The 140,456-nt window shown below is 56.9% G+C and overlaps 2 protein-coding genes and 1 non-coding gene across 5 annotated transcripts in view; 2 read left to right on the top strand and 1 right to left on the bottom strand.

Moving 5' to 3' along the window:
• The window catches only part of ZDHHC7 (zinc finger DHHC-type palmitoyltransferase 7), a 26,664-nt gene extending 19,351 nt beyond the window's left edge, over positions 1–7,313 (top strand). The window contains exons 4-8 of one of the 3 annotated variants that reach the window (XM_059383991.1): positions 2,594–2,718; positions 2,894–2,990; positions 3,454–3,535; positions 4,350–4,393; positions 5,026–7,313. In XM_059383991.1, the coding sequence (XP_059239974.1) occupies positions 2,594–2,718; positions 2,894–2,990; positions 3,454–3,535; positions 4,350–4,393; positions 5,026–5,202 (525 nt within the window). In that variant the 3' untranslated portion in view covers positions 5,203–7,313. Of the gene's footprint in view, positions 1–2,593; positions 2,719–2,893; positions 2,991–3,453; positions 3,536–4,262; positions 4,394–5,025 lie in introns of all 3 variants that reach the window. The other 2 variants (XM_059383992.1, XM_059383989.1) reach the window with 2 other exon arrangements.
• A 56,231-nt stretch (positions 7,314–63,544) lies between these two features.
• CRISPLD2 (cysteine rich secretory protein LCCL domain containing 2) lies at positions 63,545–125,658 on the bottom strand. Its single transcript, XM_059381709.1, has 15 exons — positions 125,493–125,658; positions 110,753–111,066; positions 105,719–105,837; positions 103,150–103,282; positions 102,564–102,679; positions 99,509–99,609; positions 94,800–94,955; positions 93,156–93,216; positions 90,599–90,665; positions 89,764–89,894; positions 87,945–87,988; positions 86,093–86,165; positions 83,774–83,849; positions 77,141–77,274; positions 63,545–66,150 (listed from the first exon to the last, which is right to left on the bottom strand). Exons 2-15 carry the CDS (start codon positions 110,990–110,992, stop codon positions 66,096–66,098), a joined length of 1,506 nt encoding a protein of 501 aa, XP_059237692.1. The 5' UTR covers positions 110,993–111,066; positions 125,493–125,658; the 3' UTR covers positions 63,545–66,095.
• Positions 125,659–131,938: 6,280 nt separating this feature from the next.
• On the top strand, positions 131,939–132,129 carry LOC132006253 (U2 spliceosomal RNA). Its single transcript, XR_009401035.1, has one exon. It is a non-coding gene; the product is annotated as a U2 spliceosomal RNA (small nuclear RNA).
• Positions 132,130–140,456: the final 8,327 nt, after the last annotated feature.

Here is a 140,456-nt window from a genome sequence, read left to right as displayed (position 1 = left end):
TGTCTCTTGGGATTTTTTAGTGGTAGAAACATGGGCCTTCTGTCCCAGGGCTTTTGTCGCCCTCTGGAGTTTGCAGCTTACACCCCATGCCCGTTTCCACCCATGGCCTGTCCCCTGGGCAATCGTAAATGTGTCTTTAGGTCCCGGGGAAGCCCCGTTCTCAGCTGGACCTTGTGTAGGTCCTGGGGATCCAGAATGCATGACGGGGAGTCGGGGAGACGAGATGGAAAGATACGAGGGAAAAGAGAAAGAAGTACATTGCGAAGCGTCACCTCCCTGGCCACAGGCTGTGCCTGGAAGCCGTGTCCCCAAGGGCAGGCATCTGGTTCCCTGCCCCGAAGTGGCAGAGAGCTGTGTGTGGGTGGCGCAGGGACCGGACACTGGAAAAAGCGGCAGTAGAGCTGAAAGCTGTTCGGGGTCACCGGATGCCCGAAGGCGTGGCTGTGGCCCGGGGAGCCGAGGTGAGGCACACATATGGGTCTCAGAAGAAGCACCCCTGACGGGTGATGGCCAAAGTAGGAATGCAAGACTGAGGACCGCATCTCCAGCCTTCAGCTTGTGGTCTGCTCTGTGAAGGCATAGCGAGAGACGCAGAATCCGAGGGTTTGGTCACCAGCTGCCGGGCGTCAGCTGGGTGGCCCAGAAGCCCTGATCAGCTGTGCTGCCTGCCCAGGGTTCTGAGCAGCGGCCCAGAAGCTCTCCAGCAGGATCCCTAAGATGCCCAAGGCAGCGCGTGGCGGCCCCCAGCCAGCGGCGCCCCCTGCCCTCGCCTCAGGAGACGGTCCTTGGAAAGACGGGCACTTACTGGGCCGTGCCGCTTTACGCAGGCGCGTTGCAGCAGATCACACTTTGCAGAAGAAGGCATCAAAATTAAGGTGTGTGGAGTTTGAAAACTGGTGCGTTTCCTGTCACAGAAACATAGAGCACTGAGCTGTCACCAGGAGTGAGCACAATGTCGATGTCATGGGATTTACAGAATCACTGTGTCTTTAAGATTCCTGGACCAGTGGAGGAAACTTGATGAAAGTCTCCACATTGTGCTATGTAGGTTTCGTCATAAAATATTGTGCCTGACATTCTGGTTTAAGTTTTCAAAGTCAAAACATCCTAAACCCTTCACTTTTTAATCTCGTTTACGAAGACAATTAGAGTGTTAGGAAACGCTAAGACCAGAATAGCTTCCCCGTGATGGGACAGTGAAGGGACTGGCGGCTGCGTGGAGGGAAACGCACTGTGGTAGAAGGTGGGCAGGAAGCCGCCCCTCCTGTCCTCAGTGGGCGGGACGCCTCCTGGAGGTGTAGCCTCTCTCACTGGCTCAGGGGCTCTCGGTCTGGCTTGATGGGGGCCTGGAGCCGGCAGTCCTCAGTCTCCTGGCCCAGCACACTCATTGCTGTGCCCTGTCAAGCGTGGATGCTGGCCCCTCTCCCACGGGGGCTCAGATCTTTGGGCCTGGCATCCGCCTGGGCATCCGGCCTGGGAGGAGTCCCTCGCCGTCCCCACTGCTGCTCACAGCCGCTTGCATCTCCCTGGGCTCGTGCTCCCACCACAGCCCTGGCCTGCTCTTCCTGAAGCGCATTTCTGCTCAAGTGCAGGCTCCGAGGCACTAACCAACGGGAAATGAGACCTTGTTCCCGCCTGCCACGCGCAGAACCTCCTGCACTCTCATGGGTCCCCGTCTTCAGTGCACCCCACACGGCTCCTGGGGTCCTGCCCCACAGTGTTGTTCACTGAGCATCTCCACTGCCCAAAGAACAAGGCCGTCCCTGCCCGCTCCTGGCTGCCTGTGCGCTGCCTCGGCCAGCGTGTGGGGCCAGCGTGTGGGACACCGGCAAATGCTCTGCTGCCACCTGGGCGCTGTTCTGCCCAGGGCCCTCCCCACCCACAGTGGGTGCGGTCAGGAGCTCAGGGCCACACTTCCCAGGTGTGTGGAGGCCTGATGAGGCCTCCGGCGCAGGTGCACTGCGCAACTCTGCAAACATGAGATAAAGTCCCTCTCCTTATCACGGGTCTGTTCAGCGCGGCCCTGCGCAGTGGATAGGAAGGCTCTGTGGGGCACTCTTATCATGAAGCCCCACCCGGAGAATGGGGTGACTCAGGAGTGCTGTCCACAGAACATTCCACCCTTTGGGGACAATGAGCCGCCCTTGAGCTGGAATGACTCGACAAGCCTCACCTCTGGTGTGTCCCACGTGAAGCGAGAAAGAACTCAGGTGACTTACCCACTTAAGAAGGATAAAGCATTTTGAGTTCGTTTTAATACATATGCTACTTTTCTATGAAAGTAAAACTCCTGATCGTGTCTGAGTTACACAGTCACTTCTCATTTTTGTCTTTTGGTTTTTAAGTAGGCTCCATGCCCAGTGGGAGCCGTGGTGGGGCTTGAACTCACAACCCCGGGATCAAGACCTGAGCTGAGATCAGGAGTTGTCCCCTCACCCCTGGAGCCACCCACGTGCCCCCTTGTTTTCACACTAGCGTAGCTGGAGTGGCAGCCCCAGCGCTACGGATTGCAGCGCAGCTGTCAGATCAGAGCTGCCGTGCTGACTGCTGATCTTTCCTTCTCTCCCACCAAAACATCCTCCGTAAACTGCAGGGGGCAGTACCCAAAGGAAACGCGACGAAAGAGTACATGGAGAGCTTGCAGCTGAAGCCGGGGGAGGTCATCTACAAGTGCCCCAAGTGCTGCTGCATCAAGCCCGAGCGCGCCCACCACTGCAGGTACGCGGCCCTCCCCGAGCAGCCCGGGTGCCCGCCGCCCTGGGGACCGCAGCCCCTCCCAAGAGCAGGAGGCCCTTGGCCTGTTGACGGCACCGGACTGTGTGTATTGCATGTGGGACCCGGGTTGTGTGTTCTCAGAGTGCGGCATACTGAAAACCAGATTTCTCCTTTTCAGTATTTGCAAAAGATGTATTCGGAAGATGGACCATCACTGCCCGTGGGTGAACAACTGTGTAGGAGAAAAGAATCAGAGGTTTTTTGTGCTCTTCACGGTGAGTAAAGCGCGGTCACGTGGGGACTCATGGAGTGCTCCCCTCTTTAATGGGAGCCTGGCCCACAGCAGGGGAATCTGTTCTCACGGCAGACCAGCTTCTCTAGAAGCTCCTCTCCGGGACGAGACCGCGATGCCGCGCTGTCCTTGGCTACAGGCGCCTGCTGCCGTGTGACTCGTAGGGGATTTAGGTCAGAGACTTGGTCTCCGTCTCTCCAGCACCATCAGTGCCAGCTGCTCACAGGGTCTGCCGAGGCACGCTGGGATCCCCTTACCTGCTGCAGTTCAGGGAGGTGGCACCTTGGTGTAGAGCGACCTTGGACGGCAGCTGCCCGCTGCCCTAATGGGGTCCCCCCCTCGTTCATTTATGAAGGAATGAAGCGAGACAGTGGACAGCCGATGTGGCCTTTGCTCCTAGAAACCTGTGGCTGCTCCCCGGTCCTGATGGGCTTCTCTCATTCCAGATGTACATAGCTCTGTCCTCCGTCCACGCTCTCATCCTCTGTGGGCTCCAGTTCGTTTCCTGTGTCCGAGGGCAGTGGACTGGTGAGTCATGCCCTGTGTCCCCTGCCCGCAAGCGCGTGCCGTTGGGCAAAATGGGAAGAGCCAAGAGAACCAATGTGCCAGTCCGTTCCTAAATTCTTCTAGTGAGGAATATGGGTTTCAAGTCGGTTTCACTCGTGTATCGAAGCCACACACAGTCCTTCCTTAGCCATGTAATAGTTCCTGCAAAGCAGTTGTGCCGAGTCTGAGACGACCTGGCAATGAGTGTCGCTCTGCCAGAGCTCGTGTCTGTTTTCCGGCTGGCTGGCTGGGAATTCAGTGTGGTCCTTGCCTTCCTGGCTGGGAGCGAGCTGCGGCAGGTGCGCTAAAGCCGGCAGTGATCACGCCTCCCTGGAGGGGACAGTGGGTCGGCCAGACGCGCCCCCTGGGGGCCCGTGTGAGTAGCCACGCAGGGCGGGGACGCAGGGCTGTCCTCTCTCCTCCTTTCCCTGAAGGTCAGCGCACAGGTTCAGCTCTCACAGAAGCCTCGGGTGAGAAGGAAGCGCTGCCCCACAGCGGGTGGGGTGGGTTTGGGCCCGGAAGGACTGACCACCTCCGCCCCGTGGTGTGCAGCGAAGGTGCCCGTCGATGGGCAAGCATGGCCGTTGCTGGGGCCGGCTCCGGGCCTGGCTCCACGAGGATCCTTCTGTGAGCCGAGCACCACGCTCGCATGCGCTCTGGGTGTTGGTGTGCGCTGGGGCGCACTCACAGCCGCCCTCTCTGTCCGCAGAGTGCAGTGACTTCTCACCCCCCGTGACTGTAATCCTGTTGGTCTTCCTGTGCCTTGAGAGTCTTCTGTTTTTCACTTTCACTGCAGTCATGTTCGGCACCCAGATCCACTCCATATGCAACGACGAAACGGTACGCTTCCTTGGCCGCCACGCCTGCTTCACGTTACTTGGCTTGAGTACGTGGGCAGTCCCAGGGTCAGGGTCACCAGCAGGTGTGGGCGTGCTAACTCGGGAGATTGCTAGGTCTGCTCCTCTGTGTCTGTCCTTCCTGCCTTTATGCGTGCCGCAAACTCAAGGATCCGTTTGGTTAGAGAGTCAGCGGCCCCGGGCAGGTAGAGCCAGGCCGATTCCCAGATTCTAGGAGACCCAGCCTCCCGGAGCAGCTCCGTGAGGTGCGTCAACAAATTGCCTTCGTGCCTTTGAACCGTATATCTAGAGCAGGCACTTGATAAATACTTGTAACAAATGAAAAAAGGCCAGTGGCCTGACCCCGAGGACCAGCTCCTTCCTGCCACCACCGTGGCTGCCCGGGCTGTGTGTGGGGCAGGGGCTTGGTGGGGGGCACTGGCCGGCCATGGGGCTGGCACAACAAGGAGGGTCTGCTCTGCTGACCTCTGGGGCCCACACGTCGCCAGAGCTGTCGCGTGGAACCGGATTTCAGACTCTGGGTCTGGCTCCTCTGCGGAGAGCACGGGGCCTGGCCTGTGCGTGGTGGGCGTTCGGGGGGGCCTGCCGCCCACCTGCGATCCTCTCTGCTTCCAGGAGATCGAGAGGCTGAAGAGCGAGAAGCCGACGTGGGAGCGAAGGCTGCGATGGGAGGGGATGCGGTCTGTCTTCGGGGGGCCCCCCTCACTCCTCTGGATGAACCCCTTTGTTGGCTTCCGGTTTGGGCGGCTGCAGACCAGACCCAGGAAGGGGGGCCCAGAGTTCTCAGTCTGAGGCCTCATCGTGCCGGGACTTGTCACCAGACTTAAGTGATTTCTTTGGGGTCTGAAAGGGTGTGAGCAGCCCCTGTGACCACTAGGGCAGACGGAGCCTACACAGACCGGTTGCTTGCAGCAAGCAGAGTTTTCTAGATTTAGAGTCACAGACCAGATTTTTCCAGACCGGTGATGGGGTGACGCTCTGGCCAGTTTTTGCCTGTACGACTAACGACAGGTACGTGGCCACGTGAAGAAGCCAAATGTCATTATCTTCCTCACGGTTAGGGTTTTTGTTAAGAACACTTGGCGTTTTCTGAGAAGTCGCGTGGGCTGTTCCATGGTGATTCAAGTCCTGTGTACTAAGCTGCTTTTTTCAATCATGAAGAAAAAACAAAAGTCAATCCAGTGACTGAGACTTCTCCAGCTAACGGTTTCAGGGCGTTCCTGTCGACCCGGGGCTTCGTGAGTGCCCTCGCTCAAGCAAGAAGGGGCGCTTGCACAGAGACACACTGTGATCTCAGTGAGCTCCGACACTTTGCACTGAATACGCAGACGATCTGGGCACCGAACCGCGGCGGTGGCTTCAGGTTCGCTCGCACTGCCCCGGAAGCGCGTGCTTGGACCCTTTCGGCAAGTTTGTGTGTGTGTGCGCGTGTGTGTGCGTGTGCGCTTCAGCACTGGCAGTGTTGTCTAGGGGACGTGACCGGTAATAGCCGCGTGCAGCCAACAAGCTGTTTCTTAGAAGCCGACGTTTCAGGGAAGAGGAGAGAGCTGCCACGGGACCCTCGTCCCGCGGGCGTTACTATGAATGTATTGCATTTTGGAGAATATCTTGATCCAAAGAACAATCACTCGTGTGTGGCCCTTCGCTGCCCACCTGCTTTAACTTTATTGTGAAGATCTTGGGTGCGTGAGGGCCTTGGAGCTGCCGTGGTTTTGTTCCAGCCACGTCAGCAGAGTACGGACGGCACCTCAGTGAAGGGGACAGTGAAGGCTCGGGCCGGCCTCACCCTTTGTGCCGCCGGATGTCGGTCTGGGTGCGGAGGAGGAAGGGCCCGGCCACGGGGACTCACAGAGAGAGCGGGGTGGGGGGGCCCTCTGGCCCTCGCTGAGCACGTGAGGGGACCCCAAGGCAGAGCCCCAGACTCTGAGCCTCACTCACTGTCCCAGAGTATTCAGGATGGCAACAGCTTTATTCTTTGTATCATTTATGTTTGTTTCTCTCCCACATCACGAGCGATAAAACAGGCCCTTAAGTGCAGAGCTGAAAATGCTGTCAGAAAGCAAACAGCTCCCCTCCTTGGGGACTCGCCTTAAACTTGCCTGGTCTGCGGCTGTTCTGTGGGACCCGTGAGGACGCGAGCCGGGACGCGGTCCAGGGCGCTCCTACAGCCCCGCCTGCAGGCCCAGAAGAGTTGGTGTTTCATTCCTGGCTCGGACGCCTTTCTGTTCATCTGTGAACTGTTCCGTTTCTGTTTGGAATTAATCCGTATCCTATCCTAATCAGGGCTTCTGCCGCTGCTGATGCAGATCCACAGGGGGACCTACCTGAGACACAGCTGTCGCCAGGCAAGCAAAGCTGGGGGACGTCTCGGCAACGGACCGAGTCTGCACACACGTGTGAGCCATGGGGTAGGGCCGTGTCCCCACCAGAGGGACGGGCCCGAGGGGGCCAGACACGACGCGCGTCCAGAGGTCGTGTTGCGTGTTCATTTGCACATGTGTTGTCTGGGGTGGACGTGTATGTCCGGCTTCAGTGTGAGGCTTTTAACATGTATACCTGTTTATCAATAAAAACATGGTCGAAGTGGTTGAACCCGTGAGACTTGCAGGTGTGCAAATCCAGTGTCGACTTCCAGCTCTTCAGCGTCGCTTTTCTATGAAACAGAGTCGCTGGTGATGGCCCCACACAGCTGGGCAAGTGGCGCGAGTCCATCGACCAGCAGCGCCAGCCGCCGCCACCGCTGCCCCAGAGCCCCAAATGCCCCGGTGCTGTGACAAGTGGCGTGGCCGGCAGCACTGCCCTCCCAGACTGTGCCCGGCCCACATTTACTGTCTGCTCCAAGCTGGTGTGCGTCATCCGACTTGACTTGGTTCGGAGCATTCCTGTCATTTCTTTAGTGCACTTTAAAATAAAACCAATTAAAAAAAATCTCTTTCTTGGATCCAGAATCTCGGGCACCTACAACTTTTGGCCTGAGGGAGCCAAAGGGCCATGAGGAGGGCGAGCCTGCGGGTGCTCCGACCGCCATGGTGGGAGGACGGGCAGCTACGTTTGTGACCGCGGTGCCCGCTGGCAGGGACGCTGCCCGCACGCTGTTCTGCGAGGCCCCTGCCAGCGTTTCGGGTACACCGGAGCACAGAGACACAGCCCTGAGCCCGGCAGCCAGGCCGGCGGCGGCTCTCGGTGCAGGGTTTTGCTGCCACATCCCCTGTATTCACTGTTAGGGGGTGCGGGTGGACTGCTCATAAGTAGGACATTGGCATTAAGATGAGTAATGGAAGTGGCACCCACATATGAAGGTGGCCGAATTCAGTTTTCATGTACGTGAACTTGGTTGGCTGCTGAAGCAGAGGCAACATCCTATAAGGTGGCCCGGAAAAAGCCCACGGAGAGCGGCGTGCCCGCCAAACCCACGGCAGCTCGGGATGGCGTTCCGCCGCTCTTGGGGAAAGGGTGAGCTCCCTACAGCCCTGACTGGGCACCAGACTTAAAACCACAGGGCTTCCTCTCAGCTGATAACGGAAGCAAAGACAGCCTGAAGACATGAAGGGACAATAAGCTGCTGTCAGTTTGTGGCTGGTTTTGCTTTTGATCCAAGGGAAGCACAGCTCGGCCGCCAGGCCTGCTGGGGAAGACCGGGAAGTCTGCAGGCCCAGGAACACAGGGTTTCCCGGGATTCCCGCCTGCCTCCCTCCCCTGCCCACGCCCCCAGCGTATTCGCAGCCCCACATCTTGCTTGTATAGTTTATGATGGCTGCATGAAAAACTGCTCAGCCAAGTAGGGTCTTTGCTTTCCTTAGAGAGAGAAGTGCAGTGCATGCCCTGGTCCCCATCACTAGGCCTTCCTCTCCTACCCCGCGAGCCGCTCTGGTCTCGGGGAGGTTCTGCCTGCACACACACACACACACACACACACACACACACACACACACACCCGGACCCATTCCTGCTCTCAGAACCCAGCTTCTCAGGCTGTGTCAAGTAGCTGTCGTCCTGAAGCACGTGTTCGAGCCTCCCCTTTCCTGGGTTCCACATCTGGGTCCTGCAGCTGCTGCAGAATGTTCCGTGCTTCCTCGAGGAGGGGTGTTGTCGGTCAAGGTTTCCAACACGGTAGCCGGTTGGAAAACGCTTTTATTCTACCTTCACCTTGGCTGACAGACAGTATGACCAGATTGTGAGTTCTAGTCGTGGTCTCTTCCGTCGTCCGGCTAGAAACGCCATATCGTCATTTCCCCCAGCACAGCCCCTGAGACGGTGTGTGCCCCCGGGTTCCCGTGTGTCCTCATGCGTCTGCGTGTGTTTCCGACCACAGGAAGCCTGTATGGTCCTCGGATGTCCCCGCGGCTGGCCTTGTGCACGTGCACCTTCCCGTCCCAGACATATCCTCTTGGTCCTGGCAGATGACCCATCCTCTCCGTTTTCTTGTTTTTTCTAACTCTTACAAATCAAATGTCGCCCTGCCTAGACCACTCCTCTGATTTTCTTAGTGTCTATGCTGTGTTTCTGGAAAATACTCTTAATTTTGTCTTCTAGCAGAATTATTTTTTTTAGGTTATGATAGTTTCCAAGGGCTTTTTATAGTTCCTTTGTCCTTATTTTATTTCTTAAAGAAACACACACACACACCATTTTTAAAAAAGTGGTTTCAGATTACCAGCAAAACTGAGGGGACGGTTCAGTGGGCTTCTGTATGCCCCATATACCTCCGCATCAGCGTCCCCCACCGGAGGGTACCGCCACCCCAGCTGATGAGCCCACAGTGACACATGACCCAAAGCCCACAGTTTACATTAGGGTTCGCTCTTAGTGTTACTTCAGTGGGTTTGGAACAATGTCTAGTGACGGGTGTCCACATACACGGTATCTCCACTACCCGGAAAAAGCCGTGGCTCCACCTCATCTCTCCTTCCCCTCGACCCTGCCTGGCATCTGATTATCTTTTCACTGTCTTTGTAGTTTCGTCCCTCAGAAAGGTCATCTGGTCGGAATCTCACTGTACGTGGACTTCTCACGTGGGCTTCGGTCCCTCAGGTACAAGCATGTGAGTGTCCTGTCTCTTCCCGGGTTGATGGCTTCCTCTTTAGCGCTTATATCTGATTGCAGGTGCAGATGATCCAGCTGCTCAAGAGCATCTCGATTGCCGCCCGGCGTTGGCGGCTGTGAGCGGAGCTGCTAGAAACATCCACGTGCAGGTGTCTGTGTGGACCTACGTGGACTGAAGTCTTCAAGCCCTGTGTGTTCTGGGGGGAGTTTTACAGTTTCAGGTCTCCTGTTTGAGTTGACGTTTGTGTATGAGGGAAGGTCAGGGGTCCATTTTCATTCTCCCATTTTCCCAACTCCACCATTTGTCGAAGAGACTGTCCTCTCCCCTTCGTGTTTCTGGTACCCTCTGTCGAAGCTCAGTTGGCCACAGATGCCCGGGCTTATTTCTGGGCTCTCCGTTCTGTTTCATTGGTCTCTGTCTCTATGCTAGTACCGTATTGTTTGGATTCCTATGGCTTCAAAATCTATTTTGAGGGGCACCTGGGTGGCTCAGTGGGGTTAAGCCTCTGCCTTCGGCTCAGGTCATAGTCCTGGGGTCTTGGGATCGAGCCCCGCGTTGGGCTCTCCACTCTGCAGGGAGCCTACTTCCTCCTCTCTCTCTCTGTCTGCCTCTCTGCCTACTTGTGATCTCTATCAAATAAATAAATAAAATCTTTTTTAAAAAATCTATTTTGAAATCAGGAAGTGTGATCTTCAGCTTTATTCTTTGCTTTCATGATTGGTGGGCTAGTGTGGTTCTCTATGAGTTTTAGAATTGTTTTTGTGGCATTGGGACTCTGATGGGGGTCACACTGGCTCTACAGATGGGTTTGGGGGGTGTGGGCATATTAGTAATACATCTTCCAATCCATGAACATGGGATGCCTTTCCATGTGTGTCTTTGATTTCTTTTACCAGTGTTGTTGGAGTTTATACAAGTTCTCCACTCCCTTTGTTTATTCCTAAGTATTTTATCTTTTTGAAGTAAATGGGATTGTTTTCCTGATTTCCTTTTGAGGTAATTTGTTGTTAGTGTATAGACACGTGACTGACTTTTGTATGTTGATTTTATATCCTGCAACTTTTATTATTAAATTTCTTAGTTTTAACAGTGTATTTATTTATTTGGGTTTGTTCTGGGGGGAATCTATAGAGTTTTTTATATATAAGATCATGTCATCTGCAGACAGGCATGGTTTTCTCTCTCCCTTTCCAGTTTGGATGTGTTTTACTTTTTTGTGGATAAGTGCTCTGGTTAGGACTTCCAGTACCGTGCTGAACGAAAGGAGTGAAAGTAAAAGGTGTCCTTGTCCTGTTTCGTATTGTTACTGCTGAGTATGATGTTAGCTGTGGGCTTTTCAGACATGATCTTTATTATGTTGAAGTACTTTCTATTTACAGTTGAGGGCTTCATTTGTTGTTGTTTTTAAGCATGAAAGAGTGTTGAGTTTTGTCAGACATCTTTTGTCTGTTGACATGATCGTGTGAATTTTATGCTTTATTCTGCTAATGCAGGTGAATCACATGAGTTGACGTTTGTTGAACCATCCTTGTATTCAGGGGGAAAATACCACTTGGTCACAGTGTATGCTTCTTTTAATGTGCTGTTGGATTTGGTTTGCTATTGTTTTGTTGAAGACTTTTACATCTGTTTTCATAAGGGACATTTGGCTGTAGTTTTCCTATAGTAGCTGTGTCTGGCTTTGGAATCAGCATAGTGCTGTCCTCGTAGATTGAGTTTAGAAGTGTCTCCTCTTAAATTTTCTGGAAGAGTTTGAGAAGGACTGGCTCCAATTCTTCCCTTAATGTTTGGTAGAGTTCACCAGTGAAGCTGTCTAGTCCTGGACTTGTATTTGTTGGGGGGGTTTGATTACTGATTCAATTTCAGTATTTGTTATAGGTCTGTGAAGACTTAATAAAATCAGAAATGAAGGAGGAGACATTATAACCAACACCATACGAAAAAAATGACTATAGGAGACTACTGCAAACAGTCCTGTGCCAACAAAGGGGAGAGCTTAGAGAGGATGCACTCCTAGAAATGTACCCCCTACCAAGACTGAATCACGAAGAAAAAGCACACCACTTAACGATTCCACCTGCACGAGGGCCGTGGGATCCCCCCACCCCGCTCCACCCCCTGGGCACAGCTAACGTCCTGCAGGAGTGCCCTGGGGGTCAGGTGTGTTAGTGGCAGGTCTTTATCTTGAGGAAGGATTTTACTGGGAGGAGGGATTGAGACCACCAACAGATTAGGAAGCAAAATTCAAACTAAACGAAATGTTTGGATTTCACTATCCTTCCTTTTATTGCATCCCCTCGTTTTGATTGTCATCCTTGAGAGCGTCATAACGAATGTGCTAGGAAGGAGGAAACAAAAGCTCCTACCAGCCAAGACCAAGGAGACCATTTGCTGACAATTTCTCCAAAATAGGCACGTTCACAAGCCTGTTGCAAGACGCATGAACCACCAAGAGCTTTAAATGAAAGGGGCCACAGGCGCGTTGGCAAGCATGCAGGTCTGACGTGAACGTGGTCACTGCTTGTCTTCCAAGTAACACAAACACGGCAACCACGTAAGCCCAGACAACCGCAGAGACCCACAGGGACCTCACTTCGTCCAAGTACAGAGACTGGGGAGCTCCACTGTCATCCCACCTCCCGTCTCGTGTATATCCACCCAGACCCTAAAAACACCTTGGCCACGTGCAGCCCCCTCTCCACGGACCAGGTCTGGCGGCGAAGCTTTGCCCCATGGATGTGATTTTTTTCAGTGTTGGGACAGCCTAAAGGAATGTGACTTTGCAGGCTCATGAGATGGGAGCAAGCAGCTCCAGTTACTTGGGGTCCCAAAGCCCCTCGGGTTCTTCTTAAGATTAGTCCCACACATGAAAACTGATGGCCTCGCAAGGCCTTATTTTTGTAAGGGCATCGCCACGCCATGCAAAGTAATTTCAGCATTTTACAAGTTCTGAACCAGAGCTGCTCATACCGTAATGTACATACACATTTCCTGGCATCCTGGTAAAGGTTAGATCCTGACTCAGCAGGCCTGGGGCTCAGCCTGAGATTTCGGCGTCTCTAACCAACTCCTGGTGACACTAACACTTCTGGTCCACAGACCCACACTGAGTAGTAAAAGCTAAATGTCAGCCACCATGGGAAGAGTTAATTAACACCCCGTAGCTCCTCAATGAAAGTATTAACCATTTGACAACACTGAAATATGCTTGCACAAGTGAAGAAGCCCATCTTCTCCCGTGTCAAGATCATGTATGCATGTACACACACACACACACACACACACACACACACACACCCTTGTAAAGTCAGACCAGGAAGAACAGAGAGAAAAGTAAAGCAATTGGACTTGATGATGCAATGAGCCTTTTGGAGAATTTCAAAGTGGGCAGGTGTTTGCGGAATCAGCAATTAAAAGGAAGAAAGTGCTCAATCCCGAAAGCAGACCATTCCTTTGAGCTCTTTATCGTCTACTCTACAAAGTCTAAAACTTAATCATTTGGGGAAGAGTTCCTGGCTCACTGAGAAAAGCCTAGAAGCTGGCACAGGTCAGGTAGGAAGTGTGGCTGAGGGACGAAGCAGGAAACGATTCAGACAGTGGACAACGGTGCCCCATGGTATCATCTGGGAGGTGGGAAGCGTTTCCCGCAGAGCCCTCACGCCGGCTGCTCTTGGACGTGGGCGGGGTCACTCTGGCGGGCTGTCTCAGCACAACCTTGACTGCTGGTCCCAGCCCAGCCATCCCGAGGACAGAAGTCACCCAGCTGTGACGGCACCCTCCTCATCTGAAGGACTGGTTTGGCCCCAGAGGCCTCATCGAATCAGCACGGAGGTTCCCAGGGGACCACTTGAAAGGAAATGGCCCTCTCGGGGCAGAAGCTCTACATGAAGTCACGGCATTATTCTGACTTAGCAGTCAGGCTTTGCCATGTCCCAGGCAAGACCTGCAGGATGGCACGCCAAATCTGAAACCCCCTCTTCTGACGACCGCCCGGCTCCACATGCCATCGGGCCGCAGGTGGGCACGCCCGTGTGCACCGACGGGGACGCTGTCCACCTGCAGACCGGCCATCTTCCCCTGGCCGGAAGAGCTGGCTTGAGCTCCGAGAAAAGCATCCAGGGCAAGGTTCAACAATGACATGACCACCAAGACACCATTTCAACCCTTCTGGTTCTAAAATGCCGTCGGGCCCATGAGCCCATCCCATCTCACTGGAGCCCTGCGGCAGATAACACAATGCCCGTTTCACAGACCAAAAGACAGGCTCCCTACGGTGACCAAAATGCCCCAGTCCTCACGGGGAGGGAAAGAAGAGGACCCCACAGGGGCATTCAGGCTAGAATAAAACACTTTTTCTAATCTAGCTCCTCCTCTGTTTTTATTTTTCTTTTTTTTTCTTTTTTTTTTTTTTTTTAAAGTTTTTATTTATTTATTTATTTGACAGAGAGAGATCACAGGTAGGTAGAGAGACTGGCAGAGAGAGAGAGAGCGGGAAGCAGGCTCCCTGCTGAGCAGTGAGCCCGATGTGGGACTCGATCCCAGGACCCTGAGATCATGACCTGAGCCGAAGGCAGCGGCTTAACCCACTGAGCCACCCAGGCGCCCCCTGTTTTTATTTTTCTAATTACTGAGTTTAAAAAGTAATTTCAAAAAGCCCTTTTGAGTAAATAGGTCCAAAATGGTAACACAAATTGCAACCTTCACTGAGGTTATTTCAATGAAATATTTTTAGTTGCGTTTGAACTGCGAATATATCCCAAAAACTTCACTGCTGTTTCCAGGCTAAGTCATGTCCCCCTGGGCGCGGGAGCAAGGCCTGTCCGTGTCCTCGTGACCCCTTTCCTCCAGGGAAGCCTTTGTGCTGGCCTTTACACCTGTGCCGGTGCAGGGCCCAACCTGGAATTTCTGGCTCCACTCTGACATTCAGACCCTGATTTTTCAGTGTCTCGGATGTGTGTGTCCACAGCTTCACACTCCCTGGCTCAGACTCTAAAAGCCTCCAGATCTTTTCTGTGACCTTTAGTGCAAATCCTGGGGGAAGGAGGGGACAGCTGGGTCGGTGGCCAGGACCTGCCTACCACAGCCTCCATCGCAGCCTGGAGGAGCCAGCTGCTGAGAAAGGGAGGGAACTAGGGCCCTGGGGGTCCCAGAGGATGACCAGGAGAGGCTGCTTTGCAGCCCACAAGTGGCACAAAATGACCATTTTATGTTTAATGTTAACAGCAGCTTAATAAAAACATAAGTGGGCTGAGCTCCCAACTCACCTGCTCCTCCAGAAGCAGCTCACAGGACTCCAGGAGGACCAACTTCTGCTGCCCACGGGCTCACATACGTCACCTTGGTGGCCAGGGTCCTGCACAAGTGGGCCACCCAAGGGTAGGGAATCTGAAAGGGAAAGCAGCAGGCGTTGGCCCTCAGCCTGGCATCAGCGTAATGTCCACCAGAGGGCGCCACCAGACAGCAGATGTCCACACAGGCCTGCAGCCACAGACACTCCCTGCCAGGGCTCATCCCCCGAGGCCATCCACAAATACCGAGGAATGCCTACCCTGTGCCAGTGAGGCCTCTGCCCTCAGCAGACATGGATACAAGAAATTAAATTATATACTGTGATTCATGCTATAAATGAACAGCAGCAGGAGAGGGAAGACCAGGGTGGACTTCATGGAGAATGAGGACTCAGGGAAGGGCCCTGAGGGAGAGAACAGCCATCCAGGTGGGGGCAACAGCACATGCAAAGGCCCTGGGGCAAGGAAGGGCTGGCTGGTGTTGAGTTTCATCTAACATCAAACTGGAAGTGGGCAGAGCTCAGGTGGCCCAGCCTGCTGGGCTCGGAGAAGGCGCCGAGCCTGCTAACACGTGCACACCAAGGGTTACCAGCCAGGTGGGGCGGAGGCTCATCCAAGTAGGTTTCCTAAAGAACAGGCCAGCTGTCCCCGAGCCCAGCAGCAAAGCAGATGGGCTTCTGAAGATCGGGGGCTTCAGACATTCCCCTCCGGGGTGGGGTGTGAGGGGTCCTCAGGTGGGCAGGGGGTAGCAGAGAGGCATTTGCTGTGGGAAGTGCCCCAGAGGTGCAGGGGAGCAGGTTTGAGTAGTTGGGAGCGGCCTGTGCATGACCTTTCTCTGGCCTCGGTCCAGGTGAGACCCAGTCCTCTGGGCACAGGGGCAGTGGCTTACTGGATGGCCTTGACAGCTACCTGGCAAGGGACTACATCCAATCCCCCCGAAAACTCGGCCATTAGGCGGCCTCCAGGAGCCTCACTCCAAGGTTTGGCTCTGGGTGGCCACGAGAGCGTGTGGGACGTGGCTGTGGTTCCCACTGCTGCCACCTTCCAGCGGCGGGACCTGGGGCGGGCACTTTCCCTCTGCCTCAGTGGCCTCAGCTGCGAAATGATGCCGTCGCGGTCCTCCCTGTGCAGCCTGCGGGAGGCCTGGGGCTGTGAGCACGGCCGAGGTGCCCTTGCGCTGTGCTATCTGTCCCTGGGTCAGGGCCTCGCGGCCACCGCACGACCTCACGCCCCACCTGACGAGCAGCGGGTGCTTGGACTCCTCGCCCACGTCTTTTGCCCTTTTCTTAGTTTTTCTGGACTAACATAGTGTTCTTAGTTAAGAAGGTCTTGCAGGCTTTTTATTTTTTAAACACAAAAACTTAACCAGCTAAACAAAACCAAGTCCATTTATAACAAAGTCCCACCAGAGCAAACATCTGCAATCCCCCGCAAATTTAAACAGGCTGTGGCTCATGTCTTTAAAAGCCACCAGCGTCTTCATGTTTGTCTAGGCCTTTCTCTGCTGGGAGGTACTTTTCCATCCGCTCTCCTTTCTCCCGGAGAGCCTGAGGACATGGGGGCGGCCAGCCCAGCGCTGGACTGGGGGCGGGCACTCTGCCCCTGGCTTTGGGAGCGGCTGCAAGCCGGTGGTGTGACCTGGACGTGGTCCCATGGTGCTGGTAAAACACCCCATCAGTCACTCCCACGTACAGATGAGGACAGCTCACCTGCAAATGCAGATTCACAGGCTCCCGGGGCGCATTCCTGCTGGCCACCCTGCCTGGAGCTGGCGGCCATTCCCCTAAACGCACACGTGCCCGTTTCAATCTCCCTCTCTCTTTTTTCCAGTGAGCTCTATGCCCATCATGGGGCTTAAACCCACAGCCCCAAGATCAAGGCTCACACTCCCACTGAGCCAGCCAGGCGCACCCTGTTTTCCTTTTTCAACAACCTATTGAAGAGAGATTCACATAACCTAAAATTCAGCACTTTCAAGCAAACAGCCGAGAGGGACCTTGGGCCCTGAGAGCGTCGAGCACCCACCCTGAGAACCCCCATGCCCGTGAGCTGTCCCTCCCGCTTCCCTTCCCCTGGCAACTACCTGTCTACTCCGCCTCTAGGATCGGCCTCTGCGGGCCTTTCTCACAGCCCGGATCACGCAAGCGGGCTGCCTTCCTCGCTGAGACTGTCTTCAGGGCTCCTCCGGGTCGCAGCCTGGCTCCGAGCTCTGTTCCTTTTCCCGGCCCGTGTGCACATGTTACACGCACACAGCGCAGTCACGCACAGCAGCCCCTGGGATCCCAGCCCGTTGGCCCCTCTGGATCCCCCTCTGACCCCCCAGAGACTTGCTGGCTCACTGCAACCCTGGGGCCCCTTGGGTCAACAGCCAGGATCCTCTTGGGCGCACAGCCTCAGACCAGGATCCGCGAAGCAGTTTCTTGGCCGGACCCTGCCCTGGGCATCGCTCACACCCGCGCACACACGCATGCACACACGTGTGCACACGCATTTGTCAGTGGCACTACGGCCACACAATATGTGCCAGGCACTGTGCTCGCTCTCCCGCGTGCACACAGAGCTCCACCCATTCCCTGCTGCACATGCAACCAGTGCACAGCTGCTGTCGGGCGAGGCCCCCGGAGCCTCTAGGCGCTGTGACCCTCAGGGGTGGGCCAGCCCCACCAGCACCCACACCCCCAGCCTGGAAAGGGAGGTCAGAGATGGCCTCCAGTTTCCTGGCCTCCGACTTCCCAGAGCCAACACCTGACAGCACTTTCGGCCCCTGGGCCCCATGGACACAGGGGAGATGCCTGGTAATCAAAGGAACGAAAAAGTGAATAGCTACTTATCACTCATTGTTTAAGGCCTAGATCAGATGCCGCCTCCTCCAGGAAGCCTTCCCAGGGTCTTGGCTCTTCCTTGAGGCCCAGGGGCCCGTATGCATAGCACAGCACATAAACTCATGGGTTGTAGCCGATAGCACTGTGTCGGCAGCCATCACATGGGCCTCCATTCCTCCTGGTACCTCCAGGAGTGGGCAGGACCACACAGGGAGGTGAACGGTGAGCCCACAATGCCTGGCATGTGGCCAGGGACGAACAGACAGCAGAAGCCACCTCTGCCGTCATCAACACCGCATCTGAGCACACCTAACAATTTGTTTCCACCCAGCTCTGCCGTCACACCCATTTTGCAGATGGGAAGCTGAGGCTCTGAACGGTCCACATCTTACCTGAGGCCACATGGCTACTAAACATGGGAGCTGGGCAGCTCCAGGCTGACCTGCCCTGGACCTTGCTTCCACCCTCCTGTTGGGGCCAGAGGGGACACACAGGAGCAGAGTGCGCTGGGGAGCCCAGGAGGGGGAGCTGAGGCTCGGGGAAATGGGAGACATGGCCTGTGTCCTGCCACTCTCAGCGATGCCAGCAGGAAGGGTGGACGAGGCAGAGACGTGATCCTGAGGCGCCGCCCCATCTGCACACACAGGCTCTTGGTCAGTGGGAGGGAAAAGACTCCCCAAAGCAGAGAGCGCGCCCCCACCCCCAGGCCCCCTGAGGCCAGGACTGCCATGTTGGCTACAAAGCCCAGGTTAGGATCGGCCCCTTCACCTCTCCCTCGGGGAGAGGGTGGGGAACCCACGTTCTCTCAGGGAGACCCTGATGATGTCAAGGGCTTCAGTCAAAAGAGAAGAGACGCTGAGGGGAGCCCGGGGCTGGCGAGTTGGGGGCCCACACACTCGCACGGCCCGCACCCATCACAGGCTGTCTGGCCTTCCCCCACCTGGCTTCCTCCTTGCCTTCAAACAGGATCCTGTTGTTCCCAGGCTGGTTCCAGGTTCTAGGCAGGACTGGGGAGAGATGGAGGGAGCCAGGACCTACCGGGGCAGGAGAACGCAGGTGAGGGCTCTCCCCCTTCTTGCGGAGAATCTAGACCTTAGAGGAAGGGACAAGGAAACAAGCAAAACTGGGGGCAGGAAGCTCGTCTTCATCAGAAAGCAGGGCTGAGGCTGGGAGCGGGCGAGAGGCAAACACAACAGCCAGATTTGGGGGGTGAGGTCTGGAGGGAGTGAATGAGGGAGGCATCCCGGGTCACGGCAAGATTTGGGAAATAAAACCGTGGGTGAAGCAGATGCCTTCCATGTTTTAGGGAATCGCAAGCAAAATTCCAGAGTCCGTCCTCTCCCCGGTGGGTGCCTGGATCGCCGTTCCCTGCAGCTCTCTCCAGACCGTGCCGTCTGGAAACGTGGCTCATAGCAGGGTTACACCCGCAAAGCCCATCTCGCAACAAGGAGATAATTTAATCCTCATCACGACTCGGAGAGACCGGGGCTGTCATTATCCCACATCAAAGATGACAGAATGGAGGCACGAAGAGGTCATGTGAGTTGCCCAAGGTCAGGGAGCCAGAAAGGGGCCACACCGGGACACATCCGGGGTTCTCCTGCCTCCCAATCCCGACCTCTTTTCTCTACCCAGCTCTGCCCTCAGGGAAGGGTCCAATGACACTGAATCGTCTCTTTTTCAGTGTTTAGTATTTTGGGCCAAATCTGAGTGAAGTTTGCTGTTTCCCCTGAAAAGCTTGGCCTGACCTCAGGGCACCGCGGCCGGGTCCCTGGCAAGAGTCATCTGCTGGCGGGGACAGGCGAACGGGCAAGCTGCTGTGGACGCGAGTCAACAGAAACTCAGATAACCCAATAAAAGCTCTTACTTACCTCTGTGGCCAAAACACACAGGACAGTTTAAAGGCATCCAGCAGGCGGATGCCCACTGCGGGCACGGAGGTGGGCTCCTCCGGTCTCTGCCGGTGGAAGGTCAAATCCGTACAACTTTTTGGAGGGCAACTCGACACTACGAATCCAAGGTCTTTAAAAATACACCGTCTTTGACTCAGCCGCTCCACTTCTAGGAACACAGCCCCAGGAATAATCCCGCACGGCGCGACTGTTCTCATTCCCACGGGGACGGAGCTCAGATGGAGGGTCCGGGGCGGTCAACGGAGCGCGCGTCTCATCACTTACTGGAACGGGTGCCCTTCCACAGGCTGATTTTGTTTCCCCCCAACACGGAAGAGCATTTTGGCTGTTTTAAAAAAACAACACCTAACTATGCATATAAATTTCTATTGATTTCACGGCCTGGCTTCCAATTCCAAAAGCTACAGGATTTTCAGGCTGGAGAAGACCTTCCCGCTTTTCAAATGCAACATTTCCCAAAGGGGATCCCATAAGAGGTTCGACGGTGGATGGCAATGAATGCTTCTGCGTCTAAATGCGTTCGGGAAAATGGAACGTGCTCTTCCCTGCAGGACTTCTCAGGGCCTTTGCTATATAGCAGGCCATTCCAGGTCTCACTGGGCAGATGGAGGGTGTGGTGGGTTTCTGCGCCATGTTTGGCCACTGCATTCCTTTTCTGGGGCTGCTGTAACAAAGAATCAAGACCTGGGTAGCAAAAAATAAAACATCCTTTCTTAGTTCCAGTGGCTGGAGGCCCAAGAGCAAGGTGTGAGCAGGGCCAAGCTCCCTCTGACAGCTCAGGGAGAAGATCCTTCCTTGCTCTTCCAATTCTTGGTGGCCCCAGATGTCCCCTGGCTGCCTTCGCACGCTTGTCTGCTCTCCGTGTCTGCGTCCAAATCCCCTCTTCTTACGAGGACTGCAGTCATCACGCCCACCCGCTCTAGTAAGACCTCATGTAAACTTGACTTCTGCCAAGATTCTATTTCCAAACAGGCTCACACACACACACAGGTTCCAGATGGATGTGAATCGTAGGGGGACACCGTTCACCCCAGCACAGATGGAAAGCCCTAGAAGGCTTCTAAGCGGGGCATGCACGGGAGCATCCCTCCGCCTGCCGCTCTGGGCCAGATCCCAGAGGAAGGGCGGGCACAGGGTCAGCAGCAAGCAGCTCCCTGCAAGGTCCGGGCGAGAGGCACGTGGCTCGGGCCAGGTGGAGGAAGGCAGGTAGGGGCAAGTGCCTGGCCTCGGGCTGCTGCATTTTGAAAGTGCAGTAACAGGTAGTGACCCAGCATTTGAATGTGTGCCCCAGGGAAATCCAGGGATCTGAGCCTGAGAAACCGGAGTGACAGAGCTGCCATCCATGGGGAGAGCCAGCTGTGACCAGACGGAGTTCCAGGAAGCATGGTGTGCACCAGCAAGGAAGGTCAGGCCCCCCAGTGTAGCTGAGAGCTCCATATGGAGCTGACCCATCAGCCCCAGCTACGTCTGCTTGGCTTTCCAGAGAGTTCCGACTCCCTGATGGTCCATGACACCCTTTGTACACTGGCCTCAATGCCCCCCCCCCCCACGAGTCGTCTCCAATGTCCTGGCCCAAGGGCCCGCGCTTCTCCCAACATTCTGTGACCAATCACACACCGTGCAGGACACACTTGCCCCCTGTCACCATGGGAGGCTGAAAATACCGGAACCTTGAGGGAGCCGCTCCTCCTCTCGGGGCCCTGGTGTCCTCTTCTGAGATAAGGGATTCCAGGGCTCGAAGGGGCCCATTTGGAGGTGGCCTCCCAGCCCCCGTAGCTCTGCAGAAACAGTGCCCTGCCCACACGCACGATGCCCATGCACCTTCCCGGCAGCCGGTGTGTGTGCGGCGCATTCGAGGGAGGGAAGGCTGGACCCGGTCTGACCCTCCCTGGGGTGGGCGCCTGTGGGTGCTCGAGCAGACAACAGGGCCTGCACAGTGCAGGCGAGGTCACCTGGGTGGGGAGACTCCTGTGGCTTCTGGTGGCTTTCGGTGGCCATGCGGCTTGGGCTGGGCTGCCCAGCAGGGCTCGCGGGAGTCCGGCGGCCGCAACCTCAGGCCTGGAGCCTGCTTCTGTTTCAGCAGGGCTCTGGGTGGTTTGCACCCATGGAAACGGGTCGTGCTGCCCAGGCTGGAGTCCCCTCCCAAGCTCTCCATGAAGCCGGTCCCAGAGCCAGGCAACTGTCCTAATTTGAGCTCTGCAATTTCTTGTAGACCTCTCCCTTCTGCCGGGAATTCGGAGGACTTGGTCCAACATCTGGGCAGGCAGGAGGCTGACCTGGTTCCATGCACTGGACTGGCCAGGCGGCAAGAGACGTGGCAGGGAGGTGCGGAGCGACTGCGTGGGCAGCACTTGGAGCCTCAGTTTTTCCATCTGCTAGATGGGCGATCTCTGGCCGCCTTCCCTGCACCAAAGGACAGCTTAACCCTCAACAGCGAAGAAAGCACACAGGCTGTGAGGAGAGGCCAGCCCCTGAATCCTGACATGCTCCGCTGTGGGGACACCGGCCCATTCGCTGGGGTTCCCATCGAGCACTGAGCGTGGGAAACAGGTGACAGGGGCCGTGAATGTGTGTGCGTCCTGGGCCCCATGTGACAAAGTGGTACAGACTGGGAGCTCAGCACAGCAGACCTGTAGTTCTGGAGGCTGGAGGTCTAAGGTCAAGGTGTGGGCAGGCTATGGTCTCTCCCAAGAACCCTTGCCTGCCGTCCTGGCTTCTGGGGCCCCCAGCAATCTTGGTGTCCCTTGGCTTACAGACCTGACCAACCTCCGTCTCATCACAACATGGCCTTCTCTGGGTGTCCAAGTTCCTCTCTTCTCATAAGGACCCCCATCACCAGCTTCAGGCCCACCATCATCCGGTATGACCACATTTAACTTGACATTGGCAAAGACCCTATTTCCAAACAAGGTCAGTCACAGCTTTGGGGGTAATGGATCTTCTCACAGGGCTCATGCCTCCCACACGGACAGTGAGGAGTCAGAATGGCTGGGGAGCGGGACAATTCCCTCCTGGCCAGGTCTGGGGGAGGGGGACAGCCAGCACAGCTGGGGACTCCCAGGCTGTCCCACCTGCCCCCACAGATGTAGGTTCCCCATGTCTCCCTTGCAAGGGGCAGCCAACCCGAGGTCAGCCAGGTGCCCATGGACAAAGCCACGCCAGAACGCAGAGCCCCGGTGCTGGGCCCAGGCTGGACTGGGTCCTGGGGAAGGAAGCTCAGCGTCTCTGCCCCAGCCCCGCACACAGACCCCAGGAAGGATGGGCCACAAGAGCGAGAATTCATGGCGGAGAGAAATCAACACCTTTGCCTGTTGGATGGCAGAAAGACTTAACCTTGTCGTAAGGGCCCCGTGGCACTTCCCAGGCACATGCACAGAGCCCACAGCAGCCGCCACCCCGACCAGTCCTCTGGACGGGGACTGGGGACCGAGCTGGCTCCCAGGCTCCCAGAGGCTGGCTCAGTGGAGAATGCTTCCCAACCCCGTCAACACACTTCCCAGAGAGGTGTGGGGACCTGCCCGAGGTCACACAGCCATCAGTCAGGGCCTGTGGGGGAGGGGCGGGGGCACTGCCTCCCGTTCTGCCTCTGGGAGACTCGCAGCCTTCGTGCACCGAGACGGCGTCCGTCGGGAGCTCTCCGCACAGGGGAAGCCGGGGTGGCCTTGATAAGGGCGCCCCAGTGGCCCTCGGGAAGCAAGGCTCACCCGCGCACGCCCGTCCTCCCTGTGAGCCGCCGGACGCTCCAGGCCACCGGACTCAGCCAAGGCCTCCCCAGCAGGCCTCTCGGGGGTCCCGTCACATCACGGAGCCTCAGCTTCCAGAGCCGCGACGGGATCACAAGTTCAATGTCATCGGGATTCCCTCCCGGCAGCACCGGCAGCAGGTGCCCAAGACGGGCGGCGTTTCTGATTTCTATCAGCTGGACTCAGTTTCCACAGACTCACCAGCTTAAATAGCAGGGATTTCCTGTCTTCAGCCTAGAGGTTAGAAGGGCAACACAGGTGTCCCTGGGCTCAGTCAAGGTGTCATCGGGGCTGAGTTCCCTCTGGGGGTTCTGGGGGACAGTCTACTCCTTGCCTGTCCAGCTTCTAGAGGGGGTATTCCTGGGCTCCTGGCCCCCCAGAGCTCAGAGCCAGCAACACTGTCTCTGTGAGCCTTGCCCTTCCTGTGATCACAGCTGGACAAGTTGAGCCCCTCTGGGCAACCCGGGACACCCTCCATACCACAACGCCCCGAACTCAGTCCCAGCTGCAAAGTCCCTTTTGCAGCGCGAGGTCCCATAGGCACAGGTCCCGGGAATTAGGACAAGGACGTCGGGGCAGGGGTGGGGTGTTGGTTTGCTGACCACAGGTGAGTGGCGTTGAATTCCATCAAGCAGGGGAAACCTGGCCTGGTCTCTGGCAGTTCTTTTTGGACCAAGAGGATTCCATTCCAGAACCATTTCCCATCCTTCTGCTGTTTTTGACTCTCTTCAAAGAGGTACTGTCTAGCCAAGGAGACTGGGGCAGGGCTGCCAAAACTTCGCTTCAAAATAAACCCTACTAGGAAATTTCCATGAGATCGGGCCCTTTTCTTCCCCCAGAGCCCTGCCTGGAATCCCAGACCCGGCCGGGCTTCTTGTGGAGAAGCCTTCAGCCTTCAAGCTCTCCCAGATGGGGCTTGCGTGGTGGTGGTGGTGGTGGCGGTGGCGGTGGCGGTGGTGGTGGCGGCGGCGGTGTTTCTTTTCTTTTGCTTGTTAGTGCCCCCCGACCCCCGACCCTGAGCTAAATGGCCCCAGGTCTATGGCCATGCAGGCAAAGCAAACCTGACTCAGGACATCACCAACCTGGAAAGAGTTCGCCAGCCCTCCTCTTCAGAAGGGCCTTGGTCATCCCTGCTTAAATTCTTCAGGGGTCCATCCTCCGGTGGCGGGGGTGGGAGGGGGCTCTGCCATCTCGCAAGCCCTGCACATTTGCAGGGAGACGATCTTATGCCAACACGGACGCAGGCAGACACGTCGCCCCGGCCTAACACTCCCAGTAGCTTTTGACCTTGATTTACCCAGAAGCACCTGCACACGGGCTGGGGGTCGGACACTTCCGCACGGAGGAAGGGCACATTTCTGGATTTCAAACAGCTTGTAAGGCCACACGTCATCTCGTGAATTCATCCCCACTTTCCTGATGAGGAAGCAGGCTGGCACAGGGGAGGGCCTGGGCCACGGTCACTCAGCCGCTAAGTGGCAGGGCTGGGGTTCACAGCCGAGTCTTCTGACTTTAAAAAATCTTTCTAGTTTACGGTGGCAACACGCCTCTCCACTGTGATAGGAAGTACCTACGTGGTCTTTGGCCCTCGGACCCGGGTCACTTCCTCAGGGGGTGGGACGGACGTCTTAGTTTATCCGGAGCAAGACCCCTTCCACCACAGCTGAGCCGAGGCCAGTGAGGTGACCCTTGGTGGCCCCTAGGTGGCTTCAGCCTGGGGTTGGCGGGCAGAGGAACCAGCTGTGTGATGAGAGGCTTGCAAGTGGCAGCCCCATCCTTGACCTCCAGGAAAGGGAGAGGGGCTGGGGACGGAGTTGATCACCGGCGGCCCGTGACTGAGCCCATCCCGTCTACGTAATGGCACCTCTAAGAACATCCTAAATGAGGGGGTTTGGAAAGTTTCCGTTTGAGGAAGGCACTCATGTGCCAGGAGGGTGACACACCTCAAGCCCCAAGGGGACAGATGTTCCTTCTGGACCTCCCCCGACGTACCTCTGCACCTGGCTGTTGGTTTCTCTCCTTTATAATAAACCAGTTACGTAAGGCAGTGTTTCCTGGAGTGCCGTGAGCTGATAATGCAGATGATCAAACCTGATGGGGCCGGGGCGGGGGGGACCCTCCATGTGTGGCCATGTCGGACAGAAGTGCGGGCAGTCTGGGGACCCACTGCTTGCACGGGCCTCTCCAGTGGGGGCAGTCTTGTGGGACTGGGCTCACTCCAGGGAGCATGAGAATTGAAGAAAGTCGTGGGACACACAGCTGGTGTCCGCAGGGAACCGGAGAATGCCTGGGTATGGAAAACCCCCAAATTTGAGTCAGAACTGTTAGGAGTGAGACACAGATCTTAGTCGAATCTATATTCATTCATGCATTCTCTCGTTCAGGGTCCCGTAAGTTCTACAGGTCAGCTGTGTGCATTCCCTGTGCCCCACGGTGCACCGAGGGAAAGGGAAGCCCCAGGACCCTACGCAGCAGGACCACTGCGGAACTTATGAACAAACACAGCGCAGACTCTGGTTCAACTGGGGTGGGGTGGGCCTATCACCCTGGGAATCTGTAAAATTTCTTTTTAACTTAGGCGTGTGGCAGGCTTCATAACAGTCCCCAAAGATACCAGGTCCTAATCCCGGAAACCTGTAAATGTTTCCTTCTGTGGCAAAGACTTCGAGGATACGACAAAGGCTCCTGAGATGGGTAAGCGGGATCCTGGGTTATCTGGTGGGCCCTAGAGCACTTGTGTCCCCCACAGGGAGGCAGAGGGAGGTGCACCACACAGAAGGGAAGATGGCGTGACCCCAGGAGCAGAGACGGGGGATCTAGCCACCAGCAAGGACGTGCCAGCAGCCGCCAGAAGCCAGAAGAGACGAGAGCTTTCAGGCCCTGACACCCGTGTCTCACAATTCTGGCCTCCAGAACTCAGACAGTCGGTTCCGTTCTTCTACACCCCAAGTTTGCGGTAACCGACAACAGCAGTCGCAGCAAACGCCCACGAGGAACAGCTCACACACGGCTCCCATCAGCCACAGCCCGATGGACTGTTATATGCACGTGTCCCTGCGTGACCCCCTGTAGATCACGACAGAACGTCCCCAGCACCCCAGAAGGCTCCCCAGAAATAAATGCTCTCCCGGCTGCTCTCGCAAGGCTTCACCATGCCCGCTGAAGGGCTTCACGCACATGGGACCGGGGACAAGCACAGTTTGCTCATCTAGTCGTCACTGGTGGGCACCAGACCGCCCTCAGGTGTCCGTTATTACGGACCAAGCGGATAGGAACAGTGGCCTGTGGTCCTCTGCAGAAGTACCCGACCACCCACCTCGGGCACATATCTAGGAGGGGACCTGCTGGGTCTGGACCAGTCCATTTCCGCAGCTTCACAGGGGACCCAGATGTGTAATCAGGTGCTGAGAACCACGGCTCTAAGTCAACGCTTCTCAGCTGGGGCCGCCTTTGCTCCCCAGGGGGCACTTGGCCGGGTCTGGAGACGTTTCTGGTTGTTACAACTCAGACTGGGGGAGTGGGTGGTCTCCAGCAGACGGAGGTCGGGAATGCTGCTCAACAAAGCTCCTACCGGACACAGCAGACCACCACCACCACCACCACCCCCGCCCCACGGCCGTGGATTATCTGGCCCATGGCCAAAAGGCCTCAGAAAGCCTGGAGGAGTCACGACCCCATGCGCGCGTAACCCACCTGCACGAGGCGGCCGCTCCCAGGGCCCCGCTCCTGCTCGGAGAGGTGCGCCGGCGGCCGGTGCGAGGGTCCGCGGGGCGGGAGGACAGAGCAGGCTGCGTGCCCAGAACGTGGCGTCCTTCCTGGGGCCTCCCTCCGCGGGGGGCCGTTGGCCGGAGCTCCGGGGACAGCCTCCCGCTGCACAGGCGCGCGCAGAGGGTCTGCGCCCTCGCTCCCGTGCGCCGCAGTTCCCTCCTGGGTCCGGCGGCTCTGGACACACGGAAAGCCGTCGGGGGCGGGGCTGGGGGACCAGCGCGAGCCACGCGGCCGACGCGCGCTCAGTGCGCGGAGGACGGTCCAGGGGCACGTCCGGGCGGCGTGGCGCAGGGAGAGCCGGAGCGAGAGAGGCGTGGCGCCCACGGGCCTCGGCAGCGAAGGTCTAACCGGTGGGCTTCCAACCAGCTCCATCTGCCGGGACGGGAGGAGACGCTTATGGCCTTGTCCGGGCACCCTCAGGGGGCCTCTGGCTGAGTGTGGGGCCACCGGCCTGCTGTTCATGTCCTCGTCCCCCTGGGCCCGCTGGACTACATTTCCCAGCAGCCCTTGCAGGCAGGCGCCGTCCTGGGCCCGACCTGGGCCCGACCTGGGCCCGACCTGGGCCCGACCTCGGCCCGAGCAGGCCACACCTGCTCCTCCTTGTTCTGCGCAGCCCCGGGAGCCTGAAGCCGAGACTGCTGGTGGGTGGCCCAAGCCAAAGACAGGAAGAGCCTGGTCCCTAAGTCCCCGGTGGAAACATCACCCACCTAACACCTGCTTTGCTCCGCTGAGCCAAAAACAAACTCCGGGTGTGGTAAGTCACCGAAACGTGGGGACTGGCTTACTTCCGCAGCTCGTGTGTCCTTGTGCCTTGTGCCCCGTGCTTCTCCGAGCGGGGACAGGGCTCCAATGTCACTCCTGGTACGAAGAGATGCCTCATGCCCAAAAGGACTTACAGTCCAGAATGAGGACGAGTTTGCAGAAAAACGCACAGGTGCCAAAGACACGCAGGATGACATGTAAGTCAGGGCAGCGAAGGCGGTGGCATTGAGCGTCCGTTTCTCAACCCCGGCAGTCCGGTGTCGAAACCTGTGGACGGGCGTTCAGATGTGCAAACCTGAGTCAGTTATTCCTTGCTCTTGTTTTTGTTTTTTTTTTTTTAATTTTAGCATTTTAGCATTTTTAAAATTTTAGCATTTTTTAAATTTTAGCGTTTTAGCATTTTTTTAAATTTTAGCATCGGCACGTGATGAAGATCAGATCAGCTCTTCAGAAGTACTTTCTACTCTCACATTTCCGCAAACCTCTTCAAACGGCTCTCAGGCTCCCGAGGCAGGACTGCGGTGGCCTAAGGCCTACCCTGGTGTTCGGTCACTCGTGTTCCATGATTTGAGCCGCGGAACCCTGAACTCAGATACTGCGTTGGTCGCTCCCCAGCTTGGCTGTTCTGGGTCCTCAGTCGGGGTCACTTTGCTCCTTGTACTGGTGACCCCTCTACCCCCTGCCCCAGGAGTGAACCAGCCTGCCTGCTTGGCCATATCCCCCTTTTTCCTCTGGGGTCCACGGGACTCCTGAAGCCCAACACGCCATGCACAAGCCGTAGGAAGCCGGGCTCTTGGGGCAGCTCCTTCCCGGGACCCCATTCGCGCCCTTTCTCCTCTAGCATCCAGGCCCATGTGGAACCGGCCCTGGGCTGGGGCATCTGGGTCTTCCCCTCCTCTGGATCCCCAGCGGCTGTGTTTCCCAGATGCCTGGTCTGCCGATGGAGGCCAAGGGGGGCCCTGGAGGAGAAGCTGGCTGCCCCCTCCTCCCCTGTGGGTCTGGTGGCCTCTTGTGCTCGCTGAACTCAGGTCGCGGCACAGCCCCGTGGCTTCTCAGCGTTCTGTGGCCCGCACGGCCAGCTCCCTGCATTCCGTGACCTCCGTCAAAGTGCTGGGGGAGCATGTTTCCCGGGCTGGCCCCGATGGCTACTCCGGCCTCCGCTTCCCACGGCGCCACCGCACCCGGCCACTGGCTTCACCCGCTCTCCCCTCCAGGGGTTTTTTCCTTCCCTTGGATTGGGGCCGAGGCCGGTCCTCCGCGTGTAGCTCTTCATGGGAGAACACCCAGGTCTGGGAATTCCAGAAACACCATGTACACTGGGTGCCTGACTTCCAAGAACACTGAGGACGTAAGAAAACCTCAGAAAGTTACTTTGAAGCTCAAAGCTGAGTGTGTCTCCTTTTGTGTCTCTTCTTCTCCTCCCCCAGCGATAAGCTGCATTTTGTGGCAGGTTTGCGACAGCAGTAGGGGGGCTGATGAGGGACACCCCAAAAGAAAAGCTCTGAACTCTTCCATAATATCCTTCCTCTATAGACGTGAAACCAGCCGCCAGCGAGCGACAGAAAGTATCCGCAGGAGCAAATGTCCATAGAGACTAGTGACATGTGGCTGCCCCATAAGCCAGGTCTCTCTGGAAGGACAGAAGATGCTGCTACCTGAGGGCAGCGGGGTTGGGGCAGGAGGAAGCCAGGGTCCCTGACCGTCCCTTTGGCTCTGTTTTGCTGGGCGTGGGCGTTACCTTCTGAAAATGGAGGAGGAAAAACATCTCATTGCGCTTTCCAAAAAGTCCAGTTGGCTCAAGCCATCCTGTCTGAAATACAGGGAAAAAATGAAGAAAAACAGCTGCTTAAAGTCTCCAGCTTGAGGCTGTGCCCTGCCAGCCCCCTCGCCCGCCACTTGTGGTACGCGTTTGTGGGTCAGGCAGAAACAGGTCAGAAGTGTGCCAGGGACGGTGAGCGCAGCAGACGCCAGATGCCCCGTCTTCTGGCTGCCCAGGGCTTATCGACCTTTGGTGATGGGGAGGGTTACAGTCGCCATCATTCCGTCTGCTCGCTGGTCTCTGAGCACTCACGGGCACACACTCTCTGAGGTCTGGGATCAAAGGTCGGAGATGACTAAGGGGACGGCTCCCCTCCCTGTCCGCAGTCAGACCCAGACCGTCCAGGCCAGCCCGAACTGCTCTATGCATCTCTTTCATGCCATAGTGGCAGGCAGGTCCAGCTGGTGTCCCTTGGAGAGCGTGGCTTGGTGGCATGTCTTGGGAGGCTGGCCTCTGCGAGTCGCGTCCACCAGCCATCACAGGAGGGACATCTCAGAAGGACCACAAGAAACAGACCAAGCCCTGGCTACAGTTTCTACAGCCTGGACCTGCGGCAAGCATTGAAGAGGCCATTCCTCACAGAGCCAACAGAGGGCGCCGTCCATGGCCACATCACACTCGCCGACACCTTCCATGGCTCCCCAGTGCTCTCCGAAGAAAGGCCAGATTCACAGAGTCAGCTTCCTAGGCCAGGGATGATGTGACTGCCAGCCTTCCTGGCTTCTCCTCACCCTCCATGCTCTGCTCAGGCAACAAGGGCCGTCTTGCCGTTCCTGGGAGAGACGATACCTCCTGTGGCCGCAGGGCTTCTGTGACCCCTTCTCCCCAGCTAGACTGTCTGCGAGCCTCGTTCATGGCAGACGCCCCCGCCCACATGATGCCAGCATGGCCTTGACCCCTGCTGGAAGGCTGCCTGTGGTGGACGTGGGTGCTAGCCACCAAATACTTCTGGATTCCTACCTTCCTGGGCCCCTGGGAGGACCCTTGTCAGAGACGAGCTGTGAGCAGCAGAGATCCGCCACTGCCCGGCATCTCGCGGCCAGGACGCTCCTCCCGCACGGCGTCACGATGGTCAGGGGACGGCGGCTCCTCTCCGGGCATCCCTGGTGTCAGTGAGGAGCCCACCTCTGCCCACCTGTCGTGGGCCCAGACAATAAGCAAGGAGCAACCCTCAGTGTGTTCAGCCGCCAGGAGTCAGGGTTTACTGGTTAGAAGCCAGTCTGGACGGGGACCCGTCTCGGGCCCCACTGCAGGACAGCCGGTCGGCGGGCTGCACCGAGATGGCCCAGGGCCAGATCTAGGAATGCTGGATGGCAGTCAGGCAGCAGTTCGTTGAGTAGTAATTAATAAACCAATAGTAGATTTACATGAACATATAACTTTTATGTTAATTTCACAACATACCAACCGAACTTGTATTTACTCATTTAATAAAATACATGAATTTAAATTAATAGAGTAATTTAATGGCTCAGAGATGACCTTTTATTCCTTTTCCCATCTGGCCTGAAATTTCACAGTTAGAGGGTCATTTCTTTGGCATGAGAGCCATGGGGCCCAGCAGGAGCTGAGTGCTGAAGGACGACGGGAACAGCTTGGTGGCCCTGAGGTGGCGTCTGAATCTCTTTGCTGCTGGAGTCATGCTGGTTCTTTCCTGCCAGCCCGTGACTCTGCTTCGGCTCTGCCTACCCCATGGGGTTGGGACACTGGGAAGCCAGGCCAGGAAGGCCAGCGGCCTCCCCCCCACGTGGCTTCCAAGCACCTTCCCCAGGCAGTGGGGTCAGCCATGCTGCTATCTGGATGGTGGGCGGGGGGCGGTGACCCAGTGAGAAAAATTCCACATGAACAAATGCCTCCAAACACTCTCCAGCCACACGTGAACCATGACCCTGGGCTGGAGCCGATCATTCATTGCTCTGTTCCTGCCTGTGAACCTGCCCTTGAAAGCAAGGGCCGTCGACACCTCCTGCCCGGGTGCTCACTGGGACAAGCTGAGAAACAGAACCAGTGACGGTTGCTCACACACCATGCTCCCCGGACCCCTCCCGGGGCCACGGCAGACATGACAAACGGATCCCAGCTCTCCAAACAGGCATTACTAATCCGGCGAAGCCTGCAAGGGCGTGTCTGGCCATCTCGTGTGACCTGCTGTGCATGGCCTGGCGCTCGGCACGTGCGTTAGGAACTTGGTTAGAGTTTGTTTAAGGAACACAGGTTCCAAACATCTGGTGACCAGGGCCCCCTCTCCCGCGCTGTAGCTGTGTAGTTTCTGCACTGAATGAAAGCACCCGGCAGGAGGGGCAGCGGGGACTCGAATCCGGCCATGAGCGAGCAGTGGCCTTGGCCGAGGGGGACATGCCTGCCCCACGTGTGGCAATCCCGTCAGATGTTCTTGATTTTACCCAGTGCTGCCTGCCCCTGACTAGGGAGATGGGGCCCAGAATCCCAAAACCAAAGGCTCCAGACAGGCAGTAGCCTGTGCTCCCAAAAACAGAAGCTGGGCACAGAGGAGAGTCCTCAGGCCCGAGCAGGCTCCGTCCGTGGGGCTCTGGAGCCACGCGGCGGCTCTGGAATGGCGAGGAGAGTGGTGTGGGCCACGTCCACATGTCCACACCAGAAATGTGGTCCCTGGACCACGAGAAACACGTGCCCTTGGCTTGGGCTTGGCTGGGCTGACTTCCCCTCACCCTCTTCACTCACGGCCCAGGACATTTAATGGGGAGGGGACCCCCTTTCACATCCTCTCATTTAAATGCCTCTTCCCTTTTTCAAAGTGCGAGAGAGCCTCGGTTCGCCCATTGAGGCCAAACGTGGTAAATTCTGTTTCTTTCAACCCCGACCTTCATTCCCGCCACTCCCGCTGGCCCGGGCCGGCGCGGGGTCGCGTCTGCAGGGAGAGGCCTGGTCAGATCCGGCCCCATGCGGGCGAGCAGCCCTCCAGGCTGAGCGCGCAGCCTTCCCATCCCCCGGGGCACGAGAGGCCACGCTTCCTGCCATCAGAGAGGTCTCGGAAGGGGTTTGCACGTTTTACATCACCGTCCCACAGGCGGTGGTCAGCACGCGGGTGCCGCGGCCTGAGCCCTGTGCGTTTGTCCCCAGCTCCGCCCGGTTCCACGTCTCTGAAGGCAGGTCTTGCGAGCCATGATCCGGTGAAGATGGTTTAAGGCTTTGGTCCTGATGCTCGGACACCTGTAAGGACGGCCACTGGCCCCATGCCCTTGGGGACGAAGAGAAAACAGGGACCTCCACCACTGGAGGGAAGCTCCCTAAAGGAATAAGGAAGGAGAAGAGAGAGGGGTTACCTGGTGGCCTCCATTAGGGTCAGGCGGGAGCTGTGTGAGCCTCAGTTTCCCCCTTTATAAAATGTGTGATGACCTGGAGGCGTGGCCTGCGAGGCCGGCCAGGGACCTCATGCGGCCGGGAGCAGGCTGGGGTCGTCTGTGAGCTGTTCGGATTAATTCACACCCTTCTTTCTGGCTGGTTCCCGGGCCCGTCCACAGTGTCACACCAACCACATTCCTTTCTGACCAAGATGAGGGAGGATTAAGGTCTGATCAAGACGAAGTGCCAGCCTCTGGCTCGGCCCATCCACGGAGCCCAGCTCCGCCCGTCCCACGGAGGATCTGCCCGGCGGCTGGGACCCCCACTCTGCCTCTTGTTAGTGAGAGGCGGGCGGCCAAAACGGGACCAGAGCAGAGGGTCACTGAAACGCTCGGAGAGTGTGCAAGGCCAGAGCTGGCCGGGCGCGGGCCCCAGCCGAGCAGGCAGTGTAGACAGGAAGTGCGCAATGGGCTTCTTCGGGCCGGACAATCTCTTTTTAAGTGGAAATGTCCATCAGCGTTCAGGAGAAGACTCCGTCCTTGGAGAGAGACCAGGTCTTTCCCCGGCCAACAGCCTCGCACTGAGCGTGGGCTGACCCAAACTGGAGACCAGCTCGCCTACGTGGCAGTAGGAAGCTGGGGGGGGGGGGCTTGGTGGCCCTCAAATGAGGCTGAAGAGGCTTTCTGGCCGGGGAGAAGGGGAGATGTGTGATTATGCTCCTCCCCTCCCCTCCCTCTCTTCCTGTTCTTTTGATTCTGCCCAATATTTACTAAATGCCTACGAGGTCCCAGATACTCTGCTGGGCACTGGGGATTCAGCAGCCAATGGAAAGAACAAAAAATCCTGTCTCGGTGGAGTTTACATTTTAGTGGGAGAAAGACAAGAAAATAAATAAATAAAAATAAGTTCCAAGGGGCTCCTGGGTAGCTCCGTCGGTGAAGCGTCCGACCCTTGATTTTGGCTCACAGGTCGTGATCTCGGGGTTGAGAGATCGAGCCCCGCATCGGGCTCTGCACTGGGCTTGGAGACTGCTTGAGATTCTCTATCTCCCTCTCCCTTTCTAAAAGAAAATAAATTCAAAAGTAAATTTCGAAGTGCACTCTGGGAGGCAAAAGTAAGGAAGGGAGATTCACTTTGCCAGTGAGGGGTGAGGGGTGAGGGGCTCTTGGCTGGGGTAGCCCGGGGAAGGAAGGTCTCACAGAGGGTGGTGAGGAAGTGAGGTCTCTGGGGAAAGGCATCCCACAGGAGAGGGCACAGCAGATGCAAAGGTCCTGGGGCGGCACTGTGTCTGGCATGTTTGAGGACCAGCAAGAAGGCTCCGTTCATCCAGCTCCTTCCCTGGACTGTCCCAGAACCTTCTCTTTGTCCCACTTGCTTCTGGGACTACCTCTCTGACCCAAAGACAAGTTCCGAACTGGGACGTTGTTCTCTGTTCTGGGGACTTGGGTGAGGAAGCTGAGACGGGTCTGTCCTCGCCTTGGTTACAGGCCAGTCCCCATCTTGAAACCTGGCAGCCTGTGGGTTCGCCTGGCCCAAACAGCTTGCTTGCTTTGGCCCACACTGAATATTTTTTTCTTTTAATTGGGAACCTTTAAACTGGGTGTAATTTCAAACTCACAGAAAATTTGCAAGAACAGTACCATGGACCTCCCGGGAGCCCTTCACGCAGACTCACCCGCTGTTTGGGTTTTGTTCCATTTGCTTCACACCCATGTGTTGCTCTGGGCGTCTGTGGAGGCTTGTCCCCTCCCTGAGCCACGTGACCGTAAGTCACAGCCCCAGACGCGGCCACCTGTGCACACTGCGGTGTGACAGAAGCCAGAGACGTGTCCCCCAAAAAGAAAGTGTGCAAACACGTGTCACAGACGTGTCCCCCAAAAAGAAAGTGTGCAAACACGTGTCACAGATTTCAGAGCCCAAAGAAAGGAGGAGCAGGGCCTGCCGTTTGCTGCCACGTGGCTGAACCCGGAGGACGTGATGCTCAGAAACAAGCCAAACAAAGAAGGACAAACGCCGCAGGTGACCACATCCGGGACGCCAACAGTCAGACCCGTAGGAGCAGAGGGGGTCGTCGAAGGGCACGTAGCATCAGGTCCGTAAGATGGGGCCCTCCCGTGGGCCCACCGCACGGCACAGAGCTGTCGGCAAAAATGGGGAGCTGTTGCTAGGAGTGTGGCTCCCGTGTCAAACGTGGTCATCACTGAAGGAAGGAAGGAAGGAAGCTTTGGAGGTGATGCGGATGTTCACGGCATAGACCACGGGCCTGGCTTCATGGGTGTAGCCTAATCTCCAAACACATCGAGTTGTGTGCATTGAACGCGGAGAGCTTTCTGGGTGTCCACCGTGCGCTGACAAAATGGTGACAGAAACACTTCGTGGGCAGCTCCCGAGAACGAGGACATTCTCTTCCTTAACCGGATCGAAGTCGGGACATCCCCGCGGACACCCTCGTATCTAACCCATTTCACGTGGCTCGTGTTCCGATCTCACCCCGTCCTGTTCGTCTCCTGTGGCTGTGTCTGCTGTTTCTAGAATGCAGCCCAGGACCCCGTATTTACCTGCCGGATCTCCTGAGTGTCCTTCCCTCGTGCGTGGACAACTCGGCCTTTTCTTCTTTTCTTGGTCTTCATGGCGACAGTTCTGAAGCGCATGAGCCGGTTATTTTGTAGAGCATCACAGTTTGGGTTTGTCTCACACTCAGACCCTGGTTCTGCGTTCGGGGCAGGAATCCCGAAGAAGGAATGTTCCCATCCCCTGAGCACATCTCCTCTGAAGACATGATGTTGGTCTAATACAGGTCATGTTGTGTTTTAAAAAAAAAAAAAAATTAAAAGTTAATTTGTTTTAGGAAATAACAGATTCCTCAAAATCAATTCTTAAGTTCCCTGCAAAACTGTAAGCGAACAGAACATGTCCCCCTCATGAACAGAAAATCACAATCCTTTGGGCCCAAGATACGTTGCTTGTCTTTTCCTTCTGCGATGACAGACGGACGGAGCTCGATCTGTGAGCGAGCACGCTTGCCCCAAATGTCAACAGAGATACAGAAGTGACGAACAGACGACTCATATTCCATTCTGGAGCAGGGCCAGCTTCGAGCCCAGACGAACCTTCTATAAAGAACGGCCACATGCCCAGGGGCCTGTGTTCCCCGTTCCACAGCTGGTGTTTTCTCTCTGTCCGGGGCGGGGCGGGGGGTGGCTGGGTCCCTCTGCAGAGCCGCGTGAGGGCCCCAGCTGCCGGGGGTGGCGGGGGCTGGCGTGGAGTGGGGGCTGGGGAACTGCTGGTGTTAGTTCTGACCACTTGATTAGGCTTGTGTCTGCTGGTTTTGTCCACTGAAAAGTTACCATTTCCCCTTTGTAAATTATAAATAATTGGGGGGGGGGGACATTGAGATTATAAATGCCCTGTTACTCCAAACATCGTCTCTTGTGAGGGACCTCATCGCCTCGTTCCTAACGCATTCCTTTGTTGGCAGATACACGACCCGGCAGATAAATGGTTGTCAGGGAGACGCCTTTTCTTTCCAGAGAGAGTTTTCTCTTCCCTTCAGTTACTCACTTATTCTTTCCTTCCGTTGCCGTCTAGGTGGTGCGCATGTTTCACCCATTCTACGGCTGGGGTGTCTTAGCCAGCCACTGCTGCGTAACGAACCACCCCAGCACCAACGTGGGAACATTCTCGCCGTTTTGTGGACCAGGCATTTGGGAACGGCTCAGTGGGATAGTTCTGGCTTGGGGTTTCCTAGGGCCAAGGTGCAGGCCTGAAGGATGGCAGAGAGAGGAAGGAGCCACTCGTGGGTGCCATGTTGGTCTCCCTCCGCGAGGGCTCTCCACGGGCCGCCTGAGTGTCCTCGCGGCGTGGCAGCCGGCTCCCCCCAGAGCAAGTGACCCAAGGGATGGGGAGGCAGGCAGAGGGGGCTCCTTCCCAGGACCCAGCCTGGGAGGTGGGACAGCATCACCTCCACCACGTTCTACTGGTTAGAAGTGAGACTTAGTGAGCGGGTCCACATGGAAGGGAGGGGAATGAGCCTCCGCCTCTCAAGGACGGAGGTCAAAGATCGCGCAGACATACAGGGGCTTCTCAGAAAGTTACACACAGCGTCACCTTACGACCCTGCCGCCCCCCTCCTAGGGATGTGCCCAGAATTATGAAAGCAGGGACCAGAACAAGGGCTTGTACGTGGATTTCCCAAGAGCAAAAGTCGGAAACCGCCCCAGGGTCCCGCCAGCCGATGACGGGTGAACGGCGCATGGTCTGGTCGATGGTGAACTTCATTTTGTCATAAACAAGACGGAGGCGCTGATACAGGAGCAACAGGGGCCAACCTTGAACCTGACGCCCCGCGTGAAAGACGCCAGACACAAGCGGTCACACGGCGTGATTCCATGGGCACGAGATGTCCGGAACAGATAAACCCAGAGACGGGGCCTGGGGGAGAGCGGATAAAAGCAATCGTGTCATCGTACGGGGGCTGACTTGGGGGTGACGGACGCCTGTTGACAGAGGCGGAGCTCACAGCTGTACAACATCGTGAGTGCACGATCGCCTCCAGATGGCTCACTTCAAAGAGTTAATTACATGTTATGTGAGTTCCCTCGGTTAATTATTTAAAAAACAACAACAACAACAAAGTCCCACTCTGGGCAAGCCTGAACTCTGGGAGACGGGCTGGAGCTGGGCAGTCTTTCGGGAGCATGCGGGCAGAGGGGGGCTAGGAAGGGACAGGGGTGTGCAGAGAGATATGGACAAGGAGAGGACAGAGGTGCCCTAGCTTTCAGAGGGGGGCAGCGGGGGAGGGCGGGGACGGTGAGGATCATCGGGGGCCTCTGGAAGCTTCTAGAAGAAGAGCAACGAGCTGTTTCTGCGTTGGGTTTGTGGTGCTGGGAGCGACTCCCCCCACGGCTGCTCTTGGGAGCATCTGCCACTAAGTGAGTCAGCAGGAGGGCACGCTCCTCATCTATCTGGGGAAACAGGCACTGTGTCTTGTCATCTGAAACCAGCCTTCCCCACCACATCCCGGGGGCTGAGCCCCGATGTCGGAGCGGCCGGCGCCTCCGCTGAGCCTGGCGGCAGACGGGTGAATGTGACTGTGTGGGGAGGCGCCACGTGGGGCCGGGGGGTCTCGTAGGCAGCAGGGGGCTGTGCTCATGTCACAGGCGTGTCCCGGAATCCTCTGTGCCTGGTCCAACGGCAGCACAACTTTCCTCAAGTTTGTGGGGTTTTCCTGGCTCGTTCTCGCTGGGGGCTGGGCTCCGGGCGCTTGGGCGCGGAATGGAACCCTTACGCCCTGAACGGGGAGCAGAAATGCTACGGAGGATACCCAAGTCTCAGAGAGACCTTTGGGGATCAGGGTGGGCAATATTTTAATCAACACCAACCCTGGGAGGGCACGAGCCTTCCTAAGGCAATAGTCATGATCAGGTGAACCCGAGTCTCTGTTTAAGCAGGTGACCGAACGGCCCCAGGGAATCCCTGTGGCAGGTTTTGGGGGATCACCACAGGGTTACAAACTTGGGCTCAGGGTTGGGGGACCTGGAGTCAAGACTAGCTGTGCCACCCTCTAGCTGTTTAACTTGGGGTCCAGCCGCCCGATCTCTCTGTGCCTCGACTAGTCCTTCTGTGGAATGGGGTGACAGCGAGCCCCGGCGGGTAGCGCAGTGGAAATGTGTGCGATGCGCTGGGCACTGAGCACACGGCCCCCACGATTATCAACCTTTGTCTTTACATCACTGCGATACGCCCGAGGTGCTGGCCAAGATTTATCAGACCCTCCTTCCCCATCACCCGTCAGCATCACGATGTCTCCCCCCATTTTACGAGGGGGAGAGACGGTTCCATTCAGGGATGGGTTGGGGCAGGTCGCATCTGCACAATTTCAAATCGCACACGCTTTGCTCAATTTCATGCTTAGTTTCTTACAACCTACAACCGTCCCTTCCAGAAATACATTTTAGAAGGGTCCCCTCTTAACATGGCCACGGGGTTTGGGAACTTAGAGCCAAGCCTCGGCTGCAGGAACAGCTCCCGGCCCGAGAGCGGCGGGCTCTCTCTCTTGCCCGGGATCTGGGCTGGAGGCAGGGGGTCATGGAAAGGGCTTCCCTGGGTCTGGTAGAGGGAAAGCCGCTTCCCGGTACAGCGGCTGGGCGGAGCGGCTCCCGCGGGCACGCCCACATCAGGATGACTGAGGGAGGGTCCGGGAGCCGTCCGTGCTCAGGTGGGCAGCGCGGGGCCGGAGAAAGGGGCTGGGAAGTCTGTGCGCCGTGCCCAGACCTGCAGTTGGCCAGCCCCCAAGACCCACAGGGAGGAAATTGGGGGAACAAATACCCGCGTATCTCCTCCAGCTCCTGCTTGTGTCTCCCACTGGCCAAATCCCACAGGACCCCAAAGGCAGCTGGTCCCTACAGGAGGGCCCCGGGAGGCAAAGGGTGCAGGACGGACAGGCGTGAGCAGCAGCAGCCTTCGGAACAATGCCTGTGTCCTCAGAGGCCAGCATCGCCGGCCGGGAAGGGCCCCCTTGTCCCCCCCCGCCCCAGGAGCCACGGGGATGGCAGGCCTCTGGCTTCCTCACGCGCAGATCTCATGAGGGAGAGGAAGGGAACCTTATCCCGCTGTTTGTAAACCTCAGAGAGCCCAACAAAGTGTTTTTCTTAGAAGCCAGGCCCGGATTTGCCTTGGACATCTGGAATACCTTACCCGATTTCCCAATCTCCACGCAGGCGGCCCTCGGCTAACTCGGGACCGGGGCCAAGCGGATGGCCCAGGGCACCTGAGGGACTCACATCTGATGGCCAGAGGGACCGCTGAGAGGCAGATCCCACTTGGATCCTGTCCCAGATTTGGCCGGAAAAAAGCAGGATGGACAGGGTGTTCTGGAACCTTCACATGGGGCATGAGGACTCACATCACGCCATCTCACCAGACTCTCTACTGCCTCCGGACCCTAATATGCCCCAAGTCCTGTCCCACTGCAGGGCCTTCCCTGGGCTGTTCCTTTGTCACAAACGCCAGCCCAGCCCCCTTCACCCCACTACCCCACCCCCGCCAGCTCTCAGGGGACACAGTCCCCAGCTTCCTTAACTGGGTCACAGCCCACCATGAGCCCTCGGAGCCCCTGCTTCCATATTTGGTCACACGGGGTGTCTCCCAGCTGTCAGCCCCGGGGAGGGCAGGGGCGCGGCTGGCTCCCGTCCAGCCGTCCCTCTGGGTCTGTGCCTCCTACGCCGTAGAAGCTCAAAGAAGGGTTTGCTACACGAGTGGATGACCCCCGGGAGCCCCAGAGAAAGGGCTTGTCTGGACTCCGAGGGTTCATTCTACTGTCTGTGCACTCGGAGACACAGGCATGGCAGTTCCCAACTTTTCTTCGATGTTATTTGTGATGTGTTGAGGGAAAATGATGTGGAAACGGGCAGAAGTGACTTGTCCACGCCGAGGCGACGGTGAAGGTGGTTGGGGGCTATTATCCCGTCTCTGAGCTGCTCCTTCAGCCCTCAGCCCAGCAGACGTTTGCCCTGGGGTGGGCACGGCCGGGCCAGGGTGCTGTGAACCCGACATCGTTCCCAAGAGCCGTCCCTCGGATGAGCGAACCTAGATGGGAGCCTCAGGTCCTCTCTGTGCTCCAGGAGCCGTAGCGGAACATCCTGTCCGCCCCGGCTTCCTTTGCGGGGATCAGTGGGTCCAACGCGGGGCACACGTCACAATGCAGATCCCCTGGAGGGCCGGGTCGGGACCCCCGACAGGAAGGGGTTTGGTGGAGCTCAGCGGGCGCGGCAACCTGCGACCCCTCTGGGAACCCTTCCCATGGGGACACCCCTCCTGGCTACCTCTGTCCTTGTGTCTGAACGAAGACACACAGGAACCAGGGTGCCCCTTAGTAACATTCAGATAAGCGGGATGGTTTGACTCACCGACAACACATCACGGACAGCCAGGCCTGGAAAATATGCGTAAGAAAAAAAAATCAGCTGAAATCAACAAGAAAAAGAGGGGGAAAGTGTGCTTTTGTTTTGTTTCTTTTTTTCTTTTTTCTTTTTTTTTTTAAGGCTGGAACCAATTTGGGGGTTAAACCAGCTGCCCACACAGATTTATTTCAGCTTTTCAAGCGTTATTCTATATGATTTATTTCCTGCTAACGCATTTGACAACTGTTGTGTAAACGGTTTCCATTTATTCTGGAAAGACATCTCCTCCTGCTTTGGGGAGGTCCTCCTAGGACCCAACTGAATCAGAAAAAACAGCAACTGGTTTTGATTTGGAAAAACAAAACCCACAAGAAGACGAAGAGTAAAATAAATGCTGATTCCAAAAGCCATCTTAAGACATTCCAGAATGAGTCACCGGGGCCTCTCTGGCCCTCTTTGATGGGCCAGGTCTGAGTCCCGCTGTGCACCTCTGGGCAAATTACTTGGGCTTTCCGAACCTCTGTTTCCTGACCCATAAAATGGGGATGGCCGCTAGGGCACCTCGCGGGGAGAGCGTCACAGAGACTAGGCAGGGCACTTTGCAAACACTTAAAAACGGTTGCAGTTATGACTCTTATAAAACGGAAACATTCTGAACCACAAAGGACTCCTCACAGCGCTTTAATACCTCAGCTCCGACCGCAAGGGCCCCAGAGGGACCCGGGCAACACCTGATTTCCAGTCTCAGACACAGAAGTGACATATTACAGAACAAGGGAGGCTCTAGGAAGGCGTAGGGGTCCGCCGGCTCTGGCACAAATGGTCCACTAAAGGCAAAGTTGTCTTTGAATCTGAAAAAACCTTTTTATCTGAAAGGAAGTGGGGGCCTCCTTTCGAAGAAAGCAGTTTGCAGACCTCACAATCACTCTTGCTTCACTATGACGGGGGAAAAAGATCTCGATTTGGCCAAGTCTGTGAAGCCAGCTGGAGAACAAGAGAACTTTCCATGAGCTGGTATTAAGGCAGGATGTGATTCAGGTGTTGGGGATAAGGGGTTTCCAGAGCGGTCATTAGAGAGGAAAGGCCGGGTTTCCTTGTGGCCACCAGCACCGCGGACCCGGCATGCGGCGGTCGGAAGGCGTGGGTGTTGCCATGAGCATGGGGAAGGGGCTGCCGGGGCGCGGGGCCGCTGGCCACCAGACACGTGTCCAGAGGATACATGCACGTTCCGTGTGGCGGAGCTGTGCTCCAGTGGCTGCCATCCTGTGGGAGGTGACGCGAGGATGTCCCCTGGTCTTCGTTCAGAGCAGCCACCCGGCTGGCTTGAGAGGGTCCCGCTGGCCCAAGTGTGTGGGCTCCGTCAAGGCCCCCGCAGGTCAGAGCACGAGGAAGGGGCAGGCCATCAGCCATCTGGGTACCCCATGGCAAGAGGACTAGAGATTCCGGGGCCGGAGGCCAGGAAAGGAATTCGAGGTCAGCACTAGCTGAGCCAAGTGAAGGAGAGAGGGCGCGGGGGCAGGCCGGGTCAGCAGGCCAGTGTCAGCTCCCGGGCTCCAAACCAAGCCACGGCTGAGCACACAGGCCAGAGTCAGCACGGAGATGCTGACTGGGCCTCACAGAGCCTGACGGTCGCAGGAGCTGCATCTCAGCCCGGGGGTTCCTGGCAGTGACCCTGCTGCTGCCTGAGGGCAAAGAACACTCACCCTTGGCCAAGACCTTGGCTGCCTCCTGTTGGGAAGGGGCTGAGGAAGGGCTGTGGGGGAGGCTGAGATGGCAGGGCAGCTGGGATGACCTCGGTGTCTGGGGAGGCACCCAGGTTCTTAGTTGAAATGTGTGTCCTGACTCAAGGCCAGACTTAGCACAGGCAGAGAGGGGACTCAGGACAAGGACACCCCCCGATTCCCAGACCTTTCCCCATAAGACAGGGGCAACTCACACAGGTGGCTTAGCCTCCCTCCTGTATGCACCAGCCCCTCTGCTTCAGGCCTCAGGCTGCGTGGTTCATGGGTGTGTGTTCCCAGGAAGCCCAAGTGAGGGAAAGCGGAAAGGGGGCAGGGCAGAGGGATGAGGCCTCCTGGGTGCGCGTCCTGCTGGGGACCCCAGGGGACAGGGACGCGTACACCCAAGCTTGTCCTTCCTTGCTGGAGGGCTGCTCCTGGGACAGTAACTCCTCCGAAGGGTGACCAACCCTCCCAGTCCACCTGGGACCCAGACATTTCCTGGGCTCCGGGACTTTGAGTGTTAGAGACAGGGATGTCTGGGCCAACTGGCACAAATTGGTCACCCGACTCTCTGGCTCTTCCGGGCCCCCTGATGCACAGTGAACTTGCTCCTACAGCCACAGAATGTCTCAGAAGTCCCTACCATGCACCGCAAGTAGGAAGCTGCCATGGGGAGTTCAGAGGGGCCACGGACGGAGGGAAGGTATCCAGCGGGTCTGCTCCAGCAGTCTAACCGCCCCATATACCCGTGACTGCCCCAGCCCTGTGCACCCTTCCTGCTGCCTCCCCTCATTCCCGAGCCACAGCACTCTGGCCAGCCACCTGCTCCACACACTCTCCTGGCTCCTCTGGCCTCAGGGCCTTTGCACTGGCTGTTCCCTTTGACTTGAAGTCTCTTTCCTGGACACACATGTGGGAAAACGTAACCTCCATGAGAGAAGTTTGTTGGGTATGAACAGTGCCTTATTCCCAATGCATGGTGTCTAACACACAATAAACATTTATCGACTAAACAAATGAATGAAAATGATCTAAAAACAACATTAATAGAAATAAGAATCTCAAATGCATCTGGAGATGAGATTCCAGGCCTTTCCACCCATGGAGATGGCCTCCTCCACAGGAAATGGAAGAACAGTCCAGTGAGGCCCGAGAGAGCCCCGGGATTCCGGACTCCGCTGCAGTGGTCTCTCTGCCCCCTTGTGCCCTGGAGCCTCCAGCAATCCCTGCCATGGTCTCTGGAGGGGACCCAGCCCAGGACCAGGACTTCCCAATTCCTCCACTTGAGCAAATTAACCCATGCAGAACCTCGTCAAATGAAACAAAAAATGTGCTGTTGACTTTTTTAAAGCAGGGGTGGGAAACCTAGACCCAACTGCTTCCCATTTCCCTCAGAGGAGCCCCAAGGACAGCCCTAGAGGACTCAGAGGCAGCCTGTCCACACAGCCCCGAAGAGCTGAGATTAGACGTCCCAGGTGAGAGTCTCCTGGAGCGCGGCAGTGGATGCGGAAGGTGTGAGCATGTCTAACAGGCTCCCAGGTGATGCCAATGGCCTGTGGCCAAGGCTTTGAACATGTGACGAACATTCGGCAACATCCCCACTCTGCCGGAGTCAGGAAGGTTTGATGATCTTGCCCATAGTTTCCACAGGCTCAGCAGTGGTGAGGTGTAGACAGAGGAGGCAGAGGCCCTTGGGGTCACTAGCAATGTGAGGGTCAAGGCAGTTTCTCAGATACATAGGTCCATGGGTCTGAAGGTATTGCATACCCACGGTGTTGTCTGTTGTGACAAAGAGGCCCCTAATTCCTTAAACAAGGTAGTAGTTCTCTCACTGTCCAGAGGTGGTGGGGGCGGTCCAGGGCTAGGAGGGCAGCTCTGCTAGCTTCAACACTTGTTTTTTGTTTTTTGTTTTTTTTAAGATTTTATTTATTTCACAGACAGAGATCACAAGTAGGCAGAGAGGCAGACAGAGAGAGAGGGGGAAGCAGGCTCCCTGCCAAGCAGAGAGCCCAATGCAGGGCTTGATCCCAGGACTCCGGGATCATGACCTGAGCCGAAGGCAGAGGCTTTCACCCAGTGAGCCACCCAGGCGCCCCAGCACTTGGTTTTTTGTCTCTGGATCCAAAGTGGTTGCTGCAGACCCTACCATCGTGTCTACATCCCTGAAAGTGGGAAGGAGGAAAAGGCAAAGGGAGCCATGCTCATTCTTTTTAAAGGGACCACCCAGCAGTATCGCGAACCACCTTGCCTCACTCCGAGGGCCAGACACAGCCATGGGGTCATCCCTTGCAGCAGATGAGGCGGTCTTAGGCTCAGTGAAGCGGAGACATTCTACCATCTAAGGAAGGAAGGGATGGATATTGGTGGCAACTATAGGAAGAAAATTTATGTTCAAACCCTAAACTTGAAGTGATGTGAGTGATATTCCAACCACTTTCTTAGGTATAGACCACGTGGGTAGAGTACATGGAAAGTGAACTAATGACCCCCAAAGATGTCCACATTCCAATGCCCAGCAAATGTGACCCAGAAACTGCGTGGGGGCCGAGCATAGACTTGGACCAGGCCCTTTCTGGATCCACCAAGCACAGACTTGGCTTTCCCCACCATCAGCTAGGGAGAGCGATATGTGACCAGATACATCCTGAGGATGCTGGGGCTCCCCAAGCTGCTCCCCAGCTCGAAGAAACAGACCTTCCCTGCAGCCAACTGGGAGCTTTGAGAGCGACCCGTCTGCCACTGTACCAGTGCGTGACACACGCTTCCGTCCTCCCGTAGGATGGGCTCAGCCGTTCACAGTGGCTCACTCTCGGTGACTCCCCCAGACCTCCCAAAACCTCTCTCACTACCCCATCCCCCCAAGGAGGCTGGGGAGGAGGAGGCAGGCCTTGAGCCCAGTCCCCTGAGGCTCACTTTCTCAGCTGTCCACATGGACCAATAGCCTGTTTCTTGCCCCCAGGGACCAGTGAAGACGCAGAAAGATGATGGCAGATAGAGAATTCTGGAGACTGACTCCATGGAACGCCTTCCCAGAGAGCCTGCCCCTCCAGGGGTGGTCACTGTGACTAAAGAGGAAACAGGCCACCAGACTATCCTACAGGAGCCCCAGTGCACCTGGACATTCTGGAAGGTTCCTTGGGTAAGGCAGGAGGGAAGCTGCAGCTGGAAGAGAGTGGGTGGTCAGCAGGCTGAGCCCGGAGAAGCCACCTTGTAGGTGGGAGTGGGTCAGAGTACTGGCTCGGCCCTGAGCCTCAGAGCCCACCTGGGCTGGCTTCACCTGATGGGTTCCTCACAAGCAGCCTACAGAGGCCCCTCAGCCTACAGTGGGGACCAAGGCCCTGGAGGGAGTAACTTGCCCAAGGGCATGCAGCCAGGACCTGGTGGAGCCTTCCCATACCAGCCCGTGCAAAGGCCCAGGGGTCTGTGGTGAGAGGAAAAGCATCAGGGCTCAGGAGAGTCTGCACAGGCAGATAGAGGGCAAGCTGCAGGACCTGAGGGCACCCCACCCCCCAGCCTGAAGGCCATGGGAGGGTGATGGGAAGCCAGAGGGTGCTCTGAGCAACAGACAAGGCAGGGGACAAAGCGCCCTTCAGCCCCCGTGCCAGGAGCCCCTCCTTTCCCTGGAGATGTTCCCTCTGGCCTGCAGCCCTCTCCTTCTGGACAAACATTTGGAGCAGGGTGGGGACATTTCCTTCTGGAGATAAGGTCTACGCAGGCCTTCCTGGAGGGATGCCTTCGCGAACAGCTGTGGATCTGGACGTGCCTCCCTGGGCAGGGAATGCTGGAATTTTTCTGATAAGTTAACCCCGAGACTATAACGATCCTAGGGGCTTAACCCACCTTGGTCTGCAGAGTGTTTACAGACAGAATGCAAACAGACAGCCTGCAGCCTTTCCAAACAATGCACAATTCGCACAATTCGAGGGGCTGCTTTGCAATGCTGTTACAGGGGGCCTGATCTTGAGGGAGGGGCCCATGACAGCGCCCTGCTCCCTTGGAGACAAAACGGAGCTAAAGTCCCTTTGCGAACCCTCTTTGCTTAGCAGTCAGTTGGGGGGAAATTACAATGTCCAAGCTTACCTACCTCCCAACCCCACTTACGAACAAAAATAGTTTTGGACATCTCATGGGGAAAACGTGGTGGTTTTGTTTCTTGTTTTGTTTTGTTTTTACAGCTCTTGTGAGATTTAAATCGCACACGACTCGTTCAGCTGTTTAAAGAGTACGACTCGATTGTCGGGGGCATATTCAGAGTGAAGCTATGGATACAGTCTTCTCTCGACCCTGTCGTCACCCTGTACCCTGAGCCGTCCCTTTCAATGTCCCGACCCCTCGCCCGGCCCCCTGCAGCCATGAATCTGCTTTCGGGATCTGTGGATTTGCGCATTCCAGACTCTCCGTATAAAGGGAGGCCTGGGCTTTGTGACCCACGGCCCTGGCAAGCTTCCAGCAGGAGAGTCTCCTTCTGGCTGCTGGGGGCATCTCGAGGCAGGTTTCCACTTAGGTGGATGTCTCCTTACACACAGAATGCCTGGGTCGTACGGGAAATCCATTTCACCTTGGGAACAGCCGGACTGGGAAAACATGGGTGTTTCCAACATACACGACGTGTTTATGAAGAACATTCATGGACACCTGTTACGTGTCGGCTCAGAGCCGGGGGTCCCGGAAATTATCTTAGTTTATCCTCACAGCCGGCTTATCTGGCAGTGGGCACTGTTGTTGGCCTCACTGCTCAGGGGCAGGAACAGATGAATCAGAGAGGTTGAGTCACCCCGCAGCGCGGCCCAGCCTGCAAGCGCAGAGCAGGGATTTGAACCGTCGCTTTCTGATGCCTCCCGAAGGGTGGTCTCTGTTCGTTCTAGCCCCCGGAAAAGCCTCCGTGTCTCCTTTTTACTCCTTTTTGGCCGTGCTCATCGTGGAGAACCGGAACCCTGCCGCCGCGGTCTCCCTCCTTCTCCTGGAAATTGTTTGGGCTGAGTCCCAGTGCTTGTGTGACCGTCGCGGACTCCCCTCAGGCCCGCCACGGGCTCCCCTGCTCAGACCAACCCCTGTAGCGCCCTGCATCCCGCCGCGTTCTTCCTTTTCTTCCCCAAGGCCCTATCGATGTTTGTCTGCAAAGAAAGCGCTTCCCACCTTGAGAAGGTCTTCGGTCCTGGGCTGGTCCGCAGGAAGCTTCCTTGAATCACAAGGGAGGTGCTTCAGACCTTTCTGGTCCCCCGCCCGGCGTGCTATGGGGTACGCTGATGAGACACACGGGCATCTGGGAGGTGGAAGGCGGGCTGCCTAGATGGGGGAGGTTTGCCATTTCCGGAGTATTCGTTCGGACCCCTGGGTTTAGATCTATAAATTGATCCCTAGTGCTCTGCTGCCCCCTGGTGGTGGGCAATTCTGCATCCCCCCACCTTAGGGAGGTGCCCCCTGACTGCAGACTGATGCGGGGACCTGCTCCAGGGGCCCCCAGGCCAGCCTCCTCGTAACTGCTTTCTCTTGGTAACCAATCTGCTATCAGTCATTTGTACTTTAGTAAGAGTCAGTTCAAGTTCTAGTCTGTCCTCTCCAGGGAGATTGCTTCCTAACCCCAGAGCTCATCACGGAAGGGCAGGAAGGCTCCGCCTTGGCTTTGTTTCGTGGGCTGGAGAAGGAAGGGGCAGGGGTGTCTTTCCAGACACCTGGAGAGCAACTGTGTCCTCTGAGCCTGGCATGTGGGGGAACCTGGCCGAGGTTCTGCCTCCAGCTTCCCTGGGCTCCTGACCTGGACGTGTGGGGTGTGCCTTTGCAGCTGCCGGGTAAGACACTAACCTCTGATTCCGAGCGCTTGCCCGTGCTCAGCTTCCCGCTGTATCTTCCCGGGCGGCCCTCCGAGGTCAGAGCTGCCGCCGATCCTTAGCTCACGGACGTGGCCGTGGGGGTGCAGACAGGCTTGGAGTCCTGCTCCCTTGCACCTGGCAAGCTGAAGGGTCAGGAAGGTCCAAGGAGACGGGCCTGTGGCTGCTGCTCTAGAAGGCTACAGGCCTCGGAAGAGACAAGGCCGGAGATGGCGGAGGCGGGCCTCGTGTCAAGGACACCCGAGGTCGGGGATGCGATGGGGAGGGTGGGGACCCAGGGTCAGCTGTCGGCAGGGACAGCAGCGGGGAAGGAAGGGAGGCCGGGGAGGCAGGGAGACCGTGCGGGCAGAGGCGAGATGTGGACAGGCAGCCAGCAGCGGGATGTCGGGGTCTTTAAGGAAAATCCACCGTTGGCTCAAGCATGTAGTCGGCTGTAGTCCTCGGCCCGGTCCGGCCCGGCCCGGCCAAGGTGGGGCCTTGGGGCAGAGTGGAGGCTCTAACCCAGGGGTGGGACTGAGCTCAGGTGCCTTTCCTATTCTTCTGGCACCCGGGTGCCCCCCGAGACCATTCGAAACCAGGTTTCCAGAGATTCTGATGGACCTGGGAACCCGTGGTCCCTGCCCGTGGCCGTGAGAATGACTTGAGTGTGGGTGGAAGGAAGCTCGTCGCACCACAGGGGTCAGGAACGTGTCCAGGCAAAACAGGAGGGACACGGGTGGACTGTTCTGGCTGAGGGGAGGTCACCAGCGTGCCTTCCTCGAGGCTGGTCTGCGCTGTGGGCCCAGATGTCCAGGGTCATGGGGACCCAGTTCCGCCCCGGGCACGGCTGCTCTCGGGGAGGGCGGGGCACACACAGAGGCTTCAGGGGCCTGACGTGTGCGCTCAGCATGCCCGGCCCCCCCACTGTCAGGCCACTCCAGGGACTCCGGGGCCGGGAAAGTGGCCAGGGCCAACATCCCGGGAGCAGCTGGGACGGTGGGCCGCCGGGCCATCTGGAAGCTTCCAGGCCTCAGGGAACACTTACGTAACTGGTTCAGAGGGGAAGTTTGGACGATGGGTTAGCTTGGAGCCAAGGATGAACGGAGTGTTCCACACAGTGGGCCAGGGGGCACTGGGGTGGCATCTCCAGTCCAGGCCTGGCAATGAGGACCTTCCCTTAGCCCTCAACCCCTCGACCCCCACGACGGACAGAAGCAATTTAAGCTCTGTGAGGGTGGGCATCTGTTTTGCTTTGTGCCCCATGGTGCTCAGTACCGGGCATGGCACACAGCAGGCTCAGCACAGGGCATGGCACATGGCGGGAGCTCAGCACGGGGCGCAGCACATAGTAGGAGCTCAGCACAGGGCACTGCACACAGCAGGTGCTCAGCACAGGGGCGGCACACAGTAGGAGCTCAGCACAGGGCACTGCACACAGTAGGTACTCAGCACCGGGCGCAACACACAGCAGGCTCAGCACAGGGCACAGCACACAGTAGGTACTCAGCACCGGGCGCAACACACAGCAGGCTCAGCACAGGACGTGGCACACAGTAGGAGCTCAGCACGGGGCACCGCACACAGCAGGCGCTCCGTGATGTGTGGGAGGTACGTGCTTGCACCACCCCTCTCTCAGTCACAGAGTCACCAGTGCGGTCACCACCCCCGCTGGCGCGGCTCCTCCTGCTCCCAGGCGCGGCGACTCTCCACAGTGACACTCAGCCTGCCGGGGCTCCGTCCTTCTGTCACTGCGACCGTGGGTCCTGCGGCCGCCCTTCCCGCCGTCACCAGCATCGCTCTGCTTCCCACCGCCCCCCGCGTGGCCACCTCCCTCCCACCGATGCCGTCCGCACTGCTCTGGTCACCACGGGCTCCTCCTGCAGTGTATTCAGTCGGATTGGATCAGGATTCCTACTCCCCGTGTCATTGCCACAATCCTGCTTCCGTCACCACGGGGACAAGGCAGGCCTCCGTCAGCTCAGCTTCTTCCAGGAGGGACTGTCACCTCTTGCTCCTGCTGGCTGAGTTCGGGACTCCTGGGGGGGAACCCGGCTCACAGCCCTGCACCCTGAGAAGCAGGGGCCGCCAGGATAGAGGCAGAGGAGGTTCCTTCTCGCTGTCTGGGGGCGCAGTGTGGTCCCTCTCCCCAGAGCGCAGCGAGGGCTTCCCTAGAAGTTTCTCCAAGGTCATGGCGCAGGCACCAGGCCCCATCTCAGGCCTGTGCTTTCCAAGCAGCCCGGCAACCTCGCGTCCCTCCCCAGGCTTCTCAGTGGAGGCTCCCTCCAGCAGCTCTTCCGGCCCAGACCCGCTCTCGCTCTCGGAGGAGGGAAACAAAACAGAGCTGTCGCCGGCTTAGGAAGCCAGGCCGGGCATGTCTGTCGCTTCACGAAAGGCCCACAAGCTGCTGGGGAGTACCCATGTCAAGCTGTGGTTGGCTCTGCACGTTTCTTTGGGAGAAACGGAGGACACGTAGGCAGGAAGTTAAAATGCTGCGTTTACACTGGACTCCGGGAATTCAGAACACGGTCCGCAGGCCCGGACTGGAGTTCTGGGGCAGAGAGCCGCTCCAGACAGGCTCTGCACCGTGGGGGCCGAGCCTGGGGGACGGGGGCAAGGTGCCACCAGCAGCCCTTGCGTCCCTGCTCCCAGACCCCCCTCCCGGCTCCCACCAGCCAGTTGCTCTCGGGGGGGGGGGGGGGACATGGACACGCGCCCTCCATCAGCAGCACGGATCTCATGGAAAACACGTGTATTTTCATGGGGCTCTTCCCTAACCATGGTACAAGCGCACGATCATCACAGACTGCTCAGGAGGCAGAGAAAGGTCCAAGAGGACGGTCGGCTGTTCACAGAGAACCCCTGTCGGCCGCTAGGGAAGTGGCTTTCCATGTTCTTTCTCCGCAGCATCGAGGAAAACAGCGCTGTACCTCAGCTCACGCCGTCTTTTTTAACTCACGAGGACAAAGGTTTTCTCTCTCTCCCAGCCTTGAGTTCCCGGGGCTGACGGACAAGGCCATCTGCCCAGCTCAGCTCATTAAGCCAGACACGCTGGAGGTGGCTTTGACCCTGCTTCCTCCTCCCCCAACCTCACGGGCCCGAGTCCTGTCACGCTGCCGCCCCAGTCTCTCGCAGGACACCCGCTTCTCCGTGCCTCCGTGCTACCCGCCCGAGCCGTCTGCTGCCCAGCTCCGACCGGGTGGGGTGAGCCTGGGGGACACTTGGCTGGCAGCCTCTCCCCTGGGCTGAGCGACGGCTGCCCACCTGGTCGCCGGCTTCCATTCCTGATCCAACCGTGCACGTTCCACACTGTCTGGCTGGAACATGCTGTCAAGTGCAGATCTGATCACATCCCCCCCGCCCCCCCACCCCAAATTAAAGCTTCAGTGGCTGTAGCTCATTGCTCCAGGGATTTAGCCCAGACTCCTCCAGGAGGCCTTCCTGTCTGCAACCTGCAAACTCTTCCCCTCCCCCGCCCCGCCCTGTGGCATCACGTGCTGCCCCCCACTGTGCTCGTGGGTGTCTGTGGGCTCTGCCATCTGTCCTCCCTCCGGTCATGGAGCCTCTGGGAGCCACTGTCTGTCCAGAGAACACGCACCCTCGACACGCAGCCCGGATGGAGCAGATGTCCGTGCTCTCAGCGCCGTCCACTCACCGTGTGGGCATGGGGGAGGCGTGGCTGCGCCCTTAGTCCCTGCCTCCCCGGGGGGATTCGGGATCGGTGATCACCCCGCGACAGGCGATCTACTCGCCCACAAAATTCAGGTGTTTGCTGCCCTAAATGCTGAGGATGGATGATGAGGATCGCCCCGGTTTTCTTATCAGGGAGCTCGATCTGGCATGATTGCAAGGCTGTCCGGGGACCCAGCTCAGCAGCCAGTGGAGACAAGACAGCGGTCCCCTGCCTCCTGGCTGGGTGGGAGCGGGAGGGTACCCAGGCTCCAAAGGGAGCCCCAGACGGCTGTTCTCGCTCTGGGCTTGGTTTGGAGAGACGATGGCCTGTCCCATGACGACAACCGTGGCTGTCACTGTCAATGAGTGAGCTGCCTGGGGGTACCCACACACACACCACACACACACACAGCTGACTCTCCCTGGGGCCCTGCTGGAAGACAGCTGCTGGGGTAGCCAAGGCCACAGGTCCCGCCTAACAAGGACACAGCTGGACACTTCCAGTGGCCAACCTCTAAACCCCCGCTCCTCGGCTCTCCCGTGGGGCTCGGTCACAGAGCCCCCGGGGCCAGTGCAGAAATGACACAGGAAGAGGCCACCGCGAGGGGACACATGGAGAGTGTGAGGCCATCCCAAGCGCTGCCCACACCCCGGGGTTTCCTGCTACAATGTGTTTAAAAAAAAAAACAAAATTGGTTACAAAAGAAAATACTTCCTCTCTTACCAAGGGGCAGGTGGTGAGGCTCGTTACTCTGGCTTTTGGCAAAGCAACAAGAGGAAAAACAAACCCACACAGTCTGGAAGGAAAGGAGGGGGCCGGACAGCAAGGTCTGGAGCTAGTTCCGTCGCATCTGGGCCGCAAGCGGAGAGAATGACAAAGCGCGTGAGCCTCGAAACGCTCGCGCTTCTGCTCAGCACCGCCGCTGTCCTTACAATGGTTGTCGAGCACCCAGCCGAGGCTTTGCACACTCCCAGCGTCCACTCGAGAGACGAGACCGTGGAGCTTCAGCCTCAGGATCTCGGGCTTACACGCGGCAGAGCGGGGGCCCGGCCACACGCAGATGCCCCGCCAGCGGATCAACACCTGCCGTGCTCCCTGCCATGGACACTGGTGGGCTCCATCGCCCTGTAGACGTCACCCCTCCGTCTTACAGGAAGGGCATGGTGGCGATCAGATGTGAATCCCAGGGCTGCCCCATCCTAGCCCTGGCCCACGGGCAAGCCAATTCCATGCTTGGAGCCTGTTTTCCCGCCTATTAACATGGTTAATAGCACCTATTGCACAGAGACACTGGGAAACGCGGTGCCCCCTTCCCCTCCCCCAACTTCTCCTCTCCTCCTGCACCAACCACTCCCACCTCCCCAACTCCCACCCTGCCCCAGAGCAGCGGGTCCCCCTCCGCACTGTGCCCCTGCCTTGGAACCGCCTTCCCCTCGTCCTGTGTCTGGCGGTCCTCGGAGGGCAGGGGCCGGTCTGTCTGGTTGACCACGGGGCCACCGGGGGCAAGTCCGGTGCCCGGAACACAGGGGGCTCACCCTGGGGCTGGGGGGACGAGGCGAGGGTGTCTGGGGCACCTGTGGCCCCTCGGACGCTCTGAGCGACGAGCTGCCCACCTGGGCCCTGCGATGTCTGGCAGGTGAGCTGGGAAGGGACAGACGTGCCTCCAGGTTGGGGACGTCCGTACCCGAGCGAGAGGTCCGCACCGTGCTTGGCACACAGGGACTCGGTGCCTTCCTTGTTGCTGGGTTCGGCTGTTCTATTCCGTAACTTCGTATTGTGGCATAATTTCAAACTTACAGAAAAGTTGCGAGAATAATGGGGGGATTCCTGCGTACCCTCCGCCCCGAGTCAGCGGCTCTGAATTTCCCCCATTGCTGTCGCACTTTCTGGGTGTGTCTGGGGGGGCACGTTTACTCCCATCCTCCGAGAGTCAAGGGCAGACACCAGCCCTCCCTGTCCGTACACCCGTTAACTACAGTAGCACCACCCACGTCAGGACCCCTGTTACGGGGACAGACGTCCGGCGGTCAGAGCACGACGGCGTCTTCAGTGTCCCGCGATGACTATGATCCCCCGTCCCGCAGACCGGGTCGCCGTGCCCGGCGGCTCGGAGAAGCACCGCACGGCTGTCCCCGCCTCTGGGGTTTGGGGCCCTGTTGCCGGTGGTTACGCTGTCTCGCTCGTCCCCTTGACCGGGAACAGTCCCTCAGCCTGTCTTTGTCTTTCCCGACTTGACGATTCTGAAGAACGTGCTTCTTGTTTTGACCCACAGGCTGGGAAGTAGGACAGCCACTCTGGGCGGACTTGGGAGGATTCGGAGTGTGATGGGGCTGTTGCCCCCACGTCCGGGCAGCACGCGTGTCCTATCACATGGTTCCGATGGGTGGAGGCTGGCGTGGCCTTGCAGAGAGGGGCACACTCCTCACCAGTCTGCTCCAGGCTGTGTGACCCGGGGTAAGTTGCCTACCCTCTCTGTGTCTATGTCTCCTGACGTGTGAAATGGAGATTAAGAAGACGGTACCCGCATCTTGGGATCGCCACCAGGACGGACGCGTTCGTCTGTGTGAAGAGCCGGGGGCAGCGCCCTGCACGGGCACGTGAGCCGGGAGCTTTCTGGAACACGCCGGCTGTCTGGTTTCAGCCCAACGATCTTCAAGCCACAGCTGCCCCACACTTCTGCTGGGGACAGTCACCAGGGATGTGTTCCCGTGTCTCCCACTCCCCCCCCGCCCCGTCCCTGGGGCTCTCCCTCTACCCACACACACCCACACGCACAGGCACGTGCCTGCACACCCCGGAGAGCAGACGCGGGCTGGGCCGGCAGCCCCGTGCCCCACCCCTCCTGCTCACTCGCACACTCGTCAGGGTCTCCGCTGCTCCTTGTCACTCCGCTGTCCCTAGGACGATTCGTGGATTCCCGTCATGTCAGCAACCACATCCGCTCGGCCTGGCTGTGATGAGTTGGCAGCAGGCATGTGCCCACGGGCTGTCCTAAGCGCTTTCCACACACTCCCTCCACTGTGTGAGGCAGGTACCATTCCTGTCACGTCCCCCGACCACCGTCCCCCAGTGCAGATAAGGAAACAGGCACAGAGAGGTAAAGGTTAAGGAGCGGGTCCAGGGTCACACAGCTGGGAGGGGCCACGCTGGGGCTCTGACCCATGGGCTACCAACTCTTCAGTCATCCCTCCTCTGAGGATGCTGGGCGGAAAAGGTCCCCAGGAGGGAGTGTGCTGATGGCACAAGCCTGGGACAGGGGATAGTGTCCTCAGAAAGCAGCAGCACCAAGATTTGAGACAGGGAGGGAAACTGAGTCTCAGAGTGGTCGTGCGACAGGAGGTAAGGCCCAGCCCTAGCACTGAGCCCTTGACGAGTCTCCGAGGCAGGGAGGTTCACCAGCGGGGCTCCAGCGCGGGTTGGGGGGCACCGAGGCTGAGCACACCCAACGAGGCAGGGGGGCATGGGGACACGGTGCAGGTGATTTGGTCCTGGCAAGCCCGGGTCTCGTGTGCCGGGCCCCGCCGCCACGTTCACAAAGGGCAACTGGGTCTCTGGGGAGCCTCGGCCATGATCTCGGTCTGGCACCTTGTCTGCATTTCCTCGGCTAAAGGATGAGACGCCGGTCTCAGCTTCCTCGGGGATGGAGGGGGGGTGGGCAACTGTCACGAGACCGGAGCTGGTGGGTTGACAGGCTCGACTCCGCGGAGAGCACCACACAGGCCCTTTGTCCGGACGTGCGCCGCGTGAGCTCCCGTCCGCCCGCGAGCAGGGAGGCCCCGGGAAGGAGCCGACGGAGAGGGAAGGTGATCTGCTTCCAATTAAGCTGTTTATATGCGTCCTTGTCCAGCGACAAATGGCTGCAGCGACGGGGAATCGTGGTTTCAATTTTCCGTTTGGGATCAGACGTCGCGTGGCGCTGCCAGGCTGCTCCGGAAGTGGGCAGGTCATCCCGGCGGCTCGGGAGCCGGGGAAGGTGGCTCTTAACTGCTGAGCCTGCTACAGGCCCGGTCTGGGTCAGCCAGGGAGGAGGTCGGTCCCTGCAGATCCCAGCCTGGGGCCGCCCCGGGACCTCCTGGCCGTCCGCACAATCCCGGACACAAGACCTCTGCTGCACGACAAGACCACCTTATTTTCCGGGCAAACCCGGCTAACACCCGTCCGCGCCCGTCAGCCAACGCTTCCTTCTCAGTTGACCCATTTGGCCAGCACAGGCCGTTTCCAGGCCGTCCCGAACAGGGAGGGGTGCAGTGGTGCGGGCGGACGGAAGGGCGGCTGGGCTCCCGGTAATTTCCATCTTGATTTTCAAAGTCCCACAGAAGGCGAAGATGCGCCTGGAAGGAAGCTGGATGAGGGAGGCGCTCCGCGGGGAAGGTGGCCTGGGGTGGCCCGGGGCCTCCTGGCCTGGCAGAGGGGACACCCGCACCTCCCCAGCGGGCCCGTGATGAAGAACGCATTTGAGGAGGCACGTGAGCCACTGTGAGTCGTCGAGGCACCGGCCCGGGTTGCAAGAAAAGGTGCACTTTTACTTTTCTCTAACGAACCTTGACCTCTAGCTCTCGAGCCCCCCCCCCACTGCCCCACCCCCTACAGCGGACAAACTCAGTAGAAGAAAACTGGCCATTCTGCAAAAAGCACCCCGGGTTGAATTGTTTCCAGTTTAAATCGGTTCGTTCCGAGCTCCCTCTGCCCCTCCTTGAGCTCACACTCAGGGCCCCTCTCTCCTCAGCCCGGAGCTCTCCCATGGCTCCCCAGCTTCCCGGACTGGAGGCCCAAGGTCTGATGGCCACCCTCGCCTGCCCCTCTGTCCCCTCTCCCTCCGTGCCACCCTCCAGGGGTTCCTGGGGCCCCGTGCACTAACCCTCTCCTGAGCCGCCTGGACCTCTTCCCTCTGATGCCCTGTGGCTCCTCCCACACCTCAGGGACCTGACCTGCCTTCCCTGAGCGCCCCATTTAACACCCCCACAACCTTGGCCTCTGGCACGCCTGGCCTCCTTTTTCCTCATAGCCCCTCGTACACCAGACCCAGAAAATGGCTAACTCGCTCTGCGTCCTGCCTGCCGAACCCCCACTCCGCGCCCCTGCAAATGTAACAATGTAACACCAGGCATCTGTGTCTGTTTCGTCATTTGTGGTACCTCGAGGATCTAGAACAATGCCCAGTACACAGTAGGTGCTCAATAATCATTGGATGGATAAGGAAGGAGGGAGGGCTGGTTCAGCCTATAGGCCGGGGAATTCTGCAAGTTCTGGAAAGAAGCCAGGAAGCCAGGAAGCCAACTTGCCTCTACTCTCTGGTTTCCCAGACTGATGGGGGGGCTTCCTCCCCTCTGCCCTACCTGGCTTCAGCACAACAACAGGTGGGCACAGGGGGCCTTTCCCAGTGTTCTGCAGTCATTTAAGCAGAAAAGGGATTTGTTACAAGAACAGCGAGGATCCCACAGGATCTCAGGACGGCTGGAGGACCAGGTGGGAAGGTTCTGCAGCCAAAAACAACCTCCAAGATCACAGCACAAAACTGGTCGGGTGGGACACTCCCCCCACCCCACCCCACTCCCAGTGGGTGGCTGAGCGTGGTCATGCAGCCCCAGGTGGGATCTGGGCCCTCCTGTCAGCCCCACTCCCAAGGGAACCAGATAAAATACAGGGGACCCAGTTCAGTTGGAATTGCAGATAAACAATGAATAACATTTATTAAAGAAGATTTCACACAATACTTTATTGTTATTATTATTATATTTTATTGTCTTTAAATCCATCGTCCTTACTAACTGTTCCCAAAGCCCCCACTGTGGCTCCAAGAGAAGTCTTTGGACACCAGCTTCCTTGAATCAGGGTCTCCCAGTTCCAAGAATGGGGGGGGCATGCCCCTTGCATGCACCCTAGCTGCAAGGGAGTCTGGTAAAGTGGGCGTCGGATGCTCTCAGCCCCTCCAGGAGGCCAGGGTTCCACTTCACAGGGGGGGAGCCCGGCCGACGATGGCCGGCGCCCAGTTTTAGGCTTCTGCTCTCCCATCACCTGGAGAGCCCCGGACGGCGAAGAATGAGGCTTCCCAGTTCCGCTGTGTGTTTCATGAGATGTGGCTTTTGAGACACAAGCAGCCTTTCCTTCCGTTTTCTCCACCAGAGTTTAATGTCTATTTCGATACAATCTCTGCTAAAAGGAACCAGGGCTCCTTGGAGAAATGGCTGATTCCAGGGTTGGGGAGAGGAGAGAACAGGGTGAGTCGGGAAACCTCTTGTTGAGCCGGAACGGATGGGGCCCGGGTCAAAGGAGCAGAGCCGCCGGCTGCCCGGAGCTCCCTCTGCCCCAGCCTGGGAGGGGCGAGCACCGGAACAGAAAACGTGGCAGACACTGTCATTCTCTGCGTGACACGTCGACCACACCAACGTGTGTGTGTGCACGAATGACGTGCGGACGTCGTATACAAAGTGAATACAAACATAGAACCTAGACAAAATAAAGCATGTGTGTGTGTGTGTGTGAGAGAGAGAGAGAGAGAGAGAGAGAGAATGAAGAGGGGCCACACCGTTAGTGCCACCTAATAAAGGTGGAGGGCAGAGGGTGACCAGAAAAGCAACCATCTGAAAACAGCTCCTGAATGCTTGTTCTAGGCAAGCATTATCAGAGAAGGCGAAAACTAGCGAGTGAAGGTTTCGCGGGGCCGGGGTATTTACACAGTCTCCATGTATGTCTCCCCGAGATGATCGCTTATAACAACAAAAAAAGGCGGCCGACACCACCTTTACCAAGGGATCAAAGTGGACCCCCACAGCCAGAGCGCGAACAGATGGGTACCACTTGCATGACGTCCCCAGTGTCCCCTGTGGGCGACCCTTGCCCAGAACGTCTAACCTGACGAACTCCACGCGAGGGACGCCCTGCGAAGTATTTGGCCAATCATTTTGAAAACATCGTGAACGGAGAAGATACGGGGACATCTTTGTCCAGAGTGAAGGATCAAAGACCCAGAGACGGAAGGAGACTCGTGATCTGAGAGATTCCGTGAGCGCAGGGACATTCCTGGGTCGCTGGGCGGAACGGAGCAAGGTCTCTCTCTGCGGATTCGGTCACAGAACGCACCCGCTTGAACTTCCCGATGGAGAGAACGAGGCCGGGATTCACGTCCGGAAATCGCTCCGTCTGAGTAAGAGAAGGTCCTTATTCTTAGGAAACACACACAAACGTGTTCGGAGACGAGGAGGGTCTCGCGTCTGCAAGGTCCTCTGAGATCATTTCGAAAAGAAAATGGAGCCGGCGAATGTGGTAAATGTTAATTAATGCCTGGGGAATCCCAACAGAGGGTATTTGGGGATTCTGCTAACATTCTTGAGATTTCTCTGCAAGTCTGAAATTATGTAAAAATGAGAAGTTACAAAACAAACAGAAAAGTCTGTCTGGAAACTTAAAAGCTGAAACGGGCCCTCTTGTTCCTGCTGTCCCTCTGGGGCCTCCCTTCCCTGAGGGAGAAGCCAGAATGGTGGGGGCTCCTGCCAGAAGGTCCAGGGGAGGGTTTTAGAGGGAAAAAAAAATATCCTGGAGAAAGCCCAACACATTTGTTAAAATAATGGCATCAGTTATAGTAATAAGTAATGTGCATAAAGCTTTAATTATGTGCCAGGCCTCCAAGTGATTTTATTTTAAATGATGCTAGGGGAGCCTGGGTGGCTCAGCGCGTTAAGCATCCGCCTTAGGGTCAGGTCGTGATCTGGGGGTCCTGGAATCAAGCCCCGTGCGGGGCTCGGGGGCCTGCTTTTCTCTCTCCCTCTGCTTCTCCCCCTGCTTGTGGTGTCTCTCTCCTTGTGTCAAATAAGTAAATAAAATCCCCCCCCCCCAAAATGTTGTTAATGTGTTTGAGCCTCAGAACAACCCTATTATCAACCCCAGTTCACCTTTGAGGACGCTGAGGTAGAGTGACTCAGTAATCTGTTCGAGGTCTCCCAGATCGTGCGCGGTAAAGCCGGGATTTGAATCCAGACCTGCTGGCTCCAGGTTCCTCTCCTGCCCCTCAGAAGTGTCTTATCAAAGGTTTAAGCCAAGACAAGCCGGAGGAGAAGAAAAAGAGGGCAGAGCACAGACTAGATGCCAAAGCCAAACCACTCAGCCATCCCAGGAGTGTTGCTGTTGGAGAAGAGCTGAAAAGGGGCTTGAGCAAAATCCCAGAGAGGGAACAGCAGCGCCTCCACCAGCAAGGTGTCCAGAGAGCTGAGAAGTCCAAGAGGTACCCTCACACAGCCTGCAGGATAGTTTCTAGGTTGGGTTGGGCTGACGTGTCCCCCTAAATTCATGACCTCCTGAAACCCCACAATGGGATATTTAGAAATAGGGTCTTTGCAGATATAATTGGCTAAGGATCTTGAGATGGAAGCATCCTGGATTTAGGGTGGCCCTACACCCAGTGACTGGGAGAGGGCCGTGCGAAGATGGGACAGAGAACAGAGGGATGTGCTCACAAGCCAAGGAATGTCTGCGGCCACTAGAACCAGAAGAAGCAAGGACGGATTCTCCCCGAGAGCCTTTAGAGGGGGTGCGGCCCTGCCCACACCTACAGCGCAGATTTATGGCCCCTAGAATTGTGAAAGAATAAACTTCCGTTGTTTAAACTGCCAGATTTTTGGTCATTGGTTACAGTGGCCCCAAGAAATTAATGCCCCTGCGATATGTTCCCAGGAGGGCTGCACTTTGCCCACCCAAGCCCCTTCCCTCCTTCTCCCTCAGTAGGATCCCCTCTCCAGGTCGAGCTGCAATGTGCTTGGTTAAAAATATACGCATCTCCAAACTCCTTATTGGCCAGGAGAGGCTGTGGAACCCAATTCAGATCAATGGGTTATAAGTAGACACTTGGCCAAGACATCTGGGAAAGCTATTTCTACATCACAGACTTGGGTTTCTGCTTCCAGAAATGGCAGGGAGTTATAACCCAACCAACCATCCTATATGTGGAGACCATAATCTGCAGAGAGAGTAGAAAATGCACCTTGCTGATGTTCGTCAAGAGAAGCAGACCAGTGGAAATGTGGGAGTCAACGTTGGGAGGAAAGGGGATAGCACAGCACGAGTCTCACACAGTTTTCAACTCTTTGCATGAAGACAGGCCCACTCGCACCAGGCAGGGGTGGCTGAATGTCTGGTAAGAGCCTGAAGTTGTAAAGAACCAGAGGACATGGCAGCTAGAGAGTAGAGGGGAAACCCCAGAAAGGAGAGAGCCATGGGAAGGGACTGTGCAAGTCTCTTGATGACCCTTGAACCGTGCATGCACACAGCAGACTCCCAGCAGGCAGCGACAGCCAACAAAACCTGAATGATTTCAGCTACAGTAGGCCGGTGTTCGGAATTTGAGTCCAGACCAGTGAATTTCCTGCTCAGAGCAGAACCATCTAGTCTCCATGATGCATTAACACGATGCCCAAGATAGAATCTGAAATTACGGGACATTCAAGGAAATGTTTTTACAATGTGCACCCTCAAGAGAAGGGGTCAGCACATGATGCCTTGCAGGCTGGCCATCTGCTTTTAAAAATGAAGTTTTGGGGCACCTGGGTGGCTCAGTCGGCTGGGCAAGTGCTTTCAGCTAGGATCATGGTTCTGGAGTCCTAGAGTCGAGTCTCACATCGGGCTCCCAGCTCTGGGGGAGTCTACTTCTCCCTCTGACCTTCTCCCCTCTCATGCTCTCTCTACTCTCTCTCTAAGGAATAAATAAAATCTTTAAAAAAATAAATTAAAATGAAGTTTTATGGGTTCCCTGGCTGGCTCTGTTGGTTGACCATCCAATTCTTGGTTTCAGCTCAGGTCATGAACTCAGGGTTGTGAGATCGAGCCCTGTGTCGCTCTTTATGCCAAGGGTGCGGAGCCTATGTAAGATTCTCCAGCTCCCTCGCCCTCTGCCCCCTGCCACTTGCACTCTCTCTCTCTGAGAGAAGAGAAAAGTGAAGTTTTACGGAACACAGCTGGGCTCATTCGTTTATGCCTATCTGTGGCTGCCTTCACAATACAACCACACGGTTGAGGCTTCGTGACAGAGATGCCAGAGCTCACGATCCTAAAATATTTACTGGCCGGGTCCTTTAAGACGATGTGTGCTGACTCTTGTTCAAGAGAAAAGGCAGTCCGATGGTGAGTGACTCACAATGACCCAGACTTAGGAACTGGCTGACATATATATGCTAAAGTCATAAAGGAAAGCATCTTCACAATAAATGAGAAGAAAAAAGGAAAAAAATTCATGGTGAATTAGAAAATGAGGAAAAGAACCAGATGGATGTTCTAGGATGGACAAATGTCCTGTCCGAAATCAGAGGGACGGAATTAGCCGCAGGAGGAAGAGGCTGCAGATCTTCGGGGGGGGGGGGGGGGGGGGGTGGCAGGAGAGGCTCCCCAGTGCCCCGCGGGATGGTGCCAACAGGGTCATTTCCATGGACTTGACCATGCACTTGTCAGAAACCAGTGAGTGCCGACGTCAGTCATTACCCAATGTCCGTGATTTTTACGATCCTGCCTGGCAAGTGCTCATGTGATATTTTATTTATTTTTTTAAAGATTTTATTTATTTATTTGACAGACAGAGATCACAAGTAGGCAGAGAGGCAGGCAGAGAGAGAGAGAGGAGGAAGCAGGCTCCCGCAGAGCAGAGAGCCCGATGTGGGGCTCAATCCCAGGACCCTGGGATCATGACTTGAGCTGAAGGCAGAGGCTTTAACCCACTGAGCCACCCAGGCACCCCTCATGTGATATTTTAAATCAGCATTTTCAAAGCCTGAATCTACACATTTCAGAGGAAAGCTATCCCCACCACCAACGGAAAGCGCATAAGCAGGGACAGAGAACACAAAGGCAGAGGTGTTGATAGACATTAAGATGAGCCAAGCCCCGGAGACCCATCCCTCCCCCACGGCTATAGCGGCTTGGGACACACAGGGACACACGACGGCAGTCACCGAAAGGGGCTGCTGTCCCCTCCCTCCCCCAGGTCAGATGGGGAAGCCCTGGCTCCCAGCAGGACTATTTGGAGATGGGGCCTCCCAGGAGTTAATTAAGGTTAAATGAGGGTCACAAGGGTGAGGCCTTGACCCAGAAGGACGAGGGGCGCACGCCCAGAGCCCAGGACTCAGGGAGGAGGTGGCCATCTGCAAGCAAGGAGCGAGGCCTCGAGAGACAGCGACCCTGTTGTCACCTTGATCTCGGCCTTCTGGCCGCCAGAACGAGGAAAGAATAATCTCTGTGGTTTGAGCTGGTGTGCTGCAGGTGCCCGGGCAGGGTCCTCGCAGACATGCGCCGTGTGCTCTCGGGGCCAGCAGTGCACACGTAGGTCCTGAGACACGCAGGCTCTAGGCTCCCAGCCAAGAGCCGCAGGGCCAGAATCCGCATTTTGACAAGCCCCCGCGCCCACCGCACCCGCACACAGTCTGCACACGGCCGGCGGCCTCTTCATCTCCTCTGGCCTACCACGCGGAGGTTCCCCCCGAGGCTCCCGAAAATAGGGCCGCGGTCGGCATCTCCCTGCCTCGGGACGCCGCTCCTGGTAGAAGCGCCGGGAACAAGACAGCCAAGAGCCATTGAGGGAGGTTTTAAATGTTTTATTTCACAAACTGTTCAGGTTTGTCCAAAAAAGATACGTCACGGAAACACTTTAGAAATCGAACGGGTTTTATTGAAACGACAGTAACACGGTCCCTGTTGGTGCGAAGCGTGCGCACACACACACACACACATACACACACACTTACAGTAAATTTTTGTACACAGGAAGTAGTAAAATACATCATTTTTCATAGAAAAAAGCACACATGTAAGCTGCGGGCTGCGTGAGCCTACAGACCACATACACGACCGGCGCGGGATGGGGCAGAAATCTGAAAGAAACGAGGACATTTCATTTTGGGGCCAAGAGACCCAGAGACAGTGTTGGCCTGATTTACCAGCTTTCCGTGTGGGTGACGTGCTGAGGGCACGACAGGGCCTGTTGACAGTTGACGGACAGAATGAGAGCCGGTCTCCGGTTACAGGGGCTTGGTGGCTTGTTTCCACTTTCGGGAGAAAAGCGGTTCCCGCTGCACGACGATGCAGAGTACGGACAGGAGCACGCGTTCCGGCTCTGGCCTTGCTCTGCTGATCCTGTGAGCCCGGCGGATGCGGGGGCGTCCGGCGACCGGGCCCTCGAGTTGACCAGGATGGGGACCTCTCACCCCAGACATTTCAGATTCTCCTTCGGGAAGGATGCTTCCGGAAAGAGCCCCTGGACAGTCACAAATTCCAAAAGCCCCAACCCTGCAGTCTCGACAGAGCCACGGGCCGTGACAGCCTGGTGGCCGAGAAGAGGTTGAGGAAACAAGCGTCCAGCAGCACACCACCTAGAGTCCAGAAGTTTCCAAGGACTCAGATCTTTGGGCTGTAACTAGATATGCAAGCAACAGGCTGACCGAATTCTTGTGCTCTAGCATTTGGGACTGAACCGTCAAAACCTACGGATTACTACGAGCCCATCGTGCACAAAAGAGGAACGGGTCTGCTCATTCCAGCTCCGGGGAGCAAAGGTTTGCATGGCCTTTCCCCAGTTCCTAAAGGTGGCGGAGGGAAGCTGTTTGCCTGGAGTGCGTGCTGGAGGGAGGGATGTTCTGGACAGCACACCGGGCTTACTTCCCCAGGTAGACTTCCTTGTCCGGACCACCTTAGTCTGGCTCTGTCTGTGGTTTGGTTTGGTTTGGTTTGGGGTTTTTTGTTTTTTGTTTTTTTTAAACTGTCTCTTAGTTCCTTTGCCTTTGAAATATTTCGAGGGAGGGTGAAATCAGACGTAAACTCGGTGTTCACGAAAGTGAGAGAGTTTAGCCTCTGCAAAGCAATGCTATTTACAAAAAGATATTTTGTTTCACTGTGGGTTGCGGGTCTGGGCTCCTCAAGTACTTTTATAAAGCGGGACCCAGAGAGCACGGAGTTCCTCGGAGCCGTTTGGCAAGACGTGTTCCACAAAAACAGGAAGAGAAACCCTTCCAGAGTGTTTCTGTCTCTTGCTATTACACCGCAGGAGGGTTTCATAACCACAAACCGTTCCTCTTCCCAGAGCTGCTAACCTGGGCGAGGAATGTACTCAGGAATCCCCCCCTCCCAGGCTAGAAACTAGGTCAGCCGATGCAGGGGGACCGCATAGTCCACCGCTGCTTTTGGAAAGCAGCAAGAAGACAGCCCTCCTTTGGCTGTTCTTAGATGCCTCAGTGGAACTGACAGAAACCGTGAGTTGGAGCAAAAAAAAAAAAAAAAAACAAGTTGGGAGGGGGTGGTTTGCCAACAGAACCGCTCCCAGAGCAAAGACCCTGGCGGGGAGGGTGATGCATAACCCAGGCTGGGCTGGGCCAGGAGCCACAGGGGGAGGGACAGGGCCCAAAAGGATCCTGGTTCATTTGTCCTCAAGAAGACCAAAGGTCACGGCAGCAGACAGACGGGCCATGTGGACAACAGGAGGGACGGAGACAAGAGATACATCTCGGGAGTTACTAAGGAGCTCTAAGTAAGCCAGCACTGCTGCGTGCAGAACCAGCCCGCGGGAGGCGGGGTGCCGGCGCGCACGGGGGGCCAGGGCGGGGCCCAGGCCTCGCTCCCCCAGCCCTCCTGGTTCCAGCCCATGTGTCTGACCAGCAAACGTCACGCCCATGTTTCTCCATAGGTAGGGACGGACTGTGTTTTCAAAGTTTTTAAATAACCACTTTCTACTCCATTCCTGAAACTTGCCTTTCTGGCGCTCACCCGTGCCTCCCCCGGGGCGTGAGCTCCGAGTCCTGCCATCTCTGTGGGCCTGGAACCTTCTCCCTGCCCACCGAGGAGCACCGGGGAGGAACGCCTCGGGGACCGCCCGTGAGGAGAGGGCACACAGATGGAGACCCCCGGCCCCAGCAGGACCAGTCACCAGCTGTGTGGCCGGGACCCCAGGAGGCTGCTTCTCCAAGCGGTTCGAGACAAAGGCACAAGAGTATGACACTGAACACCATTCAAAGGAAGTTTCCTGCCTCTCTATATCCCCAGCCCAACCCCCCACCCCCCAAAATGACAAAATAAAAATAAAAAGCAAAACTCGGAAGCCCTCTTGAAGACGCACGCCCCCTTCTCCCCGGCACTGGAAATTCACTGCCTGACAGCAAAGATCCGGAAGGCCTTTCCGTCTCGAGGGGTCCTCAGGCTGCAAGAGAAGGCAGAGGGCACGTTACCGAAAGATCAGGAGATCTCACTCGGAGAAGGGAGAGCGGGGTGCCCCCATCCCCGCCAGGGATTCCAGCAGCTGCTGGAAACACAGCTCCTGCCCCGGGCCAGGCACACCTGGCGAGTTCCATTCTCTGCGCAACAGGGCCTGGGTCTGAATCTAGGTCAGGCAGGGCTGTGAAGTTCTCTTCTTTGAACTCCGCGATCCGCCGGCCCCAGTCTCTCTGAACTGGGTGTGCCCTCCGAGACCTCTGCCTGGGGTCGGCATCACCTGCCGACCTCCGCTGGGGCGGCCATCTGGCTGCCCAGCCGGTAGGACGGCATCGTAACCGTGACGCCTAAGTGGTGGTTACTGAAACAGAGCATGCCGATGGGGCCCAGACGCCCAGCACTGTGAAAAGCATTGTGTCCACGCCTTCTCACTTCTCCGAGAGGTGGGTGCTTTAGCGACCTTGTTTCGCGGGCGAGAAAACAAACAATAGATGGCAAGGTCTCAGCCAAGGTCACACAGCTAGTAACAGCCCCTCTCAAAGCAGGAGTTAAATCCTTCAGCTAACTGAAGCCTTTAGAAGAAAAGAACAAAACAAGCAAAAAACCCCAGCTCTACTGGTGGGGCGCCTGGGTGTTTCTCTCGGTCCAGTGACCGACGCTTCATTGCGGCTCGGGTCAGGATCTCAGGGTCGTGGGATCGAGCCCCGTGTCGGGCTCCAGGCTGAGCCCAGAGTCTGCAGGAGACTCTCTCCCTCTGCCCCTCCCCGCAGCGTGGGCGCACTCTCTAATACACACATACGTACCTACACATTGAGAAACCCCAGTGGCCCTGACGTATAACATGCCATGAAGCACACCCTTGTGTACGTGGACACTCCGGTGATTCTGAGAAATTTTACAGGCTTATGCAATCACCGCCACAAAGCAGTTCCTGACGATTATAATCACCCTGAAAGATCGCTCATGCCCAGGTTTAATCCGTTCCCCTCCCACTGGCTCCGGCGACTTCTGTCTGTGCAGATCTGCCTGTCTTGGACGTGTCACGTGCTTGGGACCCCACACTACGTGGCCTGAGCACCTGGCTGCTTTGGCTCGGAAGGAGGGTTCTGAGGCTCGCCCCTCACAGCAGCGTGACCCGGACTTGCCTCCTTTTTGATGGCTGAATAATAGTCCATCCTAGGGACAGGCCACGTTTTCTGTGCCGGTTCCCCAGCTGATGGATATGGAGATTCTCTCCACCCTGGGCATCGACGAGAAATACTGCTGGGAACATTCGTGGACGTGCGCCCGTGTGGACACGATTTTCTATTGGATATACAGCGGTGCAGCTGGGTCCGGAGGTGAAATGTATGCTTGCCTTTTGTAAAAGCTGCCAAAATGTTTCCAAAGCAGCTGCCCCATCTCACCTCCTCCCCGCCGGCTGCATGTGGGGGCCCCATGGGGGGCTCCGCGTCCTCGGCAGCCCCCATTGCGAGTCCTGTAGCTTGTGGGACACAAAGAGCTTCCCCGTGCTCTGGATTCAGTGGCATGATATCCTATTAAAGTATTCCAACAGACCTAACTGGGTCCCTATTCACGGAGCTCTAAGAGCCCCTAATATTTTGTTCTTGCACACAATGCCACAGAGCCCAGCCTCGTCCTGTCCACACGCAAACGAGAGCTCCTACAGATCGGCTCCAGGGGACAGGATGCCCGATAGCAGGACACACATCCGCATCTGCGATCTGGACAGCCCACCAGGCTGCTCTCTGTGGAGACCCCCCCCCCACAAAGACAAGTCCCATCCACAGGAGGTGAGGCGGCCAGTCCAGCCCACACGCGCGCCAGCCCGGCATGCTCTCCAGCTTTTGGTGCTTGGCCATTCAAAAGTAGGGCATGGCACCCACATGGGGTTTTAACTTGCCTTCTGCTCATTATGAATGAGTTGGAGCATAAGATTCACAGCCGAGCCGTGATTTAAGCACGATTTCCTGTAGAGTCTCCCCTCCAGCTGAAGCTGCCGGACCAGACAGATGGCCTTTGCCCTCTCAGACTGCTTGGGAAGGGCGGCAGTCCTCGGGAAGCAGGCTGCTTGGAATTCCTGGTTGTTTTCCCCCTCTCCCCACGGCAGCGTTATGTTCTTGGCTACCCTAGGGCTGAACTTTTGAAACGGGTATCCGATGGGAGCCCTTGGCAAGACAGGGCCGTGAGCAAAAGCCAGGCATCCAAACAGACCAGAATGCTGGGCCACTGGCTTCCAGGCCAGCAGCTCCCATCAGATGGAGAGCGTGGCCATGCTGGGGCTGGGGTTACCCGGCTGCACTGCTGGTTTCTGGAAAGCTCAGGTCCCAGGGCCCTCCTCAGGCCTCTGGGCTGCATGACGTCCCCAGATCCTCTGCCTGAATGAAGAGCCTGGGAGAACCTGCCAGAGCCACCAGGTTCTCCGCCAGTCCTCCTGGTGGGTCAGCCATGCTCGGAAGAACAGCAGGGTCTGTGTCTCTCGCTACTATGTCCTATCGATGACGTGTCTCCCCACCACAGGGCCCCAAAAACCCCGGGACAAGAGGGCCATGCAGGCTGTCGTCCGGACAAAGGCCCGGTACCTGCGGAGCACCCCCAACGAGGAGCCGATCCACCTCAGAGGCAAAAGCAGACCCTGCTAAAAGGGGTGTCTATTTCTTAACACATGGAGTGATGCCGCTGAAGGTGTCCATGTGACACACGTCGGGCTCCTCCCCTGGGTCAGGCAGAGAATCCCGCTGGTCAGGCTACTGAAAAAGTCGGTGGGTTCCGACTTGTCTCTGCCTCAACCTCTGACTGAGCCCCAGTCCGGCTGGCTGAGTCGGAGGCCCTGCGCGTTTGACAGGGAGGGGGTGTGACTGATCGGCTGGAAGCCTTCGCACCCTCCGTTCCGAAGCCTCGCCCTCTGGTCCCAATGCCCTCCTTGGGCTCGTTGTAACTCCCACACAGAGCAGAAGGGAGCGTCAGTTGGCACAGCACATCCGGGCAATTTTCTTAAAAGGCATTGACCATCTTAATAAAGGGTTTCAAGAACTTTTGTAAAAAGTATTGGGAAAAATCCCTCAGTGCGCTCTGAACACATCTCTGAACTCAGCAACGTGTCCGTCATTCAGCCGGCGTGCAGCTGAGCACCTACTACGTGCGGGGCACTGGGCTGCGTACGGGGGACGCGGGGCTATCAGAACTGCTGAGGTTCTTGCTTTCATGGGCAAGAACTGGGGGTGGCAAGTGACAGCTAAACACGGCAAAGAGCTCATCTCAGAGAGTGACGGGTCCTGGGAGCAAAACCGCACCAGGAAATGGGACCGGAGCAGCGCAGGGGTGAGGCTCAGAATAACGGGACCGAGCAGCGCAGGGGTGAGGCTCAGAATAACGGGACCGAACAGCGCAGGGGTGAGGCTCAGAATAACGGGACTGGAGCAGCGCAGGGGTGAGGCTCAGAATAACGGGACCGGAGCAGCGCAGGGGTGAGGCTCAGAATAACTGGACCAGAGCAGCGCAGGGGTGAGGCTCAGACTAACGGGACCGGAGCAGTGCAGGAGTCAGGCTCAGAATAACGGGACCGGAGCCAGGCAGGGAAGAGGGACATAGGGTGGTGAGATCAGAGCAGAGCAGGGGTGAGGGACGCATGGTGATGGGAATGGAGCAGGCCAGGGGAGGCAGCAGCTGTGTGACAGGCCGAGTGACAAGGGGACCCCCCATCACAGGAATACATGGCAGATGGGGGGGGTGGGAGATTCAGGGTCAGGTGACAGTGGGTGCAAAGGCGCTAGTCTCAACACGTCCCCAGAACAGAGAGGCCAGCGAGCCAAGAGTCATGCAGAGGGACAGCGCGTCGAGAGGGTAGAGTGATGGGTAAGGATCGCATCAGCTGGGACCTTGCGTGGGGAGGGGAGGGGCTTTCATTCTTGCCGTGGAAGAAGCCTAACCCCTCAGAGAGGCGTGGTCTGGCCCTGCGACCGTCTACCGGAAGGAAGTTCTCTTAAGAAACTGTCGGAAAGCACATGGGCTGGTGCAAAGATGTTCTCTGCTGTGTTGTTTATCGCAGCAAAGCGAAAGGAAACAGCCTGGATGTCCGTCCAGGGGCGGTCTGTCCACACAAGGGAAGAGGGTGCAGCCACGGAAATGATGGCGTGGCTACGTGGGACGTGGCTTGGGAGCACATTCAAACGGTTACTGACTGAAAAAATCAGTTACCCTCGCAATACAGGGAGTCTGATCCGTTTCAGGCAAAACGGAAACGAGAAAGAAGGGGTTTGTGAACAGAAAAAAATCCGGAAGGAAACGCACGGGAACGCTGACACTGGCTGTGGGATTTTCAGTGACAGTAATTGAAATCTGAAATTATTTTGAAATTATTTTCTTAAATAACTGGAAATTACATCTAGAAATTATTTTCTTTAAATGTCTTAAAATTAAGATTTTAATCGTTTGAAATGAATTCCTTAAAATTATTTTAAAATTAAAATGATTTCTGGAGGTTTCTCTAATTTTAAAAAGAAGAATAGGAAGGAACAGAGGAGGAGAGAGCCCACAGACCTCCAGAAGGGCTGGGGGAGAAGCAGAACACACCCCTGGGAGCCGGCGGCTCTGCCTGCCCCTGCTTGCCTGCAGGATGCCTCCTGGGTCCTTACATAAGCTCGCCCCGTGCATCCCTCAAGGGCACCCCACGAGATCTCTAAGGTTTTCGTCACTTACAGAAAGGGAACCGAGACTCTGAGTAATGATGCAATTTGCCCCAAACAGAACACCTTGTTCCAGGTGCAGCTGGGATGCGGACCCAGGTGCGTCGAGGCCCCTAACCATTATCTGGAGCAGTCGGGCTGTGGCCGGCCATCTCTGAGGGAGACATCGGCCCACCCCAGGTCTCGGGGGTGGGGGGGGGAGGTTGTAGGCCCTCAGGAGCCGCAAACATCGGACTGCATCCTGGAGCCGCGGGTGGAGGTCATTCAGGCAGGGACCGATGGCCCTTTGGCACCAGGCCACCCAGACTGCAAGGGCAGCATGGCACACCATTCCCGGCGCGGGGTGGGCTGTCCCAGGAGGGACCGTGGGCTTGCCCACGAGCCGGCGGCTGGCCCCACGGAGTCACAGAACCCAGCGTCAGATAGATTACAGGAAAGGAACTCGCGACGGCCCTCCTGTGACTTATTCAGGGTTCAATTTCTTTTTAATTATGAAGAAATATCATTTCTTTGTATAGGTGTCTATATGCGTATTGATATGTATAGACGTATATGCGTGTAGGTGTTTGTATACAAGTGTAGATATTTTGTTGGTTTATTTCAAAGATCCGAACCCTGGTGTCCGAGAGTCTCATCTGTTTAGAGATCTTCCAGGAAAACTCAAGAGTCAGGCAGACGCAGCTTCAGACCTCATCCCTAGGACCTTGGTTAGTCCTGCTCTCTGAGCCCGTTCTCCCATCGGCAGAACAGGGCCTATGGAAGCATCTGGTCCTTAGGGACAGTGGGAGGCGAACGCAAGCCTGTGCCAGCAACCCCGGGTCGGGTGCTCAGTCAGTGGAGGCTGCAAACAGTCCTTCCTATGCTGTTTGAACCCCAATCGCCCCTCCGGGAAAGGACCGTGTGCCTGGCGTGCGGCGGGTCCATGCACGGTGACAAAGTCACTACCCCCACAGAAGCCCAAACCCTGTCACAAATCCTCCTCTTATTGTGTGAAATATAAAAATATTCTTTCAGGAAAAGACTTTCAGGACAGTGTGTGGTATATGATCTCCGTCTTGATTTTGTACGGATTGTATGTGCCCTGGGGGAGGAGGCCTGAAAAGCTATACGTGAGCAATTAACAGAGGTTAGCCGGGCACCTGGGCAGGACTCTGCTTTTCTACCGGCAAGACTTATTACTTAAATGGTTAAGTATGTATTTCTTTTCTAATATAAACTTTTAAAGATGGGGCGCCTGGGTGGTTCAGTGGCTTAAAGCCTCTGCCTTCGGCTCAGGTCATGATCCCAGGGTCCTGGGATCGAGTCCCACATGGGGCTCTCTGCTCAGCGGGGAGCCTGCTTCCTCCTCTCTCTCTCTCTGCCTGCCTCTCTGCCTACTTGTGATCTCTGCCTGTCAAATAAATAGATAAAATCTTAAAAAAAAAAAAAAAAAACTTTCAAAGATAAAAACAAGTGTGCCCTTGCCCTGAAGGCTCACCTGACCCCTCCTGGGCAAGGCCCGTGCCCCAGGCTCAGGGATCACATGTGCTGGTGAAGAGAACAGGTGTGTGTGGGGGGGGGTAGGTGGCCTGGATTCAGTCATGGCTCTGGGGCTTGCTGGCCGGTGACCTTGTACAAGTCCCTCAACCTCTCTGGGCCTCCCTTTCCTTCCTGATAAAGTGGGGATAACTGGAGTCCCCACTTCATGGGGCTGCTGGGGGGATTTGCTGAGCTACTGTGCGTACAGATCCTGGAGGGTGGGGCGGGGGAAACACACCCATTTGCCCAGCAGTGGGAACCCGACACCCAGCCTTGGTCCAGCCAGCCTGGGGGAGAGGAAGGAGCTCGTGACATCTAGAAACAACAGCTTAATGGTGTCTGCTTCTCAGAGTTTCTGGATACACTGAGGGATGTTCAGACACCCAACCCTTCCGAGTCTCAGGGCTGAGCTGCCCAGTAGAGCAGCCGACCAGTCACAGTGGCTACTGGGCACGTGAGATGGGAGGCGCCCAGACGGAGATGCTGGCTGTGTGTCATACAGGGTAGAGCTCCAAGATCTTATTTTTAAAAGTGCCTATTTCTTCTCAATGATTTTCTATTAATTGACATTAAAATGATACTTTTGATACAATGCATTCAATCAAATATATTCTAAATTGTCCTTCTTTTTACTTGTTACTGTGTCTACCAGAAACTTTAGAACCCCGTGTGGCTCTTGGTTAAGCCTGTGCTGGACGTGCCCCAGGAGGTCAGGGCCTGGCACAAAGACGCTGCCCACAAATGCGACGCTCACTTTTAGATGAAAGTCCTTCCACATACGTATAGACCATCCACCTCTGTGTACGGGTTATGTTTGTTAAAACCAAGTGGCCAAGAATGCTATCTGCCAGCACCGGTGTGGTTCCCAATCTCCTTGTGAAATTGGTCTTTAAAAAAAACAGTCCTGGTCTAGGAAAAATTCCTGAACCGATATTCACCCAGATGTCCAGCTTCTTTACGAGAACATTCCAGCACAGCCCGGTCCCAAGGTCGAGAGCCCTTCCTCACACCTCTCCTTTCCTCTGCGAATGCTTGGTGGACATGTGTGTGAGACAGAAGACTCCTGACCTCCCACACGGCCTCAGTTCTGCATACACGTCTTTCAAAACTCTCAGGAAATCCTCTTCTAGAAAAAGACCACCGCTACACCAAAGCTACTTTGCAGCCAGACTGACTTCTGGACTCTGTGCTGAGAATTCTGCTCAGGAGGCTTCTGTTTGCTTGCTCAACCGGAGGAGTCCCTGAAGGGGCATGAAGTTCGCAGTGCCCCGTCCCAGAGTGTCCGGCATCCGCGACTCCTTGGGGACTCACGGGGACCTCTCCCAGGAACCAGCAGCCGTTGGGGACAGACCACCCTCCAGCCCCAGGCTTGGTTCCCGCAGCCCCAAATGGGAACAGGCTCTGGGGAGGTTTCCCAGTTCTGGTCTCTGTGCGGAGGGCTGCGGAGGTCCCATGTCAACGAGGGGCCATGGGGCGTGGCCGGAGCCACGTCACCGAGGAGGGCTCTCCAGACAGTGAGACGGGGTCCTGCTTCATGGGCTCAGCTGCCTGCCCTCCCTGCAGAAGAGTGACGCCCGGGCCCCTGCGACTGCACTGGTCCTGTCTCCTGCCATCTCTGCCCCACCGGATGTCACGGCCCTCACGGGCAGAGATCAGGCCACGTGTTCCCTGCTGGATCCCAGTGCCTGGGCCATCACGCCGGCTCGCCAAGCGTTGGACCCCTGACGGGTGAGGGTGCATCGGAAGGACAGACGCACGGATGGAAGAGTGACTGCCTGCAAGGTGCTCCCCTTGTCCCGAAAGACCATCCACACAGCCGATTTCTTACGCACAAGTCACCTGGCCCTACGTGCAGGAACCACGGCACCGAGGTGAGCAACAGATTTCTAAGTGATACTATAGGTACGAGGGCCCCGGGTTCACGGGGCGCGTACGGTGAGCCGCCGGCCGGCGCTTGGCCAGACCCTCTCCATGATCCTCGCAGCGACCATGTGACAGAGGATGGGCCGAAGCTCGGGGAAACCGCCTGCCCAAGGACACCCAGCTGGGGAGCAGGGTCCCAAATGTCATCAGACCCCACCCCACAAGAGCACCCTCCCGGCGTGGCCTCCCCCGTTCTGTGTGTGCAGGGGTGGACTCCGCTGTCTCACTGCCCACCAGCACCAGCATCCCGGGGCCCCAGGAGAACAAGTCTGAATCGCAAAGTATCAGAATCCCACGTGGTGCCTGTGTGTGCCGGGGACGCGACCAGCCTCACGGCATCGTCCGACGTGCACCAGGACCCCCGGGAGTCGTGTTCATGGAAATCACAGAGCCCAGTCCCGGAACTTCAGACTCTGCAGGTCTGGGGAGGGCCCGAGAGCCCACTTTTCTAGCAAGCTCCTGGCTGACCTGGGTTCTGCTCGTCTGTGGGGGCTGGTCTGAGACCCACCACCTTACCACGCCCCCAGGGCAGGTGTTAGCACCTTCCCCTTTATGGGTGGGAAAACTGAGTCCCAAGTGAGCGAGTCCAAGAAGGAAAGGAAGCAGGATCTCAACTCTGGAGATGCTGCAGAACTCCCTAGAACCCTTCCCAATAGTGCAGCGGGCATCGGCCACTCTGGGCCCGGGAAGGGCTGCCTGGAAGATATTTATAATGATGACGGCAATTCCGGGCCGGTCCCTCGGGGGGAGATAAAGAGTGACGGGTCTTGGGGGGGCAGGGAGGGTGACAGTGGGAAAGAAACCACCTTGGGGACCCATCCCAGACACCCACGTGGAGGGGCCACACATTAAGCCCAGTGGCTGCCCTCGGGGAGCCGCTGACATGGCCCCAGGGACGAGCCAGGCAGTGAGCGCCGAGGCCGGCCTGCCACGTTTCTCAGCAGGACCGTTTCCTCTTCGCGGGGTACAGAGAGCTCCGCAGAGTGGTGTCCAGGACCTCTTTCCAGCCTGGCCGGGAAATTCCACTCATCAGCTGCCTGATCCCCTCCCATTCAATCAACGGGATTCCCCTTCATTAAGCTCTTCCCGAACAAAGGTTGCCCACGCTGAAGGGGAAGACACAGACACCATCCACTCCAGCATCGGGGCTCGGGGCAGAGTGTCTGTGTGGGCCCCTGGCGGGGTCTGTGTGCCATCCTAATGCTCCCGGGGACCTGGGGGTATGGGCAGGGGGACCAGGAAGGCCTGAGCTTCCAGGCCCGGCACGTTTTGTGTTCTTGATTTTATACTCCTTTTTGAAAGAAGCCCCTTCAAATAAAAATTTCAGGGCTCCCCTCCATTATGGGCTCCCTCGTGTCCCCCAACCCTATTCCTGCACTTAAACCCCCACCCCCAACGCCTCAGAACGGCCCGTATTTGGAGAGGGTCTTTGAAAGGAGAATGAAGTTAAAAACAACGGGTCTCCTTAAAGGAGGAAAGAGGACATAGATGCGCACAGAGGGAGAACCGGTCAGGACACAGGGAGAAGGCGGCCGTCTACACCCCCAGGAGAGAGGCCTCCGGAGGAAGTGTCCCCAGTCCACGCCTTGATCGGGGACTTCCCGCCTCCAGCACTGCGAGGAAATCGCCGTCTGGGCTGTAAGCCCCTGCCGTCTGTGTGCCTTTCCCCACCAGCCCCGGGAACAAACACACCCCCAACAGGGGTCTGCCCTGGGGAAGGCGAGTCATCAGACCCATTTCACAGACCCAGGAGCCGAGGTTTAGGAAAGGCCAGATGCCTTGTGTGAGGTCACAGGGCTCTCAGAGGAAACCCCGGGACTGGGGCCTGGGTTCCTGGGCTGCAAGGCCCGTGAGGCACATCCATGGCAACAGGACACAGGTGAGGCTGAGAAGCATCTGCCAGGAGACAACTGGCAGCCTGAAGCCACCCTGGGACCCCTTAAGAACATTCTGGAAAGGCCTACCCAAAAGCCTCAGACATTTGCTCAGTCTTTGATCTAGGGATGTCATTTCCAGAGATTTCTGGAAATAAGCACTGGCATGTGCAGACATTCCCCCACGAGGATGGCCATCACGGGACAATCGCCACCCGCCCCTCCTGGGATGGGAAAGTGCTGGACGGACTGCCCAAACAGGAGAGAGGTGCAGTGTGCCGACCAGACGCAACTGTGTGGGGTCACCAGCAGAGATGGGGTGGGGGAGCTTAGGAGCTGCTTGATGACCTAATCAGTGAAAATACAGAGTACTCGACTGTCCACTCCAAGAGCCGCTGCTCTCAGTCACAGACAGCCACTGGCTTAATCCTCCAGCCACTCCGTGAGGCCGGGGCCGGTGCTGTCCCCGTATCACAGGGAGAACACTAAGGTACAAGGAATCAGGCAGCTGGCTGGCGGGCACAAAGCCAGTGAGAAGCGGAGCTCCAAGCCCTTGGCTCTTACTTCTGTGACGGACATAACCACACTATTGTTAGCCGCAGAGAACCACTGAGTCACCGTAATTGGATCCTGTGTGTTTTCCTCGCGCCCGTGCCAAGTAAAAGGACCAGAAGGAGGCGCAGCACAAGCCTCATGGTAACCCCCCAGGTGAGAGCTTATGGACGATTGTTTTTGGCGGGGGGGCTCATGGGAGGCTTCTCAATCTTCTACAGAAACATATAACGTCATAGAAAAAAGTTCTCAGTTTTAAAACAGAAAGGAAGAGAAAAGAACAGCCTTGTCCTGTGCATTCTGGTGGGAATGAACACAAGCCTGACTGGCTTCCCTCCCAGGGTCCAGGACACTGGCTTCCCTCCCAGGTGCCCCAGGGGCACGGTCGGTGGCCTCGGGTGACGAGAGCCGGAGGACGCAGCCCTACCTTTCAGACTGGACTCCGTTACTGAGCGAGCCCACGTAGGCCTTCTTTTTATCCACGGGCATCAGGTCCACGTAACCCCCGCTCTCGTTCTGGATGACTCCCGCGTGCACGGCCGTCTTGCAGATGCTTGAACTCTGAAAGGGCGAGAAGGGCCGGGATCAACGTCAAGAGTGCTGTGCTCCCAGGCGAGGCCCCGCTCCCGCCAACCAGGACTTGGTGGCCACGCTGGCGGGGGAGGGGGTGTCATTGACCAAGTTACCCCTAGGAAACATCCATCGCCCCCTTGATTCCTTTGGGGTCTCTCCCGAGAGAACCGGCATCCTTCACTCATACACGCATTCATTCCTTCAGCGAGGGTTTTCTGAGCACCTTACTGGGTGCCAGACCCTGTGCTAAATGGAGGACAACTCAGCAGGGAACAAAATAAAGACTTGGCCTTCAGGCAGTTGAGGGAGCCTGACCAGGAAGCAAATACACATAGAACCAACTCTGGCTGTGAAGAAAATAAAGCTGGCTCATGAGGTTATGTGAATGGGTGGAGACACTCAGGATGGTTAATCTGCTCTTGGTGTGACATTTGAGGTTTAATTTGGGTGAGAAAAAGGAACGGGCCACCGCCTATGAATACATCTGGGAAGAGCATCCCAGGCAGAGGGGACAGCCTGTGCAAAGGCCCTGGGGTAAGAGTGAACCTGTCATGTCCCAGGAACAGAAAGAGGGCCACGGTGGCTAGAATACAGCGTCAGGGGAGTGTGGCGGGGCGGGTGGGAGAGCTGAACGGGCCCATCCCGCGGGGCTGTGAGGATGACGGGGGGGTCTAGGCTTATTCTAGGTGCCAAGGAAGCTGCTGGTTTTTAAATAGGGGCAGGGTGTGCTGTTTTCCAAAGTTATCAAGCAGTCCAATTCCTGGCTTACAAACCCTGGAGTTAAATTTTCACCAGGGCCTTTAGGGAGCCAGCAGAAGAAGGATCCGCAGGACGGAATGTCTGAGACTAACCAATCCCATGTGGGGTGGCTGGTCCTCGGTCACCCTGACCAGCTGATTCAGTCGCCCCCAACGGGGGCCGGGGAACTGAGGCACACTCGAGGTGAAGCACCACGTGGGTGACCCACTCCGGCCACGTCTGTGATCCTGTCCTCCGGCTTGGGGTAAAGACCCAACCCTGGCCTTGGCCGTGGGTGTCAGTCTTCACCGCAACCCAGAGCCCCGTGCAGCACCTTCACCCGGTGACGGTGCCTGACCCCCTTTCCCGCCCCCACCCCCGGAAGCAGCAGCGGTGGGGGAAGCCTGGATTTGGCATTTTCAACACCGGCCGGGGGTTCTTGTGAGCGGCCAGGGCCACATGGATCCGTATGTGGGCTCAGCAGCCTCCTTCCCCCTTAGCAGACAGAATGCAGACTCCCGGCTTCTCCAGTCCCAGGCCCAGGCGGACCGCTTTGGGCCTGGGATCTCACTTCATCTTCCAGCGGGACAGGTTGTCCTGCCGTTCCCACTCCACAGGCCAGAGCGCGTGGGTTTGGTGAGAACCAAGGACTTGGCTGGGGCAGCACAGACAGTGGCTTAGCCGAGATTCCCGCTGAGGTCCAGCTAAGGGAAAGTCTGTGCATCCGAGGCCCCCAGAGGCACGGCCTCCGGAGAGTCCGCATGGCTGTCTCTGAGCCTGTGACCACGTGAGCGCCCGTGGCCAAAGGACGCCGCACTTGGGACGGAGGTAAGGACTTTGAGGAGAAGAGGAGCCCAGAGTCATCCCCAGGGTCCTTCTAAGAGGGAGGCCAGCGGGGCAGAGATGGGAGACAGAGCTGAAGATGCCGCAGGGCTGGCTTTGCGGATGGGGGGGCAGGGGCTGTGGGCAGCTTTTGGAAAGTGAGAAAGGCACGAAAACAGGTGCCCCTGGGAGGGGGGCTCCAGAAGGAGTAGAACTCTGCCGACAGCCTGACCTGTACCTGGGGAGGCCTGTGCTGGGCTTCGGACCTCCAGACTGTGAGAGGAAGGCCACCAAGTTACTAAGTCTGTGCTCATGTATCACGGCAGCCCTAAGAAACACATACCGCTTCTGACGGGACATCCATTAGGTCCCTTAAGTGAGGACTTCCAGATACTCAGGAAACAGAGTCACCAGGGGAACGGCCCCCGAGACTCTGGTAACGGGGTGCGTCAAGCTGACCAAGGCAGCAGCTTATTCTAGCTCAGCAAGCTGCCAACTTAGAGATGGAGTCAGAATGACGTCGACAGGCCAGACCTAGTGACCTGGTGACCCGTGGCCGCGGCCCTCACTGGCTTAGCCTGCAGACTCCGTGTGTGTCGAGCAGGGAGAGGGGGGCGGTGCTTTGTGCAGGGAGTGGAGGCGAGGCCACGGTGGACCGGGACCCAAGTTTGTGAACACCGCCTGGCGGGGGTCACTCAGCGGGGGAGGGGGCATGTGTGCGTCTGGCCTTGGTTGTCCTCAAGGCCACCTGTTTGCACAGTACATGGGGGGTCCCAACCGTTGGCTAACCCATCCAGAACCTCCTTCGTGACAAGAGTGGGCTGGGAAAGAGGAATCCTGTAGGATCCTGCTTACACGGGGCTTCAGGCGCGGTCTGGTCTGCAGACCCAGAACGTAGAACAGGGTAGGTACCCCGAGCTGCCCTTTGAATGGGGCAAGGAACCCATCAAGCAGGTTCTTAACACCAAGACGGGAGTGAACAGATTCAGGTGGGTTCCTTGAAAATCCCTATTTGAAATCTCACACAGATCTGGAATCTCACACGTTGGGAGTCTGGGGCAGTCTCTCTTCGGGACGCCCCGCCAGGCCGTGGGCTCCTGACCCCTTCCTTCAAAACTCAGTCCTGCCAGAGAAGCCGCTGGTTTTGCATCAGAAGAAAAATCGCTTTTCGGCACCCGAAGCCGCCCTGAGGGGTCCCTGGGAAGTGCACTGTGCCGCGGGCCGGGCAGAGCGAGAGCCCCGGGGAGCTCCCACACCAAGGGCTTGAGAGACCGAGTGCCCGCTCTCTGGGACTGAGCTGTCAGAGTCACCGAAGGCCACGTGAGACTCTGGGCCGACACATCCTTTCTTCTCTGATACACGGACAAGGGCAGGGCTCCTTAGCCGAGTGGGCTCTGGAGGACCTGGGAGACCCGAGTGGCACATCAGCAAGCACTTCCTTGGTGTCAGCACTGAACGTGGGAGACCCTGGAGAAGCAGGGACAGCGGGTTACCTCGTCCACACGAGGAAGCCTTTTTAATCATCCCCCTGGAAAAAGGATCTGCAAGTTTCCAGCCCTTCAAAGGGTTTGTGTCCCCCAAAGATTCGGAAGCAGTGCACGGACGACCATCTCAGAGACGGAGACTTCAGGATTCCTCTAAACGCCGGGTTGGCGGGGGGGTGAGCTGTGCCGGCACGAACGCGCGCTCTTCTCGCCGGCAGGCATTTCCTCCATCTCTCTGGACACTGCTCACTCCGCTGACCCAGTCCTCGGGCATGAGGTCCGGGACTGCTTCGACCGCAGCAGCCGGTGAGTAAGGGGGGACCCGAGCCCACCGCCCGCAGAAACGCGGCCCGGAGGAGCCGCGGTCTGGTTTTGCATCCTGTGACAGTCCTTTGCCTCCTGTCCCCGGAGGATTTCTGGACGCCCGCGGTATCCAAGTCTTCCGTGATAACATCAAGCTGCAGCCTTGAGTGTGAGACTCTCGCGTGGGCGGTAGATGTTTCTCACGAGAGAGGCGCGGCTCTCGGCCGCGATCAACACACACCTCTCCAAGCACCCGCAGCGTTGGGCAACCCGTCTTCCCCTTTCTCACCCTTCCTTCATCGTGTCCCCTCTCACGAAGCTTCCTAAACGTGCAGGCGTCCGCTTTCTCTTCCTAGGCCTCGAGTGATGCAAATAAACAGCTGCCACCCGCAGAAATCGGGTCTCAGAGAGGCCGGAGCTCGTCCTGCCTCTGCCTCCACCACTTGTCTGCCGAGTGGCCTTGAATGACATGTTTTGGCCCCAAGAGCCCTTATTTTCTTAGTACAAATGGTGGGTCATCATCACAGGTAACACTTTCAAGCATTCGCCAAGGCAGGCCCTGCTGTCGGAGCTTCCTGTGCAGTGACAGAGAAATCTCTCAACAACCCTGCGAGCTGGGTGTTATTATCCTCTCTTAGCAGACGAGTGGAACAAGGTTCAGGGGGGTTCAGGGATTTGCCCCAAATCCCTCAGCCGGCAAACAGCAGAGTCAGGACTGCCCCCCCACCCCCCAGAGCCAGCACGCTGTCCACCATTCCTCATGGGACTGTGAGGGCCGGAGAGAACTCTCTGGAAGAGAGCTCAGGGCTTGAACGCAGGCTTGCTGCCGGCAGCCGTCAGGAGATGTTAGTTGATAAGGCAAGTGGCACCACCATGATCATCACTGTCACCGTCACCAAGAATGCTCCAGGGACTGTCGTCCCGGAACAGCGGCATCAGCGTCATCTGGGAACTCGTCACCAAAGGAGATTCTCTGGCTCTTCTCCAGACTCACGGAGTCAGACAGGCTGGGGTGGGGCCCAGAAATCTGTCAGAATGAGCCCTCTGGGGGATTCTGGTGTGGGCCCAAGGGTGAGAACTTCTCCAGCCGCTGAGGGAGTCAGGAAAGACAGATGAGAAAACCTGAGGCTCCGAGCAGGAGAAAGGCTCACCCGCGATCTCACAATCGGGTCTGAACTCGCATCTTGTGACCCAGACCTTGCTCTCTGGGCTACGTCCTGCTGCTTCTCCTGCCTGCAGCGCACCACGAAGGGAGGAGACTGGCAGATAACATGAGCAGGCAGGAAGGCGGCACCACTGGGCCCTTCGAAGATTTGGAGACAACTCTCCCAAAATAAATCTCTTAGCTAAACAGACATTTTCCAAAAGGCATCATCATTTCCCAGAATACAGAGTGACCTAGAAACCGAGCCCAGAAAAGAACCCTGGAGATGGACGGAACGGCCTTCCCTCTCTCCCTACTCCACCCCTCTCCCCGCCTGGTCTCCCCTCTCTTCTTCTCTTTCTTTCTCCCTTCCTTATTTTTGGAAGAGCTTAATATTTGAACATCAACTAATGTAGTATCTTCATTGATTTACTCCTTCAACAGACATTAACTGAACAGTCATTATGTGCCAAGCCCTGGGCTGAGCACTGTGGTTCCAAGAGCTCGAAACCCTGGAGAACAAGTTCAAGACCACATACAGGTCTCTATTCCCATGCCTGTTCCCATCAGTGTAATTATGAGTGCAGGTACATTCCAGCAAGGCAGAACGGGGGGGGACAACAATACCTAGAAATGGTGTTCTTACAGAACCCCAAAATAGTAAAATTTTTACATTATTACTAATTTTCATCAAGTCCTCTTTGCATAAAAAAACTTTATATGTTTAGCTGCCATGTTGTTCGGTGCATACAGATTTGATCTCAGACCTTCACAAACTGCACCTTTCACGTCATTCCACAAGAATTGTGTTGTCCCATTCAGTACGTTTAACCTTAAATTCCACTTTATCAGACAGGAATATTGCCAATGCTGGTTAATTGTTTCTCTGTATTTGGCTAGAATCACTTGGCCTATCTCTTTATTCTTAAGGTGTTTTAAAATCAAAGCTTGGCTCAAACATTTCTTTTCACAATTGATACACAATATTTTACTCCATTAAGCTTTTAAAACTCAATTGTGGCTGAATGGCTCCTGAGAAGAAAAAGACTCAAAGAGGAAAGGAAAAAGATGGGTAAGAAAAAGGTTAGCCATGAAGACTGCTTTGACTTAGTGACCTCAGATTTACAGGAATCTGGAACCCACGAAGCAGACGGAGGCAAAGATGGTGGTGGTGTGTGGGAGAGAACAATTAAGATGAAGACGGAAAAAAGCTGAGTAAAAATGTTGGCGGGGGGATGGGTGATGCTGATCTAATCAGGAAATGCTAGGTCTCAAAGATTCCTTGGACTAGAAAATCCCAGCTGGCTCATTCTACAGAGAGGTACGCAACTTGGCGAGAGGATCACACAGCCGGTGGACAGGGCTGGGGCCACATTCCCATCCTTTGGGACACCGTGTGTCTTAACCCCAGGCAACTGGAGGGAACAGACTCATTCTGGACGATTCACTCAGAACAATCAGGCTAAAACGTCCTTACTTAAAGTTAGCAAGGAAATGCGGAAGAACAGACTGCAGTGTGCTAAGAGTGGTTATGAACAAGCTGTCGAGTAGTGGGATTTATATTTCCTTCTGTGTGCTTTTAGCTAAGTGGGGACACGCTGTGACTACAGTGGACCAGTTCTAGAAATGCATCAGGAGAGCTGGAAGGATGATTGAGTTAGCTGGAGAAATGAAGGGTTTAAATACGTGATACCTGAGAGCCTTCACATTAAAAACGCACATGAATGGGAAGGCACAATTCAATTTACCGAACCATGAAAGCATTCGGACACGATGAGGTCCCCAGGCATCTGCGACCACACGCACACACGAGTGGAAGTACCAAGACGCCCACATGCGGGGCAACCAGGGCCGGGGTCGCAGAAAGAAGTGATCTCCATTTCGCTCAAAGCACAGGAATGAGATCTTGGGTTTCTGGTATCCAGACCTTAGAACATCGTTTCTGAGGTCTGAGCATGCGTGGAGAGGAGGCCACTGAAAATGTTGGTGTACTCACGTCTGCATAGATGTTAGTTCCAAACACAGGAGCCCAGTAGGACGGCTCGTCTTTGCAGTGTGCTGGACACCGCACCCTGGAAAACCAGAAACATGCGTGTGACGGCTCTGATCGGCAGAAGACAAAAGTTCTTAAGAAGCAGCTGGCCTTCCCCATTTGGATTTCAAGATTGAGCGGCTTACCCGGGAAAGGAAACTATCACACAGTCAACTCTCTAAGAAAAATAACATCTCTTCCCCCCCCAGCAGTGGTAAAGATATTTTCCCTCTTCGTAAACAACGCATATAGAATTTTCCAACTCCGCACAAAAGAGACACGCAGAAATAACACGGCAAAAGAGGATAAATGCATCAGAGAGTCGGAATGCGGGATTGCGAGAGATGGTACCTCCCCTTCTCGGGCGTCAGCGGGTTCATATCATGGGCGCACTAGGGAGATTATAATCAATCGACTTTGTCAAAGGCCACTTTCCTGTGTGAGGGAGGAAAGGGTGGAGGGCCCTCACCTCAGTGAGTCAGACTGTCCCAGGGAGGGGCACTGATAACCTGCGGCCGAAGGGGTCAGATCACCACTGGGTCGGTCACCACTTCCTGCTGTAGGCAGAGAGGATGAGGAGAGCGCCTCACGCTGGAAATGGGTGGGTCCTCGGTGGCGGGAGGTACCCAAACCGGGGGGGAAAAAGCACGAGCTTTATTTAAGAAAAGGTTTTTTTGCCTTTATCTGGAACAGTACGCCATGGGGCTGGAGCCAAGATGGCGGCCGGAAACCATCTGGCCCCGAGAGAGACGGGATTCTGGCAGGAAAGGGAGCCCAGGCAAAGGCAGTGAGAAGCCAAAACAGTCTGGAGGCGTGGGGGAGGGGACAAGGGCGGGGGTAGAGGAGGAGGCTGTGCCCCGAGATGCTCAAGAATTAAAAAGAATTTGGGCGAGAAAATTCTTGCCTACGGTTTCTAGAACGGCAGGTCAGAAACTGTCTCTTCCGGACGTGCACTGTGTCAAGCTCTTGGTTGGTGTTCATTTGTGTTTTCTGAAGTAACTTCCTTCTGCTTCTGCTTCAGATTTAGGTTCATGATTTAATATTCAGTAAAAGGTTGTCCTCCTTAATGGAACATTCACAGGGGGTCAGCGTGGTGATGGCCGTGGCCCTGGGAGCCCGTGAGAAAGCCCCACGGGGAACGTGGGCCACAGACGGGGGGACCTGGGGGCCCCGTTCAGTGTCTCCTCCCTCACCAGACCCTCCTGGGGCTCTTCCCTGCTCACACCTTGGGGGTGTCCACAGGTTAGTTTAAGGTCAGTCTGTAAGAAAATCCATAGGCCTCAAGGCCCCCCGAGAAGGGGTCACAGCTCCGAGAGGACCCATGAGGTACGTCAGAAGCAGATGTTACCAAATGTTACTTTATTTCCGGTTGCATCACCCTCCAAAAATCAGCCAGTACAGTTTGGTGGTGGTGGTGGGGGATGGACGTGTTTAAAATCTACTCTTTAGACAAACTGTGGTCCAGGCACAGACTAGAACCCCGCACGGCGACAGGAGAGACCACCGATGTGCTTGTGGCACAGAAGAAACTCAAAAGCATTATGCAGAGGGAAAGAAGCCAGACACGAAAGGCTCCGGACTAGGACGGCTCTGTTTAGGCGAAATGCCGGGAAAGGCAAAATTATAGTGACAGAACGTAGACCAGTGGTTGGCAGGGACATGGGGGCAGAGGTGGAAGGAGAGGGGTGACTCGAGGCAACTTTCTCGCAGGCTGGGCACTCGACCGCGGTGGTGGCCGCATGACCGGGACGTCTGTTGAGACGCGTCGGATTGTACAGTCACAGTGGGTGGGTTTTGTCGTGTGCAAGTTGCACCTCAGAAAAGTTGGGCTCTAATGAGCCGATTCTCAAGTGACCCAGAGAAAATGTCAGAGATGAAGCCCAAGAACCAAGGGGCGGATGAAGGGGACAAGAGACCTCACGAAGCTTTTAGTACGGTGATTCCCCGCCGGGCCGCTCCGAGACTCAGATCTCAGTGGTCTGGGCAGGGGCCTGGGAAATCTGTTCTGTTGACGTCCCTCAGGCAACTCCACCCCCACCTGCCCCCCACCCCGCAGCCAGGGTGGAGAACCAGAGGTCTCTGGGAGAGGTCCAGTGGGTCTAGAACCCTGAGCAGAAAGCAGTCGGTTTCCCCGGGCGTCCGCACCAAAGGGCCACGCCTAGAACTCAGGGCCACGCCTAGAACTCGGTTATGCTTCGCTGCATGAGATGATACCCCAACCTAGCCCTGGGCCTCTTTCCCTCAGCCCTTGTGTTTGCAAAACCAGAGGCCAGTGAGCCTTACCTGGGGCAGTGGGTCCCCACCTTCTCGAACGGGCAGAGCTGAGCGACGGTGCTGTAACAGTCCACGTCCTGCACTGGGGAGAGGAACACCGAGGGAATCGGTCAGGTCATTGGCAAGCCTGGGTCTCAGGCCTCCAGCCTGTGAGATGGCCTGCTGGCCCCCAGGTCCTAGGGGCTCCTGGGGCCCTCACACGGAGGCAGGATGAGAAGCCTAGCACCGCAGGCACCTCACTTCGGGCCCCTCAACGGGTGAGACGCCCCACGGCCCGAGTGTGTGCACAGCTCCCCGGGACCGACGATACCTCTCAGTGCCCCCTTCCTTGGTCCTCATGTCAAGTACTATTCTCACTACCCAGAGGAGGAAGCAGAGGCCCAGAGGCTACCCTGGGTCTGCACGGGATGTGGTGGGAAGCTGGGTTTCTGATTCCAGGCCTAGAGCTCCTCTTCAAGGTCACTTGTTTTTAACAACGGAGGTAAGAAAGTGGCTCTAACACAGGCTGCCTGTGGTCTCTGAGCACATGCCCTCAGCTAGCCCCAGGTGTGGCAAACCTTTCCCAAAGGGCCAGAGGCTAAATACTCCTGGCTTGGCTGCCATATGGACTACATGGCCACCACTCGACTCTGCTACCGTAGTACAAACCAGCCATAGCACACGTGTAAATGAATGGGAGCGACTATGTGCCAATAAAACTTTATTTGCAAAGACAGACGGCAGGAAGGATTTGGCCCTGAGGGTGGTCGTTTCCGCCAACCCCTGGTCCAGCCTATCATCTGGACGGGCCGGAGGTCTAGGTAGCCCGTGGGGACTTGTTCTGTACCCCACGGGACGCTGTACAACGGAAGGAAGGGGAGGTCATTAAAATTAGGTTGAGAACACCACTAAAAGGCACAGAATAATACATCATTATTTAATTCTCTTTCAATTCTTGAAAGCGTATCAATGCATTACCAGTGCAAATACTGTTAATCACCGGGAAAATAAACCATAAAGGTGTCCACCAAAATGCTCACAAAGTTATCTCTGAGTGGCAGAAACGGGGCCAAATCCCCCCCCCTTTTTTTTTCAATGCTTCTTTGTATTTTTAAGTTATCTGGAATAAATAGGCATTACTTTTGTAAAATGGAAAAAAAGCTGCTACATGTTTTTATAACCAGATATTCCTGCATCCAGGGCCTATGACGGCAAGAACCGCTTTCCCAAAGGAAAGGAAGGGTCGGCGGGCCAGTTTCCTGAGGAAGCATCTCCGCTTGCCTGGGACCGTTCCCGCCAAGTGCCCGGGCTGGGCAGTTCGAGTTCACGGCTCCCCTGTGCCTACGGTATGCCCTGCCACGGATGCGACCCACCCTGCCGCGGGGACGTGCCCTGGGCAATAGGAAACACAGGCGAAAGAAAAGGGAGGCCGGAGAGGGCAAGTGCGTGCCACGAGCTTCGTCCTGCTTGCCTTCGGCGTTCGTGCCGACGTTACTGTCTCTCAACCCCCGTTTTCTGATGAGCCCAGCGTGGGGCCTCGGCACCCTCCTCACGGGCTCCCGCTGCTACTGTCCACCAGTAGAAACGGACGCTTCCTTCAGGCGCTCTGGACCCAGGCATTAGAATTTCTGTGACGCTCAGCTGAGAGCCCCAGTCCTGTTTCTGGTTTGGCAACTGAAGGCCAGTGCCACGTTCAGATATGGTTAGAAAGTGGTTAAAGAACTGACCTCATCAGGAAAAAGCCTTTACATGCTGAGAACAGCAGTGTTAGCAGGCATCAAATGCATTTAATCAAAAGCTAAGGAGAATGAAAACCTCCAGGGAAACTCAAGATGACCTGTGGATGATGGTCAGTCACACAGAAAAAGACTGGCCAGCTTACCTTTGACTTTTGACACCACGAAGGAGCTGGAAGGCTTGTATTTGCTGGAAAAGAATACATGAGCTCAATGCAAACAGACTCATTCCTAAAAGAGCAAGATGGCTCCTGCGTTTCTTTTCAGCCTCGACTTTTTAATCTTCCTATCTTTTTAGATTCCTACCAGCCCGAAAGCCCTTAGAACATCCTAGAATAGGACTTGTTAACCTTCTCTGTGCCGAGAAACCCCTCTGACAGGCTGGTGAAGCCTACGGACCTCTTCTCAGGATAAGGACTTTAAAAGGCATATGATACATTTAAAAGATTAACAGGGAGTCAGTTATTAGTGATGTTTTTTGTTATCCAAGGATTAAGGCGGCTTTGCGTCTGAGTGATAGCCGAACTTCCTTGTGAACACAGTCTTCTAACCACTATCCTTTTAGGGTAATCATGGCAGAGACCGGCTTTTCAGACTCCCCCCCGCCCCCCGCAACAGGATTTCTCCCAGTGAGAGGGTCGCTGGCCCAGCTAACGCTGCTCTGGTTTGGGGCTGCCATTCATACCGGCAGGAAATACAGTTCAATCATAAGTTAAAGAAAACAAAGCTCTGATGTTTGTGTCGATGTTTGCAGACTCCCTAAAACACAAAGAACCCTGCTCCAGATGCAAGGTTGGCCCCCAGGAGGGCCCAGAAGCGGCTCTGGGACAAGCATGCCAGGCCGCGCGGGGCCCAGACCCTCGTGGTGCCCGTGCTGAGCCTGACGTGGCTGGCGTTAGGTCACTCGGCCTCCGAGAACATGTTCTTTGCTTCCGGTTAAACTTCCGCGCTCGTGTTTACACAACCCCGGAGTCCCTAGCTAAAATGAAGAGAGAATTTTGCAAGACCTCTTGAAGAAGCAGGCCTTTCAAAGGGGAATGACTCATGTGCTTTCTGAAATGTCCTGAGCAGAGCTCCCTGGAACACACACACAGGGGCTCTGGTCCCCATGGTCCTAGCTACAGACCTTGGGATAGGCACTGACACAGGAAAGCTCTCTTGAGGTGATGCACCGTGGCCGGGCGCTGTCGGGGGCTGAGGCAGGGTCCCAATGTCCCCGCTAGGCTGGGCTGGGCTCTAGGTCTTGGATAGGGAAGGGGCCCCGGGCATGGGGTGATGGAGCATTCTCAGGGCTCTGGGCAATAGATCTTTCCTCGCAACGGTGGCAGAGGAGTCACATCATGTTAAAAATTGACTGGCTGTAGCTCTGGACACAAGATGGAGGTCAGCTCTGGGTCCCACTAGGGCCCTCTTTCACAAGCAAGGTGCTGCCACCCAGAAGGGATGAAGAAACTGGACCAAGATGGGGAGAGGGGGCAGAGCCCACTGCCGGGCTCTGTGCTCCCCAGTTCCTTTATGGCTCTGACTGTACAGACAGAACACGATGTGGCCTGCCCCATCGCAAGAGTCAGGATGGGGAGGGCCACCTGCCCAGCGTCCATCTGCAGACCTAGCCGTAAAACAGTATCTTCCACCAAGAAAAAAATAAGTCAATCTATTTTAAAAATGGAAAGCCTCATTCTCCAGAAAGAAAAAAAATGCTATTCAAGAATCAACCTGTAAACTCAAGGATGGGAAGCAAAGAGAGGGTCAAAACTCAGCCCAGAGGAAACACAGGAAAACCCACGCAGGGGAAAGATGGCAAATTGCCTGTGGGGGGGAGTTTGAGCTACGGAGTTAAGTCTTCATAGGTTTGTTGTGTTTTGTTTTGTTTTGTTTTTCCCTGCTTCTTTAGATTGTCAGGTGCTTCTTGATATTTCGACGATATCTTCATGACCAGGAAGAAGGAATCCTTATCATAGTTACCTCAGAGACTCCACGCCATTCCTCGCAGACCGCACGAAGAAGGGGACCTTCCCGTTCCTGGTGACGTCCACCAGGCCCCCGCTGGCGTCCAGGATTCCGTAGTGAATGGCGGCCCGGCATATGCTGGATGACTGGGGGCAGGGACGGGGGCACCGTAAGTACGTCTGAATTCACCTTTGTCCGGGCTTCTTTAGAAATGCCCAGGGTGGGGGCGCCCGGGTGGCTCAGTGGGTTAAAGCCTCTGCCTTTGGCTCAGGTCACGATCTCGGGGTCCTGGGATGGAGTCCCGCGTCCGGCTCTCTGCTCAGCAGGGAGCCAGCTTCCCCCCACCCCCACCACTCTCTGCCTGCCTCTCTGCCTACTTGTGATCTCTCTCGCTGTGTCAAATAAATAGATAAAATCTAAAAAAAAAAAAAGAAAGAAAGAAAGAAAAGAAGAAGAAGAAGAAGAAATGTCCAGGGTGTTTGTCCTCAAACCACAAAGCCGAAATGTCTGGCCAAAGCTCACCCCACGTCTGACTCACCTTTCTCTAGAACACGGCTTTGTTCCTGGGGCTGCTTATCTCAGAACACTCATCCGAGGGGCTTTACGAACGGAGAGCGGCAACAAACAGCCCTTTCTCCCCATCCAGTGGAGCATGTTAACGCCCGGTCTAGGATGGAGACTCCCCTTCCGAGGGGGAGCCCCCATTCCCCAAAAGTGGCTTTACGAGTCTGCGCGCCCAGAGACAGGCGCGGGTCGGCTCTTGGACAGAGGGAGGGGAAGGAAATCCTGTCGTGTGAGAACCACCCGCCTCCCTTCCAAACGCACGACGGCCGCCCGCACGGGCACTTACGCTTTCGAAGAAGAGAGTTCCGAAGACCTTGGCCTGGTTGCTCAGACAGCCCGCGGGGCACTGGTACCTGATGCAGAAGAAAGCAGATTTTCGGAGGTGAACGTGTTGCGGGACTCTCACCAGGAATCTACCCGGGTGCGTCTCCTTCAAAAGCTCGACTCTGACCTCAGAGAGGAGCTCCAGGGACGCGAAACCCGCTGCGCCCAGGCGAGTCGCGATTTCCCCAGGCTGGAGGTCACGCCAGCACCATTCCGGGCTCTACCAGGCCTTCCTCTCCTGTGTTTAGGACTCGCAGTGAAGGCAGAGGTGCAAACTCAAGGACAATTCACAGAAGACAAGTGGTTTTGAAGGCGCACACGTACGTTCTCGAACACCATCATCGAAGAAGGTACAGCTGAAGAGGACATGCCTCCTTCCAGGGGTCGAACCCCAAGGGTGGGTTTTTTTTATAGAATAAAATCCAGGGCGCCTGGGTGGCTCAGTGGGTTAAGCCGCTGCCTTCGGCTCAGGTCATGATCTCAGGGTCCTGGGATCGAGTCCCGCATCGGGCTCCCTGCTCAGCAGGGAGCCTGCTTCCTCCTCTCTCTCTCTGCCTGCCTCTCTGCCTACTTGTAATCTCTCTGTCAAATAAATAAAATCTTAAAAAAAAAAAAAAAAAAGAATAAAATCCAGTGAGGATTCTCCTGAAATGCCTACATCAATCTTTCCAGAAAGACTTAAAAATTCACTTTCTCCCATTCTCAAACTTTCCTGGTAGGCATATAAACCCGAGCCAGAGGTCGGAAAATCGGACCCCATGTTGTTCCAAGTGTCTGGCATCATGAAAAACTAGAAATGAAACCAGCACCGCCCAAGGGACGGCCACGCCTGTGTTTGCACGGCCGTATGGTGGAGTCTGATGCGTTCCCCGAGCAATGAAGTCTTTGAAACGTACGTGACTTGGGAAAACCTTAAGTGAAAACGGTAGCTCACAAGCTTCAGCGTCAGCGGCGGGAACCTCCCCAGGGCCCAGAGAACGCACAGGAAGGGACTACACCTAATTGCTATAGATCAAGGAGATGCTGTGACACTGTTGTTTTTTTTTTTTCTTTAGACGCTGGCGGTGCTGCTGTTCTCCTGAATTACTTCCTCTAAACAAGAACACCTTTTAAAGTCCAGGGGGGAAAGGGCCCAACAGATGTGATTTTTGTCAAAGCACCGGGTGATGGGATGCCGTTGAGGAGACAGATGGTGGACGTACTTGAATTATATGGTTCTCCGTCGGTGGCCTCGGACAGTCCCTCTCCCTGCTTGCGGTGGGTCCCAGCAAGCCCCGACTCTGGAACTTTCTCAAGGCTCTCTATGCGTGTTCTCCGAGCTTCTCATTCTTCCCACTGACTACTCAGGTGTGATGCTCTCGTAAGAGCTTGTGGCCCAGAAAGTCAGCGCAAAGGGACCACTGAGTGTTCCCGACACCCAGAGCTGTGCAGACATGCCCAGACCCCATGCATGGGGACGGTGGTGGCACCAGCCCTCGGTGCCACAGGCTGCCCATCTCACCAGCAGACTGGCCAATTTCCTCAGCAGCACACGCCGGCCAGCTGCTCGGGGGACGCACGAGTCCTGGAGCGACCTCATCGCGGGTTGCTCAAAGTCTACTTCCTGATGCTCGTGCCCAAGTCCAGTGGCGGGGGCGGTGCGGGGGGGCCGTCCTCGGGCCAAACCAAATTCCAAAGCCCCACAGCATGAAGTAGGAGCCATCACCTTCTCTTTTAAGTAACATGGTTTGCCTTAAAGGAACGGCTGCCAAAAGCCAGAGCAAGAGGGGTAAAGCCCACTCGTGACCACGGACGTGGTTTTCCAACCGTGAATCTGAGGTTCCTTGCAAGGCTGCTGCACCTGCTGGCCATTTGCTGCCAGAAAGAGCAGCCTAGCAGCCCCATTGCCAAAACCAAACCCCTCCTTCCTGGCCACCAATCTCCAACATCTGGATGGACAAGGCTGAGTGAGTCCATTGGCGAGATGACCTAATTTGAGGACCGGGGAACACACTGGCCCACGACCTCTGTCAGTGGCCAACACCGCCAGCTCACATGTGCCCTCCCATGGCCCCTGCCCTGACATCCCCTGCACGGCACCCCGGGCCACCGTGTGACCCCCTTCACATACACAGCTGGAGTGGAGCCCCGACCTCACAAGGTCTCCTGGAGGTGATCGGACCCCTCCGGGAATGGTGCGCAATTTCTGGCACCATCTGTAGTCCCCACGGCTGGAGGTGGGGGTGCTCCTGGCATCCTTGAGGCCAGAAGGCTGCTCGTTCCCTAGAGGCCACAGGACAGCCTCACCACAGAGAATCATCAGCCCTAAGCCTCACGAGTGCCAAGGTCAGGAGCCCTGCTCTGGGCCGAGAGACACAGGTCATCTTCGTGGGCCAAGATTTTCTTAAATGGTGGCTGCCGGAGGGACCTCAGAGACATCACGGTCTGTCTAACCTATGATGCATCCCACACCCCACGGCTGGCCCTTCGAAGGAAGGGCTGCGGGCGTCAGTGCCAGAGGGGCCTGGCCCGGACCGTACCTGTTGCACGTGGACCCTTTGCACTTGTCCTTCATCTTCGTGTCACACCGGACAACCTGGGCTGGGAGAGAAGGACCAGAACGCACGTCACACCAACAGGACATTGGTCTGAGGTAAAAGATACCACCCCGTACTCCAGAGAACTTTCTGGAACATCCTGGAACCCATGTCACAACCCGAGCAGGAGCACTCATGGCTGCAGACTTCAGCTGTGAGGCTCGAGTCCCGGGCCCGGCCCTTCAGAGCAGCTGAGTGACCTTGGACAGGGGCCTTCTTCCCCAGTCGGAGGGTCAGTTTCCACAGAGACCAGCCGCGACAAGTGTCAAGGGTGCTGCTTCTGCGAGCATTCGCTGAGAAAGTCAGTGTGACCTTGGAAGGGGGCCTGGCCCACACCCAGTGCCCTGAAGCCTCAGACGGTTCTGGAAGGGTGGGCCTCACAGCCTCCTCCAGCCAAGACGAGCTCTGTCAAGCTCTCCTTGTTTATTTTCTAGGGACACATGAGGATCTGGGCACAGTGTTACAGTTTGATAGCACGACACTGGCACACCCATGAGGACAGAGACTGCTCGGGCAGAGCAGGGACAGAGCAGCCAAAAAAGCCCGGGATGGGGGGTGTTCAGAGAAGCATGAGCTCGCCCCTGCTCAGGGTGGGGGGGGGGGGGCTCCCCTTTTATGCTGTTGGCAGCTCAGGGGGACACGGAGAACCCCAGGTAGACAGCCCAGGCCTGTGTCATGCCTGGGGGGGAAATGTTCCTAGGGAGCCCCAAACCTTCCATTAAGGGGCTGGAGCGGGGACATGGAACGCTGGGCTCCAGCCGGGGCTGGGGAGGGCAGAAAGAAGGAAGCCATGAGGTGAGTGTGCGGGCAGGTCAGGGGAAAGCCCGACGAGGGCTGAGTGCGACAATCTCGCTCAGCGGAGGGTCTCCCGGAGCCTTGAGGGGAGCCGTGGGAGGCGCTGTGCTGATGGGCTCAACGCCGACACTGGGTGGCCCCCGTTACTGCAAATGATCCGCAGAGCGACCCCACGTGGGCCTTATCGCCCCCCTTGTAGGGCTGAGCAAACCAAGTCTCACGGAGGCCAGTGGGGGTCCAGTCACCAGCGAGCCGGCCTGGGGAGGCCCGTCCCGCTGGAACCTCCGTAGGAACCCAGCTTGAGCCCAAGCCCCCTTTCAAAGGAGAAGGTCTAACTTGGAAATGCCGGCCGGGGGGGAAATGCCACCCAAGCCCCGCTCCCACGATGCTTGCTTTGGAAAGGACTTAAAAATACCAATTTTTTAAAATGCTGCTGCAGGGGCACCTGGGTGGCTCAGCGGGTTAAAGCCTCTGCCCTCAGCTCAGGTCATGATCCCAGGGTCCTGGGATAAAGCCCCGCATCGGGCTCTCTGCTCAGCAGGGAGCCTGCTTCCCCCTCTCTCTCTGCCTGCCTCTCTGCCTACTTGTGATCTCTCTCTCTGTGTCAAATAAATAAATAAAATATTTTTAAAAGTAAGTAAGTAGGTAAATAAATAAATAAATGCTGCTACACTTCCCCGCTGTGCCCCACTGTTTGCTGACCCGGAGACCTCTCTGGCCGCCCCCTGCCCCCACCACCGCCCCAGCACAGGCAGCCCGGGGGCCGAGGACAGAGGACAGAGCCGCACTCACTCATGTAGCTCACGGCGGGCGCCTTCTTGGGCTTCGTGGGTCTGACCACCCTCGGCTGGTCCCAGACATGCTTGTCCTCGGGAACGGGAACGGGGGCCACCTCCACTTCGTTCATCTCGTCGGTTTCCGGCTTGGGGCTGGACGTCAACGTCTCTTCTTCAGAATGAAGAGGACGAGAAAGAGAACACGAAGCGGGGGATTCAGCAAAAATGCACTTTGCCGGGAAAACGGCAACGGGGCTGCTGGACTGGCGGGGGGTTCTCGGTCGCAAAGGGTCGGCCCGCGGCGGAGAGACAGTGACGCTGCAGAGCAGGGCCGGCCTGGGGGGGGTCCTAACGCCGAGGCAAGGCAGCCGGGTCCCCGCGGGCCGCATGTGCCGCGGAGCCGAGAGCAGCCGGGCCAACCCGAAGCGCCAAGCCAGGCGCCTGCACCTGGGTGATGGCAGCGGCTTCCTGCCCCTCCTCCCACACACCACCACCTGCCCGAGGAGGCGGCTTCAGGAGGCCGACCCCAAACCGGCACGGTCTCCCCTGAGGACCCTCTGGCCCCCGGGGTGTGCCGGGGGAGGGGTCTCCGCAGTCTTGCGCCCACCGTGGTGCAGGGCGACCCGCGTCGGTGTCTTTGGACCACGATGCACCCCGGCCACAGGGCCGCCCTGCTCCCTTCCGCACCCCCGAGTCCTCGCTCACCAAGCCGACGCCTTTCTCTGCGCCGAAGCTTCGTGGCCCGACATGTAGGACCGGGCCAAAGTCCCTGCTCCGGTTCAAAATGGAAACAGAGTCTCTGCACTGGCTCCCGGACATCTCCCAGCCCGGTGTTCTCTCTCCCGCAACCATGCCCCACAGCTTTAGCACGCTAATTAGCCAAATTCCATTTCTCGGGAGCATCCGCGTGTCTTCCCGGGTTCCTCCTGAGAGACACCTGGAAGCGCTCGTCAGAGCCCACCTGCAGGCCATCAGGGACCGAGCCATGAAGCCCCGCCAGTGCACGGAACAGTCCGGCTGCTTTCATCTGCCCGTGTGGCCTTGTCAAGGACTCCGTGGTGTGCACCCTCGTGGGGGGTGCGGGTCTCCCACTTTAGTGTGCACCCCCATCCTCCAAGGGTGTCTGAAGACCAGAGCTGGAAAGCCCCGTCTTGGGAGCCCCTCCCAGGCCTCTCTGTGGCACTGGATTAAAATTCAAGCAGGGACAAGGGCTCGTGAACACCTGCAGCTCGTCCCCGGTTGTCCTTAGCAGTGACCGCGCTGCTCCAAAGGGGGACCAGGTGTTTTGTGGCTACGCAAAGCAAGCATCCAGAGCCAGGGCCAATTCTCCAGGGCTTCTCAAGGCCGGAATGTGCTGCGTCTGTTCCAGGGGCTGGTCCCCACCCCCCACCCCCACGCCATGCGCAGCCGCCATGCCACCTGGGTGAGGAGAGCGGGTGGGGGTCAAGCGGTGGCAGTCCGGAGCCCGATGCCATCCTTATCAGAGCTCTGTTGACAGCTACGAGGCCACCACCACCTGCCCCTCCCACCAGCTGCCAACTCCCCGGGGCCAGGAGCCAGCCGGCTTCATCCCTGTCCCCCCCAACCCCAGACACCCGGCTCCCAGCCAGCTTTGCTGAATAAAATCTGCTGAATGAAGGATGAACTAAGCCGTAAGGAATTCTCTCTTTGGGTTCTTTCAGGAAAAAAATAGAGAGAGAGAGAGAGAGAAGAAAAGAGTCCCAGCTGAGTTTGAAGACCTTCACCAAGAGAATTCTGAAATCACCACTTGGAGGCCAAAGCTATAGGCGAAATCTTTAGGAAGACGCTGGGTTTGCAAACGCCGCTGGGCCCACATGTTCCGTCTCGGGTCTGCTCTCGCCGTCAATGCGGCTATTCAGCTCTGCCTTCTCTGCCGGCCGGAGTGATCTCCGGAATGAGCCGGGTTTTCTTCCACTGGCCTTTAGGATTTTTATACCTCATAATCGCGGCTTTATTCGGCCGAATATAGTTTGGCAGAGCCATCTAAAGCGTTTGAGGGTCACTATTTAAGAAAACGGGCAGACAGTCCTCGCCCTCAGACGCACACATGAAAAGCGAAGTGCTTACCCAGACGATGGCCTGTGTTTGAGCACATCCCAATTAAGATGCCCTGTGCAGAGCAGAGCGGGCCTGGGGAAATTCCACGCCCGAGTTCACCACAAGGTCACTGTGTGCACGGTCCATCCTGGACCAGAGGTCTCGGGCCCCACAACATTGCTTAGGGCTCATGGGTACGGGGCACACACTGACTCCCTACCGGCTCGGTGCTTCCTTGGCCTGTGCGCCTCGCTCCCTGGGAGGCCCAATCAGACCCATTTCACAGACAGGAAAACCAAGGCTCAGAGAGGCTAAGAGACCTGCCCAAGCTCACACAGCCACGTGTCGAGCTGCCTGGCCGCACAGCCCACACCCTTCATGGCCACACGGGTTCACAGTTTCAGGCTGGAGAGTCGGAAACTTCTCAAATGGTCCATCTTTAACCCTGACCCATCCCCATTATAGGTCAAGGCCTTTCGGGGCCCCTCAATTGGTGCTGATTAAGTAGCTTATGCAGATAACCGGCTTTACCAGAGACTTTCTGCCTGGTTAGCTAAGAAAGCTGGGATTCCTGCCAAGGGGACTTGGGAGTTTTCCATCAAAAATAAAGAAACAAGCATAAAGGCTTCATTGGGTGGGTAACCCAGCATCTGAGGTGTCTTTGTGTGCATGTGTCCTTTGAAAATGACCCTCTGGGCATCTGGGCTGTATATGCATTCGCTCGCAGGCAGAACACATCTGCTCTGTGACCCCGGAGCCCTCAGAGCCTACTGGCTGTTGGAACAACAGGTGACCAGGCATCCAGAAAGAGTCTGGGGGTAGAGAGAGCACGGAAGCAGGTGCGCTGCCTGTGTAATCAGGGAAGGCTCCCTAGAGGAGGTGTAACACCAAGTCTGTGTTTCCAAGGAGGAGAATGTATCTGCCAGATACACAGCACGGATGAGCCCCCACCCCCAAGGCGGGGAGAGGACCTACAGTCCCCACCAGGTGAGGAAGGACCCCAGCAAGGTGACAAGTGCAGTCATACCTCCCCACCCCCACTTCTGGGAGCGGATAACGAGTGTGTTTAGAAAGGGTTCTTGTTTCTTGTGTTAGCCGCTCACATCCTTCTCTGGGCATCCTCGCGGCAAAGCTTCTACAGACAGACTCTTACTGCCACTGCTATAGACGGGCAGACTGAGCCCCAGGCGGCACGCGCGGTATGCCCGAGCACACAGCTCCGGGAACCATGGAGACGACTCCTGGACCCAGCAGCTCTGGCTTATGCGCCTGGAGGCCCTCCTGGAGGGGCTGACAGACCCTGAAAACAACCCTGCGAACGGCAGGAGGTCTGAGGAGAATCCTCCACGGGCCTCCCTCTCCTAAGCTCCCCAAATTGGCGCTCGGGATCTGACAAGGGACTCGCCCCTCCTGAGGGACTGGACGGCAGCCACGGGCTCTGCCTGCCAGGGACACAGGGAAGGGCCCGGACAGGCCCGAGGGCCAGTCTCCACCCACGATCTTGTCCTGCCATGACCCCCACTTCCAGGCAGGGAGACTGAGGCTCCCAGAGAGGGGGCGGCCTACCCAGCGTCCTGCAGCTGGCATGTGGTAGGAGTGCTCCTCCTGAAGCCAGCGCGCCGGGCTCTAGCACCCGTGTTTCGTGGGTGCAGGACCCAGAGCAGGGATTTTCGTGGAGGGGTTCGCTGAAGACCAGTGTGTGGCACCCCGCTTGGAGACAGAGACTCGGGGCGGGCCGGCAGGAGACACTGCTACTAAAAAGCCTCCCCGTCTCATGGGCTCACGTTGGGCAGAACCAGTGGTGACCAGCTGGCCGGGACAACAGGACCCCTGCACCCCAACTAGGCCTGGGACCCCACACCCCAGCCCACCTGTCTCTGCACCCCAGAGCCCACTGGACTGTCAAGAAAAGCCTGGCGTGGAGAGCCGCCCGCTCCTGCATGCCCAAGCTTCCGGGGAGACCCCTCTCTGCTGTCCCATGGCAGCCGACGCGGCCACACGGACAACACGTCCCAAACACAAACACTCGGGGAGCGCCTCGGACCCACTTCCGCCCCCCAGGGTTAGAGCCGGAGAAAATACTGCAAAACGTGAGCAACCATTCAGGCCCCAGGATGTGTTACTTACAGCAGCGGGGACCGTGGAAAGGTCCCGGGAGGCCAGCTAGAAACAAGGGTGAGGACTCGTGGCAGACGCTCGGATCTGCCGGGGCCACAGAGGGAAGGGAACCGTGAACACGCATGACGGATCGGGCGAGGCATCCGCGAGGGGCCACCGAGTGGCAGGGAGGAGGCCAGCAGCCCCGGGGGGCGGGGCAAGCCCTGCCAGCCTGGAGGTCACCTCGGATAGGCACAGTCCTGTTTGTCGTGTGTTTGTAACCAAACCGTGAGAGCTGACCACGGCAGGGACGCGTGTGCAGCCAGTGCCCAGCGCAGGGTGGGGCCGCGGGAGAGGCCTCCTGAAGGGACATGCGGGGACACGCGGGGGGCTGAACGCCAGGGCTGGAGAGGGGGTCTGCCCACCACCCACGGCTGCACCGGCAGGAGGAGGGGTGGGGGAGGGGCGCCTTGACTGCAGCGTTCAGCTGGCCCGTTTGACGACAGCCCTTCCCCGGGCCCACTGACAGAGGGGACAGCCACTCGGGGTGGCTTCCGAGTCACTTCCTACCTCGGTAACACAGATTGTTCTTACAACCGCCCCCGTAGCTGGGCGGGCACTCGGAGCAGGGCTGGCCGGTTCTGTACGGGGCTTCTCCGATCCAGTTCCCCCTGCGGGAACACCAAAAACACCATCAGGAGGGGCTGCCGCCTGAGCCCCGGGGCCCCTCCTGGCCCCTTTCCTGGGCTGTCCAGGAGGGAGAGGCCGCCGCATAGAGCCTAGAGAATTCTAGAAGAATCCCGGCGGGAACTCGGACACCTCCTTCCTCCCCAGCACCGTGATCCCGTCGTGCTGCCCGTGTCCTGCCTTACACGACTCTGAACACTGTCCACCACCCCCCACCCCAGCCCAACACCTTCGTCCTGGAGAGCTGCCGAGATCTGCCCTGTGGAGCCGTTTGTCAAAGCAGTAAAAGCACGTTCTGGGAAGGAGCTCGTGTCGACTAAGCTCCTACCGACCAGGTCCCTCCATCCTTCTGACACCTTGGGGGGGCACTGAAGTTCCACCCTTTCTCAGAGGAGGCCACGGAGGCTTGAAAGGTTAAGTGACTTGCCCAAGGCCACACAGCAAGCAAGTGGAGGGGCTCAGAGCCTTTGAGCACTCTGCCCTCGGGGTTGGGACCAAGGTCCGTCCAGATGTCACTGACACTGTCCACTTCCGTCTGAAGTCCCTGGCCACGAAAATGGAGGCCGGTCAGGCCTGGTTCTCCAGGTAACAGGTGTGGAGCGGTGTCCGTAGCCCCTCTCCCAGAGCCTGGGCCTCTGACAGCACAAGCTGGAGCCATGCGTGATGGGGGAACCAGTCTTTGTGATTCCTTCTAGAAACTTCCTTCAGGGTTGACCTGGTGGGCCACTCAGGAAGGTGATCCAGAGCCCTGCTGAGAAGCCATGCCTGGCCCTGGCCTCCCCCAGCCTCCCTCCACTGAGCAATCCAGAGCAACTCCCCAAGTGGAACCCCTGCCCTGCCTGCCGTGTGACCCCACCACTGCCCTCAGGGCTGACCCTCTATCTCCTTCTCTGTAACAGGGGCCACAGCAGGAGGTTGTGCAGTGACAGAGTGATGGCATGGAGACCCTCAGCCCAGGGCCCTGCTCACGGTGAAGGCCGCGTGTTCCGTGAGAGCTTGCTAAATCAACAGGTCCGTCGGGCAGCATTTCTGACAGCTTCCCAGGGAGGTCCGGGGGCCGTGCTGGTGCTGGGAGGTCAGGCACCTGACTCAGCGTCCTGCACGGCCAGGGGCTCCGACTCTTGGCTACACAGCTGTCAGAATGGCCCACTGGACAGAAAACACTGTGCATTAATCTCCAACGCACGGCGCTGAGCAGGAGATACAGGGGAAGAAAGGGCATACGGGTCTGGTCCATTCTCGTGAGGGTCCGAAGTGGACACCGACCAGTGCAGAGGGATGTCGATGGTGGTAGTTACAGGGGTACACACGTGTCACAGGGACCCAGTGTGTGTCTCCCCACCGCCCACTAATGGCCACGTTGAAGCCCTAACCCCCAGATGGCTGTGTGTAGAGACAGGGCGTGCCAGGAGGTGAGTGAGGGGACGAGGTCACAGGATGAGGCTCCCGCCCACCAGGATCAGTGTCCCTAAGGGAGGGGACCCTGGGGAGCCCCTACTCTCTCCCTTGCTCCCTCTCTATACACACGCAGAAGAACGGCCACGTCACGACACAGGGAGGAAGGGAACCACCAGCACCCAGAGGCACACCCTGCCTCCACCTGGGACTCATGGCCTCTGGCCCTTGGTCATGGCCACGCATGCTGGCTGGCCCATGTAGACACGTGTGGGGTTTATCGGGCTGCACACTTGAGACATGGGTACCATCCCTACGTTTTCTGTTTTTCAAGAAGACAGCTGGGTGCGAAGAAAGGCAGATTCTGTTTCTGATAGGATCTTCAGGTGTATTTCTTTCTTTTTTTATACAAAGAGTCGAATCGAAATATCCATCATGCCCCACTGGCCACTCTGCTGGGGACCCCGCCCCAGGGGGCCAGTTACTGCTCTTCCACGGGGCGGGCGTTTCCCTTCCCACCAGCAGTGACCTAATCCACCTGCCCTCACGCGGGCCTGTGGGCTGCGGAGACACGGCCAGCATGGGCGTGCCAGATGCACGACAGATGATCTCTTTCCTCCTGACCTCAGCGATTCCCCCACATCCCACCTCCTCATGGCTGCTCCTGACCCAAAACAAATGAGTGAGGTCATCTTCGTTTCATTCAGTCCCTGAGCAAATATGCTGTGAGGGCATCCTGTGTGCAGGGCCAGTGCGAGGGCAGGAGCCAGCCCTGTGGCTGGAGAGCAAACCACAGGCTGTACACGGGGAGGGCCATGCTGTGAAAAGTAGTATATTATTTGATGAGCAAAGGAGGTAAGTCAATAGAGGGACAGATGGCCCACTGATGACATCAGGTTGCTCTGAGGAGAAAGGGGGCTAAGACACAGGCTCAGTATGGTCTTTTCTAGAAGGGAAAACATAAAAATGCAAAAACTAGGTTTAGCGTGAATACATTTCCCAGAGTGGTATCTGCTGCTGTATTTTCATCCCACTGGCTATGACACACCCCACGGTTGGCCAGCCAACAGCTACTCCAGCTTCTGATTTGCTCTGGGAGTCCCAGAAGATGACTTGCAAAGCCAACTGGGCAATTTCATTCATGGAACCATTAGGGAAGTCTCAGCCTCCCCCGCCATCGCCCATCTGTGCACTTACAGTCTAGTTCTAGCCAATGACAGAAGGAGAAAGTGGGCCAGGGCTGAGAAAGGCCAAGAGAAAGCCCTTTACTACCATTCTTGTCCCTTTAGTTTGGGAAGATGTGATGCCCGGTGCTCTGAAGCCATCTTGGAACCATGAGGACAGGCTAGTAGAGCAGGGAAACAGAAAGAGCTTGAGTCCTCATGGACACTGCTGAGCTTTTAAGCTTAACTGGATGCACCAATCTCTAGATGTCTTGTTATGTGAACTACGAAGAGACCTCACCATTTAATCCAACTTCCCTTGGGTCCTCCATGGCTGGACAATGCATCCCAACCCAGACAACCATGTTACTTATTCTTACTTTGGAGAGTAATTGCAGACGAGGTAGACCGCATTCTCCCAAACATCTCCCCAAACGTTCATCCTCTGGCAGGTGTTCACAGCACAGCCAATTTTGTTGGTGGCGGCCCAGACTATCTGAAAAGATGACAACCACATGTCAGAACCCCGCCAAGGCAGAACAGGGCAACCTAGTCTGGCCTGGATCTCCAGGGCGCTGGCCCTAAAAGGGTGTATGTTGTGAAGGGGTGATGGACCAGAGTTTTTCCCTAATCCCTGAAGATCCTTATGTTTGTTAAACACACGCATGTGCGCACACACACACGCACACACACACCCCAAACAGAAACAAATCACCCACAAGGAAAACGTGCCAGCGACAGAGGACTGCCACACAAGTTTCTAGAGCTTACTCCCAGTTTCCACACTTGTGTCACAAACCCACGCTCGGCCCAACAGCCGGACTTTGAGGAACACCAAATTAAAGGGAAACATGATGGTAATGAGAGAGTGGAGTCTTCCAACCGAGGAGCAGGCCCGAAGGGCCAGCTGAGTGACGGGGTCTGGGGGTGCTGGGCTGAGGTCGCGGTGAGGGCCTCGGGGCTTACCTGTGTGTAGTGGGTGCACATGGGCCCAGAGCACCTCTCCGGACACCAGGGGTTGCACTCGTGGGGGTAGGGGTAGGTGTAGTCCTTCACCTCGTCATACCACGACTGCACGTGGAAGCCAGGAGAGCGGTACCTGCGGGGCAGACCAGCTGGTTACGTCCCGGCCTCCACCCACCGCAGCTCGCAGCACAGCCGTCCATAGGGCAGGCTAGAGGACAGGGCTGCTGTGCATGAATGGCCCCAAATCCTGCCCTGGACCTGCTGTAAGTGCCTAGAACCCAAACTTACAAGGAGCCCCCCCTGGGCATTCCCGGAGTGCCTGGGTTCCAGGAGTGTCTCTGGGAGGCCCACACTCCACCTGTGTATGCAGGAAACGTTTGCCTGGCCCCCAACAAGTCACTGCTTATATTACAATTACGTATTTATGTCCACAAGCCCCTTATTTCCCAGGTGTGATTCTTTAAAACAACTTGATGGACGACATGAGTCCCTTTCAAGTCAATGCAGAGAAAAACAGCAAGTAAGTAACCATCCAGGTAATGCACGGATGGGATGCCAGGGAACATCTAAAAAGGGGCAAAACCAGCCCGCGATGGGGGACAGGGCACACGGGGGAGCCTAGAGGCGAACGTTTCCATATCGTCATGGCTGGCTTCATTCCTCACCTGCCGGGCGGCAGGGAGAAGACCCAAGGACTCAGATTCAAGGTCGAAAATAAATAATAGAAATAGAACTAAACGGAAAGTACAGAAACCTGCAGAGAAGCAGAGCTCTGCCATCACATGGGCAAGCCCTTTCCAGAACTTTCTATTTCAAGTCTAACCCCTGAGCCCTCCCCTTCCCCCACGCTGGTCACCACCATGGGTGGCCACGGCCCCACCCGTCCGGGCTGGCATCGTTGCTTTCTTCCCGGGAAAGAAAACAAACTGGACACAGATCCCCGGTCAGCGGCCCCAGCACGTGTAAACAAAGCGGTTTCGATAAAGAGAGAAGACACAAGGGCTCTGGCCGTGTCTGAGAGCCCTGCGGTGAGGCGGGCAGTTAGAGGTCTTGTAACAATTACTGTCACAGCCCAGAGCGCCTGGCGGTGGTCAGTGACGTAGTCGGGGCTGGCTTGGGGAAGGTCGCTGGCGGCTGCACAGCCACAGAGCCACAGGGCTTCGTGGGGACACCCATGCCCATCCGTGTCCCCGGAGCGCCATGGCCAGGCTGCTATGGGGGCCCAGAGAATCAGGGGGTCTCTTGGGGAAAGCAGATCGGCACTGTGGACCCCGCAGGGGCAAGATCTTTGTGTGCTCTGCACCATCCGCCCCAGCACTAAGCCTGACACAGCCACAGCAGGACCAGCTCCAAGAACGGAGAGGCTAACTTTCCGCCTGTCGGCTTGACGGCCCGAAGGCAGCCTTGACAAGGATCCGCAGGATGGCCATGGAATAGAAGACGGGTCTGATCGTGGATGAGAAGGAGGGAAAGAATTCAAGGCTGTCCTGGCCACCGTTACCACGATGAAAAAATATGCGGCCCACAGCCAGAGGCTACACAGGAGTCCAGGAATATTCCGGCTGCCAAGCCAGGCCGGCGGAATGATGGGTTTTCTCCCTGTAGACGTTTTCTTTTCATGCCACCGGAAGACTGATTTTATAAAAAGCAGAATTCAGCAGGAGACCAAAAATAATAATAATAATAACAGGTGTGGGTTCCCTTCCACCGGGTCCCATCTGGGCCCCTCACGACACTGGCTAGGTTCTGTTCCAGAAAGACACTGACCTAAAGCAAGTGGACGGCTCACAGCCGCACGGAACTCAGGTGCTTACGGGGCTGGGGATTGTCTGGGCTGTGAGTCGGGCGACCTGTACTTCAAGTCCTGTGCAACTTGTCAGTGATGTAGCAAAGCACAAGTGGGCGTGAGCCCCCGGCCAGCCCTGGGTCCAGCCCCGGAGGACTCGCGTCCACACCACGTTGTCTGGTCAGTCGGCAAGTTTGCACAGAGCAAAGGCCCATTCCCCACGTCCCCTGAGGAAACCAGCCCTCGGCTGGGTGGGTGCTCAGGTGGGCACCTCTTAGAGGCCACGTTCAAGGGCCTCCTCCGGGCCAGAGGGCCTCGGTGGTGAGGGGGAGCCTCCCCAAGGCTGGACAAGGAGGGCGAGGGGAGGGCAGCTGCTCACCAGGTAGAACCTGGCTGGGCCTGGAGGAGGAGCAAAACCCAGACGCGGGGGGCAGAGAAGATACCCTGACCCAGCACAGCAAGGCCAACATTCCAGTGTCCCCCCGACCCTGCTGCAACGGGCTCAGGAATCCTTTCAAGGAGGTGCACTGGGGCCCCCAAGCTGGAAAGCCCAAGCCCGGGGGTCAGTGTCTGGAGCCAACGAGCAGGCTCGCGTCCATTTTACAACTACTCAGAAGTGCCCTTGGGCCTTGAGCATGTTCACCCACACGTAAATGGCTCAGGGGTTCCTGCAGACTTAACCGTGGCCATGGATGGCGAGCACCCAGGCCGGCACACGGCAGGTGCCCGCAGAGGCGGCTGGTTCACACGTAAGTGGGGCGGGGGGACTGCGACGGCTCTTACCTGCCCCAGTGGACAGCCAGGTTCTGCCCGATGGACACCAGCAGACCAGTGGGCCCATGCTCCCAGATGCACTCGTGAGCCCACGCCGCCGCCGACCGCTCCAGCTCCTCGTCCCAAGTCTGCAGGGAGAGCAGACCCGGCCCCCCAGAGTCAAGGATAAGCACAAGGACCAAACCTGCAGCCACGCACCCCCCGCGTGGGCCCTGCGTGGCGCCCGGAGGCTCCGTTCCTAGACTCCGGGGGCCATGCAGGGGTTGGAGGGCTTCCTGACCCGGCCAGCGGGAAGGGGCAGGGCCACAGGGATCTCAGGGGAGCCTGGCCCATGGCCGTCCTCGAAGCTACTGCTCGGGGCTCCCGCTTGCCTGGGAGACGGGCGAGCCCACCCTGTGGCCTCTGCCTCCTCGTGGGTGAAACGGGAAGATGCCTGAGTCCCGCTGATGGCGGTGGCCTCGGCACAGCCCCGCGAATGTGCTTCACACCACAGAACTGTAGGCTTCAAAGTCGTCAAAAGAGTGAATTTTATGATTTATGCATTTTACTGTTCTAAAAAAAAGGTGAGGGGAGCAAAAAATGCTTTGGCCTCGGCCCATCGGACTCTCCTGCGGCCCAGCCCACCCTGAATCAGGGCGGGGGAGGGGGGGGGCAAGGGCAGGGTCTGGGCCAGAGGATCTGAAACCGGCTGCGCCACCCGGCCTGCCTCCCAGCTGGCCCGGGGACGCACATAGCTCCCCGGGAAGGAACACGGTGAACAAAGCAGCGGGGTCACCGCTCTTCTGCGGTGGGACAGATGCCAAGCGGCCCTCCGGCCAGCTGCTGTCCCGCCTCCTCCCGGTCATCAGGCAGATGCCCCGGCTCGCAGGCAGGCCAGCAACTGCTGTTCCCTCTCGGGAGAGCCCCAGCCCCGCACACACAGTAGGTGCTCGCGCAGAGTCAGGCAGGCAGGGTCCTGGGACGTGGCCGGGAATGGGAGACTGGCGGCGCTGGCTGTGGCCCCCAGGACGGCATGGCTTGAAGTCGAGCGCCTCCGCACGTCCACCTGGCCACCTCTTTCCAGCCTCAACGCCAGACACTCCAGAACGTCCAGGGCCGAGGCCTGGCCTAGGGCATACGCCTCTGTGGATTGGGTCACACCCTGGGCACAACCCCTGCTTCGGTTGCACAGGACCTCCCGGGTCCATTCTGACATCAGACTCCACTCTTGCTGACAGTGCCCCCCACCCCGCCACCTTCGTGCCCACCAGGCTCTGTGTCCCTTCTGCCTGGGATCCTTCTCCCAAGCCCGGGACAGCCTGCAGCGCAGAGGGGACAGGCCTGCCTTCTGCTGGGGGCTTCTCCTGCTGCTCCCTTTACGTACCCGATCCAAGCCCCCACTCCCATCCGGAGACCCCACAGTATCCCGTGACGTTGGATTTCCGCCTTCCCGCCTTTCAGACTTGTGGCTCACCCGCTTCCAAACCAACTACCTAGACCAACTTGGTGACTCCATCTCCAAGCAAGGACAGAACAGAGAGTCCGCTGCGAGGGGAGGGCGGCGGGGGCCGGAGGAGCACCGAGATCCCTCTGGCCGTGGCTAGCCAAGGCCCTTCCCAAAGTCCAGGGAGGCAGGGCAGACCCTGTGCAGGCGCTGACCCCACCCCAAGGCCCACTGGCTTCTCAGAAATTCAGTGTTTATTCTGATCAACGTTATTCTGAACCTTGTGTGCCTTTGGTCTGGGTCCATAACGTTTTCTACAGCTCGGTGGGAGGGGCGGTAGGGAGGGTCCTGGCAGATGGCTGGGGGTTCAGGGCTTCTGAAATTCTGGCTGGAGACAGAGGACGCAGCCCAACAAGGACAGAGCTCTCCGCCCTCCCTGCATTCAAGGACTCCTTTCGGGCCTGCCCTTCACCTCCCAACCTCCTCTGCTCCAGCCGAGCCCGGCTCGTAGGAAGACCGCAGACAGGCACAGGTGGGCCTTCTCTACCGCCAGAGGGAGACCCAGGGAAGGAGGGAAAGACCTGGGCAGTTGGGGGGCACTGGCGAGAGTGTTTGTGTGAGGGGAGCCTATCCGCGGGGCCAGGCTCTGCCGGTGGCTGGCTGTGTGACCGTGGACACGTGGCTTCACGTCTCTGAGCCTGTTTCCCCATCTAGGCTAACGATGCTGCCGGAACAGGATTTGGAGGCAAGCTGAACGAGAGGCATCAAGCTCCCGGGCAAGGTGCAGGGCAGCTCTCAGCAAACTGTATTTTGATATTAAGGAAATTAACTTCCTTGAGCACCTACTATGTGCCAGGGGCAGGGTTAGGCCCTGTCCCTGAACACCTGCCACTTGCCAGAGAACATTCTTCTTTCTTATTTAATTCTTGGAATAAGCCCCTGAGGTATGTTATATTTTCCCATTGTTGCAGACAAAAACAAAAACAAAAAACCACACACACACACAAAACTCCTTGAGGCTAAGAGAGGTTAGGCAACTTGTCTAAGGTCACACAGCAAGAAGTTAGAAATTTAACAACCCAGCTTGATCTGGCTTCCAAGGAGTTCTCAGCTTGCTCTGCACGCCATCACCAAGTGCCGGTCCCAGTTGGCTAAGATAACAAGTTACTAAAATAGTCATAGCAACAATATAGTTAACATTTATATAGTACTTATGCATTATCTCATCAGCTCCTCCAAGCAATGCTATGAGAAAGGTACTTTTATTGTCCCCGCTGTGCAGGTGAGGAGACATTAACACAGAGAGCCAACATTAACACAGAGCCAACTAATCTGCCTGAAGTCACACAGCGACCAAGTGAGTGGCAGCTCCCCTAAACCCAGGAAGGCTGGCTTCAGAGCCTGTCCACCTATAAAAACTCAAAATAGGGGGTCTAAACTCTTTGGAATTTTAAAATCCACCTTTCAGGGCTAAAGCTATTTCAAAGGACCCAACTGAAGCCCCAGCAGGCGGGGCTGAGCAGGGAGCTGGATTTTCAAGACACTTTCTCAAATGAGTGCCCCTTGTTTGGGTGGAGATGCGAGTAGATGGGCAGGCCCGGGGCGGAGGGGCTGGGCCTCAGGCTACCTCCCCCGCCTCGGGGCCCCTGCTCAGAGGAGGCCCCAACAACACTCACGAACACTCAGCCTCCCTGACATGCAGGCCATTGAGACGTAAGGACCCAGATCCCAGCTTCAATCCCGAAATAACACAAAATAAACAAAGAGGAAAACGTGGCAGGCTCGTTCCGGGCTGCCCATGGGAGCCCTGCTCCCTGCACCGAACCTTCCAGACAGGCCCCTGGACAAGCACAGAGCAGAGACGGGATCAGCCTGTTCCCGACAGGAGGCGGGGAGCAGCCGGGATCCTGGAGCGTTTGGGACTCGGTTAAGCTCCAGCAAGGAAAATCCCCTGCTCCAAGGTGGGCACCATATAGGGCCTTGGGGTGGCAGGGGGCCAGGAGGAAGGCCCAGCTGTCCAGGGAGGTGGACAGTGTCCTTCTCCCCCACCCACCCCCCGGGGACCGAGCCAGACCACCAGGTCCACGGAAGGACGGGGGAAGAGTCCACACCCAAAGTCACAAAGAATTCGACTCTAATTCTCTACACCTTTAACCCTAAAAAGGGCTGCACCAGCTGTTGATGCATCAGTATTGTGAACGGGTGCCCAGTCTCCCTCCTAAGATCAGCACAACCCTTCAGAGTAAGCGCCTGGGCGACGTTCCTCGGGGAAAGAAGAAATGGTTTTGTGACGAGTTCCCAAAGGACAGCCCTGCTCCAAGGGTGTCTGCCCAGAAGGGCAAGCCTTTCATCTGTGGTATAGATGGTGACAGGCCACCTCATGAGGGCAGAGACGGCGACAGTGAGGGGCTCCCGGGCACAGGGGTGGGTCCCTGATCGCGAGCACCCTGCCACGGAGCACAGGGCAGCATGAAAGGGGAGAGTGGGGTCCAGAGGAGGGAAAGGAGCTGGGTCCTGTCTATGATGGGATAAGGCACGAGGTGGGGACAGGACTCCTGGGGGACGGAGGGCCTGGCGGCATCTTCCGGGAACACCCACTGGCCTCTCGGAATAGATGAGCTTGAGATCGAAGGTCCTGAGCTCCAGGCAGGGCACGTGGGCTCCATCCTAGGCACAGAGGGCCCTGGGGCTCCCGAGCAGGAGACACATTTCCCGAAGGTCAGGAAGGGAACAGGAGGCAGGGCTCAGGGTAGACCATCGGGGGGCAACGTGGGAGGTGACGAGCCCCGGGGCGGATCAAGGTGTTGGGGGGCAGGCTGGCCAGAAGGAAGTGGGCAGTGGCAGTAGGGGTGTCAAGGCTCAAACCAGGCACGGGACGATGGCTGTGAGCCTGGGTCCTGCAGTCCGCTCTGCCACGACCGGTTCTGACCTCAGGCCTCAGCTTCCTGGTCTATAAAATGGGAGAAAAGCAGCAGGTGCATCGCAGGGCCGGGAGGGCAGGAAGTGCTGCTGGCAGAGACACCCGGGGGTGCGTGGAGGCAGGGCCAGAGGCGTGGACTTGGAGGGCCGGCTGCCCTTTGGCTCCTTACACATGGCATTTCCCCAGGCGGCTCACGGGACACCCTCCACGGCCCCCCCTCTCTGCCAGCCCCTCGCTGACAGACACCCCAACTCTCAGGGACTCGGCCTTGCTGCCGCTCAGACGGAGGAGGGCGGCCAAACGGGCCGGATGAAGACCAAGGTGCTCAGTGACGACGGTGACCTTGGCCCCCCCAGGGCATTTTACCACGTGACGTCATCAAACCGTCCCAGAACCATGAGAAGGAGATTCGCAAAGTGGGGGCCGTGGACACATCCAGGTCACGAGCAAGGAGGCAGCAGAGCTGCGAATGGACTCGCCAAAGCCCAGCGCACAGACCTCCCACTGCCAGGGGAGCGCCACGGGCGGGGCCCTGCGCTGGGCTCCGCGGCCCGGGGAACTCACGAGTGCCGTTTTGGTGTCAGGAACAGAGGCAGGGGACCCTCTCTTGCCAGGAGGCCCTGAGCCCACCACACCCTGCCCCTGGAGACAAAAGCAGATGGACCCCAGGCCGCCCCGCCCCGGGAGCACCTGCACTTACCATGTACTCCATGTTGGAGGCCGGGGGGTACACCTGGCCCCTGAGCTTGTTGTGAAGCATGAGGATCTCCTCCCTGTCCGAGCTGGGGATGGCCCTCCGGACCCGGGAGTGCGGCTTGTCCTGCTGGTATTTGCTGAGCAGCTTCTCCAACTGAGTGATGTTGGGCAGGAAAACGCCTTGGGCTCCGCAAACCAGGAGCACCAGCCCCAAGGGGACGACTCTGTTCAGGACACAGCTCATGGTGCCACGCAGGCCACGAGGACGGGGGTGACAAGCAGGCTGGGCTCCCAAGGCAGCGCCGGGGCGTGGGAGCTCTGAAGGGAAGCAGAGGGTAGTGGGGGAAGAGGTCGGTCGGTATTAAACCAGCTCCAGCCTGGGCTTGACCCGTGAACAGCCACCCCCCCCCCCACTCTGCAGACGCACAAACTGAGGCTCACAGAAGCTCGGTGACCGAGGTCCCTCGCGCCCTAGATGAACCCAGAGGGTCCGAGAAGCCAGCGCAGGCTGACGGAGTGTGCTTGCCCTCCACGGCAGAGTCCATAAGAAACGGGACCTTCACTGGGCTACTAGGCCCTGAGCCTCGCCTCGGGGAGCTCCCACCCAGGGTGGTGTGAGAGACAAGGAAAACCACAGCCCCTCCCCCCACCCCAGCCCCCCACTGCAGGGCGGTGCCGGGCACAGGTAGCGTGAGGAGCTGGGGGAAGGGGCTGCGGAACCCCACCGGGGGGCTGACCCGTCTGGGACACCGAGGGGTCCCGTCCTCCCATCAAGGCTTCTCCGCCTTCCCCCACAGGAGCCGCGACCAGTTCTCACGGGCTGAGCTGGCTGGGTTTGCAAGACACCAGCCAGCAGAAGCATCGTCAGGGGCAGGACGCGGAGGGGCAGGGAGGGACCAGTGCGAGGCTGAGCATGCAGCCAAGCAGCCATGGGAATGGGGCAGTTCCCACTCTGACCCTGGAAACTCTCCAGGGTCCTGACCCAGCCATGCTTTGGACAAAAATAGCCACCACCCAGCGGGGACGCCCGGCATTCTCCCGACTAGGCGAGACCAGCCCCCCTTGAGGGGAGTTCCCTCTGGGGCAGCGCCTCGGGGCTGGGACGGCACAGAAGGACGTGTGCGTGCTCGCCTGCCCCCCGGGGACTCCAACCAGTAACGCAGACCCCTGGGGTCCCGACCTCGCTCCAGGAGGAGTCGCACCGCCATATATGAGCATTTCCCAGCCGCAGAAGGCCAGGCTGGCACAGATGCCGAGACACTGACGCTGGATTGCCCTCCGTGACGCAGGGAGAGCAGAGACCACCGTCAGGGAGCAGCTGCCGGGCGTCACCACCGCACAGGGTCCGCGGCGGCTAGAGGGCTAGCACACCCCCGAAGGCGTGAAGCAGAATCGCTCCCGAGGACTCGACTGTGAGTCCACCAGACTCAAGCCTGGGTGGGGTTTCAATCTCCGGTGGGCACCATTCAAACAGCTCTCCTTGGGGGCAGGTAAGTAGACAGTGGGCAGTCAGGTGGAGTATTACACAGCAGAGAAAAAGGAACAACTTCGAGCCGTGTGAGCGTCTGCATGACCAAGTCCCAAATCCAAGGTTGGGTTAGAAGAGTAAACTGGAGAGAATGATGCCAGGTATTATTTACACCAACTTTAAAACCCACAGACTATAGTTTGTGTAACTTATGGGTGTACATGAATATAGACATACATGCATCTAGGTGTATTATATGTGCATATTTTATACATATACACACATACACGTGTCTGTCTGTGTGAACATATGTGTACTTGGGGCGTGTATGTGTTTATGTAGTAAAACCACACCTGAACCAGTCCAGGTTCGCGGTGCGGGCTGATTCCAGGGTGAGGGAAGGGGAACTGAGAAGGAGCATGTGAGGACCCTCCTCTTGATCTTCCACGTATTATTTGTATTTTTAAAATCTCAAGCAAAGAGGGCAAACTGTCCACCTCTGTTCACTTTAGGGGCACAGGCTGTGTTGGGAGAACTGCAAAGCACTACCCCAAGGAGGGGGACTGCAGGGGTCGGGCCTGGGCGGGGAGCCCATGCTATCCTTTGGACAGCTCTGGTTTTTAAAAATATCAATGACAAAAGGAAACAAAATCCCAAAGCATGAGGAGACAAGGAAGCAACTGCTGGTCCCAAGGGCACCCTTCCAGCGGGCGAGACCTTATTCCAAAAGACAAGACAAACGGCCTTCACCATGTACTTGACAGTAAGTAGGCTGCTTGTCTGCAAGGCCCCACAGAGAATTCATAAAGCCTCGGGGGCAGACATGCGCTGGGTCTCCCAGCTCACGGCATCGGGAAGCACACCCCGTGCACCCCAGGTTCTGAGACTGGTCTGGCCTGGCCAGAGCTCAGGGGGCCTGGGGGTCCTTGCAGGGGAGGAGCCAGGCCCAAATCATCCCACTCCTGCTAAGTCTAGGCTTCGCGACACCACGAAGGCTTCAGCAGAACCGTGAGGACGAGGGGCCGGCAGCTCTCCTCCCGGGACCCTGCACGGTGCTGCTCGGGACTGAGCTGTGACCCCCCCAGATTCACAGGCTGGGATCCGGACTCCCAGCGCCTCCGAGCGTGACTATATTTGGAGACAGAGCCTTTAAAGAGATCATTAAATTAAAAGGAGGTCATTAGGTGGACCCTGGTCCCGTCCGACGGCTGTCATCCTAAGAGCGGGGGCTGGGGCGCAGACGCCCTCAGAGAAGGGCCGTGTGAAGACACAGGGAGAAGGCAGTGTCCACAGGCCGAGGACAGAGGCCTCAGGGGACAGCCACCCTGCCCACAGAGGGGGCTCAGGCCTCCAGAAGTATGAGAAAATACTGGATAAACAGGACTATGGACCCAATTCCCCACTGGCCACTGTGGGGAAGGGGCATGGGGGGCACGGGAAATCAGGAGGCCTAGGCCCACTTCGCTGGGGCGTCGCCAGCAGCCTGGGCCTGGGCAGCCCCTCCAGCTTCTGCCGCCCCAGGAGTTCAACCAGAACTTAGGGCCTAAACCCTTGAGCCTCTTTCTCACCCACGATCAGACAATTAAAACCCTTTCTTCAAGTGAGGCACGTGCGAAGTCCGGGGCTGCGTAGGGCTTCCCAGGGACAAGTACAGACCCCGAGCGGCTGGGGAGGCTGACACTGAGGGAGACCTACTGTGCGCCGCTCCCTGGATTTCTCCTCTCACCCACCGATGATTCGGAGGCTCGGGCTGTACTGCTTCCGTTTTACAGAGGAGACTGAGGCCTCTGCCGTGTCCAGAAGGCCCGAATTCGTACAGCTGGCGAGCAGAAACCGAGCGCTGGGACACAGCCCGTGCTGTCCCAGGGCCCTTTCCTGACGCTGCCCTGCCTCCCCGAGAGTGGGCTTCCTGAAGGAGAGCCCAGCCACAGCCTGTGGGGAAGGGGACCCGGTGACAGCGCACCAACCTCTGGGACAGACGGTGGTTCCTGGCGGTGAGAAGACACCCGTGTGTCACCCCCAGGGGACTGAAACCTTACATCATGGCGACCTTTCACCGAGACAGGCCTCCATCCCCGGGCCTGGCACACATGCAGCCTCTCTGGGTCGCCGTGCCTGTGACTCTCACATGCTGAGCTGACCTCTGACCCCTGACACCAACATGCCAAGGTCTTGTGACAACGTACCCAATGTCAGGCCACCAGGGAGGTGGGGAGGGGAGTGGGGCTTTCAGGCCCCAGGGCCCACGGCGAGACTCCAGGCTGGCTAACAAAAGCCACAGAACATCAGATTCCTACAGCACTGCCCGGAGCTCGCAAATGCACCTGGAGTCTGCCAGGGAGGTGGTGATTTCCAACCCCATTTTACAGAAAAGAAAACTGAGTCCAGGACACACTGCCTGGTGTGGCTGAGGCCCTGCAGCCAGTTAGAGGAGGTGTCAAGATGTGAAATGAGTTTCTGCAGCCCCCGTGCCCCCTGCCAGGGCTCTGTGGGATCAGCAGACCCCCGTCTCCTCAGGGTTACCTCCCGGGCAAGGCTGCCCCCAAACCCGCCTCTCCAGAGCAAGGGAGAGAAAGGGGGCGTGCCCGGGGCTCTGCTCGTCAGGCCGCAGGGCCCTGCCTGTGTTTGGAAGATTCTGCCAGGAAGATGGATCTCGGCACTGCGTCTGTCGGCCGGCAGCTCCAAGCTGTGCCAGAGCTCTTCCCTCCTGCACATGCTGTTCCCACAGCTCATCCCGCGGCCCCGTCCTGCCCCCCTCCCTGCCCCCTCCCTGCCCCGGCTCTTCCAGCTACGATCCAGCTCCAGGGTCACGGCTGAATCACACCGCACCCGCCCAGCCCCCGCCAGCCCCAGACCCGTCGGCTCGTTGGCCACCGAACGGCCCACATCTGACACGTCGGTGTCCAGTAAATATTTAAGAAATGAATGTGTGGCCGCGTCTTCCCGAGGAGGTCGGGAGAGCCGAGCAAGGACGCCGCGCGGTGCGGGCCTGCCCAGAACCACCCAGAACGTTGGCTGAGTCAACGCGTGAGGCAGCCCCTTGCTGGTTGCGTGGCGCGTCCCTGCTCGGGGCCCCTGGGGCCACGTCTGTGAGGTAGCCGGGCATCACAGGGCTCGTCTGACCTCGGCGACTCAGCAGTGAACAAGACAGGCAGGTCTGCGGACGAGCCCCAGCGCCAGGAAGCTTCCGGAAAGCAGTGTCCTTTCCTCAGTGTCCTGAGGCCCGGCTGGAGCCCGAGTGTGGGTGCTTCGTAAGGGGTCGCTATTCTGAGGAGGATGGCGATGCTACGTGTGCCCCGGAGGCGTTGTGTGGAAAAGTTTCTAGAAGGCCGGGGTTAATGATGCCGAGTCTCTGTTCATGACCTTATCTCAGAGCCCCACCTCTGCTTTGACGCAAAAACCTAACTGTTAAACAGCATATTAAACATCTCATGCGTGCGGGGCTTAAAAACTGTGCCCTAAATTCGAAACGCACTTTCCTCAGGACCTGCCTTGAGCCATAACCACTTTCTCCCAGATTTCTCCAGACCAGGTCTGGAGTCTGGCCGGCTCAGTGAGTAGAGCGTGCAACTCTTGATCTCGGGGTTGTGAGTGCGGGCCCCAAGTCCGGCACGTCAAAACTTTAAAAAATTACAACAATGAGGGGCACCTGGGTGGCTCAGTGGGTTAAAGCCTCTGCCTTCGGCTCAGGTCATGATCTCAGGGTCCTGGGATCGAGCCCTGCTCAGCAGGGAGCCTGCTTCCTCCTCTCTCTCTGCCTGTCTCTGCCTACTTGTGATCTCTGTCAAATAAATAAATAAAATCGTTAAAAAATTACAACAATAAAAATGAACCAGGTCTGGGGCATTCGTGTGGACTCTCTGGCCAGGAACTGCCCGTACGTGCGTTCATGGTCACTCCCATCGATGACAATGACCCAGTTCACATGCCATGACTGCCGACGTGCTCCTGCGGGGGTTGAGTCTCGGCTGAGCTGGGAAGCAGCAGGAGCCCTAGCGCTCGCTGTCATTGTCACACCTGCTCCTTCCGTCCGCCTCTCCCGCTGGACCGCGGGCTTCCTCAGCGCTGGAACCCGTGTATGCTGGCAAATGTCCGAACACTGACAGTCCCAAAAGTAAAAATCACCCTGGTATGTGGCGTCTGCCCGTTCCCCCGGCACAAATATTCCCACGGTGGCCTATTTCAAGCAACCCGTGGGAGATCCCTGACTGCAGGATTTCTGGAAAGACGTGAGATGGCCATTGCTGTGCAGTCTTTCCGCCGCAGGGAACGGACACCATCACCTCATTGGACGGAGATAAGAGTGAAGCGCCGGAAAAGGTCAGGATGGGGTGAGGTCAGAGTTTCGTGACCCCCATTGTGAAGAGGACTTAGTTAACTGTAAGTGCCCGTGATTTGGTGTTTGCGGATGGTCGCGGGTAATGGGCTCCCAACCTGAGTATTTAACAAAAAGCACCGAGCCGGTTCCGGCCCGCGGCGGGCGGGCCCTGGCCATGTCCGGCTTCACGCCTGGCGAGGGTTAGCTGCTCCACAACCATGTTTCACGGGCACCACAGCCCGCCGCTCCAGGGCGTGTGGGCAGACCCACGGGCCCCGACGTGGGTCCTCCGTCCCCACGGTCCACAGGCTGACGGGGTTGTGGCCATTACGGGCCCTGTCCTAGCAGTGAGGGAACGGAGGTTCCAGACAGAGAAGCAACCTGCCCACGTTCACACAGAATGTCTGCAAGGGCAGATGCCTCGTCACACTCTGGTCACCGGCCCGAAGGGGCAGCTCCCCAAACTCAGGGCGGCGCTGCCCCTCTCGCCCGTGCCATCCGGGCTCATTCAGGAACGTGCCCATCCCGGGTGACAGCAGCTAAGCCGAAAGGCCAGGGGTGCCCCACGCTCGGCTCTCCCCAGGAGCACAGAGGAGAACTCAAAATGCTGGTGAGGCCAAGGGCAGATCACAGTCATACCCACAAACCACCCCAAATTCCCGGAATGAAGCTGTGGCCGGGAGTGGGGAGCACGTCTCCCCAGCATGTCTGGGGCAGATCCCGGGACTGGCCAGAACCTGCAGGGATGAACATGTGGGAGAGCACCAGACCCCGCGGGGTCTCCCTCCTCCACGGGAGCCCGTGTTCCGTAAGCCCTGCCCCACGGGATTAGGGCCGCACACAGCCGGGGCAGGCCCTTCTCTCTCACTGAAGCCCCCCCACCCCCAGCCCTGGGTTGTCCACAACCGAAGACAGATGGCCAACAAGAGCCTACAGGAAACCCATCTGATTGCTTTTTTAAAGACTATTTATTTATTTCGGACAGAGAGAGAGCAGGAGTGTGAGCGTGAGTCGGGGGAGGGGCAGAGGGGGAAGCAGGCCCCCCGCTGAGCAGGGAGCCCCACGCGGCGGGGGCTCGATCCCAGGACCTGGGGATCTCGACCTGAGCCGAAGGCAGACATTTAACCGGCTGAGCCACCCAGGAGCCCCTCAATTTTTTTTTAAAGATTTTCCTTCTTTATTTACTTACTTGAGGGAGAGAAGAAGAAGGGGAGAGGGGGAGAGAGAGACTCTCCAGCAGACTCCACCCTGAGCCTGGGCCCAACGCAGGGCTCAAACTCACGACCTTGAGATCATGACCTGGGCCAAAATCAAGAGTCAGACATTCCACTGACTGAGCCATCCAGGCGCCCCGGGGTTTCTTAAATAGTACACGGAGAATAATCAAAATCCTGGGCAAAAGGAGAGGAGAGCTCACTTTGCAAAAGAATGAAAAACCAGGTGTGTTCAATATAAACCTAGATAGTCAATAAGAAAAGTCATTTTTAAAGTGACGGGACAATAAATTAATATATTCTCAGAACACCCGGGACCCCACGCGGGGGCCCCTTGCCTGCCTTCTGGCCCAGGTGTAGATGTTCAGCAAAGCTTCAGTTAAACGTGAGGAAACCATGGGGTCCCAGCGACAAGCAGTCCAGAACGGCCCCGGAGCCGCGAGGGAAAGCATGGGCGTCGGGTCAGATCTGCTGGAATCACGGCTCCGCGGGTAGCCCCAGGCTGTCCAGAGGGCCCCTCAGCCTCTGATTTCCCAGGCCCTCGAGGCGACAGTGAGGCCCTGAATGGTTCGCAGGGATGAGGAGAGAAGGTAAGAAGACGGGGAGAGAATCGGTGGTGCGGGGGCAGTCTGCTCACTCTTCCTTCCTCCTGGGTGAATTCAGCAGCTCAGATCCTCTCTGCTCGGGGCTACGGGGCTGGGCCGACCCCCAACGGGCTCCTGCCTGAAATGCCTGATTCATGGTATCGGGAGGTATCTGTAAGGGTGAGTCACGGCCCCTGGCTCTGAACCAGGCTCGAAGATGCACAGTTCAAGAATCCTACAGCACCGGGCTATGGAATTTCCACACCGCTGTGCGGACGGAAATCCCAGGGCAAGTCCTCACGGGGCCACGGGAGTCCTCCGCAAGTACAAGCAAGACAGTCTGCCCTCAGGAGAGGGAGGAGACATCACAGTTACCAGACAAAGGCAGAAGGCATGAGAACACTGCCCGGAGAATGGGATGGTCACTCTCGGCCGAGGAAGGGACAGGGACCGCTCAGGGTGGGGTGGACGGCAAGGTCTCGCTCAAGTCTCCAGGAAGGGGAGCCCCAGACTGCACGAACCACAAGGTCAAAGGCTCGGGGATGGTCCCCGTCTTGGCTTGACGGGGCCAGGCACAAAGCTGCAGAGAAATGAGGAAGGCAGGGCCTGGTGGCCAGGAGCCTGGAAGAACAGGGAGTCCTGCTTTTACTCCAAATGCAAAGAGGAACATCAGCGGGGGGAGGGGTACAGCCCACGGTGACAGGGTCTCACTTACGCTTTAAAAGCCCGTCAGCAGGGAATGACCCAGGCAGAGCTCCCAGACCGAACGGAAGAAGCCAGACTCCATTCTGTTCAGGTCAAGTTCAAAACCAGGCAAAAGCAACCTATGCCTTTACAAGTCGGGAAACGGTTCCTGCTGGGGGCGGGGCCATGGGAGGGGCCCCGGGGGTGGCTGGGGCTCTCACTTGGGGAAAAGCCACCCGCCAGGGCACCAGTGAGTGTTCCCTCCTCTTTGGTATGTGAAACGTTAATAAATTTTTTTTTTCTAAGTCTGAAATTGTTCTCTCTTCTAAGAATGGATCCAGGGAAGCACGAGAGGCACAAGAACACCAGCCTGCAGGAAAGGACCCTAGGGGGCTGCACCCCCCCAGGCTCAGGGCTGAGGCAAGTCCTGGGGCTCACCCTGCAGCCCCGATGAAGCCCCACGGCCGGCGGGGGCCTCCGACTTGGACCAGACACCGACTCTCCCAGACAGGGCCCAGTTCATCCCATGTCTGAGAGGGCACTTTGTGCAGCCATGCCAAGGCTGAAAATACCTTCACGGCCAGCGGAGCCCGAGCCTTGAAGGTTCGCGGGAATAAACAGGGTTTCCAGCCACCGGGCGCTTCCCCCAGAGAGAACAGACCGGCTGTGTTGATGCTGGTTTGGGGCAGGAGAGAGAGAGGGGCCGGAAGACAGACACACGGCTGTGTTTGCAGCCCTGCTGAGGGAACTGCTCATTGTTGGAGCGGGGGGCGTCTGGGGTTCCCAAATAGATTTACCTGGGAAGCTCCTGGGCGCATGAGGGGCAGTGAATGTGCTTAGAAGGAAGGTGCTAGACGTGCTCAGGCCCCAGAGCGATGAGTGCCAACAAGGCATTCTTCTGGAAGAAAAGCCAGGACGCTACCGACAGCCTGTCAGGGGGCCTCTCCACCCTGCACGGAGGTGGCTGTCCTAGCCCCGCGGCTCTTACTCCCGTCTGGCCGTGTGACTTCTCTTGGGTTGCACCAGGGCCTGTATCCATAACCTTCCACACAACTTCACACCCGCCCCCACTAGCCAGCGGTCCCCACCCCATCCCAGTGCCAGGGCCCCAGGGCAGGCCTTCATCAGCCGCACAGTCCCGTTCAGGCCTGCGCCGGAACATGCCGGAAGCCTTGTTAAAACACAGATTGCCGGCCTCCCCCGACAAAGCTTCTGATGCAGGAAGGCCGGACAGGGCCCGAGAATCTGCATTCCTCACAAGGTCCCGGACATTGCTCTGCCCCCCACCCCCGGAGAGGGAACCCCACTTTGACAACCGTGGCCCCAGAATGTAACAGTCTCGACCTCATGTCCCACCCGAATCGAGCACCTCCCAAACTCCCACCCTCGGCACACCTACTGCCCCTGCTCCTGGCCTGTTAGCTCCACTAGTCCGTACCATGAACTTGTATCGGTGACCCATGTTGAGGGTGCAGAGAAATGGCCTTGGAAAAGGTAATTTTCCGTCATCACCATTTGCAAAGGACATGATCAGTTCTGCCTCGAATGGAAGGCAGGAGTAAAACTTCACACGTTGAAAACAGAACAAAGTGAGCGTGTGCCAGCTGGCCACAGATGCTGGCCACGGATGCCAGCTGGCCATGGATGCCAGCTGGCCACGGATGCCAGCTGGCCACGGGCTTCTATGCCAAGGGTGCTGCTCTGTCTTTGCTGTAGAGAGGGACCATGGTGTGGGGCAGGCGCTGGGCCCAGGCAGCACCACCCACATTCGCCTTTGGGGCCGCATCCGTGCCCAGGCTTGGTCACCTCGGGGACCAGTGGGGATGGCTTCCCACACTTTGGAGAACACTGCTCATTTCACAGTAATCCGTTCTCAAGTGTAAGCCCCATAGCCCGTGGCAGGAAATCCAGACCCGGGGGCGCTGTGGTGGCTCCACTGGTTAAGCGTCTGACTCTTGATTTCGGCTCGGGTCATGATCTCAGGGTCGTGAGATGGAGCCCTGCGACGGGCTCTGCACCGGGCATGGAGAGGGCCTGGGATTCGGCCACTCCCTCTGCCTCTACACTGAGCCCCTGAGCCCCTCCTCCTCACATACCCACTCACTCTCCCTAAAAAAAAAAAAAAAGAAAATCCAAACTTGCCCCACCCGCGGGGCAGACCCTCACCATTCAGGGTCTGATTCCCAGACTCCAGCCATGTGGAACCCGTTGTCTTTTTCCTGGGGGGGTTGGGGGGGTGGGGAGGGCAGGCCCCTCCCCGTCTCCGGGCCTTTGCACACACACGGTCCCTCCGCTTGGGGCACTCTCTAGCACCTTTCCTTGCCTCTGCTCTGGAAGGATTTCTCAGCCTCTCACCCAGTGGGTCCCGGCAGGTGCCATCCAGCTCCCAAGCCGGGAGAGATCAGAGTGGGTTTTTTCCAATCCGAAAGAACTTTAGGGCAGGCTCCATCCCAGGACCATTTGACTACGAATGAAATGGAAACTCTATTCTTTTTCCTGCTGGAACACTGCCCTTCTGCCCTCACAATGGGACACAGTTCAGAAATCTGGGTTGAAAATGTGGGATTTCACAATTTATAATATTTTTTAAATGATGGTCCAGAAGTTGCATGATCCGCATTATGAATTTATTTTTTCCCCGGAACCTGTGGTTTTGGTCTACGCTGACACAGCACTTGAGACAATCAGAGAAGATAAATGTGCCTGGGGCTGAACCACAAGAAACCGTCTGTCCTCACAGCCTTGACAAGGTGGAGAGGGGGGGCAGCTGTCCATGAACAGCCACAGCCACACAGTCTGGGGCGTAATGCCTCCGACGGGGTTCTCCGCCAGTTGCTGCCGTGACCTGGGGGGACTGTCAACACCTCCCCCAGAACACCCAGATTTCCCTGCAGTCACCGAGGGCCTTGATCTATTCCACAATGAGATGAGCTGAATCTATGTTTCTTCAAGAACAAAGCCAAGAAGGGAGAACACGATTTCCTCCACGAGTTAACCCTCAAGTGACTGTGGGACTTGGCAGTTCCACGTCTAGGTGTGGACCCCAAACAGCGGCAAACAGCGGTTCCAACAAAGACGAGTCCACGCATGTCCACAGCAATGTGGTTCACAACAGCCAAAAGGTGGGAACAACCCAGACATCCGTCGCTAGAAGGATGGATCAATGAAATGTGGTCTGGTCCCGCACGGGAATATTACTCGGCCACGCAAAGGAACACAACACCGATACCACTACAGTGAGGATGGGCTCTGAGAGCATCACACTGAGCGCAAGACACAGTCACCGCAGCCGCGCGCCACGTCAGTCCATGTATGTGAGATTTCCGGAATAAGTGAATCTATGGCAAGCGGACTGGTGGTCGCCAGGGGCTGGGGAGGGGAGAACGGGTAATAATGGCTATGGGGTGTCCTTTGGAGGTGATGGAACCGGACAGGTGTCGGGGGGGCACACTGCTGTGAATGTGCTCACTGCCACAGCAGCCTATACTTTAAAATGGTTAAAATGGTAAAATTTGTGTTTATGTGTATTTTACCATGTGAAAATACTTTTTTTAAGGAAAGAAAGAAGAAAAAAGGTTATGGCGGGTCCTACTATCAACCACCACCCAGATCTGCACTATCCTTCTTGTTCCAGAACACAGCGTGCCTCACCGAGGGCTTGAAGAGAGGCTCGGGGTCCCCATCCCAAGAAGGGCTGAGCAGCTACTCGGCTCCGTTAGCTGAAGAGAAAATGAAATGATGCCAGTGTCGTATTTTCCCTTCGTGACAAGCCATCAACCCCTTTGAGTGATGCTGGGTTTTGACATCTGGGACTGATCAAAAACCAGTGAATTTACAAAAAAAAAAAAAAAGCCTCCTAAGCCTCCTAGGTCTGGAGCAAGCAGACACAGAGGCACCTCCCATACGTAGTAAATTACACTGGTGACAGTGCAGAGAAATGTTCCAGTTCCCACAAGGCCAAAGGGGTCAGTCAGCATTTGAGAGTTCCGCCTCTAAAAGGCCAGTTTTCAAATGCAACCTACAAAAGCCAGATACCCAACAAGGAATCTTGGAGGGAGGGATGAAGTGTGGGACTTCCGGAGGCCTCGCGCTCTTCTGCCAAGGGTCTGGGCCCTCCCCTGCCAAGCCAGCTCTCCTCCCCACTTCAGAGGGAGGGGCTCTGGGAGCCGGTGCTGCTGTGGGTCCCGGAGCGAGGCTGTCCGCACGTTGACACGGGTACCTGTCCACCAAGTAGAGTCCCAGCCCTGGGTCAAGTCATCCCCTCTCGAGGCCCACCCCTAAGTCGGGCGGGGATCCAGATCCCACGTAGCAGGAGATGCCCTGACCTCACGTCTGGCTCTGCAAGCAGCTGACCAGTGGGCGAACACCTTCTTCCAGAGTCTGGGGTGGCACCCGTCTTGGAGGGCCGCTCTGCGCCCTGGCTGTCATGTTGCTTACGTGCCTTCATCACTCCGAGACTCAATCCCCTCCTTGTAAAAACAAGAGGGTCCAGGTTCACCCCCTAAAGGAGTCCGTGAGAGCATCTGTGTAGATCCTGGGCACACCTGCCCCATTCTGAGCGTCAGGTAACTTCAGCTCCTGGTGTGACTATAAATGTTATTATTCCCACTCCTACGTCATAAGAAACTCCAGAAAAAATAAAAATCACCTGCTTTCTCCTCCCCAGGTGCATAGGATTGGGAACATGGGGGCTTGGGCTTAACTCTGCTGATGGATTTTCCTGGAAGCCCTCTCAGACAGCACCGCATTTGGTGTGACGTTCAGGGCCAGACGTGGAGTTACTGGTTGCCCGGAGAACTTTTTTTTTTTTTTTTTTTTTTAATATTATGTTAGTCACCATAGAGTACATCATTAGTTTTTGATGTCGTGTCCCATGATTCATTATTTGTGTGTAACATCCCGTACTCATCACAACACGTCCTTAATACCCATCCCCCGGCCACCCCTCCCCCTCCCGAGGAGAACTGTCTTAGAGGAGGCGGGACCCAGCAGCTGAGAGCACAGGGTTTGCAAGCAGCCAGACCTGGAGGTGACAGCATGGCACATCAGCTAGGGGGCCTTTTGCATGGTCTTTACCTCTCTGAGCCTCGGTTTGCTCATCTGTGAAATGGGGGTCGAGGGGCCGCCTGCCCAGGTATGTGGCAGGGAGGGGAATGCAGGGAAGTGGCATGGCCTCACACCTGCCTCCCACCGGCAATACAGCTCCCACACCTCTGCTCCTCCTTCCCATGTGGAAACAGCCAGGTCAGAGGCAGAAGCAGAAAACCAGGGGCACAAAACACAAAGCACCTTAGAAGGCCCCCCCCTCAGTCTATTTGGAGAAGAGAGCATGCCCTTCATCTCATTCTGCTGGACTTTGGGCTCTCACCTGGCAGATTAAGACCCTAGATAACCCTACTGGGGAAGGCAGGGTCACCTGGTTCTGCCAGAACATGGCACACAAACGCTCAAGGTGGACATTTACAAACCCACTTTGCCAGGCAAGCTGGGCATTTGCACAGGCTCCCAGCTGCTTCTCCCAACCGGAGCAGCAGCTCACCTTTTGGCTCAAAGATGTCCAGGTGAAGTTAGACTTCAATGAGCAGGCATGGGCTAAGCCTTTTCTGACTCGTCCACTGGCTGAACCCCGGGCAAGGGAGGCTCCAGGTCCGCACCACACAAGGGGCCCTCCCTGGCTCTGTCCATCTAGGGCAGCTGGTCTCCCCGGGACGGCAGAGCCAAGTCCTCAGCTTCCAGCACCATTCTTCCCCCACGAGGAGTGTATGCAGATGTCCACTCCAGCTGGACAGACCCAGCATGCGCTCCCAAGCCTGCAGGAACTCTGGCATGCCCCACACCTGGACATGGAGCTCTGGAAGCAGAGAGAGCTGGGCTGCAGCCCTGGCTCTAGCTGGACAACTCACTCCCGCTCTCTGGCCCTCAGTATCTTCATCTGAAATATGGGAAGAGAAAGGCCACCTTGCACAGGTTTGTTGCAAATAAAATAATAAAGGGGCATAGCCCAGTAAACCTTAGCAGAATGCTAAGGGGTACCCTTAGGATCACCCTGGCTGGCCGTCCACACATGGAAAGAAAAATTCAACCACCCGCCACATTCGCGCCGTCAGTTTTCCATTTATTGCCGCCCACTGTGTACACAGGAATGCAACAGATGCTAGCGAACCGCAGAAGGGAGGTCAGGGTACCCAGGCTCAAGGAGCAGAAACCTGCAGTCACAACAGCTTTGAGTCCCAGCTCCCTCGCTCCCTGGCGGGAAGGTCGCATAGAGCAAGTGGCTTGGTCTCCCTGAGCCTCAGTTTCTCCACGCAGGGAAGGCCCTGCGGCTGAGCCCGGTTCTGAGCCGCAGGGAGCGCGCCCAGCTTAGTGCCTGTGCACAGGAAGCCCCAGGAGATGGTATCCGCTCCGGTTAATTCAGCTCCTCCGAGGTTAGCGGAGTGGACCGCAGCCTGGAGAGGAGAGGAAGGAAAGTCACTCACCTCCGCGCGGCTCTCCAATCGCCACCGCGCCGGCGTCTCTCCCGGGTCGTGCGGCGGCCGCAGCGCGCACACGGCGGACACGGTCGGCACAGCGGGCCGGCACAGCGGACACGGTCCACAGCGGGTGGGTCGCGCGCTCCGCACACCGGGGCAGCGGAGGGATGCGGTGGATGGAGGGGCCCCGCGCGCAGCCTCTTATAGCACCTCCGCGCCCCGCCCCCCCCGAGGCCGGCGGCGCTGATTGGACGGCGGAAATGTAGCCCCGCCCCCCACCCCTCCCGCGGGCGCCGGGGATCGGGGCGGGCGGAGGGCTGGACCAGAGCGTCCCGAGATCTGGGCTCGCGAAGCGGACGCGCTCCGCTTCCTCGCCAGGACCCTGAACTCTCCTTTCCACGGAGCGCTTGCTGCGCGCCCGGCGACGTGCCAAGCACTTTCCACCGGGGGTTTGCAAATTTACCAAATCCCATCTCTCTGTGCCTCAAATGGAAAGTGGGACTAGGGAAGTGACCTCTCGGGACTGGAGCAAATAAAGCCGGGAAGGGTGTGGGCTCTGTAAACTGTGGCACAGAATACACACGTCCCGTCCTCTGCGCCGTGGTATAAAACCCCGCCCATCTCACACACACACACACACACACACGCATGCACACGCACGTACACGCATTCCCCATGTGCCAACGACGAAACCATGCTGCAGCCGAGGCGCTTGCCCTCCACCATCCCTGTAAACGTCCAAAGGAATCTCCTCTGGGATAAGTGATCCCATCTCACAGATCAGACACCTGAGGCCTGGAGAACAAAGTGTCGCCCGTCCCACGGCCGGGGAGCAGCAACCTGAATCTAGCTACATTTTGCCCACAGGCATTTAACATCCTTAATCTGCACAAGCAAATATGAATCAATTTAGAGCCAGAAGGCACGGACTTTGAAACACGTAAACCTAAGGCCCTTGCTGGCAAGCGAAGAAAGCACGGCTGAGGGCAGTGAAGGACTCGAGGAGAGTGTGGACTCCCTGCGCGAGAGGACAAGGGTAAGAGGACCCCGCCCGTCCTCACGGGGCGCGTCCCTGCATAAAGACCGGGAATCATCTCCCGCTCCTTCCGCACACTCCGACCGGGTCACTCGGCACCAGTCCCTGCACTCTGCAGTGCGGGCAGGGCCCCCTCCGGGAGCTCAAGCATGGGGGGCATCCAGAAGGGTCAGAGCACACGGGGAAGCAGCTGGAGAGCGAGTGGACGGGGCCTGCGTGGCTCAGGTTCAGAAAGTCAAAATGCTTGCCAGGGTTTTCAGCGCAGCTCAAATGCCAATAAAAAGTGGCCCGGCCACCCTCTGTTCCCTCTGTCCCTTCCCTTTACTTCTCCTCCTTTTGAAGCATCGTGCCAGCTCCACATTCATGTGGTACTTATTAAGCACCTACTGTGTGCCAGGCTCTGTTGCAAGCACTGGCGTATCCAGCGATGAGCAAACCCGGCCAGAACAAGTTCCCCACTGACAAAGGACAAACCCAAAGGGAGAAGAGATGCTACTCGGGCACCAGGCCTCACAAGCGTTACCCCAGCAACTCCCCACCCCCCACCCCTACCCCCAGGCTGGTGATGTTATCATCAGGACACTGGGCGCGCAGTGCAAACAGTTTCCAGAAGCCACACGGCTCCCAAGAGGAGGGCCTGGGGTTTGAACTCGTGCTCTTGTCCACTTGGCTGCCACTGCCTGTGCACCGACAAGCTTTGGGTACGGGGGAGAGAAAGAAACTGGGTCCCTGCCCTAGCGCAAAGGAAGGAAACCCGCACAGAAACAGATTTCCCACGGCGGGAAGCCGGTTGGTACTTAAACGTCCAGCAAGCACTCCCACGTGTCGGGCCCTGTGCCCAGGGCTTCCCTGGCATCCGCCTATGACCCAGCAGAGGGGTTTCAGTCAGCCTTGTTTTATAGATGGGGAAACTGAGGCTCAGGTAGGTAAGGGCACTTGCCCAGGGTCACCTGGCTATTGAGTGCTGGGGGTGGGACTCCAACTCAAGCAGTGCAAGACCACAGCCTGTGACCTTGGCCTCTAACCCAGGGGACCCAAAGGGATTAGGGAGTCTGGGTTTGCTGCAGAGTGAATCCAAACATTCTTGTCTGGTAAACACTTCTCAGCTGGGACATTACGGTTACTGTTGCCGTGTAACACATTACCCAGAACACAGTGGCTTAAAACCACCACAGTATTTTGCTCATAGTTTTGCAAGCCGGGCGTCTGGGAAGGGCCGGGTTGCATGGTTCTTCCTTAGGGGTCTCTCGTGGGGTTGCCGCCAGACGTTGACTGGGGCTGCAGCATCTGAGAGTTTGGCGGGGCTGGACGTCCAAGCTCTCACCCACGTGGCAGGAGCTCGGCAGGACATCTCAACGGATCTGTCCCCACTTGGTTTTTCCTGGAAGCCGTCTGGGGTAGTCAGAATTTTACTTCCCCCATCGCAAGCCTCCCAAGAGAGACGGGAGGAAGATGGAAGGCCGTCTGTGTCCTGACGTTGGAAATCAGAGAACATCACCTCATCCGCACTCCTCTTTGAATCACAGCCCCTGCCGACGGTCAGGGAGAGCACACGTAGATCACCTTGCTCAACAGCCGAAGATCAAAGAATTTGCGGACAAGATAACATGGAATCTGCAGACGCTCGATGAAAGGTAATCCCTCCCTCTTCGGGAGCCACACTAAGCAGTCCAGTGGCATGACCACCATCTCTACATGTCTGCGGAGGAGTTCTGAACCCGACGCCACCATGCACCAGCTGTGTGTGTCTGTGCTCAAGTCACCTGACCTCTCTGAGTGATAACTGCCTCCCAGGCTCTGAAGGGGCAGGCTGAGTCTGTAACTTGCTGGCTGGTGCCCGGGACCCTATGCCAGCCCCTCCATTTCCAAGCGGCTGGCCTGTGCTCTGCTCCCCATGTGTAAAATGAGGGAAGGGCAGCGGCTCCGTTCTCCCCACGGGCTGCCTGTAAGACATTAGAAGGTTTAAAGGCATACATTAATTAGTGGAAATTTGGAACAGGGTCTGGCACTTAGTAAGAATTAGTTAATATAATTGTCAGTAGAGCCAACAAACTGAAACAAGAGACAGAGAATTTCGATCTTGATCAAACCATTTTCCATCAGTGTGCAATTTTAGAATCCAATTTCCAGAAAGTGATATCTGGATTCAAGTACGTTGATGTGTCATGGGGAATGTGGGTTCCTGAGAAGCTCTGAACATGGGAAAAGGCCAAGATGCACCCAGGAGCCCTCCCCAGAAGGGAACGGCTGCTTAGATCCTTGCAAAGCCTAGTAAAGGATCCTGTTTGCTGGTCTCGCAGGATCAATTCACAGAGCGTTGGAGACCAAGGAAAAGGTCTTTCTGGTTCGAAGGTGGCCCAGCCTGGAAATGGGAGCACACAGGCCTGGTCTCCAGCAAGAGCTTCCAGCCCTCTGCCGACCCGCGGTCTCAGCACCGGGAGGGCGTGGGTCACACCAGACGGTCCCAAAGGGTTTCACAACTCAGAGCACAGACCACAGACCGGGTCTTCCTTTCCTATCTCAGTGCGGCTGCCCCAGGGCTGGTGGGTCTTGGAATCACACCAACATCTTCACCAGCTGACCAGCTGTTTTCCTCAGAAGCTCTTGGGCTGGACATCAAGTTCCAGCTTCCCTGTTCCCGCCGCACCCACTCGGCAGCTAGAGAGTGTCACTGAGCCCTCATTTGCATGGAAGACCGCTAACAGTTCAAGACAAGGAGATGTGGGGGTGTACCATTTTGCGATAGGCGTGGCTTAGAAAAAGGAACCAAAAGGTCAGGAAAGACGATGACACTCCTGGGTAACAGGTGCCAGTCATGGCATGCTCTGGGGTTCCGAATGCGATGGATCTGCTTGGCTTGCGGCCAAGGAAGGGCATGGGGTGAGCTCCACGTCTTCTGCTGATGGGCAACCCTCTGGGGGCAGTGTGGGCCCCGCCGGTGGGGAGATCTGCGGCAAGAGATCTTGACCGACTGAAGTTGTAGAAGAAATACACTCATGTTATTGTATGCAGTGGAGGAAGCTTCTGGAAGGACGGTAGCCTGCTGTGGAAGCCAAGGACAGTCAGGACCCTCGGAGAACTTGAATTAGCGCTGGAGGAAGTCAGGCATCCTAGTAGTCCTTTGTGAGCATCTCACTGCACGATTTGGGGTCCCTTCCTCTTCCCTCTGTGGCCAGGTCTCGTCCACTCCCTGTGGACATGACCATCTCCCTAGCATGACTTCACATCCCCCTAGAACCGTGGACCAGTTCAGGCTGTGTCCAGGCACCTCCCAGTTCCGATTCCTGGACAGAGAATCTAATTGGCCCTGTCGGGAGCTGATGTCCCCCTGGTCCATTACGTGCAGCCCAGGGGACAGTACCAGGCACCATGAGGTGGGAGGGGGACCAGGAATGCACCGGAAGGCCAGGCTGATGGAGATGGCCCCCTGCTGAGTCTCCACATCCTCATGAAGAGGGAGACCCCACTGCACAGTTTCATGGAACTCCTTGCTCACGCTGCTTTGAAACCGTGAGCGTGGGTCAGCCCAGATGGATGTCCAAACCACGCCCGCGTTCCCGCCCTCCCTGGGGTTTCTACGCCCTCTGGTCTCCCTGATCTCTGAGCACAGGAGCCAGAGACCACCGGGGACCATGACTGGAAATTCCTCAGGAAATTCAGCTCTTTGGGCAAACGCTGCCACGGTGATGGCTTTCTCCCTGGGTGACCAACAGGCTTTTCCAGAGGAGGCTTGGCCCTGAGTTGCATGCCCAGGGTGTGGTGTTTCTGGAAGATTCTAGACCTTTCTGTCAGCCTGGGAGGAAGCCAAGTCCTGGATGCTGCTCACTCTCCCGTGGCCCCCAGGGTGTGTGCTGGGTCCTTCTGGGAGCTGGAGCCCTCCTCACTGGGGCCAGGAATGGAAACACAGCACGACTCCCCTCCTGCTGGGGAGGGGCCCTCATACCCCTCCTCCCGGCACCGAGCTTCCAGATCTCCTGTGGGGCCTCGAAGCCAAGCTCTGTCCTACCTGCCTTGACTTCTCTGTCTCCCAGTGTCCTCCCCTATAAAAGACAATAGTAACGGGCCACGTTACAGAGGCGTAGCCAGAAACAAGCTAACTGCCGAGAATCTTACTATCATCCCCTCAACTTCGTCCACACGCCTGTTCCCATGAACACTGTCCCCGCCAAGCATGACCTCCTCCAGGGCGCCCTCCCTAGTCAACCCCCCACCCCAGGAAGCAAGCAAATGAGGAGTCTGTGGTCCAAGATTGAAAAGCCGGGTCCATGAACGCACTGGTTTCCTGGGGTTGGTAAAAAATGACCACCAAGAGGGGACCGAAAGCAACGGGAATGTGTCGTCTCCCAGAGCCCAGAGTCGGAAACCACAGTGTCGGCGGGGCCGTGCCCCGTCTGGAGCGGGAAGGAGAGGACTCCTGCCTGTCCCGGCGTCGGATCTGTCCGTGTGTCCTCTTCCCAGAAGGAGCCACGTGGTCATGAGTGTTCCTGTTAAACAGACTACACCGGCCCTTGTTGGAGGACAGACCTGCCACGGCCAGCGGCCGGCCTTGACTGGGGAACTTAACTCATGAGGCCTGCAGATGTGCAAGCCCTCGCAGGGTGTTCGACCTGGGGACACGTGGACGGAAGACCCCTGTCCCGTGTGTGGGCCTGCAGGTCCCTGCTATCCGCTCAGTGACCGGGGAACGCCGGAGTCGATTTCGCTCGTACGTGGGCTGACCGTGTGACTGCGACTGTGACTGACTTTGGGGCCTGCAGCCTCTACTCTCCCACTCTCAGACCTGGGAACGGCAGTGCCCTAGAGAAGCTCTAACCTCCTGGAGGACGAGGGACCACACGGAGACAAAACCTGGCACCTGAGTGGACGGCCAGCACCAACCGCCTGGCGTTCAAATGAGTGACCTTGGACCCTCACCTATCTCAAGCTGTCAGCCACCTGTCGCTGCAGGAGTGAGCCCAGCGAGACCACACAGAAGGACCCTCAACCAGACTGTCCCCCACGGAGCACGAGACTAACACAGTGTCCCCGTTGGAACCCCCTGCAGTTTGGGAACCCTGGTTAGGCAGCGGACACTAACAGATCACGTCCTGGGAAGACAAACGTGGTCAAGGAGAGATGATTCTGAGGCCAAACGTTTCCCTCCAAACAGCCACCCATACAGTAAAAATTCCCTGGGGGATATTCTGCACTTCTGGTATAGCCTGAGTTGTGCCCCCGGTGGCCCCCAAATTCACATGTGGAAGTCCCAGCTCCCCGGTGCCTGAGAGAGGCACTGTATTTGGACACAGGTCTTTAAAAAGGTAATTAAGGAAAGCGCCTGGCTGGCTCAGTTGGCGGCGTGTGGGACTGAATCTCAGGGCTGTAAGTTCAAGCCCCACATGGGGTATAGAAATTACTTAAAAATAATAAAATAATAATCGCTTCTCGGCCTTTTGGCTAAGATCAAGTGTAGTATCTGTTCTTATCAGTTTAATATCTGATACGTCCTCTATCCGAGGGCAATATATTAAATGGATTTTTGGAGCAGGGAGTTGGAATAGGAGCTTGCTCCGTCCACTCCACGCATCGACCTGGTATTGCAGTACTTCCAGGACCGGCGCACCAGAAAATAAATAAATAAATAAATAAATAAATAAATAAATAAATAAAATAACAAAATAATAAAATCTTTTTTTTAAGAGGGTAATTAAAGTTAAATGAGGTCATTCTCATGGATGGTGTCCAACTTCTGCTGTTTAAGTCCCAGTCTGCGCTACTCTGTTATGGCTGAGTAAGCCAACACAAGTCGCCCCACAGCTCAGGCCAAGGTCCCCCGTCCCTGCTCCTCCACACCTTTGAGCTGGAATTTTGCACGGACCTTGGCTCAACTCCTGCTTTGTCATCACAGGACAGAGAGCCGTTCCCTTCTCCGAGGCCCCAGATGGCCTCCAGCTCTGAAACCCCACCACCACCTGATGCTCGTGTGCCCACTCAGTACTCGTGGAGTAAGAACTTCTAATATGATCTGTGTACCCTGTTGTGCAGTCCTCACACCTACTGCAGGGCATGTGCTGTTTTTCCCCCTCTCCCTTGAAGGAACCAAGGTCCAGAGGGGCTGCCCACCCTGCCTGTGTGCACACAACTGAGGCTCTGAAGGGTGAAACCTCCAGGCCACTGTCTCCAGCACAGTGATGGCCCACCAGAGATGTCCCCTTCTCTTCCCGGGCCCCTGTGAATGTTTTATGTCACATGATGCATCTGTTTCCTGGGGCTTCTATGACCAAGAGCCACAAAGGTGGGGTGCACAAAGGCGGTAAAGCACCAGAAATGTGTGCTACCCGGTTCCAGAGGCCGAAAATCCAAAATCAAGGTGTCACCAAGCTCCAGGTGGTCGCGGGCGATCGCTGGCATTCCGTGTCTCCTCTGCCCCCCAGCTTCTGCCTCTGTCTTCACATGACCATGTTCCCTGTGCGTCCTGATCCTGATGTCCCTTCCTTTACAGAAAGATGCCGGTGCCTGGATCAGAGCACATCCTAATGCAGCATGACCGCACAGGTGTGCAGACCCTACTTTCCAAGAGGGTCACATTCTGAGGGTCCGAGTGAACAGGAATTCTACTACACTGTTGTAGTACTACTATGCTATCTGTTCCACTGCACATTGCAAAAGGGACATTGCTGATGGGATTAAGGATCTTGAAGTGAGGAGATTCGCCTGAATTACCCCATGGGTCCCGTGTGATCCCGGGGGTCCTTGTGAGAGGGCAGCAGAGAGAAGGTGAAGCGGTGACAGAGGCAGAGGTGGGAGTGACATGCACTGAAGGCGGGCGTGGGGGGGGCACCATGAGCCAAGGGACGCCTGGGCCTTTGGAAGCTGGCGGCGGCCAGGAAGCAGATTCTCCCCTGGAGGTCCCAGCGGGAACACAGCCTTACAGAAACCTTGACTTGAGCTCCGTGAGACCCACTCTGGATTTCTGACCTGCAGAACTTGAGATAGTAAATCTGTGTTGTTTGGAGACCTTAAGGTGGTGGTCACTTGTCACAGCAGCTGTAGGACACAAACACAGACCCAGGATCAGAGGCATCTGCGAAAGGGCTTTGGGTGGCTGCGGCGCCGGGCTGGGGGCCTGGCGCCGCCCCTCAAGGGGGAAACCACCATGAATCAGCAGAACGCTGCGGAAGGCCAGGGCAGCAGGCCGGCTCGCAGACCACACAGCGCTTTGCACAGCCCTGAGTCATTCGGCTCCGAGAGGCACCTCCGAACAGCCCCTTTACCAGAAATGCCCTGGATTTGCCCTGATTATTTTGTTAGTGATCGAGTAACACTTTCCAGATGCAAAGCAGACAGCGGCCAGTCTCAGATTTTGCGTGATCTGGGAGTTCTCTTCGAGTCCTCATGGCTGTCATGGCACCCCCCAGTGCCCCTGAGCGCCTGCCTGCAGCGTCCTGGTGGGCAGCAGCCGGCCTGCCCCGACCCGGGAGCCCGGGCACGGCCGCAGCAGCCCTCAGCAGGCTGGACCGGCGAGGGGCCGAGGCCGTGGGCAGGGAGCCCCGTGCGTCCTCCTTGTCTCCCTGAGCTGCCGTCCTCCAGGCGCTTCTCACCTCCGTGGGACAGGGCAACTATTCAAAGAGGAGTGTTTATTTTCTGGAAAGGGCGACTGGCTTGGTGCGGGGATCGGTACTGAACCTGGACAATGAGCAGTACCCAGGCTTCTCGTCCGACCTCAGCTCCGTGCACGTGGAAGTCTCTGGTCCCAGGTCCACAGATGTGCCACCCAGAGCCTCTCACCACACCCCTGTGTCTCCCTCGGCCCTCCCCTTCCCGAGATGCCAGTGGGGGTGGGGGGTGGGGTCCTTGTGGGTTTGACGACGGACAGCACACCCCCAGCCCTCCAGGTCCGTCTACAAGAGACAGGAGGCAAGATCAGTGTCCTGGGGACCCCGGAACAAACGACCACAAACTGGGGGTGCTTGAGACAACAGGGGAGGGGGTTTACTCTCTCCCACTTCTGGAGGTCTGAAGTCCGAAATCAGTGTCGGCAGGGCCATGCACCCCCCAAAGGATCTAGGGGGAAATCCTTCCTGCCTTTTCCAACTTCTGCTGGCTCCGGGTATCCCCTGTGGCCACATCTCCCAGCCTCTGGCCCCCGTCCGCATGTGGCCCCCTCTTCCTACAGTGACTCTCGTCCTCACACTCAGGGCCCAGCCAGGTGGTCCCCGACGATCTCAGCTTGGAAGCTGCTGCTTGCCCGCGTCTGCAGACTCCTCCCAAACATGGTCACATTCACAGATGCTGGGAACTAGCCCTCGCACAGATCTTTTTAGTGGCGCCACTCAACCCACGACAGCAAGCGTGGGCTCGCCTCTGGCTGGTCTTGACCCTAACCCAGCCACACCAGCCGCTGGGGCTTGGGACCCGGGGCCCCGCCCCCCCCCCCCCCCCCCCGCCGCGGGGGCCTGGGCCCCGGGCCCCCCCCCCCCCCCCCCCCACTGGAGCTGGAGCCCAGTGCAGGGAGCTCTCCCCTCCACGTCACATCGTGGGGGGCTCTCACCAGCCCCCTCTCTCGTCATCTCCCTGGTGGGAACTGGGAGGGAAGAATTTCCCACCTCCTTGTGCTGCAAGGATGCCTCTTCCATGGAGCGCTGGATTTCTTCTCCTCTCCGGCTGGTGATCAGCCTGACGGGCGAGTCCAAGGGGCCTGAGTCCTGATGCGCAAGTGGAGGGAGCTAAAGGGACTTAGGAATCTCTTCTTTTACCCACTTCAGCGTTCAGGACTCGAGAAGGACGGAAAAGCGAAACCCACACTCATCTCTTGCTGAACTCCTGCTAAGCAAGGCCAGCCCACCTGCTCCGGGGCAGAAGGAGCCTCGGCTGAGAGCGGAAAGGGTCACGTGCCCCACGGCACAGAAGACAAGGGCACATCACAGGTTCTGAAAGCCTGATCCCCTTCCGCTGACCCCCTTTCTGCCCGACAGGAGGCCTCAGAGGCGGTTTTAAGTCAACCCTACTAGAGGTCCCTCCATATACAACACACGGCCCGCCCCGCGGAGTCCTGACACACGTCTCCACCCGCATAACAGCAACCAGCACTGGGTTGCTGTCACACCATGTGGCCCTCCCCAGTCGGCCCCCGCCCCACCTTCCCCCCACCCCCCAGCTCTGCCGGGTCTCAAATGTCAGATAAACGGAATCACACAGCGAGTTCAGAGCCACTCTCGACCTTTCCCTTCCGCTACAAGAGACCATATTCAAGCCTCCAGCTCATTAAGCTCCGCCCATGAGGTAAGACTTTAAAATAAATAAAAATTCATTGACTTGTATTTTTTTTCAAAGATTTTATTTATTTATTTGACAGAGGGTGAGAACACAAGCAAGGGGACGGGGGAGAGGGAGACTCAGACTCCCCACTGAGCAGAGAGCCTGATGCCCAGCTCCATCCCAGGATCCTGGAATTAAGACCTGAGCCAAAGGCAGAGGCTTCACCATCTGAGCCCCCAGGCGCCTCTACTGACTTGTATGGTAAAGAAAAAAAAAAAAACCCAAAACCTGTTTCACGAAGTTGTTGAGAGCTTCGAATGCAACAGTCACCTGACACTTACTGAAAACGACAGGCATTACTGTTGGGCGGCTCTTTGCTCACTTTGCAGCCAGAAGTATCATCGGAAGACCCAAGACCCTGAGCCCCTCCACGCTTACAGACCTCAGTTAGCTTCATTGCTGGCAGCTTTCCGGGGTCACGTCCCTCTCCCGCACCCAACCCTTCGCCCAGCCTGCAGACGCTTACACCCAACTTCCTTCTACCCTCTGAACACATAGGGGGCTCCTACCCCTGGGCCTTTGCACATGCTCTACCTCCTCCCTCACCTGGGGAACACCACCCCACCTCCTAAGACCCAGCACAAGCACGACCTGCTGTGTGAAGATATGCGGCTGGTGGGCTGCACTGTCTGACACCCCTGTCTTCTTCACTGCCCAGCACTTCCTCTCTTTGTGCATTCATCATGCAGATTACTTTACTTGGCTGTGTAAGGTAAACTGAGTCATCCATCCCTTTCTTCACCCTCTAGACCACTGCTCCACAGCCCTATCGCCTTGGGGCTTGCCATGGCCTTGTGGTGGGCAGAGAGTACTCCTCACCTCTTGACATTGAATTTGGCTGTGTGACTTGCTTTGACCAATGGGCCTCTGCCACTGGGAAGGCAGAAGGAGACCACGCCACCCCTTCCCCCAGATGACCCTTGGAGAACTGGCCAGAGAACCAAGATGTGTGGAGGAGAACTGGATCCAACCTGCAGCTCGGAGGCAAGCCCAGCTGAACCCGGCCTAGACCGGGTGACCCGTTGCCCTCACTCAGCGGACACGCACACCCGGGAACAAGGCAGAGGCACAGAGTTACAGGTGCCTCATGACTACTCCGCATCCCTACACGACAGCTGCCTGTCCCCTCACCTCTTCTTATGACAAGCACGTGTAAGACAGAGACCGTGTCTCACTGTCTTGGCCCCCCCAGCACCAGCACGGGGATCACAGTTGAAGAGGAAGATGTTTTAGAAGGCCTTGTGAAGTTAGCCAACGCTCATTTCAGCCACTGGGAAGGAAACACAGAATGAGGAGATCTAAGCAAGATGGGCCATCCCTGGGATAGCTGAGGGGTTAAGGCCATTTAAGGCCACAGGTTCTGATCAGTGGACACCCCAAGCCTAAATCCCAGCAGCTTCCTTAAGAACTTGGGCCTCATAAAGTGGGGCTAATAACAGCATGGACCCCAGAGTGCTGTTGGGAGAAGTAGATGAATTAGTGGGGGTAAAGCTCTGGGTAGGGCACCTGGCACAAAACTGATATGACAGAGAGACACGGAAGCTCACCCAAGAACTGCACCTGACAATGGTACAAGCTAGAAAATTCTAGTTGAGCGCAATGTCCTTTGGCCAGGACAGGTTTGGAGCATGGAATCTGCCGTTCCCTGCCTTAGTGTGAGGGAAGGAAGGAGAACCACAGGGAAGGGAGCAGAGGTGAGAACGTTATTCCCAACGGCTGGGCTTCTGCATGTTCTAGTCACCCCCAAATTTCCAGAACTCTCCACCTTGCTCCTATGATGATTCCAACCACAGATACCACAACTATGCGCATAAGGAATAAAATGCTTCTGGTGTTAAGTGTATTCTGTTTCCTCGCAGTAACCAGAGGCAAATTTAAATATGCATCGTTGCTGTTGACCTTTTCCTTAACCAATCGTCTTGTAATTGGTCCCATTATTTTAGGGGAAACCTCTACTATCTATACGTCCCTGATGAACTTGCAACTTTTTAAATATCTGCGAGCAAATAATAGAGATGAATTGGAATCAGAGAAGCCAGGCAATTAATTTAAAAGAAGACAGAAAAAATGAGACCAAAGTAGCAAAGGAGAGATGAGACAAATTGAAAACAAGGCATAAGATGGCAGGTTTCACCTCAACTATGCTAAAGTTTATATTAAATGTAAATGGTCTAAACAATGCAACTGAAATGCAGAGGTTACCATATTGGATAAAAAAGGCAGGGTGCAAAACATGTGGCCTATAAGAAGCCAACTTTAGATATCAAGCTACAGACTTAAGGCAAAGGGATGGAAAAAATGTAAGCCCGCAGACATAGATTCACTGAAAGACAGTGGGGAGGTGGTATTAGCATCAAAGATGACCTTGGAACAAGGAATATTTCCAGGGATGAAGAGGAACTTATTATCATAATAGTAAGACCAACTCATTAAGCATATATCAAATCCCTATTTTATAATAAAGCTCTAAAATATATAAAGGAAAAACTTACAGAACTGAAAGAACTAAAATCCAAATCACAGTTAGAAACTGAAATTTCCAAATTACCAATGATTGCTATCCGTGAAATATGAAATACTTAGGGTCTAGAGCTCACAAAAGATGACCAAGACTTACCCACCAAAATCCAAGCTGCTGAGAGAAATTAGTGACCTAAATATGTGGAGACATACACTGTGTTCACAGACCAGAATTTGAGGAACTCAAATTGATCTACATGTTAAATGCAATTCCAACCAAAATCCCGGGAAGTTTTTATGGTTTTTTTGGTAGAAATTAATGAGCACATCCTAAAACATGTATGGAAGTACAATGAACATAAAGTAGTCAAAACCACTTTGAGAAAAGCCCAAAGTTAGAACATTTACACTGCTGCTCAAGACTGATGACAGGACAGAAAGCAAGGCTGTGTGCGACTGGTGTCAAAACAGACAAACAGGCCAGCAGACCAGAACAGCGAGTCTAGAAACAGACCCACATGTAAATGGGCAGGTTTTTTGCAAAGGTGAAAGACATATTTGATGGGGGAGAGGAGAGTCTTTTTGACAAAAGGTGCTGGGAGAACTGCTGTATGCAGAAAATTAACCTTGATCTACACCTTGCACCACACACAGACGTTAACTCCACCCAGTCTTAGACCTACAGGTCAAACCTGAAACAATAAAACCCCCAGAAGAAGAAAACACAGCAGAAAGTCTTTGTGACCCTGTGGTTAGGCCAAGATTTCTTAGATACAGTATCAAAAGCACAATCAGTAAAAGAACCAACTGATAAACTAGATTGTTGAAAGCAAATACTGCAACACTGCCTTGTGGGGCTTATGATGTGTGGACTATAAGAGCACAAAGTCAGAGGGGGGGACAAACGGAACATACTGCTGCAAGGGTCCTGCGTTTTTCTGGAGTAATTCAGCAGTAACCCTAACTAGGTTGCAGTGAGTTCCAGACGCACAGTGAGATCCCTAGACCGCCACAAAAAAGGATGGTTCTTTCCATGGCCCCAGGAGAAACCTACTGAAATATACTAGGCAAAAATACAGGATAGCAGCATCATATCAAGGTACAATCCTAAACATATAAAGAAATCCTAGGGGTGGCTGAGTGCCTCAGTTGGTTGGGTGGCTGCCTTCGGCTTGGGTCATGATCCTGGAGTCCCAGGATCGAGTCCCGCATCGGGCTCCCGGCTCCGTGGGGAATCTGCTTCTCCCTCTGACCTTCTCCTCACTCATGCTCGCTCTCACTCTCTCTCTCTCTCTCTCTCTCAAATAAATACAACTTAAAAAAAAAAAAATCCTAAATATAGGGGCACCTGGGTGGCGTCAGTTAGGCAGCGGACTCTTGATTTCGGTTCGGGTCATGATCTTGGGCTCCCCGCTCAGCAGGGAGTCTGCCTGAGGCTTCGCTCCCCCCCCTGCCCCTCCCTCCCACTCATTCGCTCTCTCTCTCTCTCTAAAAAATAAATCTTAAAAAAAAAGAAAAGAAAGAAAGAAGTGTGCACTCATGTGGATGATGAGATTAGGGGGGCAGTTCCTGTCACTGTTCCTGCCTGACAACAATGTTTACGGTGAGCGTGTGTGACTTCAGAGGCAACTGTGCAAAAAAGGAAAATGAAAAAAAAATGAGTGGGAGGGCTGAGGAGGAAAAAAACATGAAGGAAGACAGGAAGGGACAGTGGGAGTGACGGAAAACACGCGGAGGGAACCGTGCAGACCAGAGACAGGAGGAGAGGCCGGAGGGGCACATGCACGCAAGCCAGAAGCTTCCCCCCAACCCTCCGCCAAGGCCCAGTTAAATGTAGGACGGTGGCCGCCAGCTGACTAGCCAGAACAGGGCATCCGGGAACTTGGAGCAAAGGAAACCCACCTGCTCAACAGCCCACGCGGACAGCGGCACAGTCCGGCGCACCGTGAACCGAGGGCAGACAGACGTCTGCTAACTGGTTGCCAACAGCAACCAAACCGGCCTCTGGCAGCCGGGCAAGTGTGTGAGCAGCGGACGAAGTGCACGCCTGCGGCCTCGGTAAGGGCTCGGGGCGCCCCCCCAACCCCCGCCATGACCTGTTCCCGAGGCTCATCAAAATGACGGCATCGGGGAAATTTCGGGTTCCAACTCTTTCGAATCCGACCTCTCTGAGTCAG

Source organism: Mustela nigripes, chromosome 17 (genome assembly GCF_022355385.1).
Source record: "Mustela nigripes isolate SB6536 chromosome 17, MUSNIG.SB6536, whole genome shotgun sequence".
In the NCBI taxonomy this organism is placed as follows: domain Eukaryota; kingdom Metazoa; phylum Chordata; class Mammalia; order Carnivora; family Mustelidae; genus Mustela; species Mustela nigripes.
This window is presented reverse-complemented; position numbering and strand designations above follow the sequence as displayed.

Bases quoted from the DNA above. Each gene is read 5' to 3' on its own strand.
- CRISPLD2 (XM_059381709.1), bottom strand. From the start codon at position 110,992: ATGAGCTGTGTCCTGAACAGAGTCGTCCCCTTGGGGCTGGTGCTCCTG. The intron at 103,283-105,718 runs GTAAGAGCCGTC...TCTGCCCCGCAG, and splicing joins CTGGCTGTCCACTGGGGCAG to GTACCGCTCTCCTGGCTTCC. The intron at 102,680-103,149 runs GTAAGCCCCGAG...TCATCTTTTCAG, and splicing joins TGTGCACCCACTACACACAG to ATAGTCTGGGCCGCCACCAA.